Source organism: Sphaeramia orbicularis, chromosome 17 (assembly GCF_902148855.1).
Source record: "Sphaeramia orbicularis chromosome 17, fSphaOr1.1, whole genome shotgun sequence".
Taxonomy (NCBI): Eukaryota; Metazoa; Chordata; class Actinopteri; order Kurtiformes; family Apogonidae; genus Sphaeramia; species Sphaeramia orbicularis.
In genome coordinates this window covers 17,124,283-17,234,917 of record NC_043973.1, presented here as the reverse complement: position 1 = coordinate 17,234,917, position 110,635 = coordinate 17,124,283, and the positions used below count along the sequence as shown (strand labels likewise).

General features: G+C 36.7%; 4 protein-coding genes across 12 annotated transcripts in view; 3 read left to right on the top strand and 1 right to left on the bottom strand.

Moving 5' to 3' along the window:
* Positions 1 to 10,805: 10,805 nt before the first annotated feature.
* pkn2a (protein kinase N2a) lies at positions 10,806 to 58,979 on the top strand. Of its 3 annotated transcripts, XM_030159654.1 has the most exons (24): positions 19,008 to 19,302; positions 21,665 to 21,829; positions 22,648 to 22,783; positions 31,774 to 31,928; positions 36,632 to 36,761; positions 36,872 to 37,017; positions 38,130 to 38,346; positions 41,230 to 41,415; positions 41,601 to 41,710; positions 42,087 to 42,230; positions 43,088 to 43,163; positions 43,860 to 44,016; positions 45,455 to 45,581; positions 47,813 to 47,949; positions 48,562 to 48,637; positions 50,189 to 50,280; positions 50,398 to 50,574; positions 52,318 to 52,380; positions 52,476 to 52,552; positions 54,152 to 54,294; positions 54,440 to 54,547; positions 55,552 to 55,632; positions 57,137 to 57,355; positions 57,386 to 58,979. In XM_030159654.1, the coding sequence occupies exons 1-23, from the start codon at positions 19,240 to 19,242 to the stop codon at positions 57,338 to 57,340; spliced, it is 2,970 nt and encodes a 989-aa protein (XP_030015514.1). In that variant the 5' UTR covers positions 19,008 to 19,239; the 3' UTR covers positions 57,341 to 57,355; positions 57,386 to 58,979. The 3 variants fall into 3 exon arrangements, with proteins under 3 accessions (XP_030015515.1, XP_030015514.1, XP_030015513.1); XM_030159655.1 differs by lacking the exon at positions 19,008 to 19,302 and adding an exon at positions 10,806 to 11,079 and having other exon boundaries at positions 57,137 to 58,979; XM_030159653.1 differs by having other exon boundaries at positions 57,137 to 58,979.
* A 118-nt stretch (positions 58,980 to 59,097) lies between these two features.
* Positions 59,098 to 73,486, bottom strand: gtf2b (general transcription factor IIB). Its single transcript, XM_030159656.1, has 7 exons — positions 73,373 to 73,486; positions 70,118 to 70,230; positions 66,095 to 66,228; positions 65,782 to 65,928; positions 62,949 to 63,078; positions 62,278 to 62,559; positions 59,098 to 59,628 (listed from the first exon to the last, which is right to left on the bottom strand). The coding sequence occupies exons 1-7, from the start codon at positions 73,387 to 73,389 to the stop codon at positions 59,495 to 59,497; spliced, it is 957 nt and encodes a 318-aa protein (XP_030015516.1). The 5' UTR covers positions 73,390 to 73,486; the 3' UTR covers positions 59,098 to 59,494.
* A 22,111-nt stretch (positions 73,487 to 95,597) lies between these two features.
* Positions 95,598 to 105,391, top strand: lrrc8da (leucine rich repeat containing 8 VRAC subunit Da). 2 transcript variants are annotated; one of them, XM_030160681.1, is made up of 2 exons: positions 95,598 to 95,882; positions 100,945 to 105,391. In XM_030160681.1, coding segments are annotated over exons 1-2 (2,553 nt in total). In that variant the 5' UTR covers positions 95,598 to 95,881; the 3' UTR covers positions 103,497 to 105,391. The 2 variants fall into 2 exon arrangements, with proteins under 2 accessions (XP_030016541.1, XP_030016540.1); XM_030160680.1 differs by having other exon boundaries at positions 95,599 to 95,886.
* Positions 105,392 to 106,897: 1,506 nt separating this feature from the next.
* Positions 106,898 to 110,635, top strand: part of LOC115437064 (DBIRD complex subunit ZNF326) — an 11,349-nt gene continuing 7,611 nt past the window's right edge. Inside the window, exons 1-4 of one of the 6 annotated variants that reach the window (XM_030160150.1) lie at positions 106,901 to 107,176; positions 108,769 to 108,802; positions 108,936 to 109,063; positions 109,508 to 109,610. In XM_030160150.1, the coding sequence (XP_030016010.1) occupies positions 107,164 to 107,176; positions 108,769 to 108,802; positions 108,936 to 109,063; positions 109,508 to 109,610 (278 nt within the window). In that variant the 5' untranslated portion in view covers positions 106,901 to 107,163. Of the gene's footprint in view, positions 107,177 to 108,765; positions 108,803 to 108,935; positions 109,064 to 109,502; positions 109,611 to 110,635 lie in introns of all 6 variants that reach the window. The other 5 variants (XM_030160149.1, XM_030160151.1, XM_030160147.1 and 2 more) reach the window with 5 other exon arrangements.

Genomic DNA, 110,635 nt, shown 5'->3' with positions numbered 1-110,635 from the left:
CTTCTGATTGCCAAAAAATATACGAATGGCTTTATTTTATTTTATTTTATTTTTTCAAACTGCCGCTCATGCATGTGTGTTTCTTAATTCAATACAAATGTTTGTGCATCCTCAGGTGCAGCAGAGCAGACGGTGGTAAGGTCAGATAAAGCCGCTGCTGTGGAAACTAAAGCTGGATTATTTCAGAGCTGGCATCCTGCAGAGGGAGATAAAGAGCTGCCAGGTCGGGTCCTGTTTGTATGTTTACCTCTTTCATATCCTTTCCAGAGTCTACATTAAAATGATTTGCTACAAAAAGGAGTGAAAGAGTGTAATGTAATGCAGTGATCTACTATTTGTAGTTAAAGATGTTTACATATCCTCACTGTAGCCTTTAATTCATTTTTGGCAACGGAACGTAGCCTGTATATGTTCAATATTTTCAGCAGCTAATAAAAATAAGTGGATGCCACTAAAATAGAAACGTGGTTATGTGAAACCAGACAGGTCCCAAGGCCAGAGGGAGTTTATATGAGTGTGTGCTGCTCATCCTGCTCAGATCATCATCAGCGGAAGTTGGACTGATCCCCATTAATCTGAGATCACTCTACACTTGCAGCGTTCTGCTCTTGGCCCTCTGACCCAGATAAACACTGAGGGTGTCCCCCTGCTCACGAGCCTCAGTTACAACCAGCCTTTTAAACATCTGACCAGGAGCATTAAACGTAAGTTAAAGACGCAGCGTTAACCCCTGTGAGGCCTTTTACGAGGCTATAACAAGGAGCACCAAAGGAGGCGGCAACAGCAAATCATATTTTAACAACACCCAAAACTGTACATCCCAACACACCAGTTTCATTGATGAGTAGATTTTAAAGCTTTACGTTTACCTCATAAAATTTTTGTGAGCTTGTAATACCCAGTGTGCAGACAACCTCTGTTTTCCTTTTGACTTTAACTTTGAACCAATACGTTGCATTATTTCAAGACTGTAATATTAATCAGAAATGCTTCATTGACAAAATGTTCACAGCAATGAACCACAAAAGGCTGCAATTTAAAGGTCCAGTGAGTGTATAATGATATTTTGTATTTACTGAGCAGAGAGTGGTACTGTGTTAAACATGTAAAAATGAGAGTAATTATATGGGTTTTTATGTTTTAGATTGAAAAAAAGGCCAATTTTACTTGGTAATCAAATAACTCAAATTACAAAATGTCCACAACAATTGCAATATCACTGCAACCCTCCTCGGTAAAATTATTAAATTCTATATACACAATATGGACAAAAGTATCAGGACTCTTCAAACTGAGTTGTTTCATTGCTAACAGGAGGCCAGGCTACAAAATGATAATTACAAGTGTCGTCATATAATTACATGTTATGGTAAATATTACAAATATTTCTGTCGTGTTTTTAATTTGTTTACACTTGCTTATAAAATGCTCACAAAATGCTTCAGAGCCTTTTGATTTCACTTAATTTTACTCAAATGTTGAATAATCAGCCTTTAAACATGGGAAAGATTATTCATTTATTATGATACTTTATTATTGTGATACAGCAACTGACACTGACATTTTATAATGATAATATTTGTAATCTACACGTATGGAATGTCCTACACTGTAGCCATGATACAATATATCCCATTATATTTGTCCATATACTGTACTGTGCTTTATTTTGGAGTTCTCATAACTTTTCCTTCTTAGTAATTCTGTCAGGATTTAGGCAATTTAGTACTGTTTTGATTAAAGAAGTACATAGTGAAGAACTGACAGAGGGCACATGTAATCACAGTCAGAACTTTAATCAGAGCACTAATTTCAGCATTTCTTTCATTCAGATTTCAAATTATAAGGAAAAGTTCCAATAACATTCTTATTGCAGTGTTTTTACTTGACATTCTTACCCTAAGCTAAGAAGATTTTTTTTATATATATTTATGTGTTCATTAAAGATGTTTTTTGCTTTGGATTTACCTGGCTGGACGTCTCTTTACCAATGATTAGTGTCCTTGATTAATACTTTTTCCCCATAGTCATTATAGCTACATTATATATCATAATATTTTCACAACCCTATTCAAAGAACTATGCAAACAGATGATTTTCCCTGATTGGTCATTATCTTCTTTCTTTAGGCATCATTTTCTTTTTTCTCTCTTTTTTTTTTTTTTTTTCGATTAATAGTCAAAAAATCACCTGGAGTTTTCACTATCAGCATTGTCTATTTTTTTACTCCCAACTACAGAGTAGAATCAACCATGTCAACATCCACATGAAATATTGTTTTAGAGTCTAAACATTTGTGCAGCCAATAGAAATAGGTCTTACTCATATTTTAATACTACAGAATACAGTGTAAAACTTGTGCTTCCTTGTCTATACAGCAAATTCAGAACCCACTATGGAAAAAGTATCTGCTGGTCCCTTCTTATTTTTATCAATTTCTCTTATGAAAATGTTTTACAAATAATTTCTTTGACATCTGTTCACAGGAATTGCAATGATCTTAACCCTTAAAGACCTAGAGGTATTTTTGTGGTGTCTTCCTAATAAATCCGTCTTTACATATAACCTTCTATAAGGGACTTACCACCATTTATTATAATATTATCCTCTGCATTTTGCATTTTTCTGTTAAAATGAGGTATTTTTCTATTTAATTTCTAATCATGTAAATGTTCATCAAACCTCTGAGTAAATTCAAAGGTTATCATCAAAACAGAGTAAATTGTAGAAAAAGTGACTTTTTCAGTAAAATATATCATTAACTAAACATAAAAACAATCTTCTACATCTACTCTTGTTTGTCAAACTACATGGGTTTTACTGGTGAATTGATGTTGCAGAAGGTGACAATGTTTCCATGTTCACTATGGAGTCTCTGAACGTCCAAATGGATCATATCTGATGTTGATGAAAAGCTGATAAACTGTATTTTATCTGAAATATTTACATGTATTTATTGGGTTAGTGGTTCAGAGGTTGTTTAACATTTTAGATCAGTAGGTGCTTTTGGTGACTGTGGCCTGCTTAGGTCTTTGAGGTTTAAACTGAATTATCTATCTCAGTTTCTAGTTCTTCTTAATATGATACTGGATCATCTGGTGGTAACATTACGGTTTTTTGAAGGCTATTGCAGAATGTTTTTAATATGCCTGTTTTATCATATGACAGACCGAAATGCTGAAATTGCTGGTTTACAGAGAGTAGGTGGTGACTAAACCTTTCTGCACATCTTGAAAGGAGCCTCAGAAAACCTCCTCTGTTTACCGTGATGCAAAGATAAAAGCCCTGTGAGCAAGATTTAGGGGGATTAAGAAGGATTTCATGTTATGCTGCTATGTTTCTATAGTAGCTCTGAATGGACATCCTCTTCTTTTTTCTTTTTACAGCAGGTGGAACAGATGGACCTTAAATAAAAAGTGCAAAACAAACACTGACTGTAATGTCCATATTTTTTGTAGTTACCATAGGTGTGGGTGGGGGGGTGTTAATGTGGTTGCAATCTCCATGTTCACCACTAGATGTCATTTCAAGTCAGATTGCAAAGAAATGAGATAAGATATAAGATAAGATATTCCTTTATTGATCTCACAATGGGAAAATCACAGTGTTGTCAGCAGCAAACATACACATAAACATACACATACACGTAAAACAAACAGTCATATAAATTTGAATAAATGAAATGCAATATCACTTCATCACAACTTTTACTTTTCAGCCATTGTGGACTGAAAGAAGGTCTCAAAAAGCACAGCAGTTTCATATTTTTTCCTCTAATCTGCGTCCATATTGTCAATGAATGTCCCCTTGATGATAAATGTATATAATCAGTATAAATGGCAATATCAGTGTCATGACCACACCATTTTAGGCAGAAAACAGTTGTCAAAAAAGATGTCACAAATATCACACACTGATTTTTTTTTTTTAATTTTTAATTACTGAGACAGTTTTGATTTAGTTACAGCACTCATTGCTGAGGAGGAAAAAACAAACTGCAAACAGACTTAATTCTGGGCTTTTGAGAGTCCTCCACCCATTGCAACATCAAGTACTGTGTTTGTTTACAGGATTAGAAGTGATTATAAGAAAATTACAATAAAAAATTGAATGGAAAGTAAATTTTTTCAAGTGCAAAGTACTTTAACTAAATATTTAAAATTTTACTGCTTCAAAAGATGTATAAAAAAGACCTTTAAATCCTGTCTGATGCACCTGTTCTCTGTCTGTTTATGGAGAGTATCACCATGGAGATGGAGATAAAGAGTGCTTACTGAGGATATTAACAAGCTCACATAAATCATAAGTCTACCCAACAGGTACTCTGTATTTATTGTGGAGACACTGCTCCGGTTATGAATGAGAAACCAAAGTTGTTGTTCATACTAATAAATATCAGAGACGTTGAGCTGCGAGTGCCCGGTCTGTGAGACATATGCCTGGTGTTGACTGTGTCCCTGTGGGTTATGTAATGCAGCAGTAAGTCTTCTCACTGAGGTGTGACATGTCATGCACTGGCCCCAGAGGAGAAGACTGAAGTGTTTGTCCCATAGTTTCTTCACAGCAACTCCTCCTCATCCGTCTGAAACTCAACAGTAAAGTCTGGCTCTTATTTAATAATAGCAGCATATGTCAACAGCAGATGCATGTTTATGCAACATCTTCACCATCCTTGTGATTTTAATTATGCCTAGATCTGCCCCTAAAAAGGATTTAAAGTGATTATACAACAATAACTACGAAAATTCTCATGGGAATACATTTAGTGAACTATGAAACAGTCATGAAGTATTTTTGCTAAAATCTTGCACATTTTGATCTCTATCTCCTACTATTTAATTATAAATTGTACTTTTGTTTCTAATGTTACCCTGCAAATTAGGAGATTTAGATTAAAAATGTAGCCTATGTTAGGGTTTATGTGGAAAAAAATACTAAAGTAGAAAAATAAAACATCTTAGAAGTTACCACAATACAAGGTTTCTCCTTTTGGACTCATAAAGGTCAGTTTAGCAGTGATGGATGCATGTAATATAACCAATATAGTATAAATATGAGACACTTCCAAAATTTCCATTTCATGCAAAGTTATATTCAGCCATATTTGTTGAACAGCTTTATTTATTACTTTTCGGACCATCACCTTTCTGTACAAGTTGTAGTACTTTTGAATATTTACATAGATGATTGCAGCTACACCTGATTTTAATCATTTTCATCAAGCATCTGTGCATATATTTGTCACCTATAAGGAAATTCTCATTATTTTAAAGTAAATGATAATACATTTTTCTCTATGTAAAATTTGTTAAAATTTTAGAGTGGTTCAGAGACATCAAAGCCAACCAAATAAAATAAATCCATGCACACAACAAGGCAATAAATATATAAACTAGCGCATTGACTGCGTTGGGTTCTAGATCCTCTGATACAGTTCATTCCTTTACTTTCTTGGTGAATTCCACTGGCATTTTCAGTTGAATAACCTCTCAGCTGGCATGTCTGTTTCTGCACATGACATTTGACACCATGGCAACTTGGCCCTATTGTTTATCTGTTGTTAGGTAACCCTCTTCAAAGATGATTCTATGATTCAGGGCATAGAAATGTGATTGGCTATTGGGAGGCCATTGCATTCAAAATGTTGGTCCTATCAACATACCGTTTTCACTAGTCTCTTCCTTGACCAAAAATACATAAGTATGCCAAACTGCAGCAGTCAGCTCTTCCCAGATTTTGTGTGATGCCCAAGACACACAAACCGAGTCCACTTCCCTTATATAATATAGACTGACAATAAATTTCCATATGTTGAATTGAATATTTGCATAAATGACTGCAGCTACATCTGATCTGAATCATTTCCATCAAGCGTTTAAACATGTATTTTAAAGTAAATGATAAGCTTTTTTCTATATGGAACTTGTCAGACGTTTACAGGGTGTTTCGGAGACATGAAAATAAAAAGAAATTAAAAAGTCAAAGCAGTCAAGAAAAAACAAAATATATAAAACAATTTTCACTTTCATAAGGAAATTGTTTTAAAATGAATGGACTCGTGGTAAATCACAGATGGCAATAAATATACAAATTGACAATAGCCGTATATAGAAATAAATAATGAACTTTTTTTTTATCACCTATAAGGAAATCCATATTATTTTCAAGTAAATAACAATAAACTTTTGCTATGTGAAACTTCTCAAACATTACAGTGTGTCAGAGACATGAAAACAAGAAATGAAAAAAATCAAAGCAGTCCAAATAAAACAAATTCACACACATCCATGCACACAACAAGGCAATAAATGTAGGAATTGACAATACATTTATACTGAAATGAATATTTATATAGGCCTAGAAGACTGCAGTTATATCTGATTTTGCATATTCAACATTTAAACATTTACAGTAAAAAAAAAAAACTTTTTCTGTGTTTCTGTGTGAAACTTTATAGAAAAAGACAGAGATGTGAAAACAAAAGGAAATGAACTAATCAAAGCAATGAAAAATATCAAAATAAATAAATAAAAAATAAATGAAGACAATAAATAAATAAATAAATAAATAAGGCAGTGACTCCATCCATACACCATACATCCAGGACTGCCGTAGTTCTATAAACAGACAGTATTTGTGAGTATGTGGACCGGATCAGATCATATATGTCACAGGTGTCAAACATGCGGCCCGGGGGCCAAATCCGGCCCGCCAAAGGGTCCAATCTGGCCCATAGAATGAATATGTGAGATGCAAAAATTAAAATTACACAGAAGATATTAACAATCAATGGCGTCAAAATCATTTTAATTCAGGTTCCATATAGATACATACAGACCAGTTACATTTCAATTGGGTCAGACCAGAAAAATACTATCATAATAACCTAAAAATAATGACAATTGCAGATTTTATCTTTGTTTTAATGTAAGAAAAGTCAAATTACATGAAAATGTTTACATTAACAAACTATCCTTTTACAAAAAAAATGTGAATAACCTGAACAATATGAACAACGTGAAATGTATTGAGAAAAGTAAATACAATTTTATCAATATTATACCTGGTACTAAATGTTTGGTGTATTTGTAATTGTAATGTAAGTTGTAATACACCTGTGTAAATGATAAACTGAGGCAGAATATTGTTAAAACTGCACTTGTTTCTCTTCAGACATTTCAAGTTGTTCACGTTTTTCAGATTTTTAAGGAAATGTTGTAGATGTAAACATTATCATAATGTAATTTTACTTTTTTCACTGTTGTTATTTTACTGGTCCGGCCCACTCGAGATTATATTGGGGTGAATGTGGCCCCTAAACTAAAATGAGTTTCACTTTGTAAGACATCCATCATTTTTGGAGTAATTTATATTCTGATGTGGATTGGGAAAAAGTATGGTTATTACCAAGGAAGGTTTTTTATTTTGAATAAGGTGAGAGAGGTATCTTTAAAACTGTTACACAGCTGTTATCCAGTTAATTCAGCTTTAGTTAAGTATAAGATCAGTGTCGACCCTCTTTGCTCATTTTGTCATAATTCAGATGAAACATTAACTCATTTGTTTTGGGAACGTGCCTTTTGTCAAATTTTTTGGTGTGACATCAATCTTTTTTTAAATAGAAAGCTGGATATTTCTTTTAACTCAGTGCTTCTCAAAAAGTGGGGTGGGCCCCCCCGGGGGGGCGCGAAGGCTTGCCAGGGGGTGCGTGGGATCATTCCTAGGTGTTTATTTTTTCTTCAGGTTCGAACATGTAGCAGGTGGAACTAATGTTTTAGCGCTGGAGCATCCTGGACTCATTTTAGGGATGTACAACAAACAAATCTACTGTCATGGTGATCTGTCACTAGACTAGACAAAGAGTTTAGGTTTGGAGAGTGGACAAGGATTGGACTGGAAAAGAAAAATGTGCAATGTTTCTGTTTTTGCACAGTTTGTACAGTTTGCACTTTGATGTTCTCAGATGTGCAGCGTAAACGGGCTCATTGCAGCCTCTGATATTGTTAAAATGTTCATTTTTGTTACCAAAATGTGTTTGTTGTTCTAAAAAAAAAGTACCTTATTGTCATAGTTGTAAGATAATTACACATTTCCTATTTTTATTTTGAAAAATAATGTCTCAGGGAGCGGTCTTTTTGAGTCCATTTGTATTGTTCAATCAAAAATCTACGTTATTTTTAATTTGCACAGCAAATTATTCAAGGAAAAGCAAAAAGTATTCTTATGATATTGATGTTTCTTTCAATAAAAGTAATAATTGCACCACAGGTACAATGTTGTTGGGGTTGAGGGGGGCTTGGAGATTTTTCGTGCTCCAAAGGGGGGCCAGACAGAAAAAGATTGAGAACCACTGTTTTAACTTCTTCCCTTCATCTTCTCCCCCTCTCCCCCAGTCTCTATCTCTATCGCTCTCTCGTTTTCTCTTCCTTTACCCTCTCTCTTTAACCCCAACTGGTCAAGGCAGACGTCCATCCTCCAGGAGTCTGGGTCTGCTCCAGGTTTCTGCTGTTAAAGGGAAGTTTTTCCTCGCCACTGTCACCAGTCACAAGTGTTTGCTCCTGGAGGATTCTGTTGGGTTTCTGTCAATTGGCTTAGAGTCTGGTTTTGACCAACTCTATATATAAAGTGTCATGAGATAACTTTTTGTTGTGATCTGGCACTATATAAATAAAATTTGATTGATTGAGTGATTTGATTGGTTTTCCCCTGTAAGTCGCTTTGGAAAAAAGCATCTGCCAAATGCATAAATGTAAATATATATGTAAACTTCAAAATTGAAGATGTCTTATTTGGTTTCTTTATTACTGATCTGCCTACTCAGAAATTGTTTATTCTTAATCTCATTTCCTTATTAGCCAAATTTCATGTACACGCCAGCAAATTTGCCAATGAGAAACCCAGCTTTGTGGTCTTTAAATCTTACTTAAAATCCTACCTAGACACACTTAACTTTTGCACTAACCCTAAAGCTGTGAAGACTAAAGCCTTATGTGACGAATTTAACCCTTTCATGCATACTGGTCACTCCAGTGGACAGTTATTCTACGGCTGTTCTATTGTTTATTCATGGGTTTTGTTGTTTTAGTTCCATATAAGGACTTATATGCATCATCCAAAACACTGCAATTCATACAATTACTGTAACTTTGCTGTTCTTGATGAACCTGATCTGCAGTAACATGTTTTAGTGTAAATCAATTGCTAATTGGTATTAGACTGTAATTAACAAACAAATTATTATTATTATTATTATTATTATTATTATTATTTTGCATATCCTCCTGAGACCCAGCAATGCATTTTGTCCTCTGTAGGGGACAAAAGTTTGACAGTTTTACTTTAACCCTTTCATGCATGAATTATGAGAACCTTAGTCAAGATTTTTTTTTTCTGGAGTGTTTTTATACCTCCTTTGACATAAAAAAAAAAAAAAATTGCGATCAAGTTTTTTTTTTTTTTTTCATGGAGTTTCAAAAATGTCCATGCATTTAATTTTTTAAGTAAAGAAATATGTATTTAAAACCCAATATCAGAAAGTAAAATGAAAACAATGAAATAAAAACATTTTTATGGCTGCTAATTTGATGTTTTCTCACATTTCAACATACTCTAATGCTAGTTATTACCTCATATAATATGCAAAAAACAACTCTTTTTATCTAACAATTAACAGCTGATTTACACTTAAAACATGTTACTGCAGATCAGGTTTATCAAGAACAGCAAAGTTATAGTAATGGTATGAACTGCAGTGTATTATGGGATGTTGCATAAGTGTTCACTGTGTTGGCTCATATGGAACTAAAACAACAAAACCTATGAATATACAAGAGAACAGCTGGAGAATAACTGTCCACTGTAGTGACCACAATCCATGAAAGGGTTAAAATTGCTGTCCATTACAAAGGACATTCCATAAAAAAACAAAAACAATCAATAAATAAAAACAGTTTTAAAAATGTATCTGAAAAAACTGTTGCATTATGCAGTTTCCAATCAAGACAATTTTTTAATGTAAAAAAGCTAAAACTGTCCATTTCCTGGGTCTCAGGAGGATATTATCTCCATGAAATGAGTAATAACTAATATTAGAGTGTGATAAAATGTGAGAAAACAGTAGCAATTTAGCAATTAGTGGCATTAAAAATGCTTTTATTTCATAGTTTTCACACAGTATATCACTTTCTGATGATGATGATTTTTATATAAATGTTTCTTTGCTTCAAAACTTAAATGCATGGTGTCCAGCTGAGTGGACATTTTTGTAACTCCATGAAAAATACGTTCATAAATAAATAAATAAATAAAATCAATTGTTTTTTTCATGCCTAAAGAGGAACAAAAACACTCAAAAAAAAATATTGACTGAGGTTCTCATAATTCGTGCATGAAAGGGTTAAGTTGTAATTATTTATTTATTTATTTATTTACTTATTTATTTATTTATTTATTTTAATTTCTCTTCTTGTTTATTCCTTTACTTTTATTTATTTTATTTAATTACCTATAAATGTGTTTATATTTAATTTCTTCCTGCCTCACCTCCAGCATTATGTTTTTTTATGTTTTCTCCATGCCATGTTCTGTTCTATGTGTATATGGTATTATGTAAATAAAGTATGAGAAAAAAAACAAACAAACTAAAATGAGTTGGACACCCCTCATGTATGTGTTTTTGGTGTATTTTGGTGTCTTGTGGATCACGTGTCTGCAGAGTGTCCGGGCAGAGTGGCCCATCGGCAGCAGGCTGGCTCCTCTGGGCGGGCGCCTCCGCTTTAACCACCGCCTCTTTCTCCAACTGCTCCGGGACAGATTCATGCCTCAGCTTTTTATTTATGAGCTCCGTTCCTCCCTCCGGACCCCTGTAGCACAGCCTGACCAACAAAAAGAAGAGTGAAGACGAAATGGGACGCACCGTGTACCCGAGATGACCGATGGTTTGGTTAAAATAATCCGTTCTTTTTGTCGCCAGAGAGGGAAACTTAAAACAAGGCTTGTTTTTGGAGTTCCACCTCCCCTCCTCTCCCCGTAGGATTTGATTCAAAGGCGAAAACCAAGATGGCCGCCGATTCCGTGCAGGTAGGAAAAGTTGACAACTGTTGCGAAAAGTGCGCAAAGTTACTCCAGAGTGTTAATTATAAGTTAGCAAACAGTATAATTCCATGAAATTTACTTCGCTGAGAGCCGATAATGCTGGTTTTTAAAAGAACTGGCTTTGTTAAATCCCAAAATGTTGGCTGGGAATTATCCATGGATTGAGGCCTGGGAAACAATTACCCAAACTAACTTATCCTGAAACATCAAGTTTTTAACCAGCGGTATTGTGCCAAAGTGTTTGTGTTACTTTAATACTATGCGAATTCACATGTATGCCTTGAGTGTAAAAATAATCCCTGTGCTTATATTTCAACTCAAATGATGGATATTTATCGATATGTATTTTAGCCAAACGCAAAGTTAACAATTTTAACGTTTGCCTCGCGTGCATGTGTTGCTTCATTTCCACCTTTAATAAGTTTGTGTTTTTTTTAGTTAATACACGTTTAACTTATGTTTCCCTCCGTTAACAGTAGTTGTTCTGTTTGTTGGGTTGGCATAAAGTTTTGTCAAACATGTTAGAGAGATCGGATGAACCTACAATATCACGAGAAACGCCATAAAACTTATAAAATGTAAATAACAATAAGTTTTTAATGACAAACTGTGAGTCATAGCAGTCATTGTGATTGTGTTTTCTCGTTTTTCTCTATGAAGTCATGACTCACTGATTAAAGTAGTTTCACTTGACTGACGTCAGCCCCTGAATAAATCTTTTTGACAGAAAAAAAAGTCCATGTGTTAGGAGTTCTTCAGGACTTTATCTAATCATGTTATTATGATTCACCGTGCGCTTCAGTACTGTCCCACAAAAGGCTGTAAAGTTGATAAAGATAGTTGTAGGCTACATCTCAGTTGCAAGTGCACATTCAGTGGGTTAAATAAGTGGGACACATAATACAGCTTTCGCATTAGTAATATGTTTTTTTTAAATAATATTTCCCAGTGTTTCCCAGGTTTCCGATGCAGTATCTCAAGTTTTTGCAACATGACCAAATCATAGGTCACTTCATATACTGATAAAGATAAATGAGACAGCACAACACGTTTTCTTAGAATTCAGTTAATCGTTTATGAAATGAGCACATGAAAAGGCTGGGTTCTTACATTTTTACTCAATAAATAAACAGTTCCTGCTTATAACTATTCAGTGAGATTTTATTTTTTAAAAAATGGCAGATTCTACTGTATCAGACTTTAGCGGTACAACTGCTTGAATTATAGCAGCAACCAAAATTAATACCCAGCCTGACATAAACATTGGTCTGTATAAACCCAAATGTAAGTGCACTGTTGCATAATTTGCAAACTAAGCCAGGTTTTTTGTTTTGTGTCAGACTTTTCATACTCAAAACATGTCCATGTGATATAACTAGCTCCTCTTTTTAGATACTAGGTTCTCGTTTTGTCAGAATAGCATGAAAAATTGTGCCTAAAGAGTAAATGTCAGAGACACAATGAAATATAAAGTAGTGTAACATGAAATAACACACCATAAATATCATAATATTGCACATCAATTCTGTTTATGGACCTAGTGCAAATCTTAAAATAGCTCATTATATATTGGATTTATTTTAACATCTTGACATGTATGTTAGACCCTGTATGATCAGCAGTAATCTTTAGATTGGGTTTACATATTGAATAGTCATGGTGTCACATATAGTCGAGTGATGACAAACCCTTTTTAGGATCAATTGCCCCTTTTTCCCCATGAGTCCTTGAGCACAAATGGGTAATAATCTACTCTATTTTGGATAACATTTTGCTAATATTTACATTTATAAATGAAGTATCAATGACAAGAAACTCATTTAAAGACTAGGCATAGGTGATTATATGTATATTTGGAATATGGGTGCAGAACAATATCTGGAAAGAGTATGTTTTTTCGAAATTGCTTATTGGTAAGAATTCAGAATTTTGATTACCTCATTTTTCTACACTACATATTTTCTTTCACAGAAACAATGTACCAGCCATGCATTTGGACAGTGGTTGTGCTCAAGGTAACTGAAATAATGTGTGGCTTAATCTGACTGATTTGATGCATTGTAAATAATCTTAATAGGACTTAACAAACGTCAAAAAGGCATCTAATTGTGGTGCAGGGATAGATAGACCAGGATCAACGTAAACATCCACCAGTACAGTAGTTTTTGTGTAGTAAAGCCAGATAATCTCTGCAGTGAAACAGGTGCTTCAGAGGTGGATTTTTGCACACATAATAAACCTTATGTCCGTCTGACTCTGGCCATTAAAAGTGACCTTAAGTGCAAGATATTAGCTGGAGTTTGACTTGGCATGGGATGTATGCGAGACTCGTGTGGAGGCTGCATTGGTAGGATATGTGTTTATTAGCCTGTGTTGCTATTTCTGGTCACAGCAGAGCACCCGGCTGTGGCCAGAGCTCTGCAGCAGCCAGCTGTGGGGTAAGACGGCCGGGTGTCAGGTTGTAGGCTGAGATAGGCCTCACGCTGAAATGGCAAGGGCTTGGCTTTTTAAGCTTGAGCCTGGTAGTGGCCACAACTTTTCCATTGTCCTATTGTCTGAATGGAGCGCTTGTTGTTGGACTTGGAGCTTTCAGGCTTAAACAGCAAGTTAACCTGCTTACACTTGAGGTTCAAACCTAATGTTTGCTTTTTACCTCACAGTTTCTTTTCACGTCACAGGCCTTAAAAGTGCTCTAACAAGTCATTCAAGTGCAAATAACAGTTTTTACGGCTCCTTTAGTTCTTATTCTCACTTTATTTTTTTGTTGTCTTTTCATTTTTTGTTAATTAATTAATTCATTTTTTAATTGAGTTTGCTAGTTTAGTTTTTTAATGCTTAATTTTAGTTTATTTCTTATTACTTTCAATGCTAGTTTTTTTTTTTTTGTAATATAGCAGTATTGAGAGCATTTCCAAATGGACTCTGGCACTTTCACTCTACTTTCACAACTGATGCCAGGCGTGGATATATTGATAACATAGATGTGTAGTGTGTGGACAGCTAGCAAAAAACTGGCTCAGCAAAAAGGAGAAAATAGATTTCATGTCTATTTTCATATATATTTTGAAGCTAGGTCTTCACCATCTTGACTTTTTGGAGTCAGAAACCAACTTATTTGGATGAAAAAGTGAAGCTGGATGAATGAAAAGTTTATTCATCTAAAGGATTCCTCTAAATATTTAACATAGCAAATTAGCAAGAAGTCAGTCCTATCTGTCAATCTGTCCTATTGGTGCTAAAATCTTAGAATGAATTAGACTGTTATGACTCACCTATGGGAGCAGCCCTTTTTGGAGCTAGTATTTAGCAGCTATTAGTGTTATTTCATTGTAAGATACCTTTACTTTAGCTTCACTTTCAATCTGTGGTTGTTGCCTCTTGGAATTGCACCAAAAAAACATACAACAAAACTTCTCATTCATAGGAGTCAGATACTGGTGTGTAGATGGCATGTAGCATGACTTTATTTACAACAGCACGTAAACATAGAGAGAATGTCATGAGAACTTCAATGTGTAATACGTAATATCATGGACAGCCTGTGTGACAGCCTGTAGTAATGTTGTGTGGTCTATTAAAACAGGCTGTAAAAGTTACAAATACAGTCTTTTCATATGCTGAGAGCCTCAAACACTTCACAGAGCAGCTAGCAGAGCCACACTGACAAGAACAAGTTCCCTCATCCATCATAAACTGTTTGCATTGTGGTATGAGTGGAAACAGTTGCTTACAATTCCTGCTTTGCTTGCCTTTGAACCTAATAAGTCTTGAGTTCCCGCTGTGGCGTCACTCCCTTGACTAGGCAATACATTCAAGCAGAAAAAATGATAAGGCCTATGCAGGTAAAAGAGCAACACAAGGAAGTATTGCCATTAAAGAGAAATGAGAGTTGAAACCAATCCTGTTACTGAGTGCCGGCCTCTTTCTTAGGTTTTTGTGTTTGATCTTGAATTAAAACACTCCTAGTGCGTCTAGCAGCTGATTTATTTCCATCTTATCTGATCGGCCTTTCATGGATTTCCTTGCATTGTTACACAGTAAAATGGGCTCTTTTGGGTGTCCACATGCTGTCCTAATGCCACATTGGACAAACACGGCCACAGTGCAAACATGTTTGCAGGGCACTGAGCTGAAGAAGAGTGGCTTTCCCCCTCCTCACCGTTCTTCCACCTCCAGGTCTATTGACCTCCATTTTACCTATGAGTCATCAAGGAGCCTCTGGACCAGGATATGTGCAAACTATAGTTTCCTCTGAAGGGAGCACCTATAGAGGAGAGTAGAGGAGTTCACAAAGACCTGGCAGGGATATGACTGAGGCCAGGGAATTCCCTTATGTTACTGAACACTGGCTGTGTAGATCACAGGATTTTTCTCTTTAGACATGCTTTTATTAGACTAGGAGTGAACCTCTATGGGTTTTTCAAAATCACTACAGAGTATTAGTTAATAAAGAGGCTGATAATCAATATTTGGAACCAGTATGCATTTACAGTAAAGGGAAAATCACACAAAAAACCCACAGTGTACCTCTGTTGAAATAATGGTTAATCAAATAAACTACAATTCAGTAGTATTTCAACAGTATTTATTGTCCATTTTTCCATTGAACTGGTTAGGTTATAAATACATACTGTTTGCTAATATCTTGCCATGTCCTCAGTAAGTTTGGTGTACATTTTAACTCTTTCTGGTGCTGTTGTCTAGTTTTTCCTGTGATTTGGTTACATACTGATTCTGTTGGGTTTCTGTAAATTGACTTAGAGTCTGGTTTTGACCAACTCTATATATAAAATGTCAAGAGATAACTTTTTTTGTGATCTGGCGCTATATAAATAAAATTTGATTGATTGAGTGATTTAATTGGTTTTCCCCTGTAAGTCGCTTTGGAAAAAAGCGTCTGCCAAATGCGTAAACATAAACATACCAAATCTCCACTGAGTACAGGATTTTGTCTTTTTTTTTCTACCCCGCTATTGTCATGCCTTTTGCATCCTTTCATTACAAGCTGTAGAAGATGACACAACCACTACAGTTTGCCCTTAAGGCCAAGAGAAAACCAGTATTTAAGAACATTGACTACAGATAATGGATTTACTAATATTGGTCCCTGCTGTATTTAAAAGCTAAATATCTAACCAATTGCATGCAATGTATTAAAAGTTTCTCACAAACATTAACTTTAATTCAAGGATGAACTGAAAAGGTTTTGCTTGCTAAAGACTTCCCAAACATGGTTTTGGCAATGACTGCCAGAAATTGAGAGTACTGCATCAACGGATTATTATAGCAAACACATTTGATTATAGGGGTGCACTGATACCAATACCGGTATCGGTTCGGTACTGAGCCCGTGTGTTAATACTCGTACTCGTAAAAGTGCTCCGATACAAACACACCAATACCACTTGACAGCAGCGTGATGTTCACCTCCTAGTGCAGCAGGTACGCGGCTGAGGAGTTATGTTAGCAATGTGGAGATTTTTCAAAATAAACGAAGGTGACAAAAGTAACTGACCGCAAGTTATGTTAAAGACACAGACAGTTACAGATGGAGCATATTGTCTGTCCTCTGTGTACATCCCATACATAATTCTGCCCGTTTTCCGGAAGCTAGCGGATGTGTACCCAGAGCCACAAAAAGATCATCATATTCTCTCATAAGGCTCTGTGTACCCAGACGGGGAAGTGGTACCACTGGGAACTGTGGAGGTAGCAGATCTTTTCAAAGAGCGACTGTGTGTGTTAGTGAAAAACTACAGACATATTTATGACAACTACCCTCATCAATATCAATATCACCATTAGGTATCCACATTAGTATTACCTCCTCTGTCATCGTCATGTTTGTTATTACTGACTTTCTTCTTCTCAAAAAACCTTACTCTTATTTGAGGTATTTGGCAAATATAGTTAATTAAGAGAGGCTTTCTCTGGTGGATTGATTGAGAAATGTTCATTCCAACAAATTAAATGACAGTAGCAGCTCTTTGTGACAGTCAGACTAATGACAACGACAATAAAGCACATTTTCAAAAGTAACTAAGAACTGTAATGGTATTATTAAGTACTCATATCAGTACTCAGTATCGGCAAGTAATCCAATGTATGTACTTGTACTCGGGCTGGGAAAAGGTGGTATCGGTGCATCCCTATTTGATTGTATGGATCCTTTTTTCAAAGAGGACACTGAATATTAATAAGCAAGGAAACTGATATTTGGAATTCATTTACACTTGCAATAATATTAGAATAATTACAAAAAAATTAATTTAGATGCTGTTAGGCTGAATATCAAAGTACAAATCAGTTTTCACATTGAATCTGAGTTTTTATTAATAACAAACAAATAAGATGTTCTCGTATTTCATCATTGATAGGCTGTTATTCGTGACATGTAACAAGTTGGAGTGTGGATTGAGACATTGTTTGAGATGATAGAAGTAGCACATTGTTAGCGTTGTTTATCAACAAACACTTTAAAAAATATCTGTACAAGAGTCTGACCGATTAATCGGGCTGATTATAGCGTATCACCAATTAATCAACATCGGCCAATATGTAGCCGATATATTAACTTTTTTTGCTGCACAGAGATTCTGTCGCTCACTGCTCCTGTGTATGTGTGTGCTGCCCAGAGAATAAGAGGAACTTTAAAGCGAGTTAGTTTCACTTTCACTCCTGCTTGGACAATGACGCTATCACCCCCCCACACACATAATCACGGAGCTACACCCCCACCCAGCGCGCTCTGACAAGGATGGACTACTTACCCCCCCCGCTCCGACCCCCCTCGCTCTGAGCCACTGTAAAAACATGTTTCTGTGCCATTCATTATTTCAGAGCACATTCAGCAATTTGCTACTGAAATGTCATATTTGTTTCCTTTCTAATATCAATTTTGATACCAGTATTGATGTGTTGCATGACTGCGGTACTCAAATAATCAGGTTACAACTCAAAATTGTACTTTGGTATCTCTAAATTACTCTGAATCAATCAATTAATACTGAATCGAATCGATATTGATTCGAATCGAATCGTGATTAATCGATTCAGAACCTTATGAATCGAAATCGAATTGATTATGGAAATTGACCATGATACCCAGCCCTATTTGTGAGTGAAAACATAATTGTGTGGTAAGTAATATTTTTTGCTCTAATTATTTTTATGATTGCAAAGTTTGCATTTGAAAGTTTTATAAATTATATTTACGAGATAAACAAAGATTTATGCAACTGTTTATCCACCTGTCCACAATTATCTAATATAAGATTATTATATCCTGTGTAGATTAGTGTTCTTATTTCATATATTGGCTAATATATCGGTTATCGGCAAATATCGGATATTGGCCGATATATTGGATATTGGCTTTTTTTAGCCCCCAGTATCGGCATCGGCCCCAAAAATCCCATATCGGTCAGGCTCTAATCTGTACTGCAGAGAGAGATGGCTGCCTCTGGATTCAGTACCATATATTTACAGTACTGTACTTGGTGAATATCGGACAAAGTATTGCGTAAGGTGAATATGTGATCTAATTGACTACATTATTAGAAGTAGTTCATGACTAGTGTGTGAGTTGCAGAGTTGAATACTTTATATTTATTTTTTCAGGAAGCACTCTTTATCTTGTGGAAAAGAAACTACCTAATTTTACACTTACGTAGTTTTACATGAACACTGCTTATCATGTTCTTGACTTTGCTGCAGTTGTTGGTTGTATTGTACACTCCGCGAGCCTCCCCTCTTCTACCACACAAGTTGCTTTCCAGGCTGGGGGGTTCACAATGGACAGCCAGTGTTGTGTTTTTAGCTTGGGTTAATTTTAGACACAGTCCTTTCCCTGGAGTGAGATTAGGTCCCATTCTGGGCTGCTCTGACCTCACAGAGTGAGAAGCTAAGAGGGATTTGGCCGTCGCTGCTCAGACGGTTTATCTTCTCTGTTGATGTCCATGGTCTGTGTGAGAAAGAACGTGCAAAATGAGAGAGCTGGAAAGAATTGGATACTAGAGGAGTGAATGACTGTGGATTTTTTCTTAACTATGGTGCTGCCTAAAGTTTGTGGCGAAGATATTGTTTTTATTAGACGACTGAACTCCATTGGGTTCACGAAATGACTCTTTGGCTGGTCAGCAGAACATGCAATTGCTGGTCTGTTCAAATGAACTAGAGATGGAGCTGGAAGAAGTTGATGATGTTACGGTAAGACAAAATATTTGTAAAATAAAAAGTTTTGTGGTTTATTTCACTGTTGCTTAAAGGGTCCTGTTTTTCAATGGGATCCCTGTTCTTCAAATGGAATGGTCAGTTGTTTCTGATGGTGGCACATATGGTAATCCCCCCCCCCCATGTGTCGTTAGTTGATGCAAATGAAATGAAAGTATCGGTTAAACCTGCCTGTATAAGTGTTTTAATGTGTCGTATTGGTAAACCTGTTTTTCATTGACTAATATGAATGAAAACGAGGCTGTTTAGCAGCTTTTTCAAGAAGAAGCCGTTAGTATTCCATTTAGTTTTATAAGAGAAATTTGTAAGAATAAAAGAGTTTAGCAGTTCCCAACATAGTTTTTTATTTGTTACAAAGTTAGGCGAATATTATTTTCAATATGTGACAGTTTGAAAATGACTAATCATAGTTTTCAGAAGCTTTTTGTTTTTTTTAAAGGCGTTTTGCTTTTGTAGTTTTTTTTTTTTTCCTTTTGGTTGTGTTTTATTGCTGATCTCTGTCATAAACATACATTATTTAAAAAAAATGTGTTGTTTAGGTACACTGATTATAAAATGAATCTCAACTCTTATTTGACTAATTTATTATTTTGGCCAACTTTCATATTCATAAATAAAAGCCAAGCTTCTTAGAATTGGCTTTGAGCATAAAACAATAGCTGTATCTCACATATTTAGATATACAAATATTTTTAAGCTCTACAAGATATATTTGTACATTTTAATTAATTTGTTAGTCCTGTTTCAGTATATGGATAAGTGAATGTTTATTTTATTGTCAACCATACTCAGATTATGGTCTGGTTGAATGAATGGACTGTGATTTACACACTGGGCACAGTTTCAGATGCCTTCAGAGGGCACGGTGTTCTGGTTTACCTTAACATTATCTTCAGTGATGTTTATTGATTTAGCTGGTTGAAATATACACATAACCATTTGTTTTAAACCATCAAGGTCACAGATATGAAATTCCAATGTGAATGCATAACTTTTTGAGCAATTATGAGTACTGAAGAGAGGAAATGCTCCATTTTCATTTTTAATCCATCATGTTTGATATTTAATCATTCAATAGTTGTCATTGTGGTGTTTTTTTTCTTGAAATTGTTGTGACAAATGCACAATTAATCAACCACATTGTTCAGCTGCATCTGTTAGAATGAAAAGATCTGTGTACTGTCTTATGAAATGAAGTAAACAGATTATTCACATTCCACAGACATATTCTGTGATCAGCTAGTGAAAAACCACTACTGTATTCATGATGACCTTTAAAGCTTTACCCATTCAGGAAGTGAGTCCTAATCCTTCTTTAGTGAAGGTGGCGGCTTTAAGGATGCGGGTCAATGGTGAGTGACAGCAGCAATGAAAACATCCATGTCCAGAGGCCTGTTCAAGTTCAAAACATGTCACTACTCCAAGTTCACCTGAGAGTGCACAGGTCATCCAACAAAAGATAAGCCTCTGAGATGGACAGTAAATATTCTCAAAGTAGTTCATTCATGTGTTCGTATGAATGTCCAAAAGTTAATTACCGTTGATCTCAAGATAATTAGATCTATAAATGCTTTCAATTATAATGAAAAACTTAAGTTACGTTTGGATGAACTGGTTGCGATTGTAAGGATTGACCTATATTTTTTCCAGGGCAGATAGGGATTATTAGTAATCAACAAGACTGATATCGAGGGCTCCAACTAATCATTATTTTCATTGTCAACAACGATTTTGATAAGCAAATAGTTTGATTCAAACTCTCTGACTACAGCCTCTTAGAACTGAATATTTTCTGTTTTCTTTCATTTTCTTTTACAGTAAAATACATATTTTTGTTTTGTGGACCAAACAAGATATTTTAGGATGCCATCTAGAACCTCAGGAAACACTTTTCACCATTTTCACACTTTTAATAAAATGAACAAGTGATCAGTTCATTTAGAAGAGAATCGACAGAAATTGGCAATAAAAACAACTGTTAGTCTCAGACCTAACTGTTCACTTACTACTGTCAGGAACAATACTGATCAGACATGAGAGTGCATGTGTTTTATGAGGCAGTAGCTTCAACTGTTTTGAAACCTTCCTAATCAGTGCAGTGCTTTTTGTTCTCTTCTGGACTGTTTATTTTGAGAAGTGCCGTCTGTAAAACACCACTCAACAAAATGCCAGTGTGCACTCACAGTCTATTTGTTGACAGAGTCACTGACCTCCTCCTCCTCTGCTCTTGTCCATTTTCCTTTTCATTCTCCTCTTCCTCCTCCTCACTCACTGACCTCTTCTAAATTACTTTGCACTTATTTCCTCTCTTCCCTCCTCTTTTTCTGTAATGCTGCAGGGGGATGCCAGGGGTCAGCTGGTGGCAGAGCGACTGGGTCTGGGACACAACCTGGACCTGTCGGACACCATGGTCCAACAGAAGCTGGACGAGATCAAAGAGCAGATCCGCCGTGAGATTCGCAAGGAGCTTAAGATAAAAGAAGGTGCAGAGAACCTGCGCAAGGTGAGTCCAGTGGTAGAATCCAAAATTTAGATGGAACATTTCAAACAGATGCAAAGATCGATAGGCCGTTGAGATGAAGCCAGCCTGATGGGTTATATTCTGATTCTATGATGATTCATATCATGCTCACAGATGCACAAACACACATCAACATATTGTTGCCATGGATATTCTTCACTGTGAGTGAAGAAAACATGTAGATCAACATTATTAGAGGTGACTTGCCAAGTGAAATGAAGGTTACACGTCTTTGTGGAAGTGGTGCCAGACTGCTAAACTGAGCTTTTCGTAATCGCTCATCTGCTGCTTCTATGGTGTTGACGTAACAGTGGCATGTTAGATAAAATGAGATTATTTACTACACTTCATTGTAAGTTGGATTTTACTTGCACAAATAGCTCTGTGCAGTAACCTGGGGAACTTTATTTTCAGATTTGTTTGAAAGAACATGGTCTCCTTTCTCAGTCTCATTATTTTATTATGAGCACAGAATTGAATTTCCATGAAATAGGTTATAAAACTTTTGTGTATGCTGTAAGTTAAAATATAACATTTCAGTTGGCAGGTCATATGTTTGTTAAAAAAACAAACTGGAATCAGGCAAGAAAAGTAAGAAATCTGCCATCTGTGCATCTATGGTTTCATATAATGCAGCCAGTAGGTTTTTTTTGTTAGATCTTCCCTGCCTGGTGTACACATAAGGCGCTTGTCTTTCCAATTTCATGCTGTTAGTAAAACAGGATTCACACATTTCACAGGCTGATAGTAAAGTGACTCTTCAGACCTTTGCCATTAACCACTTTTTTTCTGCCCCTCAGGTCACCACAGATAAGAAGAGCCTAGCTTATGTTGACAACATGCTGAAAAAATCCAACAAGAAGGTGGAGGAGCTTCACCAGGAGCTACAAGAGCTCAACGCTCACATTGTGGTCAAAGACCCAGAAGAACTCCTAGGTAACTATAGAGTACAACACTGCAGCTGCAGAGGACTTGCCAAACATTAACCTGGAAATGAAGTCAGTTGACATAAGCTTTGTGATGTGATCTAAATTCAAAGGGGGAAGTTAAGTTAACATGTTGAAACTCAAATAGTTTCTTGTTGTTGATACAAAACATGTAACACGTTATATTAAGACACATATTTGGTTTATTAGGATAATGGATTAGTGGCTCTTTACTCTTTTAGTTGTTCAACCTTAACTCGTCACTCCCTATAGTCACTCCCTTAATAGCAATTAAGTTCCTTATTTACCATTAATGAGCATTACATGGGAAAAGAGGGAAAACTCTTAATTTCCTAATAGTTGTAGCGTTGATGATGTAAGAGTATTCTGAACTGATGGACGTAATCTTAATGTTACACAATAGATCAGTGTTGTCTTGGCTAACATCAGATATTTGATGTTAACCAAGGACTGTCTGTTCAAAATCTAGAGTCAACTTAGAAGAATTACAAACCTGATCATGTGTATGTTACTTTGGAACAGTAACTTGCACTAGGCAAGCAAAGTAGCATCTAATTTTGGCTAAAGTCAGCTAAACAACGAGATAAGACTTGACACTGACTGATTAATATGCACACTCGCCATCAACTGGACAGGGGGTCTACTACAGGTGAACTAACGGTGAGTCATTTGACTGAAGTACCGGTGTTGTATTCAGCATAGTTGTGAACAGTGGCGCTGTTACGGAATATTTGATGCCTTGTTCAGAGAGAGACAGACCAGCGATTCTGCAAGCAGGTTCTGTTCACAGTGTTGTGTGAAAGCTTTCTTTGGTAGATTACCCTCTGTATTTTAATCTGTCAAAATGACGGACGGCCCTCAGAATTTTCCGTCATTTAAAAAAAAAAAAATCCATCAGTGACGGAATATTTTCGGGTAATGTGACCTCTGCTCTTAACACCAACCTTCATACTTTTGCGATACAGATTGAATTGCTTAAGTACTACTGAGTAAAAATGTCTGGTATTATTTGATACCTAAAGAGGAAATCTCATCAGTGTCAGTTTTATTAATTTATATGAACACATAAATTCAGGTGGTGGTAAATGGGTTTATTTCTTATATTGTCTAACTGCATTGAGTGGAAAAATTCAAAACCAAAAATATTAAAAAAGAAGATAGTTAGTTTAGGAACCATTATTGAAGCCAAGGTACTAGTGTCAGCCTCTATACCAGCCTTTAGTGTGCATCAGCCTTTAAATTTAGCTTGTTGAAACCTGCCCAAAGCCTGTAAAAAGCAACAGGTTAATGAAGAATATGTGTTCCTTTTTTAATATAAAGTGTTGCCACAAAACATTCCTGTGAATAGCTGAGGCAGTGTTGTGTCAGAACAGCACCTACAGTATACTGACTCACACAGAAACAGTGCATTCAGTCTTCGGAGGTGACTCATTCTCCAGAGGCTGACATTGTTGCATTCCACATTCCACCGACAGCTACAGTGAGCTGACGATTGTTCCCCTCCGAGGCTGTTGAAAGCCCGCTCCTGTGCATTTGTGGACAACAATGGAATTTAGGAAGAGTTGACTGCAATATTCAGCAGTGTACGTTCAGTATGCCGTAGTAGTTTTTGGTGGCGAATGGCCAGGGTGAATTCAGGAAGAGAAGGAATGGTATTTGTCCCTCAGTTGAGATGACATTAGGAAGTCGATGAGGAGGGATGTATGTGTTGGGGGAGGGAAGGGAGGTTTGTCTTAGTAAATGGTTATCTTAAGTGGGAACAAATTTAGCCTGACTCATTGACCCTCTATCTGATGAACGAGGGCCTTCTTTTAGGTGACGTGACGCCACTGGAATGTCGCTGTCCATCGCAAAGTGATGGAGAGGGATGAACACAGCTCCGCTAACAGCACAATCATGAGACAGCTTCCTGAACCATGTTCAGCTCTTGAATCCGCAAGAGACAGCACTTGTTTCCTGAATTAGTAGGAAGGAGTTGCTCTGCCTCTGCAAGCAGCCAGAATGTTATTTGTTCCAGTAAAAGGTTGAGGGGGCTCTGGTTATTCTCTGCTGCTCAGTCGAGGCCAGAAATGGGCCGAGTCACTCTGTCGACACTGTCTGGGAGTAGCAGCAGCTCTGAGGAAGGGTCAGGTCCCACTGTCACTCATGATCTCATTCATACAGGGATGTGCCCTGAATTGAGTCCTATGCAGAGGTGGAAGAAGTATTCACAGTATTAAGTATAGGTTTGCTTAAGTAATGTAAGCAAAAGGCTATGAAAGTAGTCATTGTGCGGTGACATGGTCCCTGTCAATCCGTGAATGTGAGAGGTTTTTGGGTTAATGTTACTGTTCCATTTTATTGCTATAGATGTTTAACGTTGAGCACTTTTGAGCTACTTATATACTGTTGGCTAGTTTGATATACAGCAGAGTATTCTATTTTATAAAATCTTGATGTGTTTTTTTGTCGCTGTCCTGTGAGAACCACACATCTCTGAAGATCCAACAGAAAAATGGGCCACTCATTTGTGACAGGGCTGCAACTAGTGATTATTTTTATTCTTGATTAATTGATTGAGTTTTTGGGTCAATAAACTGGTGAAAACATGTTTCCTGAAGACTCAGATTTTCTGTTTGATCTACAAACCAAAGTAATGGAGAAACTGCTGTAAAGCAGTAAAGAAACTAGAAAATTTAAATTTCCTTCTTTAATTTAAATTTAAGAAGGAGTCTGAACATTGTGATTTTTCTTTAAAAAAACATTTTCAAAGTAATTAACAGGTAATGATTGATTAATCAACTAATTGTAGCTCCTGTAGTGTTTTTTTTTTTTTTTTTTTGTTTGTTTGTTTGGTTTGTTTTTTTAAGCTAACCGAGTGTTTTGTAAATGGTTTATTTGCTTAAAGCTCCAGGAGCCAACGTTTTGTGGAAAAGACACAAGAAATTGAATACACACCTTCCTTTTTTCTTCTCAGTCCAAATCAAAAGAATAATATAATTGTCATGCTTCATGCTGTTGTGGAAAAGTCAAGCTACTTTTCCAAGCTTTTACATTGAGACATGGAGTAGAGCAGTAGATCAATGACATACTTAACCCCCCCTACCTGTCTGAAAGCACCTGTGATTAGACAAACTTGTGTCACGCAGTTGTTTTTCAACAGCCTATAAACACAGGCATGCAGTAGACACAGAGGTGCCATGTCCTCTCATACCATCGGAATACTAAAACTTCGTTTTTTTAGTGTCATTAGGCAACAAAAACCACAATCATCATGCACTGCGGCTTTAAGAACAAGACCTCAGTCCATACAGGAACACATCATCTTTCAGAAACCTTGAAAATCAACACATTTGGTGATGGGTGGTTTTCACTAGATAGAAGGGGGATGAAAAGCTTTAAGTGAAAAGTAACAACATTTGTCGGATGTGTAGTAGAACGTAGTGTAGTGGAAGTATTTGCCGCAATAAATGATAATACTCTAATGCAGGAGTAAAAGTAAATACTTTCCTCCATTGCTCATATTGCATCTCATCAAATGACAGACACCCAGCCCAGTTTTATTACCAGTTCGCCCAGTCATGATGTAATTGTTCTCCAGTATTCTGAGTTCATTTCTCATCAGATGTAGATGGGGTTAATGCGAGGGAGGGTTCCCCTTGTAAGCCATCCAGCGGTGACATCAGCCCCACAGCTATTCAGTAGCTCAGTATCTTGTCATCCAACCCAGCGTGGGCTGAACTGTGTCGAGGAGAACGGGTGGGGGGGTCCTTGGATTCTTGGCTCGATTGTGACCTCACCCGCCCACACAGAAAGGAAAGCCCCCTACAGTACATACACAGCACTTTTGCACACGTTTCTAAGCAGGTTTATGGTATGTTAACATTATAAGGTGATCAAAATCTCTTTGGTCACATCATATAAGATATTGTTAAACATCACGGTAGAGTAGATCTATGAAAACCAATGGTCACAAGAAGATTAATCATTATCTTGTCTATCTGATGTCAAGTACAGACAGACTGAATGATGGCACAAGCACCACATTCTTGAACATTTCTTTCACTGTCCAGGAGAAACTTGAGTGTCATCACTGGGACACTATATAGAATGTTACAACCACAAAATGTGAATATTTATCAGATTTCCCCCCACCCACTGTTAAAATCTCAACTTGCTCTTCTACAGGTGCATGACTTAGATGAAGACTCTTAACCTCCTCCACTGATTTTTAACTGAATCCACAGCAGTGATGCTCTCTCCATTTATTAAGGGTCATTAGACAGATCATTGAAACTTTCAGTTCAAAGAGTCACATGCTTTCTTTTTGCCCATATCCCGCAGGTGTTCAGAGGAGTCATTAGACACTGTTTTGATGAAACTAACAGAGTGAATGAATCACAGACCCGCCTGCTGGTTATTGTTATCTGTGTTTGGCAGCAACTCAAGCAATCACTGATTTTCCTCATATTATTTTTTTAGGTGTGTTGACTACACAAACACAAATAATATTTGTGTAGTCAACACAGTGATGGTGAAATCAGAAATTTTAAAAAATGACATCATAGAATGATTTAATGAAGGGGTGTGAAACTGAGAATCAATCAGTGAAACATAACCAAAATGCGTTAAATGTGTTCCAAGTCAGTGCATCTACTTAGTTTAATGGTTAATGGTCCTTCTATTACCTGTGGCGTAGTTCTGATGGCATTAGAAAACAACACACGTCTTCAACTACAAAGGCTCCTATAATTTAGTTTTTAGGAGCTGTTGGGATTTTTTTCATTTAAATGGCAGCAATAAATATAAAAAATTTTCCATGTTATTAATATGCAGATTTAATGGTAGCACTTGGTTACTCAGTTACGGAATGTCTTATGTTTTGTTGTCATGTTACACGTTTAAGACTGAATTGATACACAATTGGTGACGTCGGTCTGAAATTCAAAGAGTGAGTCATGTTATATCAGTATTGGCACATGATAGTGATTAAGGCTTCTACAGATAATGTGATGTCAGCAGTCTTATATGTTTATCAGCAGCCGCATTTCATCAACTCAGGTAGAACACATGCAGACCATCGATAGTCAAATGTACTTTGTCAGGCTATGACACAAGTGAAAATAAAAGTATTAAACATTATCACCTCAGGTTGTCAGCCTGCACCACATCAGACAAAGGAAAGGAGAATGCCAGCCTGGTAGTGATTTGGAAAAAGGGGGTGAAATAAGATGACAATTTTACAAAGAAAGCTTGAGGTTAGTAGCTTTTACTACATAAACATACCTGTTGCATTTATCAATGTGAAACTCCATAGTGCTTTCAAATTTCACACTGCTTAAACTAAATTTCTCACACCATAAGGAATCTTTGTCACTAAACCACATCAACGTCCATCTTTAACCCTCTGTAATTATGCAACACTGAACCATGACCAAAGATAGGACTGCATTTGGTCAGACTGCATCTGAAATAACACACAATCACACAGTGTATAGCCTACTAGGCATTATATTGGTCCCCATTTCACACTGTTCTTAATTGTCCAAGTTGCAGTTGATTTAATAAAACACAAAAAGTTTTATCCTCAAACCCCAAACAAAAAAGGAACAAAAATAAGATATGAACCGATCCATGGGTCAAACATCAGAGTCTGAGCCAAACAGTGTATTTTGAGAATCATTACATTCCTTCCTTACTGTTATGTCATCTGGCTTGGGGACCGAAAAAAAGCTTAGAGTGCATGTAGGAGACTTCATCTTTCTGAGTGGATTTCCTCTTGACAATGTAGTGGTTGAGACTGAACTGGCAAGTCAAGTCAGGAGAAGTCGGGCAGGTTTTTTTGCCCACCTCACCTGTTTTTTGTATGTGTGAGAATGTTTTGCACTTTGTTCAGGCCTGGGGAGGGGTTTTCTCTGCACCTTTCGAGTCCAGACACGACAAAAAAAAAAACACAACAAAACAGTGAGCTCATCCCTCAAGACTTTTGGTCCATCTCAGGTGCCAGAAGATATTGTTTTTGTTTTCACTTTTTGTGATTCGCCCATAAATACATAATGGATCCAAAAGCTCACACACATCTGGGTCAAGTTGACCAAACTAAAAAAGACACGGCAGCAGTAGAACCAAAATCAAGTCGATATACCAGCTGTCATATGCTTACCCAACTTTTGCATCGACCGTAATGTCAATATAGTATTGGTAGTTGTCTGCAAGTCCACACTTGTTTTTTTCTGTTTTCCGTTGCTCAGAATAGAGATGGCCGCAGGGTTTCCCTCTGCTGTAATAGTTGGAACTGACTTCTTTAGAGAACAAAAGAGACCAAAGAAAAAAAAACCCTGAATTAGTCATGTCTTTTGATAAACTCTAAATAGACTGCCTTAATATAGATGTATGGGCTCTTCACCTTGTCCTGTGGAGATTAATACTCAAATACTCGTATTCTACTATTGATTCTTGTATTTTAAAAAATCAATATCTGTACTCAGTAATTTTGGGGTAAATGTATTTTATTAGGCACAAGGGACCCAGTAGAAAGTGAAAAGCTTTTACAAGGATCTGTTTCTAAAGTCGTCTGCATTTGGCTTCAGTTTGTGTTGATGTTGTTCATGACTTTTCTACTTTCTTCAAACTTTTAACTAAAATATTAACCCATAAATGTACCACATAGCAAAATGATGATGAGAGCTGGAATGGCTGGCTTCAGTTTGGAGTGAGGTTAATCAATTCAGTCAAATATTTCTCATTTGGTGTATTATTTTAAAACCCATGATACTGAAATTGGTTGTTTAATTATTCATTTTTGGTTTATTTAATAGGGATGGATATAATATACACTGTGTGCTCAATTATTAGGCAAATGTGTATTTTGACCATATCATCATATTTATGCAAGTTTTCCAACTCCAAACTATACTAATTAAATTTCTTGTTAGAATTAGTCATTCTCAGGTGATATATATTTGTATAAAAGGAGAGAGTATGGCCTAAAATGTTAACATTCTATATTAAGGTGTGCAGAATTATTAGGTAGCTTCTTTACTTAAGGTAAAATGGATCAAAAAAAGGGATTTAACTAACAGTGAAAAGTCAAAAATTGTAAAATTCCCTTCAGACAGATTAAACGATCTTGAAACAGCTTAATTGTCGAAGCATGACCACAAGATTATCGCATGTTTTACAGCAAATAGTCAACAAGGTCACAAAATACGCAGAGAGAAGAAAACACACAAATTAACAGTAAGAGATTAAAAAAGAATCAAGAGGGAAACTACCAGGAACACATTGACCTGAGAGCCACTATGTTCCAGACCAAAAAACCAACCTGGAGTATCCAGAAGTAGAGGATGTTCAGGTGTCAGAGACAAGGTCAGGGTGACAGAGGCTGGAAGACGACCACCACAGAATGAGATGCATAAGATGAAACATCAGGACTGGGCCAAGAACAATCTGAAGACATATTTTTATAGGTTTTTTTGGACAAATGAGGTTAGAATTACTGTTGATGGACCAGACAGTTGGACCCACGGCTGCATCAGAAGTATCACAGAACTCCACTTCCACTCAGACGCCAAGGTGGAGGTGGGTTTCTGGTATGGGTACTCCACTACGTGTCTAACCAGTAAAGTCTTTAAAGAAGGAAGAATAATGACATGGCTGCCTTCCTTACCTGACCTAAACTCTACTGAGAACTTGTCCTTCCTTCTTAAACAGGAGTTTTATGATTAAGAAGAACAGTCCACTTCTCTGAACAGTGTCTGAGAGAATGTGGTTGTTGCACAAAAAGTTGATTGTCAACAAGTCCAGAAACTGACGGACTCGGTGAATGGAAGACCTGTGACTGTTATTGAAAGGAAGGCTGGCTATATTGGTCAGAGATTTTTTATTTTTTTTTTGTAAATTTTGAGTTTGTTCATTATTTTCACTTTAACAGATGAAAATAAGTAAGATGGGAAAATATTCATTTTTCTTTTAGTTGCCTAATAATTCTGCACACTGATATTTGCCATATAATTGTGCGCACTGGGAGATTCTCTTAAAAAAGACAAAACCTCACTTTTACTTTCTTTGATATTTAGGTTTGAACTTTATGAACATTTTGGATTTAGAGAGAGTCCTAAGAGAAGGTTCGTAAATAATAAAAGTGAAATACAACTTGTCTAATAATTGTGCACACAGTGTATATGAGCAAACTGAAAAGGGTTACCTAATGTTGGTGTTTTAGCATTTATAGTGAATATCTCTCCCTTTTATGAGACTTAAGAGTTGAATACATGAAAATAAATCAAACTGACTGTAGTAGGTCATGTGAAAATACAAAATTTGTGGACATTACATAAAAAGAAAAAGAAGTCTTGAGTATAGATATGATGCTTAATTGACTAGGAGATGAGCCAATACAAATATATTCATTTTACACTGACGCCTCTGCTTGGGTTTTATTTGGTATCAGATTGGAGATCAAACTGGTAGTAAATTAATAGTCCTGTTCTCTAGGTTCTCTTTAATTATTTTTAATGTGGTCATTCAGTTTTTTCATTATGGGGTACAAAAAGCTGTTAAGACACATTAAATGCAGCTGCAGTCTGGCAGTGCGCAGTTTCACATTCTTTCAGACTCTTGATACAAATCCTGTTGGTGTTGACGTGTCCAGTTCCTCCTGTGCCGATTGAGTGGGAGAAAATGAGTCAAACTGAGTCCAGTGGTAACAAACCTTATTAAAATATAAACACTGGAGCTTTCTGGGCACGTCATCTAACTCCTGAAGTTATTACCTGACGTGTTTTTGTAAGCAAAGTTATTGGTCATTTTGCTGAGCGGCAGAAGTGTTTAGCTCACTTCATGTGGCAGGCAGCCAGAAATAGCACATGCATGTTAGTTACTATTTAGAGTCAGTGTATATTTGTGACAAACTCCAGCAGCACTTGCAGAGTCGTGCAGCAGTTGTTATTTCCAAAGGTCATAAGGTGCTAACTTATCCTTTTTTTGTCTTTTACCCAGAATGCCCTATGACCCCAGATACACCCAACAGCGAGGCCAGGATATGCACCAGCAGCAGCCGCCTTGCCGCCCTGAAAAGACAGAATGACATCGAGCTCAAAGTCAAACAGGGTGCAGAGAACATGATTCAGATGTACTCTAACGGCTCCTCAAAGGTACGAAGCAGCAGAGTGGGGGAGGGTTCACCTGACAGTCAGGTTTGAGCTGGTTCATGTCACACTGCCAAGTGTGGAAAATCAGACTGTGTTTCATACAGTCAGGGTGTCTGCAAGTCCTCAAGACATCGAAGGATGGCTCAAAGTCAGTTTTATAAGCCATTAAATAGTCTTAAATCTGAATATGTTACATTTGAACCACCACAGACTTTATATATATATATATATATATATATATATATATATATATATATATATATATATTTTAATCTATTAATGATTTAATTTCTTTGTCAAAATCAGTGAAGTTTTTCTGCATTGAAATAGTTGGGAATTATAAAAAAATATTCCATATTTACACCTTGTTTTCAATATAGCTCCTGAGCAATACTTTTACAAGAAATATAAGAAAAGGGAAGTGTCACATAATGTTACAGGTTTCACACAAATCCTCAAGGTGAGAAAACTTCAACTGAACAACTTATTACCTACTAAAGTGATGACTGTCAACCAGCAATTCTTAAAAACCTTGAAAAACACTGAAATAATCTAAATAAAAGACCTAGATAGGTGTCAAAATACCTCAATTCAGTGTTTTAAAAAGGCTAAGACATTTGAAGACATTTATTTTCTAAATGTTTTATAGATTACCTCTCAGGTTGATGTCTCACAGATCAGGTTGGAGGAACTAACACGCAAATGGTTAAAGCATTTTGTTTTGTCTTGCAGTAAGCCTGAATAAATTGTTCAGTTACTTATTCAGTTTTCATCATTAGCTGGGTTTCCATGACAGTTTTCTACAAAATAACACCAATATTTCTACAATTTCGACAAAGTACTTGTAGGTGTTTCCACTGAAGAGTGTTTGGCTTCTGATGCATGATTCTAGTCCTGTCTCACAACGTCGTAATTCTCATAAAATACTGTATAGTTCTTGCAAGACGCTCATTTAAGGCAGATGGATGCACTGAGTTTCATGCCAAACCTCCACAGTGTTGGTACTGTGGTGTCGGTTCATCTACTGCTATTGCAGTGACTGCCTTAAACAAAGGAAGAAGGGAACATGTGATTGTCCTAAGGCAAAGTCCTTATTTATGGGAGTGACCACGCAGAATGGATTTCTGGAAGAGAATTGTACATCATAAATTCACCAACGAGTTGTGGATCCAGAATTTCTGAATGACCCAGGTAACTTTTCATGAACTGTGTGATGTTATTGAACCTCTCATGGCACCAGACCTGTCTTGGCCTCAGGAAGCAGTTCCTACACAGAAGCGAGTGGCTATTGCTCGATACAAACTAGAACATGTTCTGAGTACAGGGTCATAGGTGAGACGTTTGGCCTGAGCATAACCACTGTGCACAGGTGTGTAAAAATGTGCAAAATGTGTTTCCATTACACTTTTACGCTTTTTTGCAATCTTTGACAGTTTTTGTGACATTGTGGTGTTTCCATTACCAGTTTTCTGTTGTGCAGTTTACATTTTGCACATTTCTGAGGATAATGGAAACCCAGCTAGTGTTAAGTATTAAAGGCTTAAACTTTCCATAAGAGGTATGAACCCTAAGATGGGGTTAACAGACCACATCTTTTTTGTTTATTCATGACATTATTACAGTTGTTGTAATGGGTCTCTGCAGTCCTAGTTGAGTCACAGAAGCAGCGTATTATTTTTAGTCACTGCTGTCGGATGTTATTCACCTTTGACATTCTAATTCGGTTAAATTAATGTTACTCGACACAGGAGCTACATCATGTATTTTAATCCCTCAAAGATCAGCTCACTTTACACAGCATAAAACTCTCCCACAGCACTTTCTCTATCTGAATCTAATCAGTTGACCTCCACCACTCAGTTTGTTATTAACATGTCGCTGAATTTGGACAAAGTATTTCTTTTTATCTCTTTCAAGGCTGGCTTTCTTTTAATGTTTGTGTGTACATTGTCTTTATCCAAACTCCACTAAGGACAGATTTTTGTTCTTCTGATATCACTATTATATATTTGACAATGCAACCTTAGGTCAGTGCCCAAATAGTTCCATCAGAACCAGAATGAATGACTTTTTATTTATCACTAAGTAACTAAACAGTGCTGTGAACTAAAATTACAGTCAAATATTTAGTATTCAGTTATGGACTTGATTTGTAGATGCATCTTTTTGGTTTCAAGACGTGATTCCATGTGATGGATGAAATCTGATCAGATTACTTGGGCTATAAGGCGCTGAGTCTTAAAGGTAAAACTTAAGACTTCCTTCCCCTGTGCAGATGGTAGGATGACACATGGCTGGTTTTCTTTTACTGCTGCTTCACTGTAGGGGAGGAGGAAACATGAGAAGACGCTGAGACATACTGTGTGTCATATGCAGTGCTGTTTGTTCACTAAGCTCTACAGTTGTTGTGGCTCCTTTAACTCTTGGAGTGAGAAACAAACTATAATTTAGCTGGGAGGTGTGTGTTAAGTCACAGGGCTGATAATAACAGCTGGAGCTCCCAGTCCCTGGTGCTCATTACGGCTCTTGTTTCGGTCAGTAGTAATCAAAGCCACTTTGTAGTAGATGATTTAATAGCCTGGAGTTTGAGAAATATAACTCTGCTTCAGGAACGACGTCATATGCTCTGTGTGACTTGTTTCTCCTTATATACACAACAGTTTAAGATGGCATGATTAATTTAATCACATTGGTGGTCAGTGCAATGATATAACTGTAAAATACTGCAGTTTAATCGCATAAGTAATCATGCATGTGTGACTATTTGACTCAACACTTTTCTATTTTTATAGCTAGTTCAAGTTTGTATGTTTGAGTTGGAAATAAGTATTGTTAATGTGACAAAACGATAACACATTAGGTTCATATTATTTATTATATGAGCCTCTAAATGCTTAACTAAAAACTTTTTTTAATTTAAAAACTATTAACTTTGGTGTTCTACAGAGAACTTTACAAACCTGACAAAAATTTGATTGAAAAATGAAGTAAAAGCTGAGGGACATGAGGATCAGAGGGTTTGTGTTCAGGTTTAGGTGTCTATTGGGACTTAAAACCTCCATGTGACTCTCGCTGCTTATGTGACCAGGGGAGGTCTGTGTGTTTTGTAAATGACCTCTCCTGGCCAGACAGACAGACAGACACAGACAGAGGCACCTTCCAGTTGGAAATAGTCCTGTCCTGATGTCAGAAAGGAAATGCCTGTTGGACAGAGGTCTTTCCTGCGTGAGTTGTCGTCAACAACCAGGATTCAGACATCAGAGGAATTCTGGGTGGAGTTTGCTTATACTGCTCTATGTGTGAATGTGTGTGTGAGGGTCAGCAATTACAACACACAATGAGATTTTTGGTGAATAAGATTTTCCATGCGGGCACTTGTTCTTTGGCTCCAATTAAGGTCATAAGTCGTTGGCCTGTTTGTGTTACGTGTTCACATCAACACAAACACTGAAGAGACGTGGTGTATATTTCGTGCATTTATATTCATCTGTGAAATTATAATTTTATCAGAAAAACAAGCATGATCAAAATGTTTGATAGCATGCTGTCCCATCACTGTGTTGCTGTGATGCAAACTGCAGATGAAGGACAGGAGGGTTTTTTAATGGTTTGTGTCATGAGCAGCTTTTCTTGTGTGGAAAAATTGCAATGCAAGTCATCAATGAAAAACACAGAGAACATGACTTTTAATTTGTGTGTGATGTGTATTGTGAGTTTTATAGGAATGGCTAGAAGCAGCATAACTAGAACTTAAATGTTTTATAGGGTATCATAGTCACACAAATGACAATACTTACAGGGTTCCCACGTGTCCTGGAAAACCTGGAAAATGATTGACCAATTTTCCAGTCATGGAAAATGAGAAAAAAAGGTCAAATGTCCTGGAAATGGTTAAATTATCCTGGAAAATTATTTATCCTCCCCCTGCCTTGTGACCCTGTGTGCCTAAACTGAGATGAAACAAAGGAAATAGTTTTTCAGTGATTTATTGAAAATATACAAATAACTTTAGAGGAAGTGCAGGAGAGAAAGTAAAAGAGAAGAGAAAGTTGAGTTAGGAATTGTCCAGTTGAACATTATAACTCCAGTTTGTCAGGCTAATGAAGTGCTACGCTGTAATCTGTGGGTGTGTTTACATTATTCTGATACATTTATCATAATTATTTTTCATAGTTAAATTATTGCCATAGACTGCACATCAAATGTCTGAGTAATAAACATAGAAACAATCTGCGTAAATATAAGTTACAACTGTAGAAAAGAACACTTCCAAAGAATGAGAGGGATGGGAATGTATTGGTGTATGACATGATAACTTGTCTCTGTAGCGGCTGAAAATGTCCTGGAAAGTAATTTCAAGTAAAGAGTGGGAACCCTGACTCACTGATTGTAGAGCACTTTGACTGCTAATAAAAAATAGTATACCTCCATACCTTTTCAAATAGTGTAATTGTGTACAACATCTGTAGTAAGTTGATTATATCTCCTGGCTCAATAGCAGGAAAATCACATATAATATACAGATAAACACTTTTCTGTCTGTACTGTTGTATTATGACTTCAGCTTTCCTCCATTTCACTTTCTGCCCTCAATCTGAATTTCACACATCATTAGAATCACAGGACTGCAAACAAGCTATTAGATCATTCACATATGTAAGTGTTGCAATGTGGCGATAACTTCCCCCTTTTCCTTTTCCTCCCAGGATCGTAAGTTACTAGCGACAGCCCAGCAGATGCTTCAGGACAGCAAGACGAAGATCGAATTCATCAGGATGCAGATCCTTAAGGCCAGCCAGGCCAACGAACTGAGCTTTGAGAACAATGAAGTGATAGGTGAGTCTCTGCTGAGATTAGGAGAGATTAATCACATCAGATTAAAAACAGAAGCACAGACACAAACACCTGTCCACACAAAGTCTTAATTACAGCTTTATCTCTTCCAGACAAGCCCATCATTAGTCCATTGGACCTGCGCGTGGAAGAGCTGTGTCATCACGCCAAGATAGAGTCCGCCGTGGCAGAGGGAGCCAAGAACGTCATGAAACTCCTGGGCTCAGGAAAAGTCACAGAGAAGAGGGCACACTCTGAGGTACAGTTATATTTTTGTATGAATTTGCCAGTGCATATGAAATTCCTCTCCTCTTCCTGCTTCCTGCACGACAGATTAGATATTTTGAGACAGAAAACAAAACAAGGAGATGGTGTCTATAAATGAGCTGGAAGGGTCATGTTTTTAATGAAACGGATCCCTGCTTTTGTGCCGAGGTCTACTGAAGTAAGATGTGCAGTGTTATTGATTGTGTTTACATACACACCAGTATCCCAGTTATGAGGCCTTTTCTGATTTTGATTATAGTCAACATATGTTGCTCACATGAAACACACAAATATGTGTTTATCCATCCTCTCATACATGATTATTACAACTGTCCTGGTTATTGATGCTGTTTGTGCAGGCGCCTGTAATGATTACGACACAAACTGGGTGGAAATGGTGTGATAGGTTCATCATGATAGAGTTCCTGGAGAAGATTCCTCTATATAGGGTAATTTAGCCACATAGTAATGTGTTTTAGTGCTTTTGGAAGATAAAATGTGTTCTGGTTTCTTTCTCAGTACTCCAGTTAGTATAATCAGATTTGTCAAAACTGGGTGAAAGGCACATGCATGACGTGTGAACAAAAAAGAGGATATTTCAACAATCCTGATACTGGGACCCATGTAAACTTATCTATACATGTTTTTCTTTTGGTGTGTTTCCATCTAACTTTCTTATTTGCATTTTCAATGTGTGCATTAAAATAAAGTGGAAATGCTGAAATTCTTTGAAATATTGTGGAATCGTTATTTATTTATTTATAATTTGGTCGATGCAAATGAGTGCAACAGAAACAGGTTAAATGTGCGTGTGCAAACCATTAAGAATACTGTAACATTCACTCAATTAGTAAACATAAATTCCATATTAGGTAGAAACGGCAAAGAAATGCCAACATATATGAAGAGCTGCAGAAATAAAATGTTAGACAAAGGCTTTGACAACGTGTGAAAGAGAATAATGATGACAGTGGTGGATAGAGACATGTATAAACTACTAATTTCTTTTGCAGGATTTCTGAAATTTTCTGATATATTTTGATAGAAGCCTGATTTATTAATAGATTTCTTTCTTCCTTGCCCTTCCCCTCTGTTTCTCTCCAGGCTCAGGCTCGTTTTAATGAGTCCAGTCAAAAGCTCGACCTCCTGCGATATTCCTTGGAGCAGCGTCTAAATGAACTGCCCAAAAACCATCCGCGCAGCAGCAGCATCGTGGAGGAGCTGTCGCTGCTGTCATCACCAGCCCTCACCAGTCCAAGATCCAGCATCATCTCAACACAGAACCAGTACAGCACCGTGACCAAGCCTGCTGCGCTCACAGGTAACACCACAATCACTTGACAGTAGTGCAGCCCTGTATTATACTATTAGAAAGAACTGACTGTGCTTGGTCTTTTTTGTCATATATGTTGAAACTAAAAATACAGGATCACTTGAGCTCTATTTAGAAAGAATTACTCTTGAAGAAAGCTGAAAAGTAGTTTTTAGCTTACCGGCCAACAGGCCGTAAGCTATTGTCGTCATGCGGCGTCCGTCGGCGTCATCGGCGTCTGTCATCCGTTACAAAAATTTCAATCGTCTTCTTCTCCGAAACTACAATTCCGATTGACTTCAAACTTGGTGTACAGCCTCTTTATAATGATGTCAACAAAAGTTAATGAAATTATTTGGATTTGGTGAGACTTTGAAAAATTTCCCCATTATAAGAGATAGGAAGTGGATGGATGCAATAACTCAGTAAATATAAATATCAAGTTTAAATTTCTACAGTCCAGCCCTGATGGGGAGATGACCAAAACATAATGGCCACATGCTGATCAGGATCATCTTCTGGATCCGGGAACTTATGGAAAATTTAACATGGGCTCTTATGGGGAAAAAATTTCAGTCGTCTTTTTCTCCCAAACTACAGTTCTGATTGACTTCAAACTTGGTATACAGCTTCTTTATGATGATGTCAACACAAGGTATTGCAATTATTTCCATCGAGATCTGATTCTGGATTTGGTGCGACTTTGAAAAATTTTCCCGTTATGACAGATAGGAAGTGGATTGATACAGTAAATAAGTATCAATGATATCAAGTTGGAATTTGAATTTTTTACAGATCTGATTGGAATATGACCAAAACATGGGCTATTTCTGTAATATAATAAGTACACAGAACTGGGTGATAATAAATGGCATCTGGATACATTTCCCAAAGCTTTTAATTTGGCCAGTAAGCTACAGGGCCATTGGTCCTATTTTTATTATAGGTTTTATTTTTTGAATGTGAACCATCATTTCATGAACTTTGTTGCTGAACAATCAATTTCAACACAACAAACAAAAGTAGAAAAGAGCTTTGTCTACTCATTTGAAGTAATTTTAGAGGGGATTGTTATTATTATTATTAATGTTTGTGGTTGTTTTTTTTTTAACCAGTGTTGCATTAATGCTTGTTGTTAAAACAGGATTCTCCATTTGTTTCAGAAAAATATTGGCTGCATCAAGTTCTTTCATAAAAGAAATAGTGTTGTCAGAGACTGAAGAAGAGACAGTAGCTATAACACTGGTCTATTTGTATTATAGAAGACGATGTATTAATCAGTTGCTCCAGTAGCTTTTGTTCTTTAGCTGTTTATTTACATCTGTTTATAGTGATTCTGTCACCATTGAAAGTGTTAGATTAGTCCACTTGAACTAGCAGGGGTTTAGCGAAACATATTTTTCGGAGTCTTGTGGAGTGAAACCAGTTTTCATCATCTCATAACAGGGCGTCAGTAAAGTGCTGCTGATACCAAGTCCTCCTGCTGTGCAGAAACCCTGGTTATAGGTCACTGAATATCAGTGTAAAATACTTATTGCAAAGTCATATGAAATTCAGAGGAGAGGTAAGGGACATATACATGAACACAATGGAAAACCATTGTGTTTACATCCCTTCAAGAAAAGTTATGTGAAGAGACATTCAGGCTCATTTTGACAGTGGGACAAATTAATAACAACATTGCAGTTCATAATATATTGTAAATTTAGAAGCAACAGAATTGTAAAAATGTGTTTCTTGGTGTTTTGAATAGAAAAATGTGAGTCACTGGTTTAGATTTTGATGATAATGAGATTGGAATCATGTTCTAATGTAGAGGCTTCTCTCATAGATTAGTTGCAAGTCCTTTTGCTTTATCAATCAGCATAAAAGTTGTAGATTTTCTGTACTTGATATTGCACACACACTGCAGTAACAATTCTGAAATCATGCAACCTTGGTTGGCAGGTAGTTTATCATCACATGTACCATGTAAATGTGCTAAATGGTGTCATTTTTTACTAGGGCTGGGTAAAAAAAAGCGATTTAATCAATCTTAGATCGATCTCATTTTAATTTTGCGTAATCGATTAATAGTGGATGAGATCGATTTTTCAGAGCAGGACTGGGAGTACGCGGAACCGCGGGCGGCTCCGTCTTCCGAACCCCTGGGGAAGACTTGGTCTAGCTCGCGGAAAAGACGCAGTGGGGAAACCCTTTCTGCTGGAGGTCCTTCGGCCTCAAACTCGAACCCGGAGTGTGAAGGAACTGGCCGCCCAGCGAGTTGCGGAAGCTGGTCGTTCTTGGAATAATAACTTGGATCCATACTATCACCTATGGCTGAGTATGGAGTTAGAGGAAGAGTAAAGCGACAATGTCCGATAGCTAACCCCCCCCCCCAAGCCCCCGCTCCTCGACCAACATTCACAGCGCAGGTGCACCCCCCAGCCCTGCTCCGCTCCAGCCAGCAATCACAGAGCGCACCCCCCCACACCCCAGTGAGTAGTAGCCTCCAGCCATAAAACAGAATAAAGGTGAAGTCCGTTCTGGTCCACTGTAAAAACATGGCAATGTTTCTGTCCCGTTCATTATTTCAGAGCAGATTCAGCAATTTACTGCTGAAATGTCATATTTATTTCCTTTCTAATATCAATATTGATACCAGTATTGATGTGTTGCAGGACTGCGGTACTTAAATAATCAGGTTACAACTCAAAATTGTACTTTGGTATCACTAAATTACTCTGAATCAATCAATTAATACTGAATTGAATCGATATTGAATCGAATCGAATAGTGATTAATTGATTCAGAACCTTATGAATCGAAATCGAATCGAATCAATTATGGAAATTGGCCATGATACCCAGCCCTATTTTTGACTGTGTATGGTCTTCTCCCCTTCACCTCCAGGCACGTTAGACGTCAGGCTCATGGGCTGTCAGGACCTTCTGGAAAATGTCCCAGGTCGGTCCAAAGCTGCGTCTGTCCCGTTGCCCGGCTGGAGCCCCAGCGAGACACGATCATCCTTCATTAGCCGAGCAAACCGAAACCGCGGCGTGAGCTCACGGAACCTGACAAAGAGCGAGGAGCTCTCCAGTAAGTAGACCTGACTTCATACAAAAAGAGTAAATATTGACAAAAAGTTTGGAAACAAAATCTGATTACTTTAAACAGCTGGATCATATTGGACTCGTGAATGATTTGAACTGAACTCGAGCCACAATTAGGATATTATTGATGGCTTTGTGCTTAACAAATGACATGTGTATACTTTTCCTCAGATGAGATCAGTGCGGTTCTAAAGCTGGACAACACAGTAGTCGGGCAGACGAGCTGGAGGCCGGTCAGCAACCAGGCCTGGGACCAGAAGTTTACATTGGAGCTGGACCGGGTAACACACACAATATCGCCCTTGACCTACATCAGAGCTGTTGACACACACTATGTTTACTTCCACACTGATGTTTCACAGTATTCTGAATTTGATACAGGGCATGTAAACAAACATGCACCGTTTTGATATTCCCAATTAGGCTTTTTTCCAAATTGAGTGTTTCCCACACTAAGTGTTTTCTGATTAATTGTGGGATATCCAGATAATATTCAGATTCAAAAGAAACTTTGAACATGCATATTCTGCATTTAGAATAACGATGCAAACCGCTCATTTGGAAAACTGCCTTTTGGAAACTGGATTGTTGAACACACAGTCAGTGTATACAGGCAGCTCAGTGGACATGTTTGTTGTCGGTTGTGGTTTTCTCTAGTCTCGTGAGCTGGAGATCTCCGTCTACTGGCGTGACTGGCGCTCACTTTGCGCTGTCAAGTTCCTGCGGCTGGAGGATTTCCTGGACAACCAGCGTCATGGGATGTGTTTGTACCTGGAGCCCCAGGGGATGCTGTTTGCAGAGGTGCACAAACCCACACTGTTTTAATTCACCAAGAGGATGATTATTACAAATGTTGAGAGGTCACAGTAATGGCATATGGCCTGCAGTTGACAGATGATATTCAGCTCATACAGAATGCAAACAATGTCCCAGACAAAGGTGTATTGTACTGGTGGATTTCTGCTTCAAAGGCATCCATAAATCATAAACAAACATAGAAGAAGAATGGTTTAGAGGGCTTTTGTTGTGTTTATTGTTTTTGATCACAAGAAGGCACCGAATTATAATTGCTTTAACCATTTGCAATAAAAGCATGAGTTTATTTTACATGAGTGGTTACATCATTGCATGTATTTTAATATGCTGGGTGAAGGGGTAATAACTGTTTTATAATAATAATCATTTTATAATAATAATCGTTTTGTCGTCTGTCTGTCCATTCAACGACATAATCGCATAATCTGAAGAATGCATTGAGATATCTGCACCAAGTTGATACTGTGGATGCATCTTGGCATGGAGCAGAAGCCTATAAATAAATAGGTCACCATGACCTACTTTTTTAAGGTCAAATGGCCTTGTGCAGTTATAATATCTGAGTACTTTCAAATATAAATGTGTATGTAATAAGTTTTACACAAAGACTATCTATTTTAAATTATAGGGCACTTTCAACAGAATCTTACACTATATTTGGCTGAGGGGGTATTAAAAGTGCGCAGCACGTAATGGTTTTTAACTTGAAATCAGATCAAGAATATCCTTGTTCATTTCCTTGTAAACTGCTGTTGAACTGCTGTACACAAACACACCGACAGTTCTTTCGTAGTTACAGACTTTATTTTCCTTTTTAAATTTTGTTGTTTTGTTTTGCTTAGGTAACATTTTTCAATCCTGTCATTGAGAGACGACCAAAGTTGCAAAGACAGAAGAAAATTTTCTCAAAGCAGCAAGGTGAGCCAAGTCCTAGCTGTGCACCTTGACAACATACTTCTACTGTGATTCTCTGTGATTTTTTTTGCTTTGTTTGTTGTTCCGTATTTACAGGATCAGTATTTGAGAATCCTTACTTCCTTTAGTTCAGTGGCAAGAAAATAATAGATTATTTTGTGATACCGTATTTCCTCCAAAAGAAATTAGATCTTCGCTCAGCTTCAGGATGTATGAGGTCTCTTTTGAAACCAGGGTTGTATTAGAGTCCTTTATTTGTAATTCCCTCTTTATTTACTACAAATCCTCACCTGATCAGCTTACATTTCCTCTTTTAATACATTACACTGTTAATACAGACTCAGCCTTTCCTGTATCCAAATTAAAGCCCTGTGTTTCATTAGACAGAAATCCATCCTTCAAATATATAACACCCTTCAAATATATGTACAGACACATACATATATAAATGCACACATATACACATGTGTGTATTTGTAAGTTCACATACAAATAAATAAGGAAAAGAAAATTTCAAATAAATGAATTAAAAAATGAGTAAAAAGGTACTTAGATATATATTGCTCATTTAATTGACAATAAATTTTTATTAGAGGAGGTACTGTATAAATATAGTACATTGTCTTGTGTACATTATGCTTTAAAATCTCCGTCCTCACCCTAACACTCTGTACGTCTTTTTTTCCTTTTCTTCTTCAGGTAAGACCTTCCTGCGGGCCCCTCAGATGAACATTAACATTGCCACCTGGGGCCGTTTGGTCAGAAGAGCCATACCAACGGTCAGCACCAACTCCTTCAGCCCTCAGGCAGCTGAGACCGGGCATAGCAGTCTGCCTGGTTCACCCACACCCAGCAGGTACACACAAGACACACATACCCCTCTACAGTCCTGTTTCCACAGGCTTCAACGATTTTCAGCAATGTAGATCTGAACTAGTTCAACAATCTAGTGTGGCTGTATGGTCTAATATGTGGTTGCACAATTATCTTCATCTATTATACACCCATCTGCCCACCCCAGTGGGGGTAGGGGTATCATTTTTGAAAATCCCATGTTAGAAAATGTGTCCAACCGATTTCTCAGACATTATTCACCCAATTTGATGCACATTTTCTTTAGATGTGCCTTTCTCTTAATTTTAATAATAATAATTAATTAATCCCTGGGTAAACAGTGAGCAGGAGGGGTGGGGGTGCTGGTAAACTCCGCTCACTTTGTCAGTTGTTTCTATTAGAGAAGTCGAAGAAGTACTGTAAACATAGCAAATGAGGGAGAGAAAAGTTCTAAGTGCTCCTTTTTTTTATTTCGTCAAAGATGTAGTATCCTTTGAAGAGGTAGAGAAAGTGCCAATAAATGTAGATCTGAGATATGATCCATATTTTTTCAATCCTGTCATTCCTTGGTTTTCACTGATTGGATGTAATGTGGAAATAAGGGTGAATGTGTCTGTTGTGCAGTTGTAGATTGTCATCCTATTAATACTGTTTGTTATCCCTTTGAAAGTTCCTCTCACTACATGAAAGAACAGTCTTCTAGCTGCAACTTCACCCTGAGTGCTGACAAAAGTCTGTTTAGAAAGGGTTTTCTTTTGTAGGGATTTAGTTGTTTTAATACCATGAGGTGCAGATGTTCCACCAAAACGTCTCTCCCAGCGCTGTTTTGCAAATGCGTCATTGTAGCATCCTGTGCTCAGCAGTGTCCAAGATGTGTGGGTTGTTTTTCTAGTTTGTTGCATGAATCACAAAAAAGTTTTTACTCATTTTACACTATGCAGGAAGGTGCCAGACCAGTTCTCCAGCACTGTCAAAGTGTGAATGACTGAGACAATGATGAAGTATTGACAGAAATATGAAAGGCAAATGTCTGATTGAATAATGGAATGTGAGAATTATTCACTAGGATGTCATTTTAAAGTTTCCTTTTACACAGGGATACTTGACTGCTTACTGTTATTTTATGATTAGAATTAATAATATATTGTTACATGCCTATTATAACTATGTTTTTTTTACATAATTTGTTAAAAAAAAATGTATCTATGGTGAGATTAGAGTCCTTTAACAGTGTGATTATGTGAGAGAAAACCATTTGCTTTTAAAAATGTGAGAAAATAGTATTTCTAAATTTGGAGTGTGATTGTCATTGGAAACATTGTGGTTGTTCTTTTTGCCAGATTTCCATTTTAGTGACATGTAGAAAAACAGGAAAAACCCAAGTATTAACATCAGTTCACATATTGTATATCTGAGGATCATCTGTATCTTTTCTAAGTTCTACTTGTGTCCACACACAGTGACCCACTGGTGACCAAACTGGACTTTGACAAAGAGCCCACTCCGGGACCCAAGCACTACCCAGCCCCTGACGACGTCCGAGAACCACTGGTGCAGAGTAAGATGCCTGACAAGGAGGAAGTCCAGGTACGCTGTTCCAGTAACTACAGATGTTGTTTATAAGGTTGATGTAAGCACAGATGAACGACGGCACAGCAGCAGATTCCTGTCAAGGTCGATTTGTGTACGAACGAGCCAGACTGCAGAGAAGCTAGGCATTTAATCAGAAACAAAGACAGAATATTTAAGCCTTTGAATGACTTCTCTGTTTGAATGTTAGACTCTTATCTAACTGATGGGTACAGTGTTTATTCATTTCAAGGCTTTAAATTCTGTCTGATTCTTCAGCTTTATCTACAGTTTTCATAATAAACCAGTTTTTCGAAGACCAAAGCATGTTTGTGCATACGGCAAACACAATCTACAGCAATAGACTGGGGTGTTGTTTCAAAGAATAAGTAATTATTCACATAATTAATTATTGTTTTCTTCTGACTGAAGCTTTTAACTCTTTCCCCGCCAGAGCATTTTCCAGTGAGTTGGTAGCCAGCGCCAGCCGTTTTGGTCATTTTCACTAATCTTTGGAGGCTCACTGAAAATGTTGTGTTAGGAGTATGTGAACACTGAATACATCAAAAGAAAGAACAGAACTTCAACTTTTAAACACAAAAAACTATTTTATTCTATCTTTATTCGTTCGTGAGATATAAACATTTGAATATTGGTCATTTTCAGGAAAAAACTGAATTTTGAGCAAAAAGCTGAGAAAATTGCATTTTTTTCAAAGATATTGATTTTCAAGAGAAAACTGATTTCCTATTTACATTTTTGACTCTTTCTTATTTACCAACAGTAACACTGTCTTCAAAATCACAAAATAAAATAATAATAACAGCAATAATAGTAACAAACAGCTCTAAGATATCCCATCATTCCACAAAATGTTAGGGGAATCCACACCAAACTTTAGACCGAACATCTTGTAAAGCACCAGGTTCCTTCTAAACTTTGCACATTTACATACATCAGTTATAAGTCTAACACATAGTAGTTTAGCTTTTGGATATAAACACCTCAATATTCCTCATTTTCAAGAAAAAAAGAAACAAATGCACTAAATACTGTAGATTTCTGGCCTTTGGCTGCACCAGGTCCTCCTGTTGGACCAGCTGCTGTGTTTGATCTGTAAATAATTCTATGGACATCTAGTTATTTATCTCTGTATGAATATATGTATTTATTTATTTCATACAAAAGCCAAATCCAACAGTGTCTTCCATGTGTCCTGCTGACATTCTACAGCTGAATATGTTCTGTGTCCTCAGTCTGAATCTGAACTCACTCTAACAGATGCAGACTAGCTTTCCTTTGTCTTGTCCCATGTCTGTATGTCTGTCTTCTCCGTGAATGTCCTCTACAAATGTCTCTTTTCTCTTCCTCCTGTCTGTCATTTTCTCCGTGTCGCTCCGTGCCCCGCCCCCCCTCCCCCTCCGTGTCGGACCTGAGCCGCTCCTTGTTTCCCGTGTTCCGTCTTCGTCTCCCTCACCTTCTGTTTCTCCGTTCCTGTCTCTAAATGGTTCTTCTGTAGCTCCATCATATATTGAATTGTCAGACTCTGTCTCCATAATCATCTTTAAGGCTTTTGAAACTGCGCGCGGTTCCTGCACAGTCTGCACTTCCTCATTCAGTGACTGCCGCTGGATGCGTTGCCATGGGATACGGAGACTCCAGTGCAAAAACGTTAAACCCGGCCCGTCATTTTTCCGAAAAAGCTGCTTAATTGTTTGTTTTTGGACTAAGGAAAGTAATTCACATGATCCACAACACCTCCAACTACAGTATAACAGTGAAAACACGGATTGACGGAAAATCTCGTCATTGGCGGGGAAGCGTTGGGAAGCAATTGACGGAATATCTCGTCAATGGCGGGGAAAGAGTTAATAATGGATGTTTAAATGTAAAATGACAATTAATGTAGAATCAGCACAAAGAAAGTACATTTATATTCAGCTGTGTTTAATAGCATCTTTGAAAACACAGATTCTGTTAAGTGAAGCATGCATTAAACAAATAATAGTATAGATATGAGCTTAGAAGGCAACAAGATGTACAAGAGTTCAGTTAATGTGAAGAATAAAAGAGGGAAAGACTGTGCTGAGTTCAGAACAATAAATCTATGAAAGAACTCCTTTTAGTCGTCCTTTACATGATACATAAAAATTAATCCTGAGCACACTAGTAATAAATAAACTTCAACCTTGAGTTTCCTCCAGTGACTTTTAAGACCCGTCTGTATTTAATGTGTCCCGTCTCTGCAGGACGCTCTCGCCTCATTCGACTTCCTGAACAAGAGGAACAGCATAGCAGTGAAGTCAGACCTGGACCGAGTGGTGGAGCAGGACATTCAGCATCCAGACCTAGAGCTCACTGCCCTCCAGAAAGATACTGACTTAAGGTAGAGCCCAATAGTGAACACCTTTAAAACATAACTGTAATCTGAAGTAGAGATGAACTGTGGAAAAGACTTTGTCAGGGTTTTCCTTACTGTTATTGTTGTTGTAGTGTCTAGAGAAAATGAAAAATTCTGAGATTCTTCTACCACTATGGAATATGGAAATAAACTCTGTGATCTTTTCTAATCATTGCATTAATATACATCCAAAGTGATGGAAAGAGGCATCATTGCAGCAGCTAATTGCTCTACACACCCTGTAGAACAACATTTTTTTGCAGTTATAGTTCATCACAGGGGTCTTTTTTTTTTTTATGAAGCATGATTTTAGTTTCAGTGTTTTGCTGTTACTTTTTCTGGTGAAGGAGCCATGAGCTTGAACAGACGGTTGGCAAACTGCCCTTATTGTTGTCACCGTTTCAAGGTCTGTGCTCTTAAAACACTCATTGACACGGTGAAGTTATTTCAGGAGTCAACACTGCCCCCTGGCTTTGAATATTCATAGTTATGTTTCACTGCCGTGAAGCAGAAACACCCCAGTAGTAATAGCTGTAGCTGTTAGTCAGTCAGTTCACAAGGATCCATAATATAAATGAAAAACTGATGTTCTTTCAGGGAAGAAGAGCAGTTCCACTTCAGTCTCCAGGACTTTAAATGTGTCGCAGTCCTCGGACGTGGTCATTTTGGGAAAGTAAGTCTTCATCCAGCTCTCGCAAACCGGCAGTAATGTACACTCTGACTCATATTCTGACACTGTTGTAACAACCTTTGAATTTACTCTGAGTCTTTATGAACATCTGCTTCACAGGTGTCAAATATGCGGTCCAGGGGCCAAATCCAGCCCGCCAAAGGGTTCAGTCTGGCCCCTGGGATGAATTTGTGAAATGCTAAAATTACTGAAGATATTAATAATCAAGGATGTTAAAATCGTTTTAGGTCATTTCAGTCTAAAGTGGATCAGACTAGTAAAATACTATCATAATAACCTATAAATAATGAAATCTGTAAATTTGTCTCTTTGTTTTAGTGTAAAAAAAAGGAAAATTACATAAAAATGTTTACATTTACAGACTAGTCTTTTACAAAAAGTGTGAATATCTGAAATGTCTTATGAGAGGTATGTGGAATTTTAATAATATTCTCCCCATTGTTTAATGTTTTATGTATTTGTTGATCCACTGTGATCTGTAAACTGTGATACACATGTATAAATGATAAACTAAGGCGTAATATTGTTAACATTGCACTTATTTTACTAAAGAATTTTCAGCTTGTTCATATTTGTTCATGTTATGTTCAAGTAAAATTTGTGGATATAAACATTGTCATTACAGAATTTACGTTTTACACTCAAAAGTTCTTATCCTATTACTTATATTATTTTACTGGTCCGGCCCACTTTATATCATATTAGGCTGAATCTGGGCCCCTGAACTAAAATGAGCTTGACACCCCTGATCTGCATGGTCAGTAATTTAACATCTGGTTAAACGGTTTTACTTAAAATTGTTATGGTTTTTTTTTTTTTGTGTTTTTTTTTTTAATAATTCTAAATAATTCTAAAAACAGTTTTTAAAATGTATTAAATTTGATATGGTAGGTCTTAAGTTATGTTGCCATAAACTTGTTGGCTGTGTTGTGCTTACATGTGTCTGTTAAATGTCCAAGCTGCAAAGAAAGTAACGTTAGTTGACTCAGTTCCACCCGTTCCAACCCAGCAATTGAAAATTAGGAAGCAATTATCGCTAACTTTGCAGCCCCCTGGTGAGAAATGACTCAGAATGGTGGGAATCAAGGCGTTGGGAGTAAATGAATACTTTTTCCTAAATTCAAGGAGTCACAAATTTTTGCCAGTATGGCTGTGAAATGGGCATTCAGTTCTGTTTTAATCCTGACTTCTAAGTAGTCTTAAAAAGTCTTAAATTTAACTTGTACAAACTTGTAGGAACCATCTGTATATATTCGCTGGTGGGGTTAATGTGAAGTTTGCATACACATGCAAATATTTTCCTACAGGAAAAAATAACTACAGAAAGATTAACTCAATTTTTAATCTTTAGGTCATTTGAAATCTTATCAAATGTTTCCCGTTGCTGCTTTTCTGTATTTATACCTGCATTTATCTCTTATTTTTACTCTACATTATTTGTTTCCCTAGTATTTTCTTTAGCATTAGGCCTTTAATTCTATGTTCCGAGTTAAGGTAAAGATTAAGTGACAGTATCCTCTTCTTCGTTTGCAGGTGTTGTTAGCAGAGTATAAAAGCACAGGAGAGATGTTTGCCATTAAAGCTCTGAAGAAGGGTGACATCGTGGCTCGTGATGAAGTGGACAGGTAAACTTATCAGACAGGCTAATTTTCACATTGATTGGGAAGCTTTCAGGCTGCAAAAGGAGAAATAACCAACATAGTGAGTACATTTCCCTTTTCCTCTTTTGTTTTCCTTTCCAGTCTGATGTGTGAGAAAAGGATTTTTGAGACGGTCAACAGCGTGCGTCACCCGTTCCTGGTAAACCTGTTTGCGTGTTTCCAGACACAGGAGCATGTTTGTTTTGTCATGGAATACGCAGCGGGAGGCGACCTCATGATGCACATTCACGCTGATGTTTTCTCTGAGCCGAGGGCTGTGTGAGTATCCACAACTCTGACTTTAGATTCACCTTCAGCGTCTGATACAGGGACAGGATTTACATTTTTTAATACAATTTATGGATATGGGTCAAGGTAAAAAGTACCACTTCCTGCAGCCTCCTGGAAAAAGAAACACAGTTAGCAGTTTTAGTGGTAATGCTACATGAAGCTTGTAGATATATACACATTCTATGCATCCACATAACCAGGACAATGTCACATAAATGCTCAACAAAACTAATGTCCAGAATACAGAACACAACAAGTACTTAAAAGGACATATATCTATAACAAGCGAACAGTCTGAGACCAGCGTATGTCATGAATAATTTCTTAAAACAACTAGTGCAACAAATTTTGAAGCGCTACGCTAACACTAAGCAGATCCAAAAGTACAAGTATTATTTTTCTACTGTTAAAACTTACTGAATGAGACAAAGAAGAGCCAAAAGAAAGGTTGCATTATGAAGTGATGATTATGTTTTTGTCCTAACTTTGCTATTTCTGATCATAACTTGGTTTTACACGAATGAAACTTCTGCTGTCGGCTAATCTACTGCTTTGTGTTACGTTAAAATGATTCAGATTGGAAACAAATGGCCCAGTGCTTAAAGGTTAATAGTTTGTCATCATTGTTTTAGTCCCAAAGTCATTCTTACAAGATGTATTTGTAGAAAGGTATAACAATACACTGAATAACAACTTAAATGTAAATTATCTGTGCCATTACAGCATTACAGCAGGTTGAGTTAGCTATGTTGTATTTATGCCCACAGTGGACTTTTTATCTTTGTGCAAACAAATGAAATGGCTAATCACTAAGGATAATAAACATGTCAAGTCTTTCTTTATTGCAAGTGCTATAATTGCATAAGTTCACTGAAACATCGCATTTTGTAAGAAGTATTGTAGAAATGCAAGTGGATTTGGACTAAATCAGTCAAATAGACTGTATGTTTCCAACCTCTGCTTGTGTTAGTTTTAAAGGGCTTTAAATGGAAAAAATGGGAAAGTTGTACAAGACAGAAAAAAATCTCAAAGTAGTTCTTAATAAAATAATATTAATCCATAAAGACTTAGTACTACTTTTGCGGCAGTTCCTAAATGATCTTTTTCTCTATTATTTAGCCTTTCTTAAATAATTTGTCACCATTTATCATAAGATAATCCTCTGTATTTTGCATTTTTCCAGTAAAAGTCGGGTATTTTCCCATATTTAATGTATTGATCATGTAGATATTCATAAAACTTCAGATTAAAGTTGAGGGTTATTATATCAAAAACAGAGAAAACTGAATAAAAACTGACATTTTCATCAAAATATATCATTAAATGAACATATAACGTGTCCATTCACTGTCATTGATCCAACTCCATGGGTTTTACTGGTGAATCAATCAGAAGATGATGGTGTTTCCATGGTAACTACGGAGCCTGTGTATGTCCAAATGGGTCATATCTGATGACCATGAAAAGATGACAAACTGTATTTTACATTATTTACATGTATTGATAGGATTAGTGGATCAACAGGTATTAAACATTTTAGATCAGTAGATGATTTTGATCGCTGGTGTATGTTTGGGTCTTTATGAGTTAAATGAATGAATGGCTTTTGAAGGTTTTTTTTTAAGTTGGTCTGAAGATGTATTCCTAGTGGCATTAAAAAAACTGGTATTTTCTTCTTTATCATAAGGTTTCAGTGACATTTTAACCTCGTTGTCTTTTTTCATCCTGTAGATTTTATGCAGCCTGTGTCGTATTGGGATTACAGTTTTTACACGACCATAAGATTGTCTACAGGTAAATAAATGTTTCATGTACAGCTGAAGAATTGTACAATCCATTATTTAAGAGCAGACACATGAGAAGTCCATGTACGCTGTTGTCTTGTGCAGAGATTTGAAGCTGGATAACCTGCTCCTGGACACAGAGGGTTATGTGAAGATCGCAGACTTTGGGCTTTGCAAAGAAGGTAAAAGGGACGATCAAGTTATTTATGACATTAGCATTCATATAGAATCAGAATTGGAGCTTCACAAAATAAGAATGGGGGAAAAAAAATTGTTACATAAGACCATAGTGGAAATATTCTTGATTGTAAAGACATCACCTATAATAGGATTTCTACAGGGTGTCCCATAAGTCTCCATACATAGGAGACATAATACATATGGTTCTAACATGTATTTCTTTATATTTCTTCTTTATAGTTCTTCAGCAGTGGAGGACACGCATTGAAATGTGTTCCCGACAAAATGGCAGTCATATAGAGCATATTATATAAATAAAAATGGTTTATGTCAAGAAACGTTTATTTTTCCTATGTATGGAGACTTATGGGACACCCTGTACAATCACAACAACTCATGAAATACCTAATTAATTAAACCTTCTTTTTTTTACAAGGTTTGCTTTCTGACATCAGTGTTGGTCACTTGCATCGTGCAGTTCTGAACAGAAATATTTATATATATATATATATATATATATATATTATATCTTGAGGTTTCAGTTGATAATTGACAATTAGAAGTGTAAGGTCAGTATTTTATCACATTCAGTAGTGAGAACACATTATGAAGACCAGATAAGGTGTTATTTTAAGCATCTGTAAACACTGTTAGTGAGGTTTCTGTCTTTGTCACCGCCTGAGTTTGTGTTGCTTTATTTTGTATATATTGAAATGCACATAACAGATGAAGCCCAGACCAATTTTTAACAGTCTCATGCTTTTTTTTTGTTTGTTTTTTTTTGTTTTATTTTTACATTTTTAGAAGCTCAGTATGACTTTTTGTTGCTGTTGTCATTTGATTAAAAACAATGCATTTAGAAATGAATGTGAAAATATCTGGCAATTGGAGGATGTAAAAGGCTACTATTTAAATTTTATATAATACAGGGTTTCTGTGAGTCATTAAAAAGCATTAGCTAAAAGTTATTAAATAGATTTTGTGAAAATTAAGGCCTTGAATGGAATTAAAAACCATTAAATTTGATGTCCAGAGGCATTAAAACATGAAATACTCTTGATGGAAAAAAAGCATTGTTATTGACGATTTATTTGGATTATATAAACATTTAATAATTTTAATTGGAAGTATAGTGTGATGATTGACAGGTGGAACCCTTTAATTGGCTATTGTTTATGACCAATGCACAAAGTCACAACACCGGAAGCTGGGAATACAACGTGCTGTGAGCGTGCTCGTGCTGTGGCGAAAGAGCACAAGGAATATTAGCAAATGTCGGAGAAATGCAAGTTTCAGCAGAAGTGGTTGGAGGAGGAACTGTTCAGAACCTGGTTAAAGCCTGTCGACAGTAGACTGTCATGTGTATATGTAAAACTGTATCTGCAGTTGGACATGGGCATTAAATTTGTTTAAAGTGGCATTAAAAAGGGCATTGAATTAGATTTGCTGATACCTGCAGAAACCCTGTAATAATTCCACTCATGGTCATTTACCTGAGGGATGTGAAAGGTCATGGGAGTTGAATTATGGTTCTGAAAAGTCATGGAAGAGTTTTGTCTATAAATGTGTGAACTTCCTCTAATCATATGTTTCTTTGTCAGGAATGGGTTTCAGGGACCGGACCAGTACTTTCTGTGGAACTCCAGAGTTTTTAGCTCCGGAGGTTTTGACTGAAACGTCGTACACGCGTGCAGTGGACTGGTGGGGCCTCGGCGTCCTCATCTTCGAGATGCTGGTGGGGGAGGTGAGCATGTGTTTCCTCCACATGTTGAATACTGTTGTTTTTTTTTTTTTTTTTTTTTTCATATATTGTACATTTCTACAAACCTGCATGGTACAGGTTTGACATACATTCTTGTGTCTTCATCCTCTGTCTCATCTCTCCTCAGTCGCCGTTCCCCGGTGACGATGAGGAGGAGGTGTTTGACAGCATCGTCAATGATGAAGTTCGTTACCCACGATTCCTCTCGACTGAGGCCATCTCCATCATGAGGAGGGTGAGTTGATGGACTGAAGGATCAGCTGGAGACAGATGGTGTAGTTCAGGGGTCACATTCAGCCCAGTATGTTCTCAAATGGGCTGAACCAGTAAAATAACATCATCATCATGTCAAATCCAAACTTTTCTCAAGTGGAAAAAATAAAAATTGCTGTATGAAAATATTTACATTTACAAACTATCCTTTAAAAATATAAATAACTTGAACCTGAAATTTTTAAGTGCAATTTTAACAATATTATGTCTCATCTTGTCATTTTGTGCATTATAACTTACAGATCACAGTGGATCTACACACACACACACACAAAACATGTAGTAACAGGCAGAATATTGTTAAAATTGCCCTTTTTTTTTCAACATTCTTTTTATTAAAGTCAAGGCATACCCAAGTGGCAATCATACAAGAAAAAAAGACAACACTTTTAGATTTTCTACATAACAAAAAACACAATACCCACCCCATCCCTCCCCCCTCCCTACAGAGTCCCAGGCAATGCATCCTTATCTAAGATTACATAAATAAGTAAATAAATAAGCAAAACAAAGGAAAAAAAAACCTGTAGAGGCAATAATATTAGTGGGTATGAGACTCATCAGGCATGAATAATTAAACAAAAAGAAGACAGGAGTGTAGTTGCACTTATTTTTCGTAAGAAATGTCAGGTTCACATTCTTTTGTGAAAGGATAGTTTGTAAATGTAGATGTTTTCATGTAACTTTACTTTTTTTAGACGATAAACAAAGACAAGTTTGGAGTGGTCATTAAGTATAGGTTATTATGGTATTATTTAACTGGTCTGACCCACTGGAGGTGAAACTGGGCTGAATTTGACCTCTGAATTTAGATGAATTTGACACCCTTCACTGTTAATATCTTTAGTTTCATTTTTGTATTTCACAAAATCATCCCATGGGGTGAACTGGACCCTTTGGCGGAACAGTTTGTTTTTTTTTGTTTTTTTCTCTGCGTTGACTGGTTTCATGTCTTCTCGTGCTCAGCTTTTGAGGAGGAGTCCAGAACGACGTCTGGGAGCAGGAGAACGAGATGCAGAGGAGGTTAAGAAACACCTTTTCTTCAGGGTAAGAAACAGACATGAGCTCTGATAACTGTCCTTCCCCTGTGAGATGGTTCATTTACAAGGTTCCACACATCGATTTTCCATTCAGGTAAAACAGCATATGGGAGAAACAACCTACACAGACCCAGTCCTCCTGCAGGTTTATGCGTCTGCTTTCCCCAATAACAAATAGAACCCAGTTTAACTTCAAAGACAACTAAAGATATTCTGTGGAAAAATAAAACCTCACAGCACTGTGTATTCTAACCATATGTAATGAAGCCTACAGCTCCACCTGCTGGAGACAAAGTGCAGCCTTATGTACTTTATTTTTAACAGATTACATCTTTTAACAAACAGACAGTGAAATAAAAAAGTAAAGACATACAAAACAAGAGACGTCAACAAGCACAGACGGGGCAGTATCAAAACTTAAAATACAACAATAAAGAAGCGGGTCAATGAGTCCCAATGTTATCCCATCATGATAAGACGGTTGAGTTAGTTTGGGTATTGTCCTGTTTCAGTCCCAGTCACATCATTCTCATATATTCTCATGTTGCATCAGATCATGTCCTGTAAATCTGCTGACATAATTACATCCATCATTTTCATAAACATTTTTACCCATTTTCCTGGAATGCATGTTTACACCAAGGTTATAATAGTTTTGGATTTTTCATTATAGTTTAGTTTTATTTAGTTTAGACTTTATTTCTCTAATTCAGCTACTTTTAGTTAGTTTTTAGAGCAGGTTTTCTACTTTTTATTAGTTTCCATTATTTTCTAAATGCTTAGTTTTAGTTTAGTTTTAGTTTCTTTATATCTTTTATCTTCTTTGCTGTCGTATTCAAATAAATCCCAGACAGGGATTTCTCCCAACTTTAGTCTCCATGTTTCCAGGTAGAGTGGGGATGAGAAGTCAACTCTAAACCATAGGTGATGAGAAGTGACGGACCGTTAAATATCATATGGTGCCAGCAGCTAAAATTGCTTGAGGGAAATAAATTTATTTCATATCAATCCGACACTGACAAAGACAAAAACGAAGGGAATTTTATCCAGAATTTTTATACGTTTTAGTTTTGTAAACACACAATATAGTTTCAGTTAGTTATCGTTTTTTTCTTTATAGTTTTTATTTATTTCAGTTAACGAAAATGTTTTTACAATTCTAGTTTTCGTCATTTTGTTAGTTTTCGTTAATAATAGCCTTGATTTACACATGTTGATAACAAAACACAGATGTTGAGATATGTGTGTATTTCTCATGAGAAAAACAAGGTGTTGTCCTTATTGGGGTGTCACATCTTCTGGGATAGATGTCCATTTTAGCCAATAATTAGTAAATTAAAACAAAGTGCAGCCTTGTTTATTTCTTCCAAACCAGTTCATGGAAATGCAAGTGACACTTGTTTCAAGTTTTCTAAGTTTTGCTCCAGATTTTCTTGAGAAATAGATCAACTACATATAGAACCCTACAACAGCGTGGGAACAGTGTATAAATTACTGTGTTTTTGTCGTAGAACATGGATTGGAACGGACTGTTGGCGAAGAAGGTGAAGCCGCCGTTCGTGCCGACCATTCAAGGCGCCAACGACGTCAGCAACTTCGACGATGAATTTACCTCAGAGGCCCCCATCCTGACCCCGCCCAGGGAACCCCGAGTGCTGAGCTCTGAGGAGCAGAACATGTTTTCTGACTTTGACTATATCGCTGACTGGTGTTAGCCAACAACGGCCCCTACACACACACACACACACACACACACACACACACACACACAGACACGCACTGTGAACAGCTTGACTGTAGCTCAAATCGTCTTCAGACCTGCCCAGAATGTCGGGGCGGAGCGGCGAACATGACTCCAGAGCCTTTGGATACAACTGTGTGCCAATGAGAAGAAAGTCCAGAAGCCTCCAGAGACCCCCCCGCTTTATTTTTTAACACAGATGAAGAACATTTTTTTAACGAAAACAAACCTAATGAACCTGAGTGAAGGAGGAGGGATGCTTTGTCCTCTTGCACACGTCGTCATCATCATCGTGTCCGTTGTCTGACCACTGAGAATGTTTTTCATATGAACTCAAAGAACACGGCAACACCACAATCATGTTATTCTGTGTCACTGTCGTCTTTTTTTTTTTTTTTTCAACCTGTACAGATTATATTCATGCGTATATTTTATTGTTGTTTTCTCTTTATTTTGCGAAGCCCTCGGCACAGCTTAAGGACTCGAATCTCGATGTAAAGTTTGACATTTCTGCCACGATCAGGTCTACGACTGATGTTCGGTGAATCTAAAGTGCTCAAAGCATTATCACTGAAGGTCGACAGAAAACACCTTGACTACTACTGCTGCTTCTGTAACTCCTTTGAGCCCAGTCTTTGTCTTTTATGAAGCTTCAACGCCAGCATAATAACTTAGACATGATCTCCATTTAGTAGAAAACAGCTGATCCTGCACGGTTACACAAGGTATTAAATTAACTCCGCTTCATTTTAATGGACCATCAATTTTTACTCCATATTTGGAAACGTAACATTAGAAATGTCAGTGTTGAAATGATCTAAAATGCTTCAGGCCAAATTACATACAAATGATTTTTTTAAGACACTTGAAGTTCTGATTCACCTGAACTCGGCTCTTTATACCAACTTTCAATCCATTTGTCCGTCAGAGCCGAGTTCAGCTGGATTTCTGGTCTGTTTTATGGGTTTGTCGTTCTTAGATGAACCGCCGGTCACAGTGGACCAGACAGCGCGTTCATCGATACCTCAGTAAAAGTGACTCATAAGTACAGCTACCGAAACCAAATTCAACCCTGTCCCTCTCAGCGCAGCAGAGAAACAGCTCTAGGATGTAAAACTGACGGACTGACAGCAACGTTCTGACAGATGAATCACAGATCTGTTGTTTTGGGAAAAGTTTTCAGTCAAACTTCCATGTAAAAGTGTTCCCTGGGGTAAACTCTTCAGTCTGGCGCAGTGAAACCAGCAGATTGCGTCAGTTTGCATGTTGAACATTGACTCCGATGTTGCAGACCTGTTAAGAATCACTACAGGGAGGGCAGGTTTATTATATATACATACTGTATGTACACAATTAAGCTGAAAGCACTAATTTTATCCATAGTTTTTAATTATCTATGTTTCCTAATGATGAAAATAGATTGTACAAAGTTTTTTTTTTTTTTATTCTTTGCTTGTGCATGTTTGTCGCCAGAACAGATGAAACCTTTATGGATGGTACACCCATACTCATGTCACAGAACTGTTGCTGTTCACGTCGGTGTAAAAAGAAAAGGCGTACTCGCAGTCAATGTTGCCTATCATGAATGCACAAATTAAACATTTGTAATAGTGGTTTTGACTTTGTTCTCAGCTCTGCACTGGGTAGTGGTTTGGAATTTCACCTGGAAAATCTCCAACGTCTAAAAACCAAATGACACGAACGCTAAAGTGATTGTATGCAACTCCAACAGTGGTTTAAGGAAAAGCTTTATTTTTATTTATTTTTTTAATTACTTAGAACAATTCAAACAAACTAACAAAATAGAACCTGGTCATTTTCTACAAAAAGAAAGTTTTGTTTACAGTAAGAAACCAGCCTAAAATTGCAAGCATCAATTACATTTCCCACTTGGACATATATACAGGATACAGTATATACACTCAAATGAAATGAAATACTGTAACTACAGTCTGCAAGCTGTTTTAGTTCAGCACTGGAATGTGTGTCCGTTTTCTTCCTGTCGGAGTGCCTCGAGAAAGGCTTGAAGTCATGACGGAAAAAGCTTTCCAACAAAAATGTGTTTTAAAAAATGAGAATACAATCCTATGAGTACAGCAGAAATGATCATCACTGTGTGGAAGTGTGTTCACAGTTGGGGCAGTTTGTCCACGGGTGTGTCGAACTTGAAGTCTGGAGGGAAGAGTTCAGCCGCTCGGGGGTAGATGAGTCGATATGACTGTCTGATCGTAACATCTGCAACGCCAGCAATGTCCCCGATTTCTGTGTAAGAATCAGAAAAGTTTAATTTAAACCTTGCAGTGGAAATGTACAACAGAACACTGAAAATAAGTCAAAGGTTTGTGAGTAAAAGTGGAAACGAGTGCATTCTGTTCCATCGATAGAGCAAATGGAGTCACCAGCCAAATAAAAGTACTATTACCGCTTAAAAAAAGTACAACTTCTGTGTTCAAAACCTTAAACATAGCTAAATATCAGCAAAACATACAAGTATGAAATGTAAGCTAGCACCTGTCAGTGTTTTAGTGTTTCACATGTTTTTTGATTCATCTTTCTGCTGCGGATGTTACATTTTAACTCTAAACTGTTGGTAGTTTCGTCTACAGTGGTGTACATTCTATCAGGTCATATGTTTGGCACCTCTGTCCTTTGACAACCATGAATCTATGGAAAGTTGACTTGATGAGCTCAGATAAACAGCTCTGCTCTCAGCTTTATGCCAGTGCTTCCTCCAGAACAGGACTGACCATCCACATCTTTTAATCAGGTACTTTTTAACCACCGCACACTGGAATGACTGAATATTCACAACAAACGATTCTTCAGCTTCACATCTGGGAACTGGGTCTTGAACAAACTTAGACTACGTTCACACTGCAGGTCTTAGTGCTCAGTTTAGATTTTTTTTTTGCATGGTCTTTCACATAATTCAAATGGAACTGCCATCAGAATCATGTGAATGGTCTACTGTCCTGGAATGACCCACATGTACAGACGACGACATCACTTGCAGCACACTGTGTTTATGGAGGTAAACACAGATCTGACAGGGTCCCCCCAACTCAAACAGAACTGACACTTCAGAGACATAAGTCAGATGAAATGTGGTATGACTTCAGACTGAGGTCACACTGAAAAACCTCATATGAATTGAATTCAGGACTACATATGAAAATGACCTGGGTCTGATTTGTGCTGTTCACAATAAGATGTGGGTCACATGGACTAAAAGTCAGATTTGAGCCACTTTTACCTACGGTGTGAACGTAGCCTTATTCTGGTGTCAAATGACAAATGTTCTGATACTCAGACTATTTTCTTTTAGTAACTAAGGAAAAATCCTGTGTCAGTCCATGTATACAGGGTGGGGAAGCAAAATTTACAATATTTTGAGGCAGGGATTGAAAGACAGTGTATGACCAATTAGTTTATTGAAAGTCATGAGAATTTATTTGCCACAAGAAAATTGACATAATAGAAAATGTTTTTATTCTATGTGTCCTCCTTCTTTCTCAATAACTGCCTTCACACGCTTCCTGAAACTTGCGCAAGTGTTCCTCAAATATTCGGGTGACACCTTCTCCCATTCTTCTTTAATAGTATCTTCCAGACTTTCTCGTAATAGTTTTGCTCATAGTCATTCTCTTCTTTCCATTATAAACAGTCTTTATGGACACTCCAACTATTTTTGAAATCTCCTTTGGTGTGACGAGTGCATTCAGCAAATCACACACTCTTTGACGTTTGCTTTCCTGATTACTCATATGGGCAAAAGTTTCTGAAAAGGTATGGATAATAGTGTTAGGTATGATTATGACATCAATATATGTTTGGTTTCAAAACAATTGACGTAGTGCCTGGTGAGAAAAAACAACTCAATGTTCATTGTAAATTTTGCTTCCCCACCCTGTATATTGTTAATTAAATTATGTGACTGAAGGTACATAGGTTTACTTCTTCAAAATGCAGATGAAAAATCAAACTAAAGGTTTGTGTAATGCAATTTTTGTTAAAATTTAAAATTGGTATTGAAAAATAAAATATGGTTTAGGGCACGGGTCTCAAACATGCGGCCCGTGGGATGAATTTGCAAAGTGTAAAAATTCTACAGTTAAGACTGTGGAACTCATTTTAGTTCAGGTTCCACATACAGACCAATATGATCTACAGTAAAATAATAACAGCATAATAACCTACGAAAAATAATGACTCCATATTTTCTTCTCGGTTTGATGTGAAAAAAATAATATAATATTATGCCGATAAATAATGACAACTTCAAATTTTTGTCTTTTAGTGCAAAAAATAACATTAAATTATGAAAATATTTACATTTACAAACTATCCTGAAACAGTAAAATGTGAATAACCTGAACAAATATGAACAACCTGAAATGTCTAAAGAAAATTAAGCACAATTTCAATCATTTCCTGCCTGTTACTAAGTGTTTAGTGTCTTTGTAGATTCGATCCATAATGCACATGTAGAAATGGTAAGTCGACACAGAATATTGTTGACATTGCACTTATTTTTCTTAAGAAATTACAGTTTTTTTCATGTTATTCACATCTTTTTTGTTTGGATAGTTTATCAAAGTAAGTATTCTCATAATTTAATGGGGTTTTTTTTGCACTAAAACAAAGACAAAAATTTGGAGTTGTCATTATTTATAGGTCATTATGCTATTATTTTACTGGTCCGGCCCACTGGAGATTAAATCGGACTGAATGTGGCCCCTGAAAGAACATGAGTTTGAGAGCCCTGTTTTAGGGGATGTCATAGACAGACACCAGTGACGTCAGCACCAAAAACAGTTGGATATCCAACACTACCGTACACCTATCCATACGATCTGAGGAAATGGACCTGAAAACTTTCCACCCTTCACCACATGGAGCCTGGGGTCTCACCTTTCTGGGTCTTCTTCTCGGCCGAGGCCTGAGAGGCCATGTAGATGGCGGCCGCAGCCACAGAGATTGGGCTCCTGCCGGGGACCAGGTCCAGCTCCACCGCCTTCCTGGCGATGAAGGTGGCGGCCATCTGCACCTGTTTGGGCAGACCCAGGTTGGAGCAGAACCGGGACATGAAGTCTCCCGTCGTGATGAGGTCCACGCTGGTCTCCAGAGCCTTCAGGATCAGCTTGAAGCACCGGCCGATCTCCTTCTTGGAGATCCGGGACACGGCACAGATCTCTGTTCAGGAGGAGACGCAGTAGGACTCATGTAACTGCGCTGTCACAGAATGAACCAAATAATGACAAACACTGAGGGGACTCAGTGGAAAGCCAAGGACATTTTCAGTACTTCTTCGCTGTCCACAGTGACTTTATTATCCCGTCTTGTACCGCCTGAAGTCTTTTATGCTAATGTTGATTAATTATTCAGGAAACTTGAACATAGCCTCATTGGAGTTCTGTTTTTAACTCTCATGTCTGATTTCTGAATCAGTTCTGCAACTAAAGGAATAAAACCACATCAACTCAAATGCATCCTTTATCAGTTACAGTGTTATTATGAAATGATTGTGAACCACTCAGATGACAGAGGAGACATTTTGGAGCAGGTGGGTGCTTTGCTCTGACCTTTAAATGTTCTGGGTACACCCTCTTGTCTGCAGGCGATGTAGAGACAGGCCGAGGCGATGGCGTCGTTGGCTCGGCCCTTCAGACTTTTCTGTTCATAAACCTGCTTGAAAAGGTTGTTTGTTCTGTCCTGTGGAACCGAGAACACAGCGTTTACAACATCCAGTTCATCTCCTACTGAAGGTTTCCAAACGTTACAGATGCAGAACTTGATGGTTTTTGGCGTCATTGGGAAACAACTCCATCATTACCTCTGAGCATTCTGGAATTCAGCTGCTCTGACGGGAAACTAGGCTGTTTTTAGAGGGATTTTAGGCATTTATTAATGAGAGTAAGTGATAGATAGGGGATAGGAGAAGGGGAGGGGGGGGGGCTAGGCCAGGACTTAAACCTGGGCTTCAGAAATAAGCAACTCATCCCACTGTCAAAACATACATTTCAACATCATTATGAACTTTTGAGTCCACATATGTGAAGACTTTTCCTCAGACTTCAAATCAGTCAAGGCTTTCTTTGCTTTCATGTTTTATTCCAGTCTCATGTTCTGTCAAAACCTGTCCTATTCCACCACCTCAGGTCCTCCTGAGCTCACTCCAAACACCACAGCTGCACAGAAAAGGCAACGTCAGTTCAGTCAAAATGAGAAGAAAAGTGTCTGTGGCTTCAGCTCAGCTTCAGCTCTGCACCGCCAAGAAAGCATTACACAGAATTACATCACTACTGGGAAAACTTCTGAGGCTGGTTTATTTTCTGTTTTCTCGCCTACATGTGGCTTCCTGTTGCTCAGAGCCAAATTATTGTTATAGTCATCAAATTCAGTTTTCACTTCACATACACATGATGTTTGTATGTTTCAGTCCCTGGAAACTTTAAGACCATCATCTGTGACTTAAATGGGTAGGGTTTTTGTTATGTTTTAAAAAGTAAAGTGCAGTTCTGCAGCTTTTCTTTTTTTCTTTTTTGTTTTTCTTTATTGTTTATATCTTATTTATTATATATATATATATATATATATATTTTATTTTATTTATTTTTTTAAAATAATCTTTTTATTAAAAAGGCAAATGTACGTCACATATATTAATTACATAATAATTCAAAAACAAAATACAATAGGATGGATACAGAAGGTTTAGATCAATATATCCATATTGCCCTTCTATCATTTCTTTTTTATGGACCCTTAATTTTGGTTGAAACATTAATACAACAAAACAGAACAGGGGAGCGCACCACCTCATACAATCATAATCTCACATAAAAGCAAATAGATTAACACAAAGAACAAATACAATCAAATGAAATCAGAACTGGTTGGTTTTACGTACTCAGTCCATTTAGACCAGATATTTTAAAATTTTTCTTTTTCACCTTTGAGGGAAAAGGATATCTTCTCCATAACATAAATCTCAAAGACAATTCCAATCCATTCTTCAGTGGTGGGTGGTTTTACTTTTAACCATTTCCTCGTAACTGATTTCTTATTGGCTGCCAACAGTATAGCCAATAATTTTTTGTCTTTAATGTTCCATGACTCCAACGGTAGATTGCCCAAATACATGGTTTCACAATTAAACAGAATGTTTACATTAAATACATTTTGTATGTGTTTGTGAATCTCTTCCCAGTAAGGTCTTATAACCGGACAGTCCCAAAAAGTATGGAAGTGGTTGGCTCCATCAGACCCACAAAGTCTCCAGTTCTGCAGCTTTTCAGTGAAATTATGTAGCTTTATTTGGACACGTAGAGGATCCATAGTGAATGTGTTTACATCATAACACTGCACCACCGATTCATCATATTTCCCTACTTTGAGCTGATAAATGGCTGCAATTTGCTTGAGAAAGGTAGAACATTAGAGGATACATTAATTTATTTGGTCTAAAACGTCTACATTTAATTTGCAACAGGTTTGAGTTTGAGGTCTGAGTTGCAAAGTTAAAAAAAACATCACATATTGCTATTATTATTTTTGTGAAAGTTGTGGCTGCAAATGAACTAGATGAAATGGTGGTTTTCCTGAATCAGATGATACTGACTGATAATAAAGAAATATTTTAGAAAAACTAATGTAAACTAGTGCAGGTCAGATACCACAAAACACTTCTTGGTCTCTGAGGGTAAAAAAAGAAAGTTGGCCATTTGATTTTTACTTCAAAATGCAAAAAATGAGATCAATATATACGGGAAGTGGACAGATATTAAAGCAATATTACAAATATTTAAATGTATTTTATATTTTAACATTATTTCTGTAATGAAATGGGTCATCTTTGTACCAATACGTTGTTTGAGTACAGTATTATATATCTGTTGATGCTAAACAAAACAACCTTTACCCTCATAATCCTGATGCTGAGGCGTACTAAAGCAGGTCTAGAAGTAGTTCGTACTGGAATCAGTGCTTAAACTGTAACATATGGTAACAACTACTTTTACTGAGCAGTCTTTCATTAATCCAATGATAAAATCCTTGCGGGAATGTTTCTCAGAGTATGAAAAAAAAGGACTTTTTTGTTCCTGTTTTCAGGTGATTGAAATTTTTGTTGTGCAGAAAAGGAAAATGAAACTGTCTTAAACATCACTCAGCCCTTTTTCATTGTGACAAAAAAAGATTGTATTTCAACAAGGCTTGTGTGACTTTTTTTACAACACCTTTCATACTTTTTTTTAACATCTGACCAGAAAATCTAAAGACAAATTATACAAAAACAGGCAAAAGCTTGGAGGTACATTTGTCATTTTTGCCTGAGTTTCATATTTTGCCTTCAAGTTCCCTTTAACAACCATGGTTTTAAAAACAAGTGAAACATTTTCAGGTCTCTTAACTTACGATGATGTTCCTTGGCAGGTTTATGCGATCGGCCATGGTGCTGATTTCTTTGAAGGCGTTGAGCATTGCACGGTCGGAGCTGCTCATGGTTCGACGGTTCTGGTATTTGGAGTTTCCAAACTCATCAAAACTAGCTGCACCTGTTCCCTGTGGTAAAAACAGATGTTCAGCTCTTAAAATAACTGAAATACATGTCAAAGGACATCATGTGATTAAGTGTAACTGTAGGTAAACATAACTGCTTGATATTTTTTTTAAAATCTTCTTTGTGTTTACATTTTCCACATATGAGCTGGATTCACTTCGGTCTCACCTTACTGATCATGGTGGTTAAATCTCCACCATTTAGCAAAGGGTTCTGGGCATCTCCCACTCTGGATGGATCTTTAAGGGCTTTCTCGTTGGAAAACGTCCTCCACTCTGAGCCCACGTCAATTACACGGTCACCTGAGGACAAATATTTGGACTTTTATGAAAAACCTGAAGACACGACAAGTTTTCATGTGTCGGCTGCATGAAGACACATGAAACCACAGATACACACTTTATATTTAACTAAAATCTGTCATTTCTACACTTTTTTTTAGGTCAAACAGACTGAGATGAATATGAGTGTATTTCATAATAAAAGAAAGTGAAAAGTGATGTCCATTTTCTTAGTGAGTTGTCTGTATGCAGTGTATTCTCCATTTTTCTCCTCTGGTTCCATTACACCCTCCTCCTAGAATATTTTACCTGAAAATGGAGCCATATATAACTCTATAAATAATGTCTCAGTCAACCTGTGCTGTCTTTCTTTCTGCAGTCCACAGCACTTTTTCTGCAAACAGAAACTTCCTGCAGCATCAGTGATCTACTGAACAAATACGATTTTCTCAGAATTGCTGCTCTGGTTCTCTCTAAACCATTTTTCACATTGTTCCCTCTGTCTTATTTTCTCATCACCATTTCTCACAGTATGAAGTGAGACATAAATATATAACCTATAATCTGTACAAATGTGCAGCCATTCAACTGAATTAAATCACAGATGTTCAAAGGACAAATGGTGTGCCGACGGCGGGTCGTATTATTTCAGCACGGCCATTATGCCCCTTTAATTTTTTACAATGTCTGTCCTTTAAACCGAGTAGTGGGTTCAGGATTAGATTTCTGATATTTTAATCCTGTTACGCTCTCTTATTACCATCCATCAGTCTTGCTAAAATCTTGAGGCAAAGTGACATTCATCTCCTCAGAAGCCAAAGCTCTGGAGGTAGAACACAGTGCACTTTGGTTTGCATCAGACAAGTGTGTGGCGTCTGTGGGTTCCCATCGGACCGGGTCTGTGCTCAGGGGGCTCGTTACAGGAGAACTCTGCTCCACTGAGGCTGGGAGTTACATCTGCATCACATGTTAAGAGATTTTTGCCGCTGGGACTCAACTGGGTCTGTTATACATGTACAGGACATGGCTCGACAATAACTGGCACACCTAAAAACTCAGGCTAAAAATTAGAGCTGAGGAATAAATTTAAACCCAATATGGCCATAACCATATGGCAACCCCTGCAATTATCTGTAGAAGTTAAAACAGAATTAGGTTTATTGTCACTGGAAGAACACAAGCAGTGTAGTGTGACGAGATTTTGTTTACAGCTCTGAATATATAAAATATAATATAAAACAGTTAATGTACAAATAGAGATATAGAAGGGTAGTAAATGAGCAGTATAGATAGCAATACGTTATATAAATATGACAAGGTAAAAAGTGACTGTGAGTAAAAATATATGCAATGTAGTTATATCCTCCTGAGACCCAGCAATGCATTTTTTTCCTCTGTGGGGGACAAGAGTTTCACAGCTTTACTTAAAAAAATAAAACACTGTCCACTGCAAAGGACAGTATTTTATTTATTTATTTTACATTTATTTAACCAGGAAGTCCCATTGAGATTAGAAATCTCTTTTGCAAGGGCCAAGGTAGCAGCCATACAAAGTCCAAACAATACAAAACACATACATGATACACAATGAACTATAAAAAAAAAAAGTAAATGAGTAAAAAAAAATGTATGTGAAAAAACGATTGCATTATGGGAGCAAGGAAATTATTTAATGTAAAAAAGCCAAAACTTCTACTTTCCTGTGTCTCAGGAGGAAAGCAGCATGAAGACAATGTATCATCAAGGATAACTGTGTTAATTCACATGTTGTGGTTCCACTCAGACACTTTTGCCTATAAAGTATTCTTCAAGCACAAATAAACATACTTTTTTGAGAGCAGAAATCAGATCATATTTTTCCATCGTTTTGCATTTACCATTGCTGCTAAAATTGTGATTACTATTGTACTTTATATATGTAATTTTTTTTTTTTTTTTTTTGCTTAATGTTCAATCCTGCTAAAGATGCACATGTCACAGTTAACTACACGGCATTTTGTTGTGCAGATACTGTAGGCTAGTCTAATGTTTAGATTAGATTAGCCTGTATTGTCTCCCTTAGGGATATCAGCCTTGGAGCTTTGGTAACCAAGGGAATACAGGCGCCACAACAGCATGATGTCTCTCCACACAGTTACAATAAATAACACACACAAATCCATACACACCAATAACTCTGCACGGTTCCCTAAACAGTGCAACAAAAGAATATTAATTGCTGTATCATTTCTACTTTGTAGGTTCTGCCTAAAGCATCGGCTCCAACTGTTTGTGAAGGATGTGTTTGTATCACTAGTCATTTCCAGACAATGCTTCATAACTGTTTCTTCAAGTATGTCCAGGACAGAAGAGGTTAACATGACAATTACTTCATCACTCCCCCTGATCAGATATTCATTTCCTTTCATTACTCTGCTCATTATTATAGGATGCTAGTGTTCTGATGTTACGCTACATGAGTCTGTAAGAGTAGTGATACAGCGTTGTTTTTATTGGTAATACACAAGTTAACTCAAGAACTGGTACAATGAAACATGTTCAATGAGAAATAAGGCTTTAAACACATACAACTTTGGAATTATCAGATAACCTGTGATTTTCAGTAAAAATTCAATTAATGAAATTCAGTGTGATCTTTTAGGATTCTGTTCTTGGAGTATTAGTTGTTTAAGATGTTCTTAATACATGTTATTTGTTACAGAGAAAATGTTGTTTATTTTGTAATTAATGAAAATACAGCTTCTTTCTTTACTAAATGTGTAAAGGAATAATTTCATGTATCTAGCCATTTTCTAGCCTCACTTTTATACTAGTTTGGAGTTCAATAATTGTTTAAAAACTTGTATACGACATTAACAGTTTATGGAAGAAATGCAGTGATGTGTGTACAACCACAATTACACACTGAGTCCTGGTTCACTACTGCCACTAATGCCCTGCCCGCACTAATACAGATAATGCTTCTCTCTACTTTTATAAAACATTCTGTCTACAAGACTTTGGTTTTAGATAATAGGTCTGTACAAACGAAGACATAGAAACCTTGACAAAACCTTAATGAAGTGTTCTGTGTACTGGACTTCAAACTGGGGACCATTAGATAATACTGAAAGCAGCAGACGCTTTAGTTTATTGTGAAACAGCAGCAACTATAAACTTATGTTAACTTAGTCATGTTGGTTTGGGCTGTTGAGACATATTATTTACATTATCTAGATTTCACAGATGTGTAGGTGTGATCTAGTAATGCATATGTACACAGCTACATGACCTATATTTGAGGTTTCAGATGCAGGTTCATTACACAAAGCAACAACAATCTCTTCATTTTTCACATAAATAAAAAGTCCTCACTTTGGAATCTGAATTTTTTTTTTTTGCTTTAGTGACCCAAAAAAGCTGTTAATGTGTAGACAAGCTGCCCCAAAAGTAGATGAAAATATTTTTATGGATGTGGTAGTTCTTTATGTTTTTTCACAACAAAATATTTACATGTACTGTATTGGAGCAGAGGACAAAGTGCTGGCAGGAGAGATCTTAAATTGTCATAAATAAACTATGGCATTTCCACAGCTGTGTGTGTTTGAGATTTCAGTGTAACCTTACAAGCCTAGACCTATAGACTAATCTCTGGAACAGGTTGAATAATGTCAGAGAAATCTGTAGTGCTAGAAAAAACTGTCAACTCAGCTAGTATGACATTTGGTGGGCTGAAAACCAAACAGACCTGTTGAGGAACGAAACCTTCATGCGTGCAGAATGCAGTTCATTCTCTGAGTGTACAGAGTTCATGCTAATGAGATAAAAAAAAAAAAAAAGTAACTAGTGACAGGAAACTAAAATGGATGGGACTGTAAACTGAAAGCTCTTGGGACGAAAAGTCAAAGTTTTTCTGTGCGTAGTCACTCACCAACAACAAGGCCACATTCGGGACAGATCATGTCCCCTGCTCTGTAATCCTCCACCAGAATGGCATCAGGGTGGTTGGGACATGTAACTCTGGGAAGAGCCAGCGCATCTCCACTGCAACAGGAAAAAAAGATTGGTGTAAATAATTGATACTAATGTTTTCATCATCAGATAAAGGAAAGAATGTAATGGATAAATTTAGACAGTTCAGGAGTTTTCCATACTTTTTCAGGAGGTTTGGGTACTGTGAGTTTCTGTATTTTGCCTGAATTTGTTCAAGACTTAAGTGGGACACACAGGCAGCAAACCAAAATATTATGTTTCACTATTAAAAGTATAAATTCACATAATTTGGGGGCATTATTACTCTTACCTTATGTGCACAAAATGGTGGAAAAGTTATTGAACACACAAAAAGCTTAAAACTAGAACGTGAGATCTGTGAAAAGTTATTTACTTAGTTTTGATGCACTCTCCACATTTATTTTACATCCATTTATCTTGTGAGGTGCCCAAAACAGCTAAACACTACATGGGTGCAGCACCTAAACCCTATAATGGCAGGGAAAACCCCAGTTTTCAAAACAGAATTCATTAAGCCTGTAAGTCTATAAAAAGTGTGACTTGTCATTCCCCAGTGAAATAAACCTTTACAGAAAAAACAACAGTTGACTTAATTTGCATCTTTAGTTCCTTCTGGGGATGAATTTACATGTTACAGACCACAGATTTTTATTTTTCATGTTCTAATTTGTTGATGAGAACAAACCCCTGGAGCTTAAAACAGGCACATTGTTGTAACTGATTAGCCACAATGTTGAATTTAATAGTACAGAATTATGAGATATTGCACTGAATATTTTGATTTAAGTGTGACACTGAACAAAGAAAACTAGGAATTTATTTATGAAAACAACCCACATTTATGCCCATAATGACAACAGCATTCACTTGTAGCCCTAACAAAAACAGACACTTTTACACAGAGATCTCAGAAAAAAGGTGAGAAGGTGATCCCCCCTTTTTGCCATCACTGACCAATTTCCACAGCCAAGCCAAAGAGGTAACAGAGGTGAGATGGGCTGGACTTTCACACAGTGGACCTGCGTTCCGGAATCAAAGGGGCGGTGACGCAGTGAACAGTATAGTGTGACTTATAACTTAAGCGTCGGAAAAACCCCAAACATAGCGGTGTTGGCTCTCAAAACAACAATGGAGGACAAACAGAGTACAGCAAATGTTATCATGGATAGAGTCTTCCACCTGAAGTGACAACAGCTCGTGGATCTCAGCGTGTCCCCAGTTCGACATCTTTCTGGTCACACTGATATGTTTGTTTACTGTACACGGCCCATGCTCATTGTTAAATCTCCCTGGCGCGGGGGTCGCACGCGCAATACGTCATCAAAACGCCATCCCTTGGTTGTGGAATGAGAGGTGTTCCTTTTACATAGAATTCCAGAATAATGATTCCACCTTTATCACAGCTCTGTTACTACCTCCAGAGGTGTTACAGAGCCTTGACAGAGGTGGGACCAAATGATCCCACCATTTCGTTTACACAGACATTGTTCCAGAATAAAGGTGAAATTTTCCCAGGACAGAAGTGCTGTGTAAAAGGGGCTAATAATAGCAAAATGCTTAATTTGAAACATTTTACTACATACTCTTAAACTGCTCTTCTATGACAGAAGGTTCTATTTGAAACACCACAAAAAACACAGAAAGTACAACAGAATCAGAGACTTGACATTGCATTACAAAAGCCCTCCATTGTATCTCCACTGATCTGGAACTAGCACTGACTGGTGCACAAAAGAGTATTTCAGTCCATCTCCAAATTAATGGTAAAAGTTGTTACGTGTTGTTCTGGATGATGCTGACATTAGAGATGAACAGCCATATATGTTAAGTTTAGAATTTCTGAAGGGACTGGCCTAAAATCATTCAACTAGTTTTCAGTTGATGGAAAAATACTGACTTTAGTAGCATGTACACACGTACCACATAGTATTAAAACACCGCAGAACACTCAGTCACAGAAAAAGAAACACAAAAGAACAATTTGTATATTTGTCCCAAAACAGCCTGAGGCAGCTGAGAAAATGAATTCTTTGTTTTGACTTGTTGAAAACAATTTCACCGTGATCTTTAAACAGTGGTCTGTGGTTACTTTGTAACTGTATTGTACTAGAGTGCAAATTTAAATACTTCTTCTTTGTAAATCTGTGTTATGTGAATTTCTATTTTCACTCCACAACATTTCAAAAATACTGTACCTTCAAAACCACCTCATTTATTTACATTCACTAAAAAAACGCATTATAATAGTCTAAACAAGTAGTAAATAATCCTTTTTGTACTTTTACCCATTTCTAAAATAGTGTGTAATTGTCTCATATGAGATGTCTGCATTTCCACTCTAACCTTCTCGAAATTTCAAGGAATGTTCAAATTAATAGTGTCAAAAAGTGAAAACTGATTAACTTTTTTCAGTCAGAGGAACCAAACCAGATCAACAGTTTAATAAGAATTTCCTCCCACTATCTTAGTCTTTTACATCAGATAATATTTAAACGCAGGACTTTTATTTGAGTGCTGTACCTTGTTTTTACGTTTCCTTTTAGTATGACGAAACAAAAGCAGATCATTTTCTTGTTTTTAGCTCCTCGACTTCCATTTTAATACAGATAAGCGACAAAACATCAGATAAACAAGCATGATGTACGCATTTACCCTAAGATAGAGCTAAGATATAGGCTGGGTCTACAAGCTCAACGCAAATACTTCACATTACACCTGAGAAATGTTGCGTAAAAAAACATAGCTGTAAGACCAGCTATACATAAAAATGGCGTGTTTACTATTGAAGGGAATAGTGATATGAGAACTGATCGACGTGACGACAACTTTATGTTACCAGTTTTAGTCTATGCTATCTGAACCGTGTAATTTAAAAAAGCCGAATAAGAAATAAAGTGACAGTAAAGTGATAATTGTCGTGGGCTTTTGATGCTGTGGGTAACGGTAGTGATTTCTGGCACCGTCTAACGCTAGCTGACCTACCCAGCTAACTGCTAACAAGCCGTTACATGGTAGTCACACAATACTGCTCCCTACGGAATAATGCTAGCGATTGTTACATACATACTGACGTTTTCATCACGTAGAATTCAATAAGCCTTGACAAATCACATTCTGAAAGCCACACATGAACACAGTAAAGCCATCATATTTACTCTAAGTTGATACGCACCGGCTCGTCGACGCCATGTCACTCCTCTGTAGGTGTCAAGAAACAAATGATTGCAGCACCTTTATTTATAGACTCTGCTGATCACGTGGTGTGAGGCGGACGAGAAGTCAGAAGGGCCAAACAAAAGCAAACGTGTTCTTTGTTGAAAAGGCGGATGTGAAAGTTAAACATTAGGCTACATACATTAGCTTTAGAAATAAGCATAATTAACATAGAATAATTGAGACCACAATGACCACAATATGTAGTATGTAGGGTAACTGTTTACAGCACCAATAAAAGGTATAAAAATGGTTCGAATGTACAACAGCTAAAATTTGCTTAGAGGTCTTATTTCTGTCTTTGTGCATACGAAATCAATCTAAGTGAATCCCCAAAGGAACTTTGTGTTGATAAATGCAAGTTATGCAAATTTACAGGATTTCAGTTCTGTTACACCATGTTGATGGTCATATGAACTATGTTTTCAGCTCAAAAATGTCCAATTTCATCACAATTAATGCTATATTTTCATGTCACAAATGGCCAAGTGATATTTTAGCTGAATTTACCAGAAAAACAAATATTCTATTCTTTTAGAGTCCCCAGTTTTTCTTACAAGATTATGTACTACATATCACATGTTTTATTTTTACTGGTTGCAATATGGAGTATGGTGCTGATCCATCCTGCTTATGTTATACATACATTAAAAATATCACACGTCACTTTTTAAATCAACAGTTTTCTAATAATAAGCATTTTTATAAAGAAATAACAATTCTATATTGTTAATTACTCTTTAGTATGATGATAAACTATACAATAAATAATTATGATCCTAGTTTTTGCACAGGGATCATTTGTGGAAACAGTGACATGGCTGCCGAGCATCAGTATGATGGGATCTGTAACAACCATGTCACATCTGTCCACTGCCACATTTTGTGTTTTTGTGTCAGCTGTTATTGTTTTAGATCCACAATACTAACATTTATGAATAAGAGGAGAATTAGCAATAGTAAGTATATAAGTTTATTAACTAATAAAGTACTGGTACTGGCCAGATCATCATGGGTAATGTCATGTCTGTCCACCAGCAAAAGTTTTCACATACACGTGCTATTCAAAATTCAATATTTCTGAAAATATAGCTTCTACTGTCAAATAATATCAGTAGTCTGTGCACAAATGTATTAGCATTATTTCAACACAGTTCTATGCATTTCTTACGGTTTTTTTTTTTTTTTACAAAAATGGCCACTCATTTGACCCCCTAAGTAAATTTTAGCATATATATATATATATATATATATATATATATATATATATATATATATATATATATATATATATATATATGTATATAAATAAAATGCACAAAATCAGTTAAGTCCTGGGTGATACTGGGTGATATTGGGTGACAGTGTCAGAGGAAGAAAGCATTGACAAAAGCACAATAAAATTATAGGTCTGCTGATGTGCCTCAGTTTTTAAGACATTTCACTGGACAAAGAAATCTTTGGCACATTTAAAATGTTAATACGGATGACATCAAATTTTGTTATAGTAACACATAAAGATGAATTTTCATTTGGAAATAGAAAAATCCCTGAGTACAGAATATGGCTGAAATGTAGGTAACAATAGCAGAAATGCAGCAATACAAGTAGGACTGTAACTACACCTATCCCCACTACTACTACTACTACACCTCACATAATTTATGGTTAACATAACTTACAAATTAGCTTAATTAGTTTTATTTTTCTTTCTGTAGTTCAAATACTTTAAACACTGAAATAATCGGTTTCATATATTCAATAAAACTTTAAATAAAAATGACACTACAAGTATTCTCTACACTGAGTCCTGACATTTACAGAATAAGAGGTCCATTTTAAAACTGTGAAACTGTGTCTTTGTCTTGTTCCAGTTCTTGTACCAGTCTGCAGCTGCTCGGCTTTTCTGTGCCATATAATACAGGCCTGTGAGGATAAAATACAAAGAGTCACTTGATTTTGTCTTCTAATGGAAAAATCCACTTCCCTGTATAATTAAAAACATTACATATAAACAACATTTTAGTTTACTGTGACCGCGTGTATGTTTCTGATTTAACTTTAATGAGTGTCTTGTACTTTGAATGAACTCTAGTTAGATTTAATGCTGTTTTCATTTCCTTTTGCAGCGTCATTGTTAGTGTGCATCCTTAAAACAGCAGGTGGAGCTACATTTAAAGAACATGTGCTCAGCTGAGACAGGATGATCAAAATGATTAATTTCATGGACAGTGGATCTGGGTTCTCAGTTTGTGTTTAGATATAAATTAGTGCTTTTTTTTTTTTTTTTTTTAACATTTAAAATGCCTAAATGCATGTTTCATGTTTTTTCATCACTTAGTTTTATTTTATTTTATGTCTGTTATCTATGCTTTGCTTTTTTTTGCGCACTTATATTAAATGGTATGGTATTTTATTTTGTAAAGCACCTTGCAACTCTGGGTATGAGAGCTGCTATAGAAATAAAGACTGTTATCATTACTATACTATGCCCTCCTTAGACCAGATCTGTTATTTTGTATGTATTTTTTTTTATTTCTCCTTCCTGTTTGGGATTAGTCATTTAAAAGGAGGAAGATTTTGTAAAAATGACAAAAGGTTTATTTTATTGTGTAACATCACTGTTTGACTAAGCATTTTATAGTGTGAATATGGCAAAAATGAAATAGCAAACAAAACAACCCTTATTTGCTCAACATTTTTTAACTCTATACCTTTCTTTGCTTGAAACTTCAAACTAGGAATGTTCTTTTTGTCTGAAGGATCAGTCTGTTACAGTTGTGGGCCTGTGTAAAAGGAGGATCAAACAACTGTGTTCAATTTGCAAACACATCACACACTGCACACAACACTTCCCAGAAAAGCCTTTTCTCTTAGACACAATGGTATCAGTTTTATTACTCTTTCATGATTATTTGAGTTCCAGAGTCCTCAAACAAACATTTCCTGATTAAAAGCATCCTATTATTATTACTTGTCAACCTTGTAAGTCATATCAAGTGTGTTAGTAAATAGTGAAGTGTTTCCACAGTAAAGGTTGAACATCTTTGCCTGTTTTAGCTCAGAATCAATAGTAAAATGATTTGATATTGATTTGATACTGTGTCTTTATGTCTATGTATATAGCTTTTTTTTTCTTGTTCTACTTTTCTTGCATTAACACTTACACTTACATCTACTAGCATTCTAAGTATATTTTTACACACTTGGCTAATATAGGTGATTTGGATTCTGATGTGATTATTATTTTGTGCTTTTGCTGCCACTACAAGTCATAAAACTCAACTTGACTTATGAGGGACAAGGTTTAAGAGAAGATGAACCATTTATAACTCCAATTTCAAAAGAAGTTGTATAAAATGTAAATAAAAAGAGAATGCAATGGTCTGTAAATCCCATAAACTATGTGTAATTCACAATACAAAACATATCAAATGTTTAAGATAAGAAAATTTACAATTTCAAGAAAAAATAAGGTATTTATGTGCTTCTGAAACAAGTTGTGACAGGCACAACAAACCCTGACCCTTGCATGTATTTTGCCCATTATAAGTAAACGGGAAGATTTTTAAGAAATCATAAAAAATTTTAACTTTGACCTACCTTTCCCAAAATGGTATGACATCTATTCTGGGTCACTGGCAATCTATAAACCTAATTTGGTATGAATTCATCCAATAGTTTTGCTGCTATAGTGTTAAAAAAGAAACAAAGCAAACCAAAAACAATACCCCTTGCCTCTCCTTCGGGGTAATCAAGAAGGCCTTCCCTGAAAAAGACACCACCTGCACGTAATATAATAATAATGGATTAGATTTATATAGAGGGTATGCACGAGACGTCACCGCTAGCGGAAGTCACCACGGTTACGCCCACTGAGTGGCAGAAAGAGGGAGACGAGTGGCAGTGTTGGCTTCAATACCGTCTAAACTTAAGAACAATATTTAATAAAAAATGGGGAAGAGCTGTTGTGAGATTGATTGTATGAACAGGTTTGAAAAGCAGTCAGAGCTATTGTTTTACAGACACCGAAAGACAAAGAAAAGAGAAGTAGATGGATCCAGGAAACCAAACCTAGATTTGTGGATCCAGTTTCATGTCAGGTAACATTAATTTATGCTGTATTTTTGGGGTAAAATTATACCTTAAATGATGTATTATTTTGGCTAATGTTACTTCTTAGTAAAGCTCTTGGTTTCATGATCAGATCTTTCATGGTTTTTGTCTTCATTTTGTGATTCTGAACCTTGTGCTCCTACATGATTAGTAAACTAACTTAAACTGAGGCTAACCTAGTTTTTCAAATACGGGGGAAGTGAAGAATAAAGCAATGACGGCGTATTAGGACCACATGAGAAAATAAAAACACTTGTCACTACGAGTATAAAGTCATAAAATATCGATATAAAACCCATAATTTTATGATAATAAAGTCAAATACAAAAAGTATCACAATGGTATGAGAATGTTATGAGAATAAAGTCGTAGTTATAAAAAAAAAACAAAAAAACTCATAATTTAACAAAAATTTATGAGATTAAAGTTGTCATATTCCGACAATAAAGTCATAATATTACAAGAATAAAGTCCCTGCTCATCCACAGCAGTAGTATCTGTGTTGAATAAAGTACTTGATATTAACTAAACATAAATCTCCTCAGTTCCAGTAGATCATGCATATATTCACTGGGGTCAGTACACAGTCTACTGTAAATGCACTTTGGATCAGTTGGTTTTCTGCCTACTTTTAGCCCCTGGTTGTCAGTGATGATGAAACCATGTATATTTTTTTCAGATAAAAATAGCAACGATCCCCTACACCCTGGATGTCAGGATACACGATTTCTGTCCACATGTCAATGTTCATGAACCACTTGTTCTTTGGTAGCTCGTACAGATCCATGTCCAGTCCAGTTGTCCTTAATTTAATTTCATATTTCACATTTTCCCGGTCTGGCTGTGTTTACTGCTGTACTCCATCATGTTGAGCAGGTTAGTTTTTGCCACTCAGTCTGACTTAGAGGGGCGTGGCCCGGGGGGAAGTGACGTATTTGCATACCCTCTATAGCACTTTTCTATGCATACTCAAAGCGTGTACAGTGGATCCATTATTCATTCACTCACACTCTGGGGCACATTGACAGAAACATGGCTGCCATGTTTGCACTTACGGCACCTCCAACCACCATCAAACATTCATACACCAGTGTGAGTAGCAGCCAAGGAAGGTGAAGCTCCTAGGAGCAAGAATGCTGGGGGAAGTACAGGCACTGAGTCCTATCTCCTGTTTCTGGTTCTACGTACCATTCTGGTCTGCACTTATATTTTTAATATTTAGCCAACTTAGTTTGTGCAGTACTATTCACCTGGTGTCCCCTTTCCCCACTCCCCTCCGGGGGAGTGGCTACTTTTTCAGTTGTAACCGCTTGGGAGCCAATGATGACAGGATCTGCGCTGACCCATCTGTGTCCTGCCCTGTCCTGTGTCCTGACCCCCTCCCCCACCTGTCCTGGATGGACGTCCTCGGCCTCACCACTGTGGATGGGCCTCCTCGTTCCTGCCTGTCTCATCCAGCGGGACGGACCCCCCATGTGTCCACCCTACTGCATCCTTGCAGACTAGAACTACATCTGCAAATGGACGTCCATCAGTCCTGGTGCATCTATAGCCTGTCCGTCCATGGGAGTGGATCTCTCCTTCACTGTGGTTCTCCCCGAGGTTTCTCCCTTTTCCCACTGGGTTTTGAGTTTTTCCTTGCCGAGAAGGAGGGTCTAAGGACGGGGGATGCCCTGGACACTACTCATTTTCTTGCTGTTTATTTGACTGTTGTTTACTCCAACTGCCTCTGTAAAGCCCTTTGAGATAACCTTGTTGTGATATTGGGCTATACAAATAAAATTGAATTGAAAAATTGAATTGAAGTGTCTTGCCCAAGGACACAACAGCCCTAGGACAGAGTGGGATTTGAACCGCTAACCCCACACACAGCCGCGTGTATGCATTGACGGTACCTTTCCAAATGTGCAAAATGCCCATTCCATAGGCACTAATGCACCCCCATACCATCACAGGTGCAGGCTTTTGAACAAAGCCCAATAAGAAGCTGGATGATCCCACTGCTCATTGGTTCATGGTTTCCAGAGAGGCGTTCCAGGTTTGATTCTGACCACAGATCAGTTTTTCATTTTGCCTCAATCTATTTTAAATGAGCTTTGGCCCAGAGAAGGTGCCGGTGCTTGTGGATCTTGTTCACATATGGCTTCTTCTTTGCATGACGGAGCTTTAACCCAGATATGTGAATGGCAGTGAAGTAATTTCTGGACGTTTTCCATGAGTCCATGTAGGGATTTCCTTTACAGAATCATGCCTGCTTACCACACTGCCTGACGGCCCAAAGATCACATGCGTCTAATTTGGATTTTGGAGCTTGTCTCTTGTGCAAGATTTCTGCAGATATTTAGAATCTTTTGATTACATTATGTTCTGTAGATGATGAGATATTTAAAAGTCTTTTTAATTTCATGTTGAGGAACATTAATATGAAACTGTTCTATCATTTGTTGATGCAGTTTTTCAAAGTCTGCTGAACCTCCTTTTTACTCTGACCCTCTAAGATTCTTTTTTTTATACCCAGTCATATTAAAGACTTGTCAGCTAATTTAGTAGTAGTAGTAGTAGGTACACAATGTTCCTCCAGCTGATTATTTTTAGCACCACTTAACTTTTCAATGGTTCTGCTTTGTTTTCATTTCATTTTTTTTTTTTTTTTAGATTTGGGGTTGTATGAAGTGCAGGGAACTCCTCATAATGTCCTTATATGATGCAGGGTCTCATGAGGATATATCTGACTTCATATCTATCAGAAAATACAGCCTTATCCTTCTGCAAAGTCCGTCATATATGTCTGATCCCACATATGTCAAGGTTTTATGAAGTTTATGAGTTGCTACTATTTTAACCCTTAGTTCACTCACAGAAATACTCTGAGATTCAAAATTTTAACCTTAGTGTGTTATTGGAGGACATAACGAGACTTAATTACTTTTGTGAAATTTTTCTTTTTTTTATTGTCATGTAGAAAATTAGTGTCAATGAAGTTACCATATTTAGTTCCTTACCCATAACTAGCAAAAAAAAAAAAAAAAAAATTCAAGAATATAAAAAAAATACAAGAAAGCACATGTAAGTTGAAAGGAACGTGTATTTTCGAACATTAAAACATCACTTGAAGAGCATTACAACAACATAAGTGCTGATCCAGACCCCTGTCCACATCCATATTATACATTTGAACATCATTCCTTACATTAGTACCATTACTTCACGGTACCTAACAAAGCAGATACACTCACTGTTCATGCAGAGGTGGACCTTACAGACCCTGTAGACCACATTGGACCTGACATTGTTGCCTCACTCACACTGCAACTGTTGCTGTCACTGTCTTGTAATGTATTCTGAAATTACGAAAAAAAAAAAAAAATAGTCAGTTGCCCGGTAAAAGGTTTTTGTTTACTTTCTCAACCATCTGTACAAATCAGTTGAATATTATTACACAATGAACCAACTGAAAACAGACAGGTCACAAAATGTTACTGAAAATTAAAAGACAGGGTCATAAGGTCACTAAAGAGCTAAATTGTGTCCATATCAAACAAACAAATCTTTTCATGGTACTAAATGCCTTAGAAGTTTTTCTAATTTATGCTATCACAAATTAAACCCATTTGTGTGATGATAACAGAAAAATACATCTAATGAGTACCAGTATTTGGCATCCTCGTGTATGTTTGAAATGAAAACTGAATCTGATGATGGTTGGCCGAGACAGACAAGAAAGGGACATGTATGTGAGTGAAAACAACAGGATATGAAACAGACTTGAAGCTTTTCTTCAATAACTATGTAATTCTATTAAATGCTTCATTGCAGTGTGTCTGCTGGAGGTGAAGTCTACACATTTACCCATCAGGCCTTTCTGTATATGTACGCTTTGTCTCAGAGATAAGTAAAAGCTTTGATTTAATTGGTTTGAGTCAGGACACTTTGATTTACTTTAGTGGCACAGGTAGAGACACTAAAATACATGTTTATTATATTTAAGAAGTGTCACAACGGGGAGGAAAAGAGAGGACTCAAATGCATGGTACTGAAGAGAAAAAAATACCAGTTTATTTAACAAAAAATGAAAACCAAACAATGAAAAACCTAACACAAAAACTAAGGCAGAGTCCATAAAAAAAAACAACATACAAAACCTGAATCAGAGTCCGTAGATGAATATGGATAAATGTCCAGGTTACGGAAAGGAGTGAAGAGAAATGGACCAGCGCTGCATGGCTGCAAACCAAAGCCTTAAATAGGCTGGAAGGTAATTGGCTGCAGCCACGCAGCGCCAGCAGGTGAGTCTGATAATGATAAAATGAGGAGATGAGGAGAGGGAGGAGCCGAGGGCCACACAGACACAGATCATGACAAGAAGAGAGAATGTGCATCAACTAACATGAGTTCACAGACTGATTGTTTTGGGTGGTAGTCCATGGCAGGTTGATTGCATTAACCCTTTCATGCATGAATTATGAGAACATTAATCAAGATTTTTTTCTTTATTCCTTTTTAGGCATTTACAAAACAATGAGAAAATTTTATTTATTTTTTTTTATGAAGCTGTTTTTCATGGAGATGCAAAAATGTGTGTTTAATTTTTAAAGCAACAAAACATGTATTTACTGATATACTGTGTGAATATTATGAAATAAAAACATTTAATGCTGCTAATTTGATGTTTTCTCATGTTTTAACATACACTACTAAAAAAGTTATAGATATTTAAAATTTTTGGGCTATTTTTTTCAGGTGGGATTTTTGCACGTTTTTTTTTTTTTTACTTTTTTTGTGTGTGAATTGAATTGAAACACATTTTTTAAATGACAGGACATAGTTTTATTTACAAATGGCAAAAATGACAACAAAAAAAAAGAAAAAAAAAAAAAAAGAAATATCCTTAACTTTTTGTTAGTAGTGAACTCCAATACTAGTCACTTCATGGAGATAATATGCCAAAAAAAAAAAAAAACTTTTGTTGTTAATTACAGTCTGATAACGATAACAAGGAATTGATTTACACTCAAACATGTTAGATTTGGTTTATCAAGAACAGCCAAGTTACAGTAATGTTATCAGTTGCAGTGTATTGTGTATTGTGTTGGCTGATATGAAACTAAAATAACAAAATCCATGAATAAACAAGAGAACAGCTGTAGAATAACTGTCCACTGGAGTGACCAGTATGCACGAAAGGTTTAAAAAACACGACAACAAAAAAAAACAACATAAAAATGCACAGACAGTGAATAAACAGTGAAACCTGCCTTAATGGACTTTATCTGTTTGCACTCAGTGTCCGTTGTCACTTTTCTTTAAAACCAACAATGACTTAATTTAGTCCAACAGTGTTTAATAGACACTGTCACAAGAAGACCATTATACCTGTTTTTTCCCCTTTCTGCTGGACAGAACAAACAACTTTTTCAAGCAGGTCCCTGAAGAGAAAAGTCTGAACTGGTGAGCTAATGATGCAGCCGCCTCATGTTCCCACACTCAGTGGGATAGGAAAGTTAGGATCAGGTTGGGGTGGAGTGTGTAAAGTGTACGGAGTTGTGAAATGTAGTCCATGGTTTCTAATAAGCATGTGTATTTTTTACTTTATGGGTAATCTCTTCATACAGTCACTAATAAGGACAATATGTAGGTTCTGATTTGTTCTAAGGTAAGAGTTTTACATGTCGATTTAGACATGAAGTGAATGTAGTTGAGTCTAATGTCACCACAGAACACGTCTGTATGTGTTTGAGTGATTCTTTTTTCATTTCTTTTAAAAAAATCTACAAATTTAGATCAAAATTACACTTGACCTGTTGGTGAAATTGTGGGGCTCACTTGGGGAACCATACCCACATATTCTGAACATGTCCTAAAATCAGACCTTTCTGGGATTATGTATTTACCACTGTGAACACAGTTTTCAACCAAACATTTTCTAAAGATTTAAAGTTAGTTATTTTAGGTGTAATCCCAGAAAGTTCAGAGGGAAATAACTGAAAATACCTCTTGCAAATTTTACTAACGACAGCCATTACATGCATCACTATCAAATGGTTGAAACCTGAACCTCCCACAAATAACATTTGGATTGAGAAAGTGAGGGAAATCTATCAGATGGAGCAAAGTACTTAGGATTCAGGGAGAGATATTTGCAACGAGATGGAGTCCCGTGATTAAGCTTTTAATGCAATAAGCATTCAGAAGTGATCATATACACTTCTTTTATACACATTTTTTTTGTCATTCATGTTTCATTTGTGATTAATTGTTATCAATATCAGATATCCATTTTTTCTTTTTTTCCTTTTTTTTTTTTTCCACGTATGCCATATGGAGATGTTTGATTAGATATGTTAATGTATGTGAAATGTCTTGTATATTTGTATGTGCAAAACTACATAAAAATCAAGTTAAAAAAAAATTACACTTTAACTGCTCCAAAAATGTTATCACAAAATTGCAGATTTATTTTCAGTTCAGTCTGAAGTAAAAAATTGTTTTGTCTTTCCAGTTTGGAAAATATAATTTACCACAATTTTTTTTATTTATTTATTTATTTATTTTTTCCTGAAGAATAACCCATATTGACCCAAAAGAAAATACTAGTTTTGTAAATCCTATTTGATGTCACATATTGTTTCATCCTACCTTTTTCGGCTTTTATAAAAACCTTCCAGATGGTACCTGCTAAACCAGTGGTGGGTCATGTATTTCACACCCAGGCCTTCAGTGGTGTTCCACCTTACTTACTCAACCATTTAATATCAGTACTACGACATCAGTACAATACAAAAAACACAATCTAACAGGGCATTGCATCACAGATAGGTATCTAACAAACAAGAATGAATGTCACTAAAGCAAGAAAACCAATGAACACAACTCAGCAGATCTCATTTCACTACATCACATACTCCATCTCAAGCATAATCATCAATATATACGGAATAAAATGACAAAAAAATAAAAATGGGAATAAAATACTTTAAACTTACTGAAACTATGGCTTATTTTTGTATGTCTGCCACCAAATCCATTTCTTTTCTTCTGTTAGTCATTGTGGGTTGGGAAAACAGATGTTAAATCTAAACCACTATATTTTAGTAAATGTAAGTCGTTAAGTTTTCTCTGACTAGACACTGTTTGATTGTCCAATCAAATGATATGAAAATGTTAACATTAATGTATATCTGCTAAATCACCTCTGCCAACATGAAAACTAATGGGTTAAAGCTACAGGTTCATTGACATTTATTTGAAGCTATGGATCCTACACCGTGGCTTCTGAGCCTAAAGGTAGATTTTAACACACGATGACTGAAATATGCTTGGATGAACGCTCTAACATACACATACTTTACTGGAAGCAGTCAGACCAAGAGGAAAGCTGTGACATAAAGACAGTAAACTAGTGGGAATAATTTAATACATCTACATGGAGAGACGAGAGAAGGACTTCTGGCCCTGACAGTGTGTCAATGTAAGAAACTCAATGTAACACTAAAACTAAAAACTAAAACTAGTTAATTCCTCAAAATAAAAGCAAAACAGAATGTACTTTTGCCTTTGTGAAACTAACTAAAACCAAACTAAAAAAAAATAAAAAACACAGTGCAACACTAAGTAAAGCATAAAATCTGATAAAAATGTAAAAGCCATGTGGGTAAGAGCAAATAAACTCTAGGAAACAACATGTACAGTAACTTAAATATTTCTTGTTTTTCTTTTTTAATTAAGGTGGGGGTTTGGGTGATGCTTTGCATGGGTCTTGTTGAGATTAAGCCAAGTCTCCAGGAAATGCATATAATTGTATATGTAAAATCCCTTAAATACATAGAGACAACATGTGTGTGCGACAGGTGCGTTGGAGAGAACAGAAGAAGGCTTATCCTGCTCACAGGAAATTAATCTCCATAGAAACAGGTTAGTGTTTTTGTGTTTGCTGTAGGTTTGTGGCTTGGGTCAAAATTCAGTTCCTTGTTTATTTGTTGCTTTCTCTTCACAGACAGTTTCAGTGGATGCTTCTGATGTGGAACTGAATATCCAGCCAGTGTTTAGGAATGTGATACTACACCGTGCCCTCTTTACAAAACAGGCTGGGAGGTCCATGTTAAATAATTTACTGCTTACTGAGGTACTTCTCAGCACACTTAACTGGTTGCCCTGGGAATCTGAGCTCTTCAGCTGTAGACACCATTAACCACAGACACAGGAAACCCCACTGACCAACCAACCACTGCTCCCACAGCTACAGAGTTTTTCAACAAAAAACAATTCCCTGTGAACACATTTCTTAAACCACATGCCACCAACCAAAGGGTCTCACCACAAACATACAATGTTTATATATATGTGGACTTTTCAATGCAAAAAAACAACAATCAAAAAACCCAACAAAAACAGTATTTAAAGAAGTGTATGGCTTTCATCACAATTTTTTTTTTCCAGATTAGTAAAACCCCAGTGATATTCCAGTTATCACTAATCCATTAGTCTTTCTGTGCTTACACACCTGAAACACAGTAAACTACTTTGAAGATGACTCCATCATAAACACAGTCTGTTTGTTCACATAACAAACCAAAATGTCACATGGGCCTTTTCAGAAATTTTGTCGCGAAGTGCATTGTGGAAGTAGGAATTCCACGCAGCGACAATTTCGCTGTCTTTTGGTGAGTGCTGAACCCAAATGTGGCCTTTACCGCCATCCACCATCTACTCATTCTTTAAAACAACCCTGGTGGACTGGAGAATTTTACTTTGTTGCGATGTGGCTCGCTTTCTTGCCGAATTTGTGAGAAACTGCTTTCGCTTGGTCGCCATTCCCACAATGCACTTCATGACAAAATTTCCAAAAAGGCCTGTGTGGCATTTTGGTTTGTTATGTAAATAAGCAGACTGTGTTTATGATGGAGTTATCTTCGAAGTTGTTCACTGTGAGGGAAGTGATTCAGGTGTGTAAGCACAAAAATACTAATGAATTAGTGATAATTAGGCTATAACTAGGATTTACACTTTTTACTGGTGCAGTGGATAGCACTCATGCCTCACAGCAAGAAGGTCCTGGGTTCAATTCCAACACCAGTCGCTTGGGGTGGGACCTTCCTGTGTGGAGTTTGCATGTTCTCCCCGTGTCTGCGTGGGTTCTCTACGAGTACTCTGACTTCCTTCCACCATCATAAGACATGCACTGATAGGTTAATTGGTTAATCTAAATTGCGCATACGTGTGAATGTGAGAGTGATTGTTTGTCTCTATATGTTCAGCCCTGCGATGAACTGGCGACATGTCCAGGGTGTACCCTGCCTTTGCCCATAAGTAGCTGGGATAGGCTCCAAGCGACCCCAATGACCCTAGTGAGGATAAAGCAGATTTATAAAATGAATGAATGAATGAATGAATAGGGTTTTACAAATTTGAAAAAAAAAGTTGTGATGAAAGTCATACGCTGCTTTAAAGCAGCATGCATGCATGAATAATGGCTCTGAAACAAGCAATGATAGAGGAGACAAGAAAGTAAAAACAATGCAACCACAATAAAATATTTTATACTATTACTGATACTGGAATCTTAATCATACCTTTCTTAAAAAATACTCAATGCAAATCTTAATACAATACATATTTTTGTAGTATACTGTTGCCCATAAAGTTGGTATAAACTATTTTTACCTCTTCTCTTGAAAATAAAATAAAATGACCAGCAACAGTGTATTATCTTCAGTATAAATCAGCATTTTCATTCACTTGAAGCAGTTTCACAAGATAAATTATATGCATACTTCATTTACCTCATTGTGGTTTAGATTATAAGTTCAGTGTCTAATACTTAATGACATCTGGTGGTGAAGTTGCAGATAGCGAACAACTGAACGCAGTAAAACACAGGTGTCAAACTCCGGTCCTCGAGGGCCGCTATCCTGCATGTTTTAGATATTTCCCTTTTCCAGCACACCTGACGGTCATTATCAGGCTTCTGCAGAGTTGGATGATAGGCTTATCATTTGAATCAGGTGTGTTGGTGTTAAACGGATCGTTTTAAATGGTAGTTGAATGTGACTCTAAATTTTACAATGTCAGGTGAATATCATACATCATGCATCATGAACCAAAATGGAGGAGAGGAAAAGTAACATCATTAGTGTTCTGCTTAATCTTTACATTACAAAGTTGTTTTGCTTGAAGAGTCTTTAATTTTGCAAGTCTTCAGTTATATTCTGAGTTATATTTTCCAACTATATCTTGTATTTTTATTTTAAGAGGTACTGAACAGTCAAGTTAGATTTGTGTGTGTGTGTGTGTGTGGTTTTGATTGAACTAACACCTGCATGCGATGAACTAAGAGCAGAGGTCAGATTCTACCTAAAAGATCTATTTTTACATCTTTAGAAAGTAGTTGTGGTAAAGAGAGCATAGAGCGGAAAAAACTGAATATGAACTAGGCAATTTTTGTGGTCAAGACATGCTAGCCTAACAGTGCAGGTGTTGAGACTTAGATCGCTTTGCAGCTAGACTATGTAGAAAGATAGTTATTTTATGGGTTTTTTGGGCTTAGATGCCTAACCAAGGTTGATTGACAGGTGTACACAGCACACGCTGAACTTAGATGAACTTTTGTTATAATCTTTTCTTAGAAATAATGCTGAACAAATGGCGTATAACAGATATGCTTTGCCCATGTGTTATTATTAACCAGTTGTGAGTCTTGTATTAATGAGGTCACAAGGAAATGGGAGTCTCCAACAGTCACTAAAGACTATAAAACGTAATGAAGGAGACTCCCTAGTGGAAGGGGTTTTGTTTTGACAAGTGTGTGTTTTATAGAGATACTAGTGGTAAACTGCCTTCTCTGATAATTCACAAGTTTTGATTTTTTGTAAATTTTTGCTGTTTTAATAAACCAGATTTTGGTAAACTTTTTTTAAACTCAACCCTTCTCTTGGTGAATTTTTCTTCATTCTCCTGTTGTGTTCCCCCGACACCGACTTCAAGTGGTAAGTCCCTTTTAAATTGTGGGGTACCGCCCATTCCCAGCAGTTGGGGTTTTTACCCTGGCTCCTTAGATTCTATGGGGCTCCTGGGCAGATAAAGAGACACTGTTTTGTCCTTTGCATCACGTAGATGTTTCCTAAAGTAGCGAAGGTACACTTTCGGTGGAACAAATATAAAAAATATTGGAACAACAGTCTCTTCCTGAGATCCTTGAGTCTACGTGTTTTACATTGGAAGCGGGAAACATCTAAAACATGCAGGATACCGGCCCTTGAGGATCTGAGTTTGACACCCCTGCAGTAAAACATGAAAAGCTCATGTTAAAAGTGGTGTTTGTTTTGTGTGTTCACCATAGATTATACCCAATCCGTGGATGGAGGGATTGTGACATCACCCTTTTGTTTCTGAACTATTGTTTAATTTGCTGTTTAGCCAACACCATTTTGGCTTTTTGGAGGAGAAGTGACCGTATTTGGACAAAGTGAGGGAGCTGCAGAAACCTGAGTGTTCTGAGGTGTGCTAATGCTAAATGCTAACAGTAATGTCAATCAAGCATTGTGTGGAATTTTTGTTACCTTGGCCCAAACAGCAGAATATTGACCCTCTATTTGACCTGAGATGGACTAAAAATAAAAGATGGACAACCTGATCACTTATCAGAGGTTCCAAATTAAAAAGATGAGACTGTAATGAGTCCTAGAGAAAAATAATTTTTGGTTATCTCAGAGAAATGTGAGAACATGGGAGCCAACACTTTCTGAAAGCACCCCCAGAGGCCATCAGTGGTATTACAACTGTAAGATACCTTGGATTTGTCTTCATTTTTGGGCCAAGGTCCTTTGTCCCTTGGATACTACCTGCTATAAAACAGAAAAAGGACAAAGGGAAATTTGCTCTGAGCTGTATAAAACATTGCAGTACAATATGCTTGACTCTGTAGGGGTGATCCAATCCCTCCAAGATATGGTACAGTAATGATTCAAAATGATGTCATAAACTCACTGAAAACTTTTGGGAAATCCCTGAAACACATATAAATCTAAACATGATAGATTTCCCCACACAAATGATGACCATTCTGGTGAACCAAGTTTATCCACTGTGTTTTTTTTGCTCATTTATCACAAGACTATTTGCAAACCCTGACAACACCACCTCCATGTGATCTTACAACCTGGCAGTGTAAACACGCCCATGCCACGCTTTTCTTTCTTTCTTCTTTTTTTTCCTTCCTCTCAAAGTACAAGGGTAGCATTCGTGTGTGAACAGAACAGAGCGCCGGCAGCCAGCAGCCAGCAGCCTAGGACCGGTTGAAACCTGTATGAGTTGAGAATGAAGAGACACTTCCTCCACTCTGTGCATCATCAACCAAATCCAGAAAGGGTTGGAAATGATGCATGAGTTCACTCTGGGTCCTATTGACTGCTGAGTTTGTACTGTAATACCAACGATAGACAGACAGACATAATGATAGATAGATAGATAGATAGATAGATAGATAGATAGATAGATAGATAGATAGATAGATAGATAGATAGATAGATAGATAGATAGATAGATAGATAGATAGATAGATAGATAGATAGATAGATAGATAGATAGATAGATAGAGAGACAGACAGACAGACAGACAGACAGACAGACAGACAGACAGACAGACAGACAGACAAAAAACACATGTAAGAAGTTTTCATTTAAAGGGATTTCCGCAACAAGCACCAGACACACATTGTAGGGTCTAAGACTCAAAGAAAGAGAAGCTGGTGGTGCATTCAAGTTCAAGAAGAAATCTGTCAAGCACTATTTTTTCTCTAATATGGACAGAAGTGCATGTAAATGTACAAAAGTACAATGTTATAAAGAACTTTGGTACTGTTACAGGTACATTAAACAGAATATATTCATTATTTCATACCTTATAGTCTCTGGGCACACTACCACATTTATAAGCAAAATGTGGTTTATATATAAATAGTCTGTTCATGTCTTGTAGATTAAGCAAATGCAGTGTAAAGTAGGTTAACATTATCAGCTATCCCATGTATACAGGTAATGGCTACATGTTGTAATGGATCTAAAGGTTAATACATTATCTATTAACACCTGCTGTCTGCTCTAAAGATATTCATATAACTGGAGAAAGAACCAAACTGAGACCTAAGATAATCACAAAAGAAATATATGTGTATTTTAAGAAAATGTTCCAATTAAATATAGAAATATAGAGCCAAACATGGATAAAAATGGGAAACACATCTTCAGTACGTGCTATAGTATTGCCTACAGTGGTGTAAATGTCATGACTGTTTATGCTACAAACTGCAAACACTCCTTTAGCTTCGCCTGTGATTATTCAGATGATCATGTGACTGTTACATGTAAAAACAGCTCTACACTGATATATAAACCTGACAAAAAACAAATGTACTTTTACATATTTTATTGACCAATACTTCTGTTTGAGTATTTTTCATATTCACCTTTAACCAGACTTAAAAACTTTGGGTTGTATACATGCCAACAACGCGACTTTTGGTTCCTATTTTTGTTTTGTATAGTCAGTGAATACATGCTGAAAATACAAAAGAAAAAGAGAAAATGAAAATGAAGTGACATCAATTTGACAAATGAGAAATGACGCTGTGAACCAAATCAAAATGCAAGTGGGTCAATATACGTGGATGAAAACAAATGAGATGAGATAATAAACTCATTGATTTGCCTTCTTGTTCTATGGCAAATATATGTTTAAAGTTGTTGCCTGGGTCATGACCTGAAAGTGGGTTGCGGACTGAATGTGACATTAAAATAAGTTTGAATAAAACGCGTCTTTAAGACAGAGGTGGGACTTGTCAAACTTGTTTTTTCACATAACAATGTATATGATATGAAAACAGGTCTGTGAACCTCACATATAGAGGTAATGAAAACACATCATCTATATGCTATATGTGACACAACCTCTGTAAGGTGATAACAACCAAGGCTTAAGTTCTAACGCAATAACAAATCTGAATGATGACATGCTTATGACTTTGATAATCACAAAACTGATGAAAGGTAAAATCCGCTGGTCTGAGCTCTCACACTATTGCCTCTAAACTTAATGAATACAACTGAATGCAATGTACAGTGTTTAACAAATTTACATTCAGCATCTAGAGTGTGTTTTACCATTTTGAGGAGGAATGAGGAAACAAAACTGAATTCACCTTTTTATTTCTATATTTGAGCCGACTCACTGGGCTTCTGTGAGAAGTCACAAATTGATCAAACATAGCATTCAACTACTAAAACAAATTTTTCTGTTCAGGAATGCAGGAAATAACTATAATTTGACATCTTAATCAAGAAATAATAATGTGCTTTTCTTGTCTTTCATTTTTTTGGTTAACACAGTAAATTTGAAAATTCATGGATAAAAATAATGATTATATTTTAGTATTAAAATATCATTTCGGTTAAAGATCTTCGGCATACTGGTGAATTAACCATTAAAGAAACATAAAAAAGGACATTTTAAGACATTAGGATGACCCGTTTTCACTGACGGTCAGTATATTTATGTACCGTTGTGATGGTTTTAAACTACACTGGTCTACAAGTAAAATGTCTCCAGACTAAAAGTAGTGAAATTTTACCAAGGTGAAAAAGTCAGAAATGCTTGTTGTGGTTTATTGTAGTTTGTAAGACAAGGGGCAGACAAAAAAATAAGAATTATATTCTTCCTACTTCTCCTTTTCAATCATGAAAAGTGTTGATTTTTATGCATTTTCATGAAAGGAACAAATAGAGAAATGACAAAAATGAAATGGGACACAGTCTTGGGTCAAATTGTGAAATTCTGAGAATTAATTAGAGAATGGGTTTTAATCAAAGGGGTTGTTTGTCCTCTGTAAAAACTTTTTTTTTAAATAAATAAATAAATAAAATTATGTTTACAGACATTACAGTTTCAGATCCTGCTCAAATGTTCATATTCTATTAGTCATGAAATGAATGCATAGTCCCTGAATCATCCAACATCATAACATTATTTTTGTGCGATCCCAACAAAGAAATTAACATCTGCCTCTCAGACAGTAAAAAGTGCTTTTAGGGTGATTGAAATAACAATTATTTTAAAAAACAATGTTATCACTTTCAAAAAAAACCTACATGCATGACCTGTAATATCACAAAGCTACTGTTATAATATCCAAACAACAGAGTAAAATACCCATGTGAATATAAAATAAAAGAGCTGGCAGGATTCCCCAAAAAACAATAAAAAGGAAAAAATGAACCTCCGCCATATCTCCATTTGAATAAATACCTAAAAATATCAATACAGCACTTTTTAATATCGATACAGTATCATGAAATGAAATATTGTGATATATTGCCGAACCAATATTTTCTTACACCCCTAAAACAGAACAATACAAAAACAGTAGTGCAGTGTAAAAAAAAAGACAACAGTGCGATCCAAGACAGGTGCAAATATCTATGAGAAACACTGCTCTAAACCAGGGATGTCAAACTCATCTTCTTTCAGGGGCCACATTCAGCCCAATTTGATCTCCAGCAGGCCGGACCAGTAAAATAATAGCAGAATAGTCTATAAAGAGTGACAACTCTAAATTTTTTAGTGCAAAAAATAACATTAGATGATGAAACTGTTTCTATCCAAAACAAAAAAGATGTGAAAAACTGGGAAAAACTGAAATTTCTAAGGAAAAAGAAATACAATTTTATCAATATTATGCCTCAACTTATGATTCATTCATGTGCATTACAGATCAGATCTACCAAGACACAAAACAGGCAGAATATTGTTAAAATTGCACTTATTTTACTTTAGACATTTCAGGTTGTTCATATTTGTTCAGGTTATTGACGTTTTATTATTAAAGGATATCAGAATTTAATGTTCTTTGCAGTAAATCAAAGGGAAAAAATGGTGTTGTCATTATTTATAGGCATGATGTCATATTATTTTTCTCACATTAAACCAAGAAGAACATTTGGAGTACGGATGCACTGATACCGATACGAGTATCGGCATTGGCTCTGATACTCAGTGTGTGTACTCATACTCGTAAAAGACATCCGATACAAATGCACCGATACCACTTACAGCTGTGTGACATTCATAGTTCAGCGCAGCAGGTACACAGCAGTTGAATAATGTGTGTGGAGTGTGAAGAGTGTGGAGATTTTTCAAAATAAATGATGGTGATAAAAGTAACGCTGACTGCAAGTAACGTTAAAGACACAGACAGATACGGACACAGCGTTCTGTCCGTCCTCTGCGTACATTCCATCTGTTTACCAGGTGCTGGTGGATGCGTAAATAGAATGAGAATACCAGCGGGTGTATGGAGCGGTGCGGACCGCCGCCAACAGAAGTGAAAACGAAACTTATTACTCATTTGTCTCTTCTCTTCCTGCTGAAGCTAAGCTTTTAAACCTTACCAGCGAAAACCCTACAATATTAGTATCACAGTAGTGTTACCTCTGTTGTCTCCATGTTTGTTATTACTGACTTTCTTCTTCTTCTTCTCAAAAAACTTTACTCTTCTTCGTGGTATTTGTCCAGTATGGTTAATACCAGTATGGTGGTAAAGCGGGTTGTCTAATAACCGAAGGGTTGGTGGTTCGAATCCCGCTCTATCCTTGTCAGTCCGTTGTGTCCTTGGGCAAGACACTTCACCCTCCTTGCCTCTAGTGCCACTCACACTGGTGTATGAATGCGTATGAATGTTTGGCGGTGGTCGGAGGGGCCGTAGGCGCAAAATAGCAGCCACGCTTCTGTCAGTCTGCCCCAGGGCAACTGTGGCTACATATGTAGTTTACCACCACCAGAGGAAGAATGTGAGAGCGAATGAATAATGGATCAATAATGTAATGCACTTTGGGTGTCTAGAAAAGCGCTACATAAAATCCAATCCATTATTATTATTAATATTATTATTATTATTATTATTATTATTATTATTATTATTATTAATAATAATAATAATAATAATAATAATAATAATAATAATTCAGAGCAGCGCCCCCTGGTGGATTAATTGAGAAACGCTCATTCCAACACATTAAATGTCAGTCGCGGCACTTTTTTCCAGTCAGACTAATGACAACGACAATAAAGCACATTTACAAAAGGAACTAAGAACTGGAATGGGATTATTAAGTACTCGTATCGGTACTCGGTATCGGCAAGTACTCAAATGTAAGTACTCATACTCGTACTCGGTCTGGAAAAAAGTGGTATCAGTGCATCCCTAAGTTGGAGTCATTATTTCTAGGTTATTATGCTATTATTTTTGAGTTTGATGCCTTTTACTGTTAACATCTTCAGGGTAATTTTTGTATTTTGCACTTTGTAAATTCACCCCGCGGGCCAGATTGGACCTTTTTGGCGGGCCAGTTTTGGCCCCCGGGCCGCATGTTTGACACCTGTGCTCTGAACACAAAGACCACAATGGTGGCATGGAATACATTGCCACAATTTTTAATTTCAGAAATTCAAGCAGTTAGTTTTTCTTAAAGGTTGAGAATTTTCATATTTACCCAAGAGTAACTGTCTGAGCTATTGCACATCCTATAATGACATCATCTAGACGGTTTGTTTTTTTTGTTTGTTGTGGAGCTGTTTTTATTTATTTATTTATTTATTTATTTAATTTTATGTTCTTATTTTTTGTTTCTGATTTTTGGTTTATTTATTCTTTTTTTCTGTTGTTGTTGGTATTATTATTGTTGTACTTGTTTTGTATTGTGTGCTGTTGTTGATTTTTGGTTTTTGTGTTGTTGTGTTGAGTGTATGTACATCCTATTTGTTGAGTGAGTTGTGGGAAATTGTGGTGCTTTGTTTTTGTGTTGTTGATGACCCCAGGAAGAGTAGCTGCTGTGGTATGCAGCAGCTAATGGGGATCAAACTAATAAACTAAACTAAACTAAACCAAACCACCATCGCCTGTGTGGGTGCTCCTTATTCCGCCGCGCCTTGAACGCAGCATCAGATAAGCTTGCAGGCGGTGCGTTCAGGAAGTCACCATCATGCCACCGTCCAATGAGAATCGCTCGTGGGCCTGTAATCACACCCACAGCAGCGGACTGTTTGGCTCCATATTGGATGACTTTTTCTTAGAAATACATTAAGGTCTGGCTGCGAACACAGTCCAACCTGCGGCCGACACACCGGCTCTGCTCCGCGGCTCAGGTGTGAGAGATGTATCCGACAAACGGGACTCGCGCTCCGGCTTCATTCCCTCAGTTTTAACGGGGCTCAGAAATTAGGTTAGAGACGCACCTGAAGAGCGGAGCCAAAAGTGGTATGCAGGCCGAGGAAGAAATAATTGGATTGAGATAACGCAACACAGGCAGTGAGTAAGTATGGTCTATTTTACTGTATTTTTAATTTTACACTTAGTTGAAATCTTTATTATTATCACCAACTTTACTGATATTCTCTCCCTCTGTTTGGCTGAATACATACTGAAGAAGAACTGGTACATGTTGTGTATGTTTATGTGAATGTGTAACTCATATAACACGGCAGTTTCTCAGTTTGGCATGTTTCAACAAGTCACCTGATCTTTCCAGTACACTGCGCCAGAGCCTTTCACATGAGGGAAAAAAAAAAAAGCAGAATATTTCATCTTCTCTCCAGAGAAAATTCAATTTCCTCATGATGTGTAATAATTATAGTCCATGTCTACATACAGAGATACCTGCTGTTACACGTGGCTGTAAATATAACCCACTGTCTGCACCCTCACACATGAAATCCAATTTAATTATCTGGTAACTTCAATTTTTTTTTGGATTGTGGAGGCATAATAGGTATAAACACTAAGCACTATTGTCTCTGAAATGTTCTCATATAGAGAAAACATGTGTATTGTACTATATAAATATGTGAACAATGCAACTAACCTCAAGCCTTGTGATTTGTTCATCGTTTTCTATTCCAACATGGTCCACACTAGGAATGTGCTTGTCTTTCTGTAAATAATTCTTTTGTCCTTTGTGAGATATTGCAAAAACAGCCATATCTGGTTTGCGAGCACAGGAACACACCACATGGAATATGCTGCACACAAGATTTCCTACAACAGCCTTTTTCTCCTCAACATAGAGCCTCTTTCAGGGTGACTTTTGCACCTTCAGGATTATTAAAGTCCCAGTGTCCTCAAATGAGCACTTCCTAATTAGTAGCCTCCTGTAGCTTATTATAGGACTATAAACTACTAATGTTATTGAGCATGAGTAAACAATTTTTAACAATAACATTTTAAGGTTTTGTGCCTTGTTAACTTTTATCTCAAATTCATAATAAGAGTGAAGTGACAGTTTTAGGCTTGTTATTAAACTGATTATTGTATTTTTTGTATTTTTGCTTCCACTAGTTGGAACAAAATATGTTTCTTGTTATGAAGAATAAAATATAAGAGGGAGCAAACTCAAAATATTATGGAAGTTACAGTCGGTTGAACGTTTTTTACGGTGGCTGAGAGTGGACAATGCACTGCAACTTAAAAAAGTGCATGAGAATAAACAAATCAAGCAGACAAACGTGCTTAAACATCTTAATGTAAAATTGTCTGTGTGTTCTTAAGTTCCTTAACATATAGATAAGTACTTTATTATCTTACACTTCAGTCTACCTATGGACATTTAAGCAATTTTGTTTATTTTATGTCCCTCTGTCTGTGAAAAAGAAGATTTTCACAAAAGAAATATGGAACACACTTGTTGGATAGTGGTAGAAGTTCATTTGTGAAAGCGTCTGTATTTTTTGTTCTTAACTTTATAAAATAGCTTAAGTACCTAAGCCAAAAAACCTGAAAATTAAAAGAAATATTATTTTTAAACAGTAAAATATTAACTCTTTGTCTGTCAGCTTGTGCTGTGCATTTGCGGCATCTATTGTCAAACGTCTTCCTGAGTTGCAGTATATTGAGCTCCCTGGGCTACCGTACGTCACCCATATGGTGCTTTTAGAGACCGCCTGTGGCACTGGGTCCCGCCCTTTTCCTGGGGGCCACCCTGCACAAAGGCTTTTTTTTTCTAAGTCTATTTTGTTGTGTTTCTGCCTTCATGTGTGAAGAAGCTGCAGCAGGAAGGTCGATGATTAGGAGTAGCTGAAGCCACACTGTTAATATTACAATAAGGTGAATAAAATGTCTTAATATACGGCATGAAATAACATACTTGTAAATTTACCGAACAAATAGTTTTAATTGAATTAACACAATAAAAATCCCATTTCTGTACAAATAAAAGGTCCTTACTAATGTTTTATAAAAAAATCACATACCAAATTAAGAAAAATACTGTGCTGTTGTTCTTTATTTTTGTCATGTTTCCTGTCTCTAATAACAAAGACAAAAACCCCTAAAAAATGGGCTTTTAGTGGTGTTTTACTGTATCGTGAGAAATGCCCCACAGCAGTTTGTAAAGTCTGTTTTTCTCGTCTTTGTCAGACATCTTAGACCCAAACCACGTCCATGTGACAGAACTAGTCCCTCTTTTAAGTTCAAGCTTCTCGTTTTGTCGTCATGCACATTTCCTGTCTGCGCTGTCGCTGCCTTTTATAAGAACTCAAGTGTTTGTCCCAATGATGAAAAAACAGAGTTGGAGTTGGAGTCTGATAAAAGATTACACAGGATACATAATGATAAACATAAACAGATATAGTTTATACGTAGTTGATACATTATTGGTTTAGAAATAACACTGAAACCATTACTCTTAAGGAAATATACAAGCACTACATAAACTTTGTCATGCATTATAAATGAACACATAAAAAGCAGAAAAAGTAAAATGAGTAAAACTACAGCTTTAACCTTTTCACTCAATTTAAACCAGAGCAACATAAACCAACTGTGATATTGTACAGTCTTGATGAATACATACCACTGCAGAAAAAACAGAAATATAGATCACACATTTCAGAAAGCATATAATATTACATGGCCCAATGATACATATTTTAATGACTTGTTTTAATCTGCAACTAAACTTCAGTGATGTTTTAAGCTCCAGATGCAGAAAACTGACAACTACAAAACTGTAGTATTGTGCTTAAAATGACTAAATTGTAAGCGTAAATTTTTTTCTACCGATGTTTGAGGTCAGGTCAGTTCAGATTGAAGGAAATGAAAACTCTTTTGGAATATATTCAGATTTTAATTATATATCTTTTAATTGATTTGCCCTCTCCACTTTACCTACCGTATCCATACAGTCACATATTTACATCCTTATACCCAGTTCAGTCTTTTGTTTATGGCACACACACAAAAATATGTTGTTTTTGTATAAAAGTATCGTATTATGTCATGCTGCTCATACATTTAAATTGGGGACGAATACATTTTTTTTAACTGAATTGAATTGAAATATCTTAAAATAAAAGATTGGATTATTTTCTCATTTAATTTAGAAATATATGTAAAATGTGAATGTGAACATGGTTAAAAATATCAAAAGCAAAGTAGTAACATTGTTAGTGTAGAAGTGACTGAATTGTATAGGCTCATATATAAGTCTTTGACTCATCGGACATTTGCCAGCCAGTGACAGAACTGTATGACTGATGATGTTTAAAGGCTCATTTTTAACGCAAACTAAAATAAGGAGTGTTGGTGACAGATGATTACTCAGGAGACGGGCTGTTCACTCATATGAAGCAGATGAAAACGCTACAGGCAACATGATAAACAAAGTGATACAACCATGAAAGGAGGGTAAAAAAAGGCCAGAGTCTTTCATTAAGGCACTCCACTAAATGGAACACATGTGCCAGACTTCTTAGTGAGTCAGAACAGTCGGTTGATTTCTCACCAAAGGCCTCTGAACTATTCCTGTAACTGACTGTAATAAGTTCGGATTTAGCACAGTCTTTGCTCGGGGCTTAACAAAATACTACAAAATGAAATGAGATTGTAAAGTAAGAGGAAGTGAGAGTTTAATTTCTCACGTGATGATGAAGTGATGGAGCAAAAAAAAAGAAAAGAAAAAAACCACTCAGCTGCATGGTATTCAAATAAAATCAGCAAAAAGGAAAACCACCATGGGTGAGAAGTAGAAAGATTTGTCTGCTATGTAGAGTCACAATCACGACATTTTAGCTGATTGTCAGACAGTGGGATTAATAATTGTCATTTTGTGTTTGTTTTATTTCTCTGATTCCTCTGTTACAAACACATGACATGTAGAGGAATTTGAACATTTGAACATAAAACACACAGCACATTTAAGATAAAAAAAAAAAACTGAAACGGACTGTATTATTTTACTGAAATGTACAAAGAAATTGCAGTTGTCTACAAGTAAAATGCCTCCAGAACAAAAGTAGTGAAATTTTACCAAGTCTGAGTCACTAATAAAGAAAATTAAGTCCAAAATGCTGGTTGGCTGTAGTTTCCAAAGTGCAGTCTTGGGTCAGAATGTAAAATTCTGAGAATTAATGAGATAATGGGATTTACTTGAAAAGAATGTTTGCCTAAGAGCTACAGATCTGCTTTAAAACACTGTCTGTACATTAAAATACATTCACTTTTCAGGTTCGTTCTTAAATCTATTGTATAAATTTACATAAACCAAAATATATCCAATATATGTGTAATAATACTTCATCATAAATATCAGCTAACACACTTTTGTCATTTGTTTTCCAATTCATGTTCTTAAAGTATGTTGGATTTAGCACATTTCATCTCTGAGGCAGATAATTTCTAAAGAATTGTTGACCCGTGTTACTAGTAATGACCAGATTATGATCTATGGGCAAAATGGAGCATATCATTGTCTGTTTACACAAAAAGTTGCCTTGTAACTAAAACCATGGTGTTATTGTCTGTAGATGCTCAATGAAATTAATATTCATTATTTCTGTCATTTCTTTGATGGTGGAGCTAATTCTGCCCTCAGTAGTCATTAAACCATAACAAAAGAAGAGTTAATGTCTTTAAAAGAGCTTCAAACATCAAGTGGTGGAAAACTATATGAAAATAGTGATGAAATATGACAAGTGCAAAGTGTAAAGTTTATTAATTTGTGTAACATGAGGCAGATGGCACATGACACAGTACTAAACAAACAGAAGACACAGCTGGGTGGACAAACATGTCAGAAACCTTTTGGCAGTTCAGTTTTTGTTTAAGATTCCTGTGCTTTCTACTGTACATGTATTTTTGTTTTTTTTTAAATTATTTTTAAGAAAATCATGTAAATAAAAAAAATTACAATAAAAGTTTTCATTCTGGCTTGTACTTGTGTAGGTTTGTGAATGTGTATGAAGACAAAAAAAGACAAAGTATAATAAAAGAGAAGGAGAGAATGAAGGATCCGTCTTGCTGGAATCCCAAATTACATTTTGAGTCTTTTAGAAATGTTGTCACATAGTTAACGCAAACTCTGATCCATTTGTTGCAGTGATGTTCACACTCACCGAGGTTGCGTCGTTGAACGACATCCAGCCAACATATCGCATCCTGAAGCCATGGTGGGACGTCTTCATGGACTACCTCGGGCTGGTCATGCTCATGCTGGCCATATTCGCCATGACCATGCAGATAACCAAGGACCAGGTGGCCTGCCTTCCTTATCTGGAGGACGCAGAGGAGGCCTCGGGACCTTCACCCACGCAGAGTGCGCAGGAAGCAGCCGCGTCTGCAGCCACCGGGGCCCCTGTGGTGACCTCCATCCCCCTGGTCACCAAGGACTTACCGGATCGAGCTGTTCATGAGATCCACGTCACACATCAACACACTGCTGTGGAGGGAAACAAATACATCAATCAGCCTCACCCAACAGGGGTCAAAACCAACTTGGACTATCAGCAGTATATCTTTATCAACCAAATATGCTACCATGTTGCCTTGCCCTGGTACTCCAAATACTTTCCATATCTCACCCTAATTCACACTATTGTTCTCATGGTCAGTAGCAACTTCTGGTTCAAATATCCTAAAACCAGCTCAAAGATTGAACACTTTGTTTCCATTTTGGGAAGATGTTTTGAGTCTCCCTGGACTACAAAGGCTTTGTCTGAAACAGCTTGTGAGGACTCTGAGGAGAACAAACAGAGGTTGACCGGCACCTCGTCTGCACCAAAGCAGGTATCATCAGAAGAAAAGGAGGAAAACACAACTCCAAACTCATCCACACCCATGCTCGGGGTGAAGTTCTCTGCAGACAAGCCCATCGCAGAGGTCCCGAGTAGTATGACAATCTTGGACAAAAAAGATGGAGAGCAAGCCAAAGCTCTGTTTGAGAAAGTGAGGAAATTCAGAGCTCACGTGGAAGATAGTGACTTCATCTACAAGCTTTATGTAGCTCAGACAGTTGTCAAAACTGTCAAGTTTATTTTGATATTGTCCTACACTTCAACATTTTTGGTTGAAATCCACTTTAAACATGAATGTCTACCTGGCATTAAACATCTAACAGGATACAGAAAGTTCTTCTGCACACACAACATGGCTTTCATGCTCAATAAGCTGCTTATTAGCTACATGGCATTGATACTGCTGTATGGGATGGCATGTTTGTACTCTCTCTTTTGGGTGTTTCGACGACCTCTGAAAGAGTACTCATTTGAGAAAGTGCGAGAAGAGAGTAGCTTTAGTGACATTCCTGATGTCAAGAATGACTTTGCATTCCTTTTACATATGGTTGACCAGTATGACCAACTCTACTCCAAGCGCTTCGGTGTCTTCTTGTCTGAGGTCAGTGAAAACAAGCTGAGGGAGATCAGCCTCAATCACGAGTGGACCTTTGAAAAACTGAGGCAGCTCGTGACCCGTAACGCACAGGACCAGCAGGAGCTCCACCTGTTCATGCTGTCTGGTCTCCCAAATGCAGTGTTTGACCTGACTGACTTGGAAGTTCTCAAACTGGAGCTGATTCCTGAGGTGAGGTTCTCAGCGAAGGTCTCTCAAATGACCAGTCTCCAGGAGCTGCACCTCTGCCACTGTCCAGCCAAAGTAGAGCAGACCGGTTTCGCTTTCCTCCGTGACCATCTGCGCTGCCTTCATGTCAAGTTTACTGACGTGGCAGAGATCCCTCCTTGGGTTTATTTACTGAGAAGTTTGAGGGAGCTCAACCTAATCGGTAACTTGAGCTCAGAGAACAACAAAATGATTGGTCTGGAGTCTATGCGTGATCTGAGGCATTTAAAGACATTATGCTTGAAGAGCAACCTCACAAAAATGCCCACAAACATCACAGAGCTTTCTCCACATCTGATTAAATTAGTAGTGCACAATGACGGTACAAAACTGCTCGTATTAAATAGTCTGAAAAAAATGACAAATCTGATTGAACTAGAGCTGCATACTTGTGAACTGGAGAGGATTCCACACGCTATTTTCAGCTTGACCAACCTGCAGGAACTTGACCTTAAATCTAACAACATCAGAACCATAGAGGAGATCATCAGCTTTCAGCACCTGAAGAGACTGGCCTGCCTGAAACTGTGGCACAACAAAATCATCACCATTCCTTCCTCCATCGGCCAGGTCAAGTCTTTAGAATCTCTTCACCTCTCTCACAATAAGTTGGAGTCTCTGCCTCCAGCTTTGTTCACTCTACCTAAACTTCGGCACCTGGATGTGGGCCACAACTCCATCACGGTGCTCCCACCAGACGTCGGCCTCCTCCACAATCTCCAATACCTCGCCATCAACTCTAACAAGCTGGAGGTGCTGCCCAAGCCTCTGTTCAGATGCAACAAGCTGAAGATGCTGTACGTGGGTCATAACGCGCTCACCGTTCTGCCCGAAGCCGTGGGTCAGCTGGTGCAGCTCAGTCAGCTGGAGCTCAGAGGGAACTGTCTGGACAGGCTGCCCGCTCAGCTAGGAAACTGCCGGCTGCTGCGAAAAAATGGCCTGGTTGTGGAGGACCATCTCTTTGACACACTGCCAGTGGAAGTCAAGGAGAGTATCAGCCAAGAGACCACCGTGTCTTTTACGAGTGGCTTATAGCACAGAAACCACAAGGAAGACCCAGATGGGCCAACAGCTTACATGGTTTAAGACTAACCTGAATAATCACAAGACAAAACAGACTTTTCATATTGTTATTTAGGGCTGTGTGATATGACGGAAGCCTCATTTCCCAATACAGGTCACTAGAGAACAGTACAGACCACATCATAGCACAAGTTCAGCAAATAGGTCTCAAAACCACCACAAGGAAAAGTACATTTCTGACTGCATCTTGATTTATGCACTTGACATTATCTTCCTTCTTTGAGAGCCTTTGTATGAATTTTCACATAAGCAAAATATGATATTAATGTAAAAATATAACAAAATAAATAGAATATTGAGGTTGACTTATAGTAGTTTTGAGGACAGTGTAATAACAGCAGCTTGAAACACCCTCCAAAATTTTAATACTGGAAATGTATAACATGTAGGTATTTAACTATGGTGGAGTTAATTAAAAACTGGATAACTGATTAACTGAAGAGCCAGAAGTAATAAATTAAAAAAAAAAAGAAGTAAATTTGGATTTCCAAACATCAAACTCAGAATAATAAATTTATAGGTAAACATTAAACTGAGCATAAAGAATCTAGAAGGATGCAGTTTTGTTTGTTTAAGTGAGTGCTTTTACTCAAAGTCAGTAAGAAGCTGAGATGTTTGATTATTAATTATTGGTTCAAGTTAAGATTAATTTACCAAACAGATTGATAATACAGAAATCGCTGTTTAGCTAGTGCTGCAAACAAACTAAATTACTTAAATATGATTACAAATTAATAATAACAGTAGAACTCTTTGAACTGTCACTGAAATATTAAAAAGAAAAAAACTAAATATTGGTATAAAATACCAAAGGTAACCAGAGATCGGTTTCAGTTTACACAATAGGAGCAAAATAAAGCTCATTGTAGAAATTAATAAAATACAAGTAAGTACACTGCCTGTATCTGTACCCTGTGGAAGAATGCAGATAGAATATAGTAAAGTACATGCAGTAAAGTAAATTAAATATATATATGTTGTATCTCACAGCCCTACTATTGATTTATTGTAGTTATTTCCACAGAAATGATTGCATTTTCTTGATTGTTTTAGTAAGTTGTCTCAGTTACTTGTGTATAAAAATGATTGCTTAGGATTTAGCTTTATATATTTAACATTAGAAAATTGGCTTTGTTAATGCTCTATAGACCTGAACAGCTTGTTTCGATGACACAGTTTGTAGATTTATGGTTATTGTTTTAGATACTCAGGTATAATTGTAACTATTGGGAACAATCTTTTGCCTTAACTGCTGCTATTTTTGTTTTCACAGTGAGGGCTTTTACAAACAAAAGGCCAAAAATGAGAATGTTTTCTTGTTAGATTTCATAAGGACACAATCCACAGAACATTTTCTACTCACATCACAGAGCAGGACACAATGCAATTCTCTTCTGAGTTGTAATTTCCTTGTCTGTTGACATCATGATTCCTCTCACTGTCTTGTAGCTAACAGAATGATTAGTCAAACTCAGGTGGAGACTAAGCACCAGAAATGAGCATGTCCTGTTGTAGAGATTGTAAACTAAGGCCTATAATAATTCATTTGCACAATGAAAACGATGTTTAAGGACTGGTGAACACTGGCGTGAGCTGACTAAAGGGAACTCTGTATGTTTCTTAATCATGTTTTAAAGTTGTGATAGAACTAGTTATGAGTAGGATTGATTATCCTACCTGTAATGACAATAAACATGTCTGCCATTATTATTCTTCATGTATTTCTATGTAGGTGTGTATTAAGTGTTCTTTAGAGCAGCTCTACCACTTTGGTGATCTTATGCTCAAAGTTCACAACTTTATGGCACAATAAACATGAATGTCTAATCATTATCCATCTACACTAGGTGTACTTCACTCATGTGTCCACTACTGTATACTATTATGTGCATGCACTACTGTTAAAGGACTATAAATGAAATATAAAGGCTGAAAGAAAGAGAAGAGATGTTGATAAGTGTTTTAGGTGAATTGGAAGAAAAATGATAAAAGTACTTCAATGTAGGAACTTTTGTCTTTGGTTTTGAGTAATTTATGGTACAAATGTATTAAAATACCATACATTTTCTCAATTTCAAATGTGTGATGAGAATCTACCAAATTTGCTGCATATATTTTTTATAAACATGAACATATTCTTTTCCATTCTGTAAAACATTTTGTCTAAATGTCCTCCAGACCTGCATCTCACTTGCTTTCTTCACATAAAAACCATGTATTTAATTAATTTCATCCTTAATTTCTCTTTCCTCTCCATCCTCATTTGCACAAAGTGTGACTCAGTGGTATCTTACAGCTCGAACTAACAAAAAGAAAAACCTCTTAATTTTTTAACCAGTGGGATTAATTTATAAATTGTGAGCGCATGACGATAACACTTGCCTGGTGCATGCTGGGTTTTTAGTACACTATACTTAATAGACTCGGTGGTGTAAGAAAGATTCTGAAAAGTATTAATATCCCAGTGTGAAAATACTCCACTTCAATTAAAATTTCTGCATTCAAAACTGGTAAAATGTATAAGTAGCAATTGATAATTGATTAAATTAAGTTTACTGGTGCATATGTTACTTTTAATACTGTAGGCGTTCAATGCTGAGCTAAAATTTTCATAGATCTGTTGCACACAACAAACATATGATGATGTTATAGAATATGATGCATTGCTGTAAATGTAAAGTAAATTAGTAGTAAGTCAAGATATTTTTCCGAAGTGTTTTTATTCCACTTTAGACATGAAAACAACAACGTGATTGATTTTTTTTTACAAAAAGTTACAAAAATGTCCACTCAGCTGGTCACCATGTATTTAATTTTTGAAGCGAAGAAACATGTATTTAAAACCTAATATCAGAAAATGACATGGAAAACTATGCAATATAAACATTTTTAATGCTGCTAATCAGATGTTTTCTCACATTTGAACATACTGTAATACTAGTTATTATTCACTTCATGGAGATAATATGCAAAAAAACCTTTTTATTAACAAAAACACCTGTTAATTACAGTCTAATAACAATTAGCACTTGGTTTACACTAAAACATGTCACTGCAGATCATGAACAGCAAAGTTACAGTAATGGTATGAATTGCATTATATGAGATGATGCCTAAGTGTCCACTGTGTTGGCTGATATGAAACTAAAAAAAAAAAAAAAACAACCCATGAATATACAAGAGAACAGCTGGAGAATAACTGTCCACTGTAGTGACCACTATGCAAAGGGTTAAACATCAACAGCAATTAAATCCATCCTAAAATATTAATGCAGCATTAGAATGAATGCAGAAACATCACATATAAAAGTAAAACACCGACAGACACTACTTTACCTTTACTTCTCATATTTAGGTACATTTTAGTGATTCCATTCTTCAGATGTGGTTTAACAACAGCAGGAGGCGATAACTGTGTGTTTACAGTTCACCATAGAAGTAGAAGAAGGTCCACGTTTTGCAGAATGCTGCCATCTGTTGACTACTATTTATAGTGTTCATCTAACCGTTTGTATTGTGATGTACACGCTAACTTAACCTGCAAAAATGAAAAGGTCTAATAATCTACCGTTCAACATTCCAGCAGTAGCTAAAGGAGCCCCATCATATACACATCAACATGAACCCCGACGGTAAGTGAACGCATCATCTGCTGCAGAAAAATAGTTTATTCTGTGGCTAATGTTGCAATGAACACCCATGTAAATGTTTAAAGCCCATTTACATTTACATGGGTGAATATGGCACCTGTTTGTCACGTTTCTGACAGTCTTTTAATAGTTTCATACCTAAGTGTTTTATAAAACTAGCCGCTATGCAAGCATGTTTACTGTTAGCCAGTTACATGTTATGTCTACGGTGAGCTAAGAGCTAAGCTAACCTTTTAGCCTTTTATCCTACTGTTATGACAAAGTTGGTTCTGTCTTTGGTTTGGTACAGGGATATTTACCTACTAGGTATTTTTCTATTCCTTCCTAGGAAACTAGCAAAAAATACATACAACGTAAATAGAACAGATATCAGAACATAACAAAATTTCCCACTGTAAGGCACAACTTCCAATGCAACAAACTAACAAATGTGTAACATAATCTCATCCCATGACTATATATATTTATATATATTTACAACAAATATAGCAATCATCATTCACTTCCTTCCTTTGTTGCTTTTCTCTGGATTCCCATTTGCTGCCACTCTATCTATCTGTCTGTCTATCTATCTGTCTGTCTGTCTGTCTGTCTGTCGGCTAAAATTTGCTTAGAGGTCTTATTTATGTCTTTGTGCATAAGAAATCAATATAAGTGAATCCCCAAAGGAACTTTGTGTTGGTAAATGCAAGTTATGCAAATGTAAAAGATTTCAGTTCTGTTGCAACATGTTGATGGTCATATGAACTATGTTTTCAGCTCAAAAATGTCCAATTTCATCACAGTTAATGCTATATTTTCATGTCTCAAATGGCCAAGTTATATTTTAACTGAATTTACCAGAAAAACAAATATTCTATTCTTTTAGATTTCCCAATTTTTCTTACAAGATTCTATACTACATATCACATGTTTTATTTTTACAGGTTGCAATATGGAGTATGGTGCTGATCCATCCTACTTATGTTACGCAAATACATACATTAAGAATGTCACACGTCACATTTTAAATCAACAGTTTTCTAATAATAAGCATTTTTATAAAGAAATAACTTCTATATTGTTATTTACTCTTTAGTATGATGATACACTATACAATAAATAATTCTGATCCTAGTTTTTGCACAGGGATCATTTGTGGAAATGGTGACGTGGCTGCCGAGCATCAGTATGATGGGATCTGTAACAACCATGTCACATCCGTCCACTGCCACAGTTTGTGTTTTTGTGTCAGCTGTTATTGTTTTAGATCCACAATACTAACATTTATGAATAAGAGGATAATTAGCAATAGTAAGTATATAAGTTTATTACTAATAAAGTACTGGTACTGACCAGATCATCATGGGTAATGTCACGTCCGTCCACCAGCAAAAGTTTTCACATACACGTGCTATTAAAAATCCAATATTTCTGAAAATATAGCTTCCACTGTCAAATAATATCAGTAGTCTGAGCACAAATGTATTAGCATTATTTCAACACAGTTCTATGCATTCCTTACAACTTTTTTTTTTTTTGACAAAAATGGCCACTCATTTGACCCCCTAAGTAAATTTTAGCCGATACAGCAGCTTCTCTATCTGGAATCCTCACAAAACAAGCCAAGTAAAGTACAACAAATACAACACATACAAAGTGCCACAACACAATGATCATTGACAACACTGGATAAAACTCTATTTCTCCAAATTCTCATGAGGGTGATACTTAGTGTTGTCCCTTTTCTCTTTAATGTGAGAAACCGACCACCACCAGACGTCAGAGAAGGTATGATACACATCCAGATGAAGGCAGCTGCAGACAACTCAAACATCCATCGGGTTTCCACCTCTACTGCTAAGACGGTACCAGCTCAGGCTCGTGGAGGTTTGTATACTCTGTGCTCATTTGTGCTCATCTACGAACAGACGTTTCTTTCTTTAGGGATCAGACCAGTGCAGCCATGTCAGAATAATACCATATTAGCAAAACTGTTGTGTTTTCAGGTAGTTTCACAAACTTACTATATCATAACACAGAAATCTATCGTCAAAAATACATATACAAAACAAACAAAGATAATTTTTTGACACGATATACATACGAGAGGAGTCTTTGGCCGGATCTGTGAAGATGTAACAAAGGTTCATCTAGGCGCTTTTAGCAAATCATGAATGTGCATTGTTTGTTATTACAGTCATTGTGCTGTCATTCAATTAATTTATCAGGAAAATGCAACCTGCTCATTTCACTGGTAGCTACCTTTAACTATAGATACATTCAGTGTGACACTAATTGTCATTAATGTTATTTATGTTTTGTAATTTACAGGAAAAGCTCCTGTTAGTAAATGGAAATCTTCATTCAGACCAATAGGAGATGCAGAACAGGAAGATGATAATTCTCAGGAACAAAGCACAACCAGTCCAGAGAGGTAAGCCAATGAAATGTAGTAAGTACACTGATGTAGAAAAAGATATTACAGCCTCTGTTACTCGATTGGAACAACAGGTAAAATGAGGACTGTATGATTTAATCTCATCGCCACCATCAGGAATCTGTAAGAATCTTGTGGTTACCATAATTAGTTGGTAAAAGCTCAACTAGTTTAGGGTGACAGCTTTGAATCTACAGTTCAAATGTATAGTCATTGATACATAGCAATATCTCTTAATATTGCAGTCCAAGATGTGCCTCAGTGGCACTTTGAAGGTTTCTGCAGGACCTTAAGGAGTCATAAAAAGTCCAAAATTTAATAATCTGAATTTTATGTCTTATTTTAACATTAAAGGTGATTAGATTGTTAAATTAATGTTTCTTCAATAAAGATGCATTAACTTCATTCTGCTCCTCACAACACAAAGCTACTTCCAGGAGCAATAATTTAATTCAGTTTTCTTAATCTGTTTTCTATGTGTTATTTACATTATTAGGACTCTAAACAGATGTTACTATATCACTAAGGAAGCAATAGTAATGTGTTGTATAAATGTGAGATGGGGTGGGATTTAATAAGTTTCCTTCTTCCCACTCCTTTTTGAACAAAACATACTGAATTTATTTTGTTATTGCTAGTGTACATGACAATTGCTATTTTGACTTGATTACCTTTGTTTATTAATGTATTTGCTCCGCCATTACTTCCTTGTACACAAAAGAGATTTGATTTTTTTCTTCTACTCAAAACAAATAAATGAATGATTTATGTCACTTTCATCTTAAATTGATAAGTGCATGTTTAGTTTGACACCTGCGGAAAAGAATATATTTAAAGTTTGGTTCAAATAACAATTAAGAAATTGTTTTTTGTGAAAGTGAGTGTAAAAGTCACATGGATGGTCATAAAAATACAAAGGCACTGTAAGACGTCGCCAAGTGAGTGTGAATAAATTCATCTACTTTTGCAGTGATTCTAGGACTTCAGTTTTCTGTTATATTTGTTTTTAATAATAGGGATGC

Bases quoted from the DNA above. Each gene is read 5' to 3' on its own strand.
- pkn2a (XM_030159654.1), top strand. From the start codon at position 19,240: ATGCAATTGCTGGTCTGTTCAAATGAACTAGAGATGGAGCTGGAAGAA. The intron at 48,638-50,188 runs GTAAGTCTTCAT...CTTCGTTTGCAG, and splicing joins GACGTGGTCATTTTGGGAAA to GTGTTGTTAGCAGAGTATAA. The intron at 52,381-52,475 runs GTAAATAAATGT...TGTCTTGTGCAG, and splicing joins GACCATAAGATTGTCTACAG to AGATTTGAAGCTGGATAACC.
- gtf2b (XM_030159656.1), bottom strand. The intron at 63,079-65,781 runs GTAAGTTAAGAG...TCGGTTCCACAG, and splicing joins ACCTGCCAAGGAACATCATC to GACAGAACAAACAACCTTTT. The intron at 59,629-62,277 runs GTGAGACCCCAG...ATTCTTACACAG, and splicing joins CGAGAAGAAGACCCAGAAAG to AAATCGGGGACATTGCTGGC.